The 143516-nt window shown below is 45.4% G+C and overlaps 1 long non-coding RNA gene across 1 annotated transcript; it reads left to right on the top strand.

Moving 5' to 3' along the window:
- The first annotated feature begins 2992 nt into the window (after nucleotides 1-2992).
- LOC135453352 (uncharacterized) lies at nucleotides 2993-82724 on the top strand. The gene is made up of 3 exons (XR_010441847.1): nucleotides 2993-3107; nucleotides 61906-62294; nucleotides 77742-82724. It is a non-coding gene; the product is annotated as an uncharacterized LOC135453352 (long non-coding RNA).
- Nucleotides 82725-143516: the final 60792 nt, after the last annotated feature.

Here is a 143516-nt window from a genome sequence, read left to right on the forward strand (position 1 = left end):
CTGGTGGTGAAGGCTGGCCCTGTTTGGAAACTGTAGCCACAAAAGCCAGAATTTCCAGTGTAATAAGGCCATTAAACCTTCTGTGGGAATTTTTAAGGCTGGCTTTATCTGCCCTGCAGAGAGGAGTGTGGGGAGAGGCTGTTTCATGTTTGTTCCTCCTGGTGATGACACAGACTGGAATTGCTTCCCCTTGAACACTGCCTCCATTGGGGTGAAGCCTGGCTTTGTGTTGTCCTAATCCCTCAGTCCAGACCACAGTGACCACATGAAGTTAGAGTTGCCCTGAGGCTGTTCCCTTGTTCTAACACGTGCCACCAGCAAATTACTCAAAAAGATAAAATCTTTGACTAGACTCTGACCCAGTGTCTCAAAATGTTGGTCTGTGAGCAGTCCAATTGAATTTGGACTTTACTAACATACACAACTGCTTAGAAAATTCAGAGCCTTGTTTCCTTTCTTTCATACCCTTCGTCCTGTCTTCTGTCGTTACATGTTTCAGCCCATGACTGTAGACTTTGCTGGAAAGAGTCAGTCTCTCTGGGAGTTACAAATGTTCATGCAGTCTCATCCCCATTTTTGGATCAGAGGGATGGATTTGGAGTGTAGAGGAAGTTTTCTCATGATGTAAGATTGTTTCAAGATTTTGATTTTCAGTATTTTCCTCGCAAACTGCAGTGAGTTTTATTGTAATTTTTTGTTTCCTGGTAATTGACAAAAAAATCCAAACTGGTTGGCAGCAGCAGAAAAGGCACATAAGGTACCCAAACCTTCTAAAACAAAAACAGTTCTGGCCTGTTCCAAGATGCCTCCCCCTCCCAAAATGTTAAACTAGGAGATTGCTGAAGCTGTTGTGTTCCCATAGCTGGATTAGACCTCAGTGAATCAGCCCTCTGAGAAATCTCCTTGGGGAATTCCTGGCAGGCTGTACCCCAGGATCCCTTGCTGACTAAGTTGGGAGCTTCCTCAAGTAGTGCTGCTGTGTAGGACAATGGGTCAAACCTTGGTGCTGCAATCCTGGAGCCCAGCTGTGGATCACAGCTAAAAGCCCTGTCCCATCCTACATCACTTTTGTCCTCCAAATTCCCCAGAATGGGAGGGAGCTGAGCCCTTCCCTGTAGGTGGTGGATCTGGGATGAAAGCACACTCCTGGCTGCACTGAGCCCTAGGCTGCTGCCCTCCCAGGAATGCCACTGAATGCTGGGCTGCCTCAGAGAGTGGGGCACCAGGCAGGAGTGTGGGAGCCAAAATATGTACCTGCAGCCTCCCAGACACTGCAAAGCCTCTTGGCTGTGGGGTGCAGATTGGCCACAAAGTTGCAGAGGACAGATGAGAAGACTGTGGGGTTTGTGTTGCTTAGGAGCTCACCAAAAGCTGTTGGAATAAACTGGAGAGCAAAATTCATCCCAGGAGGCATTAGACACAAGCAGAGAGATTTTGCTTTTGAGCTTTTAACTTGATTTGCCTCATGTGACATGCCTGCCTTTTCTCTATTTGGAGTTATCTTGTCCTGTTTGTACCTTTTTAGTGCTTTAATAAAACCCAGCCACGGGGCCAGAAGCCTTTGACTTCTGGCTTGGCTGCTTCCAAGAGCAGATGTGGAAATTTCACCTCCCAATCTGTCTGATTCAACCCAGTCCCAAACAGCTTTTAACTGATGAAGAAAAGGAGACAAACTCTCCAGCCAGGAGAGTTTGCTGCCTGCAGTGCTCAATAATGTGTGTTTATGTGGGGGCTGTTCTGCACATACTAATTTTGAGCTGTACGTTTTCTTCCAGGAAATCTGTATTTGGCTTTATAACTTCCTAGGAATAGTTTGTGCATTGGAAAACCCCCTCCTGCCATATGGGAAGGAGCATTCTCACTTGTACCCTCTAAAATATGCATGAAGTTTTTTTAATGAAATGAACTTCCGATAATTGCAGAAGTTTGGAATTTTCAGAGGCTTTGATGAAATAGGTGTAAATTTGTGACAATTTCTGAGATGTACCTGGCAAAAGAGTGTAGCTGAGTGGGTCTGTCCCTTGTTTGCTCCATGGTCCAAGACACAGAAACCACCAGTGTGGTTTGGTACCAGAGCAGCTGGTGCTGCTCTGGTGGTACAAGGTCCATTATTCACCAGCCAGTGGATACAACTTTTGTGTAGATGGCTCAGGTCAGTTTCCCATGTCCAGAGGCTGCAGCTGGCCCTGCCTTTATCCTTTCACTCTCTGGTTTCCAAGGCCAGTTGTGCTTGGTTGGGCAATGCATGACAAGGGAATGTCCAAGATGATGAACCTGTTCTTAATGTTCATTTAATCAGCTCCCAGCTGCCCTCCCCCAAAACTGACTACTCATCAACCTGGGTGCTCCTCACCCTGATTTTTGGGTATCTTTTTAGTGCAGCAGAGCTAAATTATCTGGATGGAACAAGTGCTGGAGGAGAAACAGGACTTCAACAGAAATCACTTTTTTCAGCTTCCCAGCGGTTACAGCTCCTTGAATAGAGACTCTTACCTCCTCAGCAAACAGTTTACACTGGCATATCCTGCTGTTTGCAAGGAATGAGACTTGACAGAGGCCCCATGTGTAAAGAAGGCTTGAGTAAAAATGCTGTCAGTGTCACAAATCCCTGCCCCTTCTGAGGCTCTGTTGTTCCTACAAAACTGTTTGGACGTTGATTGTGCAGTATTTTGGTGTCCCTTGTGTGTATGAGGGTCAAAGCAAAGCAGTTAAATGACATTTTGCATCTCAGAACTGAGATCACCTTTTCCTGCAGGATGCTTCAGGTGTAAATTTGCTAAAAAAGCCCAACCAACTCAATGACTTGCCCAAAATTCCTGCCAGGAAGATTTGTAGGTACAGATTTTGTGGTAATTGGGAGTGGGGCTGGCCCGGCCTCATCCCCAATGGGCTGCAGCTGTGAGCAGCAGGTGAGCAGCATTAAAGGTAACGAGGCTTGGGGTGCCCAGGGGCACTGACCAACCACCAAAGGGAACAGAGGGCACACAGGTGCAGTGCATCAACAGCAGGGGATAAAAGGTTGGGCTGATAAAGGGCAGAGCGCTGTAGCCCCCTGAAGTGGGGAGATGGTCCTCTGTATGGGCAGATGCCTGAAGCCTTCAGAAGAGGTATGGTGTTACTGTATGGGTTGGAGCTTTCTGAAATGGTGTGATGATGCTCTGTGTATCCTGGCCATCTCAACTACAGTGTATGCTGTGACTGAGTTTGAGCAGGAAGAGAGGGGAAGTTTGGTTAATTCCTTTGTAGAATTCATAAACATTCATTTTGTCACAAACAGTTTCCTTTTAGCTTCCTTTCCTGAGCAGGTGGGAGGAAAACATGGCCCAGCAGTTACAAAAGGGGCTAAGAATGAGCAGAAATAAATCCTCTCTTCAGCTGCCCTGTGCTGGCCAGTACCACCTCCACAAACAGTGGTGTCCATCCAGTGCAGGAGCAGCTCGGTCTCAGCCCAGCCTGGTATTTCTCCAGGTGCTGGAGACTTTTGAGTGGCATCACAGATTGAGTGTTTCCCAGAAAGAGAGAGTCTCTGTGTAAACATTCTGAATAAACAGGCATTCTCTCTGTCCAGCCCCATCCTGTCAAGCATAAGGTGCAGATGCAGGTGCCAAGAGCTCTTCCAAATTAATTCTTTCCCTTCTTGCTGCCTCTCTGTTTTACCTGTGGTGTGAAAGCAAACCAAGGCCAACAGCCTTGGCCAGGGCCAGACTGGCCCAGTGCTGCCTGCTCTGTTTCCAGCATCCCTGTGCTGTGGACCTGCACCCAGCTCTGCCTCTTGATGGACTTGCTGGAATTGGGAAAAGGATTGCTGTTACCTTTGCTGAGGCAGAAACACCATCCAATCCAGCTAGCTGGGTTGTAGGGGAGAGGGATGTGAAGAACCAGCTCTTGCACATACTGGTAATCTGTAGATCTTGGGAAATAAAAGTACGTAAGGAAGAGCTGGCACTGAATAACTCTTGTGCCCTTCTTTAAGGTGGCTACTAAAGGCTCAGGAGTGGTAGAAAAACACCAGCATGTGACAGAGAAGGTGTACAATAGGGTCAGCAACTGCTGGTAGAAACACAGGTTTTGGAAATTGAGTTCTGGCTATCCTTTGTCTTAGAAAAGCTTAGTGCTTTTTTTCTCTAAATCCAACCTGCAGTCTAGATTTAGGGCATTGTTTTCTGTGCTGCTTAAAAACTTACACTGTTAGAAGCATTCAAGAAACTGAAACTAAGGCTGTGGGTAAATGTTTGCCATATATTTTTCAGTTGAAAAATGCTTAAGCAGCTCTTGCTTCAGTGGAAAACCCACAAAGCTGTTTGATAGTTTCCACTGTGTATCTATTACAAGAAGGCTTTGATTCTTTCCCCCTGGATTGCTCTGGAGCTTCCTGAGGACTTGTGTAGGAACATGGGCAATATTATTTCTGCAGGGACTATGTGAGCAGAAGAAAACTCAGTCTCTAAAGTGGGATGAAAGATCGATGTGTTTTCACAGTTTGGACTTAGATTTGGGAATTGGACCTCTCTTGAAGGAGGACCTGGAAACTTGGAAAAGCCCTAAGATTGATGTTTTGAGTCATAGAAGAATTGTGATTTTTCTGCAAGAGCCTAGCACACCCATCCTGTACCAGATGCAGCAGTTGTTTGCTCAGTAATGTGAACCACAGAGTGGTGATGATATAACCTGTGCACTCGGTTCTGCAACTGTTTTTTGGGGGGGCTTGAGACACATATTTAGGATTTTGCTGAAGGAAACAGAAGTGACCTTGGTGCTGTCCATATTCTCCATCTCCCATCTGCTGCCCTGGCTCCCATCACTCTGGGTTCCTGCAGTGCTTCTGTTCACTTTCCAGGTTGGAAGAAAACTGTATGTGCTTGTATCCCCCTCGGAGCTGAGGCCACCATGGTGGCACTGTAAGGGAGGGCTGTGTGCCATGGCCCTTTTCAGCTCTCTGGCTGGAGTGCTGTGAGGAGTACAGTGTTTTGTGTGTGACAGAAATCCCTCTGGCATTCTGTGTTAGAGCTGGATTTACTGGAAACAGGTCCTTGGTGAAAACCTTCCTTGCATAACCCTTTTCCCACCTACAGGCCATGGTGACTGGCACAGCCCAAAAGCCTTTGACAACCAGTTTTTCTGTAGATGTGTGGAAGGAGGCTCCAGATCTGGAGAACAAGGCTTAACTCGGGGCTGCTTTAATTGGAGACACTGCTGTGGGTTTGTGTATCAATGAGCAGGTGATGACCTGGTGGGTTCCCAGGCCTGCTCACTCATAATAGCTCTCAGGGCTGTGTTTGTAACAGGATTTTTGGAAGCAGTTTTCACTGCAGTGACAGGTGTAGAGAGCTGAATTTTCAGCCCCAGATCCTGATAGTTTCTGGGAGGGAATGTTGTTTAGCTTCTATTGAAATGTGAAGGTGCTCCTTCAGAACTGCTCTTTTCTAGTACTGTTTTCTAAATGGCATGGACTGGGGAGAGAAAGTGTACGTAGAGAAGAGAATATGGCATTTCTGCCTTTTGATTTAATAGTCCTGTATAATTTTGAGGAAGTCTGTGGCTGTTATTTGGTGCTATTCCTGCTTCCCATGCCAGCCAACACTGGCAGCACAGGTGTATGTCTGCTCTCCTGTTGACTCAGCCCCCAGTAAGTTCCTGGTGAAGGCTTCAGTCTCCTCTCCTTTAATTGATGTGGTTTGCTGTGCTCTGATGGAGATTGTTTATGGACCAGACTATGCCTTTGGCCCCAGCATGTTACTCATGTCTACACAGATGAGCACAGACACACCTGGGCTTGTCTGCCTATGCAAAGATGGAGCTGACTGTGAGCCAGACACCTCTTAGCATGGAGTCAGAGCAGAAGCAGCTGCATGCCAGGCTCTGTGTAACTCTGCTCACAACCTGTGGTAGTGCCTCCTGTAGCTGCAATGAAGTCCTTGCTGTGAGCTTTCCTGTTTTAGAGTCATTTCTCAGTAAATCCCATCCAAGTGTAAGCAGGTGTTTGGGATTTGCAGACTTGTGGGAGAGACCTCTCCTTACTCCTCTGCCTGGTGACGGTGTTTTGGGAGATGAAACAGAGATACAAAATGCAGATAAAACATTGAGACAGGGAGGTATATGCTGACCCCTGTGGATGTGCATATCCAGGCCTGGTTCTGACTTTGATTGACTGGATCTCCTGAGCTGGGGCCAGGGTGTGTTGCCAAGGGCTGACAGGACAGCAGGGGCTAGCTGGTGGCAAAAGGCAAGGAGCAACCCTTTGTGCTGGCAAGGAGATCCCCCAAGGAGCATCGTGCCTCAGAAAATGCCAATTGTCTGAGAACAATTTTGTGGGAAAATGTTGGTTTTGATGAATTTCAGTTGCTGAAAAATATTAGATGAAAATGTTTTGAAAACTGTTTGACCTTTTCTAAATGGCAAAGTTTCAATGTTTTTAGATCCAAATGCTGCTTCATTTTGATAGCTAGCATTAATTGAAGGTTAAAAAAAAAGTTGGAACTGAAATGGAATTCCTGAAAATGAATAGAAACAAAATGTTCTCTTCCTCTTTTCCTCCCCCAGCATTCTTATTTCTGGAGAAATTGTGAGATTTTTTTGACTTTTTAGTTCCTCTGAGCAGAGATATTTAAAACCTCACAAATTGTTGTGGGAGGGCATCCCATCCGGCTCACTATCCACCTGCTCCAATGCAGTTGCCGGTTATGAAGTGGTTTTTGTTTAATTTCATGATGGAGCTGCAAGCATTTTTCAGGCATTCCAAAGGTAGAGTCTCCAGATCTGCTAAGAGACTGGGATGCAGCCTGTCCCTGCAGCCCTCATCTGCCCAGCACCCTCTGTTGGCTTCCTGGCAAGTCTTGCATCTCCCCATCTGAAAGGAAAGAGTGAGAGCAGTGTGCTGTGGCTGAGTGACAAACACACTGTGTTTGCTAAACTAACACCCTGGGAAAGCATGGAATGATCACTCTAAATGCATCATGGCTAAAAGGAGTCAGTTGTGTGCACAAGTTGGGCTCACGTCAGAAGATAGGAATAGAAAGTAAATAGGATTGTGTAGCAGGAGATGCCTTAAAAGCCTCAACAAGAAAATGCTGCTCACAGGTCCAGAGCCACAGAGAGCAGGAATGTCCTCTGGCTGAAGTGGCTGGAGCAAAAGCCTGTGCATTGTGACATCTGCACATCTTACAGCCAGGTGAAGGAACTGGGGTGGAGAAAGCAGGAGGGCTGTGAGCTTCTTCCTGCCCAGCTCTGCACTGGAGTGCAAGTGCACCTTTCCACCTCCTCCCTTAAATGGAAAGGGTTTATATATGATCTGTCATGTGGGGTGTGACGGCAAACAGGCTGTGCTGTCTCCTCCAGCATCCCAAGCCTGTTGCCATGTCTCTGGCTGATGTGAAGATCATTCATTGCTCCTCTTTTAGCTCTGCTGTCTTTGCCTTGTCCATCAGGTGATGAGTCACATCATCGTGGTGAGTGGTGTTTCTGACTTCCATAAGATGCTGTACTGGCTCTGTGATTGGAGAGCTTTGTTTCTCCTTTGGAGGGGATGTCTGACAGATTTACTGCACCTCTTGGAGTGTCCTCAGTAGGAACAAGAGTTTGCATTTCAGCCATCTTCATATCATGTTGATGACAGTCTGGATTTTGGCCTTGCACAAAAATGATTGAGTTCGGTTTTGCTTTTGAGGGATGTTTGTGAAGTGCAAAGCCCTAGGCTTCAGGAAACTGCTAAAAATTAATGTGTAATATTGGTAAAATGATCCCCTTTACACCAAGGGTGTTCCCAAAGCCCTCCCAGAAGGCAGGGTGGGTAAGTGAAGACTGCAAGCAGTTTAGGGGCTGGTAGGTGGTGAGGTGTAATGTTCCTATAAATAACAAATACTGGCTTCAGGTTCCTGACAATATTGGTTTTATATTGGTCATTGATCTATTTCTGGAACACAGCATTTTGAAAATCCTTATCAAGTTGATTTGCCTCAGAAAGGGCTCCTCTAGGGTAGCCAGTAACTGGACCTGAATCCTATCCCTCTTCTCTCAGAGCCAAGCCCTTTCTTCTTCATTTCCCTGTTGGTGTTGGCAGAAATGCCAAACATGAAGAGGTTGCAATGTAAGCAAACAATTTTTAGGAGACTATTTAAGAACAAAGTAATGGCAAACAATAACAACATCATAATCCCCAGGAAAATCTGAAGGATTTATAAGACATTTTTCCTCATTCAGATGGGTGCCATTATGCTGGGAGAATGAGTGGATACAAGTAAAGGGGAGCTGGCATGGAAAAATCAAAACACATAATTTCTAGGAGAGATGCAGAGTTGAATTCTCTCTACTATGTGTACTGACTATATTCAGTGCAGTTATTCTGAAGTCACTTCTTTTAATTTGCCTAATACTTCTAAATGGATTGTCCTGGTAAACTGCTGTTGTCAAAGTACTTCTTGCATCTTAATGTGTCTCTCAGAAAGTGGTCTGCTTTCAAAAATGCACCTTGCAGGTATTTTTATTTTGAGTATCCATGTAACTTACTTGTGCCTTGGCAGCCATTCATGCTGTTTGAATACTCCTCTGGTGGAACATTTGCTCCTTTGAGCAGAGTATAGGCAATGCTGTGTTCCACCAGTGCATTTTTTGTGCTTCAAACTCACCTTGAGCTGAGTGGGTGAAACTGTCTCAAACAAGTAGCTTGTGTTCCTCTGGGCAGTTCCTTTGCAGAATAGGATGTAAGGCTTGTACTAAGAATTTATAACCCTTTCCCCTCCCTGCTGGTTTTCCCTAATAGTTCACATTGCTTTCATTTCTGCTTTTTCTCCAAAATACGTAAATGGATTTTTAAAAATTAGCGTCATGAGCACTTACCATAAGAACTTGAGGCTGGGCTGTGTCAGAACAGAATGATGGAATACCTTTTTGCTTCACTCTGCTGTTCTCCCTTTCAAGCTTTGTGTCTAGGCCCTACGTATTTAGAAAGAAAAGAAAAATTAGCCTGATTTTTCAAAAAACCTGAACACCTGGATTCACCATCTTTTTCTGCTGTGGGTATTGCCTTTAAGAACTGGAATCCACTTTTTCTCCACTATCATGCGCAGAACCTGACTGTTACCATGAGAAAGGGCTAGAAACTCAGATTCTGAGAAACTCAAAGTATTTGGTATATAAGGAGCCCTTCAAATAATTTCAAAGCATCTTATGGGATTTTACAACCATGGCATGTTTTGCTTTCATTTTGGATTCAAAGAAATCCTCAGACTTAACGTTTAAAAACCCACTCACCAATCTATTCTTGTACCAGCCTGTCAGGTTCTATCCAAATTGCTCAGTTGCTTCCATGTTAATTTTAAGCTGCTGTATTAACTGGTTAGAAAATCTTGGGAAGGTCTCAACTGGCTACAGGAGCAAAAGCCAGGGTTTTTTCAGGCTTGGAAGTTTGTCAATTTTTTGGAGATCACTGCAGAATTTGAGCTGTAGCTTGAAAGGATAAGGGTTGCATGTGTGCAAAATAAGCTGGGCAATCACAGATCTGTAATGTAACCTGATTCTTTGCATTTTTATGTTCCCTAAATGTGTTTACAGTCAAGAAAAATAGTAGTTTTTCCATGAACACATGGCTCTTGGAGCTATTTCTTGGATTTTCTATCATCAATGCTCTCTTTATTATTTTCTGTAGATGTAACTCTGCATATGAGATTTCCATAGACAAATAATATCCTCTCTTTTCTGGGACTTTGGAAAGCAACAAGGAAAGCCAAACCAATCCTGTCCCCCTGTTGAGGTTCTCTTTGAAGAATGATTGCTTTGTGGTTTCTTTAGGGCACAGCTTCAAGTGTGGAAGCAAATGCAAAGTGAGCAGATTCTAGCCAGCAATTCCACCTGCCAGCAGGGTGCATTTCTTAGGTTTTACTCCCTTGTGCCCAGAACTCTCTCTGCAAGACACTAATGAAGCAATTAATGGAAAGGGCTTGTAGACAACCCCTTGGAGAATAGTTAGTCTCCTTTTCATGTAAAACTCAGCATCCAGAGTAACCTGATGTAGTTGGTTTTCTAGGATGACCCATTATAAGTCCCAAAGCACCTGGACTTTGGGCAGGTATCCTTCTCTGCTTGCTGTAAAATGCATCAGAAGTGTGACCTGTCTAAAAATATTAATTACCACAAGCTCAGACCTGGCACTGCTGCAGGCAGTGCTTGCCAGGAATATGGCAGCTGTATCTGGTAGAGCTCCCTTTTAATGAGAGGAGCTTGCTGCTTTGGCTGCTTTAAGCAGCTTTCTTTGAAATATTGTCTCCAAAATGCAGGAAAAGGAGAAAGCCACCTCCTATAGCTGTGCATGGAGATCACACAATCATGGAATGGTTTGGGTTGAAAGGCACTTTAAAGGCTATCTTGTTCCAACCTCCTGCCATGAGCAGGGACACCTTCCACTAGCCCAGGTTGCTCAGAGCCCCATCCAGCCTGGCTGTGAGCACTCCCAGGGATGGGGCATCCACAGCTTTTCTGGGCACCCTGTGCCAGGACCCCACCACCCAAACAAGGAACAATTTCTTCCTAATATCCAATCCTATCCTTTTTCCATTTAAACCCTCTGAATGGGGAACTACTCTGAGTCTGTTGGCAGCTCTGGCTCAGGTAGGAAGGCAGAGGTCACAAGTGACATGGTCCCATGAGGCATCAGAACATTGTCAGTCTCTGTCACAAGATTTAGTTAAGTCACTCAAGTTCTCACCAAGCTGCTGCCTCCAAAAGAAAAAGTTTCCAGGCACAGATGAGAACAGAGCCTGAAGCTGGTGAAGTGTGATGCCACAGGGTGTCAGGGATGCGGGCTGGGTTTGGAATGCACCACATCTGCACGAGGCTCTGCCAGAGCCCAAAAGTTGTGCCTCTGTTGTGTCTGCCAGCAGTGCTGGCTTTTCTGTGACACCTCTGTGTGTGCCTGAGGCAGAAGTGCTCTCTCTCAGGGTGATTAGGAAGGGTCACCTCCAGAGAGTCACAGCTGCCTCCTTTGTAATCTGCTCATGCTGATGCAAACATAAGGTTAAAACTTCTCACCTAGGATTTTGTTGGAGTATGTGTGCTTTCTACCCTGGGCTGCAAAGGACCCAGCCATACAAAGTGGTGGAAAAACTGTGCAAGATACTGGTGGTTGTATATTTTCTCACCTCTTGCTGCGCTGACTCTTTGCTATGCTGTTCCCATTCCAGGCCAAATCTCAGTTTCAAAAACTCTTTGGTCATGATATTGACAAAGGCAAATGAATAAATTATTTTTAAATCCTGGTAATTATAAAAGGGAAGATTCTTCAAGACACAGGTTAAGATATTTGAAGATGTGGCAGTGATGATTGTGCAATGGGAAGCAAAAGAAGTTCTCTGCTAGATGAATTACAGGATGAGTAAGAGCAGCCTGCCTGTCCAAGTCCTCCCCAGGGCTCTGGTGGGATCTGATCCATCTCCCTTCCTGTCTGAATCTGCAGCATGACTCTTGGGTGATTATTTCACAGGTCTGTGCCTGAAGCTGGCCCTACCCTTGGAGCACCTGCTCCTTCTCTCCAAGCTGTGCTTGTTGGGTTTGCAGGTCCTGGATGCAACCAGGGCTGAGACTGACACAAAGCTGCTTTAGGAATGGTGTCCAAAGCCTGCAAAGAAGCTACTGTGCTTTGCTGTGGCCTCTGTATCTGGGGGTTGTGGTGATGGTGAAAAATAGATAAGGGAAGGAAAAACCAAGGGTGGGAAGCACAAAAGGTTAATGCACTGGTGCAACAGGCAGGCCCGGGAGGAGGGTGGCAGGAAGGGGTTTGCAGATGCAGCTTTTCTGTGCTCTTATCTAGACCCCTCTGGCAGCAGCCTCAGCGAGACTCGGGCTCTTTGGGAACTGGCCCAAAGCTTTAATGAAGGCAGGCGGGGCGCAGCGCGTTCCTGCCTCTCAGGGGGCCCTTTGTCTCTCAAGGCTATCGGCTTGCTCTGAGGAGACACATCATCACCCAGCTCGGAGCTGGATAAGGGCTTTTGAAGTTCTGTGTTTGATATGCGTCACTGCCTCCGTCACACAGCACAAGACCTTCTCTGGTTTTCTCCTTTCGCTGCTGCAGTTTCACCCACCTGGTATCGCAACCAGAGATAAAACCGAGCCAAGCCACACGTGTCTTGAAATAGCCGGAGTTCGGGGAACGTGCTTTCCTAGAGAGAGCAATTAGCACCTTCGGGAGGTCTTAGCAGGAGTGAGGATGAGGAGTCTCTCCTCCCATGCACAATCTGGGCTTTATTTCATGTAACCAGCTCGTTGATGGTCTCAGCGCTTCTCTCCAGATCTGGCTGCTGAGCTGTGCTTTCTGGGGCTGCCCTGGCTCCAGCTTTTCACCCGTATGTTTGGCTGTCCAGGCAGGTCCGAGTCCTGCCATCTGAGCTCCAGCACTGCTCCCAGGTCAGGACATCATGTGGGTGTCTCTGGAGGCCACGCAGCCCCCACGATGACAATAGTGCTGACTGTAGTAAAGGATTTGTTGTTTAAGTTCAGGCTTTGGTCGCTAATGCCTGGTAAAGACACAAACAGAAAACAATCTGGGCTTTGAGGGTCGTTGTTAATTGTTTAGGGAAGGGGATTCCTGGTTTCCCTACCAGTGTCAGGAGGATGCTTAGAACTGTTCCCTGGAGTGGTGAGCAGGTAGCTGATAGTTCTTTTTTCTTGTCCCAAAGGCACATGGCTGCTGCTAATGGAGCAGTGAGAGCAGGCAGCGGGGCAGTGCCTGAGTGTGCTGGGTGGGATGGCCTACCTTGGTGACTGCGGGCCAGGATGTGTGAGCAGCTGGTGTCCTGGTGACAGCAGGGTGCTTGCAGAGTTAATGTTTCACTGACCTGTGTGTCAGGTGACCTCTTGCAGTTTAGAAGTCAAGTCATGCATGGAGTCAACCAAAGAAGAAGTCATGTGGAGGGGTGGGGTGAGGTACTTAGCCAAGAGGCAAAGCAAACAAATGATGAATGAGTTAAAACAACACTTCAGGTTATAACCAGAAGGGAGGCTCTGCTGAGAAGCTGTCTCCAGTCTCTGTTTGTCTTGCCATTTCTAAGTGAGGGAATTGTGAGCACAATGAACTGTGCAAGATCAGTAATAAAATACATTCACCTTGGATCTTGTTATATCTGCTGTGCAAGCAAACAGTATTTCCCATAATTGCTGAGAGGAAAAACCTAATTAAAAGAGCTGCTATTTAATTGGCCTAGGTTCATCTTTATCTAACAGTCAACAGCAGACAAGTGAGTCTGAAAGAAAAGCTCTGGAGGGCTGAAGTGACTTGACCAAGATTGAAATAAACCCAGCTTGAAATCAGCTCTTGTAATTCCCAACAGAAGGAGCCTGCCCAGCTGACCGAAAAAAATCTCTTGCTTGTGTTGCTGGCAAAGATCCTCAGCTCAGAGCAGAATACAAATGCCTCATTTTAAAGAAATTACTTCTGTAAAGCTTGTTCTGGTGCTTATACATCCACATGAGCAGTGGTGGCTTGGAGAGGACTGCAGCAAAGCAAACTGAGGCGAGATGCAGGTGTGCAAAGAACCTGGACAGTAAAATTCCAGTGAGAGGAGCACACTGAGCTCAGCAGTGGTTTTGTTCGTCATGAGGCTGGGGATGAACCTGTCCTGGGAGAGAATTGGCAACACATTCAAGGGGGTTGAGGGCAGTCTTCTGTGCTTGTTGGTGCCTCTGCTCAACATGCCACATTTCTGCAGATTTATCCCCAAGCTTTCCTCTTTTGGGAAGTTCAGCCTCTGAAAGTTACAGTCCCTGCATACAGTGGTTTTAGGATCAGGCCTTGTAGATGCTTAAAGTGCATCAGGAGTGTTGTTCCTGAGCAACATCTGAACCCTGTAGGATAGAGGCAAGGTAAAAACTATAGATGGTGCTTTAATGGCAACTGTGTGTGAATGAAGGGGGGATGTAACTCATCCCCATCACCTCTTTTTATGGGATGGTACTGGCCAGATGAGCTGGTGTCAGGAATGCTGCTGGCAGTTTCCCCTGTTCCTTGGAAGCTGTTCCGGTTCAAAACTAGGGAAGCTCACAAGACAAAATATGGGAAGAAATCAGGTTTCAGCTGCTGAACAAAACCTCAATTCAGTGTCACATCTTGGGATCTTCTGATGTTTCTGGGGACACTAAAATATTGAATGTTCTATGGCAAAGTCTTGACTTTTGTTCTCTCTAGTGGCTTTGCAGTTGATATCCGTGTCTCCTGAAGTCTGGCATGGTGTAAATCACACCAAGCAGGCACTGATCTCTGCTGTCTATGGCTCAGGTGAATCTGCCCATGTAGCTGACAGGGCAGCCAGAGCAGTGTGTGCTAGCAATGGTATTCTCCAGGCTGAGGGAGGATTGGCTCCTTGTCCATGTCCTACAAGGATATTTGTGAGTGGCTGACACCTGGCACAGCTCCTGGGATACCCACTTGTTACCTGCAATCCTCCTGCACGTGTCACTGGTACCTTCAGAGCAGACCCTGCTTTCCTGAAGAGGAAGGAGTCAGGTCAGGCTGTTTCTGGGGCAGCATTTACTGCACACTCCTGGGGCTGACAGCTTAGCTCTTGTGACAAACTTGTGCCTGAGATTTAAGAGACAAAACCACAGTGTTTGTTACAAGTGATTGCCCCTGTCCTCTTCAGTCCATCTCATTTTCCAATCTGACATAGCCAAGTTATCAAATCAGTGCTTTTAGAGGCTGGATTCATTTTATTTGTGACCAGGCAGTCCCGGGGACACAAGCTGCCAAGAACCTGTCAATAATCAACCAGAGGATATCTTATCTTTTTTTTTCCTTGGCTAAACACATTGTAAGGGCTAACACACCATGAATAATAGATAGTCATAAAAAAAACACATCCCCTGTAAATCTGTCCCAGCTGTTACTAGGCTGAATTTATGACAGCAATATTTAATCAACTGTTTTCAAGAAGAGGGTTACAAAAACACTGTGCTAAAAGTGGTGGGTCTAGCAAAAGTTTTCTGCTTTCTAGCCTCTAAGAGTCCCGGAAATGGAGAAATGTGGGAGGTGATATGGATAGTCTTAGGGGCTTTGTTTTTGTTTTAATCCACAGCCATGCTGCTGTGCTGTCTAACCTGAGACAACCCACAAGAAATGGATTTGCAATCTCTGTGTTTTGTGCAGTGGTTGTCTGGTAAAAGCAATGCCTGAGAAATCTGACTCTGCTCTTGTTAACCTCTTTTGCTTTTCAGGTGTTTGTTTGTCTCTGTGTTATGAGATGTAGATCACTCATTTGCTGTGGTAGTTGAGATTTTAACTGCTGTACCTTTTCCTAGGTGTCTACCCCTGCATTAAGGAAACCTGAATTCCCATTAATTTCCATTTGACTTCAGACTTGAGGTCAGCTTTCTGGTCATCTTTGTGGTGTCACACCTCATTCTGTTGTCTACTGGAGCTCTAGATTTTAGCCTTTTCCCTGTCCTCCAGATTTTTCACATGCTGCATGATTCAGAAGTCTGGCAAATCATAGGTCAGCGCTTTTCTACCCTTAGAATATCCCTTGTGAAAACAATAGCTTGAATAAATGAATAGAAATTTTCATTTCCATTCTGGTGTTTGAGACTTCAGGGTCCATTTGTTAAGTGACCCTCTGTGCAGCAGTGATAGCTGTTACTTTTACATAACAACATGGCTCCATTATCTACACCTCCAAGAAAAATTTAATAGTCCTGGTGGAAGACTGAGAATCAGAAATTGTCTCATTCCAAAAAGTTTGTATGGAAAAGGGATGGTGTCAAGTCAATGTGTTGAGGTTTAAGTAGAACGTTTCCTCACATTGCTGAGGAGCTTGGAGCAAGTATCTGAAATGCCTTTTCAGAGCCTCAAGCTTAGTGGAATCCAGCATTAGGGGAAGTCATCCAGGTGATTTCTGCATCCAAGCATCTCTGGATACAAATAGCATGCAGGTTCAGATAAGGGTAATCAAATCGGATGCCCCAGGCTGTGAGATGATATCAGCAGGGGTTGGGAAAGCTCTGCTTCCCATTCCTCCCCATTGCTCCCCACTGGGGCTGGCCAGTGGCCAAATTTTGCCATTGATTTGCCTGTCAAACTATTAGGGAAGCAAAGTTCCATTCAGTGTTAATAACAGTAATGAAATCCATTGCTCTGCTGTTTGCTTTTCTTTCTTAAAAGCATTGTGCTTGGAGGTGGCCAAAGAACACAGGTTATAGAACACAATCTCTTCTTCTGAGCTTCCTGCTCTTAGGCTTTTGATGTTTTAAAAATCTTCTGGGGCGGGTTAGACATCCCAAAAGTGCAGTTTCTCTGGGCACAAAACCCTTTTTGGTTTTTGACTTGGACTTGTGATTTTATGGAGAGGATCATTCCTGGCCTGTGTGGTATTTGGCTAACGATGAAGATATATTAATACCATGCCCTGGAGAAATGGCTGCTGAAATGAACTGTCAGGCCAGTGTAAGACTTCCTGCTGTCTGAGGGGATCTGGGCAGAGTCTGCAGCCACCAAGAAGCAGATTTATACTCTGTACTGCTGCAGTAAATCTAATGTCAGCTATGTCATGCCAAAGGCGAAGCTTCTCAGGCATGTTGCAAAGATGACTTTCAGTGTGGTACAGCAGCTAGCTCTGGTCCTAGGTAAATAGAAACTGTAAAAACACTCAGAAATTATAAAGAATATGGGAGGGGCGGGAAGATGGGGGATGTCACACCAAAATATTTTATTGGGCTGGGGTGCAGGAGGGAGGTGGGTTTGTTACTAGATTTACTGCTGCTTTTCTTGGTGCTCTCGCTCGTTTCTTATTTTGTTTGTGGTTTGGTTTCTTTCCCCTCCAAAGGTGTTGTGAAGTGTGTATCCTTTCTGAATATTGCCTTTAGTCTTTTGAACAGAGGTGAAGGATCAAATATTGATTCAGTTTTGAAATGTAGGTAAAAAATGGCTATTCCTCCCTTTTCCACCTCTAACAGCTTACTTACAACACTGTTAGCTAGGACAGGTTGCAGTGCTGTAGACCTCTGTACCTTGGACTTCCAGGTGTATTTTGCTGATCCCACTGCTCTCCAGCATGGGCTGTTAGCAGCAATTTTGTTTCAAGGGAAGGTTAAAACTCACGTTTCCCTTCACACAGGAAAGCTACAACTGCATGAGATTTAAGCCTCTTGGCTTTGTGACTTATTTTTTATTGTTGGGTTCATGATTCACTGGCTGATCAAACAAATTCCCAGCAATAAACAGGAGGAAGGGGAAAAAAAAAAGTGTGTCATGTTGATAATATGATGACTGAAGGGACCAATGACCCTGAGAGGAGAGTGAACCAGTCCTGTTGCAAAAGATATGGCTCATCCTTTTCAGAGCATGGCACTGCCAGGAACCTGGGGCAGAGAGAGATGAGATAAAGCTTACAAGGAGGAGAGAAGGGCAAGTGACCACAGGCTCCAGCTCAGGGAAGCACAAGCACCCTCCCTGCCACTGTACCACAGACCACCAGCCATGTGGGCAGTGGGGCTGAGTGTGGGGTGCCCACCATGGCCTGGGATACCAAAAAACCTCACAACACGGTCATGGCTCCTTGGTATGAAAGGAGATTCATGAGGGTGGCTGTGATGACAAGGCTGTTTCTATGCACCCTCAGCAAATTTCTGTGACTCTTCATCTCTCCCTTACAAGAGAAGATATCAGTGCCCCCAAGTACGAGAAATTTTGGTTACTAGCCTGTGAGGTCCTGTTGGTTTCTCAGTGCCTCTACCTTGCAATTTTGGGGCCCAGGCAGCTGTGCAGCAGCAGTGCAGCTGCCACATGCTCATTTGCCTAATGAGCCTGAGCCATCAGAAAGCAGCCAGGGAAGGGAAAAGTGAAGCTGAACTTTGACTTGATGGGCTCAGCAGAACTGGACTGAGCTGCAGATGTGAAAGAAAGCACAACAAGCTTGGTAGAGCAGTACACCTGTATGGTTTTGGGTTGTTGTGTGGGTGTTCCTGTTGTGATTAGAAGCCTTATCTCCAATTGCATTGCTTTTTATCCTCTGTTTTTCCTTATGATGCCTACTTCATCTCCCTGCTGGAAGATGTCCTCACCTGAAAATGTGAAATTGCTGGTCTGGATGGTGTTTTCATGTCCCAGTGGCTCATGTGAGTTATCTGGTTTCCTCAGGTAGAGCCTTTTCCAGCAGTTCACAGGTCCAGGGCAGCTCTTGGAGCTGGGCCCTGCTCCTTCTTACACTCAGGGTTCCACGTAGTCACTTGCTTTTCTTGTCCCTCTGCATGACACGCTATCATGAGACATCTTATCAACAGCAGTGCTGCCTTGAAGAGAGCTAATTTATGTGATAAGGCCTTATTGCTCGTTTCTCAATCTGTAGCAGCACTGCCTGCTCAAAAATAAGATTATGGTGATCAAAAACCTGCAGGACAGTCACCCTGAATAGTGTTGTGCTCCTGAAAATGTTGTACGTGACATAAATCTTTATCAGGATGTCATTTAACAGGGAGAGAAGCTATTGTACTTCCGCCAGCTTTATAGTGAGTGCTTAACATTTTTATTATGTGGAGTTTATTATTTTAATGGATCACCATGAATATGCAGCTGCACTGTTCAGCAATAAAGAAAGGGAGGTTGCCTGGCTAAGTCCACCGGCCCTGGGTGAGGTCTCAGTGGTGGTTGCAACCACCAGCAGTGCTGAAGCAGCCACTGCTGTGGCCACCTGCTGTACAAGGGGCTGAGCGTGGTGGGAAAAGCTGGCAGGTTGTCCTGACAGTACTGAGTCTCAGAACTTTAATTGTGGCTGGTTTGTTTTTATGAACAAGCCAAATCTCTCTAGTTCCTCTTTAAAAACAAGTGGCTTAATTAGGCAGTCTATTTATGGTGAGATGTGTATCTAAAGTGAAGGGCATTTCTTCATCACCTTCCACTTAGCTAATGATAAGCACAGCTACAATGGATTGCCTGCCTTGAGAGAAGTGTCTCCATAGATTTTTTAGTTTGATATGGAGGGTTAACTTGGCTTAATGTGACCTTGCGTGGTTAATTTTTCCCACTGTGCAAAACAAACACACACACACAAAATAAAAGGGTAAGCAAGTATAATGTTGATTTCTCAGTTGCTATGAACAGGCATAGACCTTAAAAAATGCATTTAATGCCTGGTTGATAGTAGCAAGAAATTTATTTGTGGGCATACTAACCTCTAGAGATACATTGCCTGGGTACTGGTCTTTTGACACTGGCCAAGGGCATAAACCAAGAGTACTGGTGATACTTCCTTCTGGGATATGCTCTGCAGTGGAGATGTCCTGTGCTTAATATCTTCCAATAGGCTTCCTGTGAATTTGTCAAGTTGTTTTTGGAATCCTTGGTAAGCCCTTGATATCCCGGTCATCTGCTGGCAATTAGCAGTTTGAGAGATTGTGGTTGAAGCCTTCTGTGGTACTTTGTTGTCCTGGTGCTGGGTCCTACTCTGAGAGCTTTAATCAGCCCTGTTTTCTAGCAAAGCCTGTGCTCTTGAATCTCCTCATTAGCAGGTCTCTCTTCTCCTTTTGTGTTAGAAAAAGGTGAAGTGCACAATGTCAGCCAGCAGTGTTTTTTTTGGGAGCAAGGATATGAGTTAGCAGCACGGGAACAGTCAGATAAGGTTTTTCCATGCACAAGTATTGCAGGGGGTTTGTAAGTCACCTCTGTATTTGACCAGCTCTGCTGACTTAAATATACAATTTAAATATAAAATAAATTTCAAATGCCTCCTTATCTCATCAGTGACTGAAAGAGATCTCTATGGGAGGGCATTGAAGGAGATGTGGTGTGTAAGTAATGGCATTCCCACAACCACATCACGAAGGATGTAACACCATGGCTTCTCTGCTCTTGCTTCCCAGAAAAACTGATTTGTGCTGCCTTTGGATTTTTCTGTCCTTGTCCCTGTTAAGGCATTACCCTAGGAACTTGCTCCTTCTGAGAAGCTCAGCAAAGACTGTGACCAGAGCTCAGCCACCCTGGGTCATGCAGTCAGGCAATAGGGCACCTTCAGCCTCAAACAGCAGGGAAATGTGTTGGGGTTTTGCTGCCTGGCAGCCTTTGCCCTCGGCTCCATGACTGCAGTCACACAGGTCACTTTAATGCCTGGGATGAGAGTCCTGCAAGCAGGTTGTTTCCCCTTCCAAGAGAAGGGGATGCAATCATCTGTACCAGGCAAGATGCTGAGGAGACCATTGTATCTGTGTGCAGCTGATCTAGAGTGTAACATGGTGGTCTGTTGTTACCAATAATTTCTAAATGGCAAAATCTACAGATTGTTGTAAAGTCCCAGTTCAGAAATACACATAAAAATTACTGAAGTGTTTAAATTGTTTATACTCCCAAGTTAGGTTTTAAAATCCACTCACGGTTTCTGTATGCCTGATCACAATTTGCCATTAGGGATCTAAATGTCTTGGGAAAACATTATTTACTTGCTACACCCTCCCACTTCTGGGAAATCACATCCCAAACCTCCAACTGGGTCAGATTGGAGTTGGTCCTGTGAAGGGAGCCAGGAGGAAAAAGGGGTCCTTGAGCTTGGTCAGTCTGCCCAAGGCATCTCTTGTTTCCTGAGCAGCGTCTGAGTACCTAAGCAGGGGCCCTTTAAAGTAACCCAGAAAGCCATGACACTTGCCTACGCAGTACTCACAGGGACAAAAGAACATTTCATAATTGTTTGTCCAGATAAACAAGTGTCAAGCCTGCACTCTGAATTAGTTGTGGTGGCTTAAGTTAGCCTTTATTATCAGCAGAAGAACACTTGTTATTTGAGCTCTCTGAAGAATGCCTGTGCTGCTCCTTTGCTCACTCGGTTAAGTAACGCATGATAAGGTTTTTCTTATGTCATGTATTATTTTATACCACATAGAGAAACAGATAATTTGATTAAAAAAATCAAACCCATTGCTTCCTAAATGCCAGTGGAGATTAGTCAGTTTAAACCAGTTCTAGCTGTAAAATGAGTGAACTTCAGTCAGGGGAATGCTTTCTGTAGCCAAAGATGGTGAGTAATAAGAGTTGAAGTTGAAGGTTGGGTAAGGAAGCTCATAGCTTGTCAGACAATTTCCAGGTATAAGGAATAGGAAAGAAAGCAGGTTAGCTATATTTTAAGATGCTGATTAAGTATAGAAGAATCACAGATTTGTCTCAAAACCCAAATCCAAAATTGCCCGTCTTTATTAACGCCTCTTTAGCATGTATCAAGATACGGATACCAAATGGGTGGTTCCAAAATGAAAAAACAAACAAGGCCCAAACCAAAGCCCAAGGTGCTGGCAGCCTGGCAGCCTTTCTCTTATCTTCAGTGAAGAAAGAACTGCTTGTTCCCAACCTGTGACATGGGGTCATTTGAAGGTGGGTTGCAAAACAGGGAATGATAAAAACAAGGACATTTGAGTAGGTTTGTGCCATGAGGAAACCTGTGTGATCACCTTATCTAATAAATCCTTGTAGAATGTAAATTGAAACAACTGCCTTCCTGGTGTCCTAGCTTGGGTATGGATGCTAATGGAGATAGTGAGGTTTTCTAGCAGAAGTGGAAAACAAAATTGCAGTCATCCTATGGTCCCAGTTCTATATTGGCAGACAGTTGTCTTTATTGTGCCAGTGGGGCTGCTGGATTCAGCTGTTCTTGCTGGATAGTTTAAAAATGTTGATGCAAACAGGTGTGTTACCTTCAAAAGGCTTGAGAAAAGGCCCATAATCCTTACTGATATGTTTCATACTTCTGCAAAAGGTTGGTGTTTACCTGACTGTTGAAAAAACCCTCAAAGTCCAGAAGCACAGTCAGTTTAAATGTGTTCTGCCTGCCAGCTGGAGATAATTCTTAGTTGGCCAATAGATCACTACTGGCCTCTCTGATACAGCTGGTGAATGGTCAGTTGTGTAGACCACTACGGGTCCTGCTCTGCCCAATAACCCCAAATTGTTATGCAGCACTTTCTATCCATAGGTCCTGGAGCACTTTGCAGAGGTATGTCTGTGTTTCACAGAGGGCAGAAAAAGCATACAAAGGGCAGTTACTCAGCTGAAGTGTGCCAGTGGCAAGCTGTAGACTAGAAAATGAGCTCTACTCTATTTTGCTAAACCTTTGAGCCTATCTAGTCTCTTAGACAAAAACTTGAGGGTTCTAGACTAATATATTCCAATAGTTACTCCTAATATGGTAACTGGACAGCTATTATTGAGAGTGTGTAGGATAGGGAAAATTCCTGTGTCAGTCTGATGAGGATCTGTGCTGAAAGCTAAATGAGTTCAGGCAAGGAGAAATTCTTAATGTATGGCACTAGAAATGAGCATTATGGATATCTGAGTGGATGCCTGGGCTCTGATTCAGTCCTGCAGCTGGGAAATGTGCCCTGTTTGTTGTGGGAATTAGGCCCCTTTTGCCTGGGTAAGAAAACCACATCATGGGGAGCAAGTGACTGTTAGAGCTGTCCTGCAGTTAGGGACTTTTGGGGTGAAGTAAGCTTCACTTTCTTTTTTACTTTCCATGGAAACTGTAGGGACAGAGACTCTCCTGAATCTTCCCCCTGCCTGAAGTGTGTTTGCTGTGGCACTGCCAGGAAGGCAGAGCTGAGCACCAGGCTGAGCCCACGGAGGGTGGTGTCCCACTGAGCAGTGCCCAAGGCATCACCTCTTGGGAAGCCATGCAGGGGCAAAATGTGAGACACTGGTGATCTCTGCTGAGAGAAAAAGCAGGTCTGGCACTCCTGTGCTCCTTGGGGGACATCCTAAATATGATAGCCAAGGAGAAAACAAAGCCAAAAAGCACAAGCTGTGAGGTGCAAAAGCTTTCCTGTTCAGCTTGGTGGGTTGTCCTAGGTTTTGGTACAGAGAGGTGGAGGAGGGCAGGATGCCAGGAAACATGGATCTTGGTTTGTTTTGGTTTTCCTTCTCTAAGGTAAGGGACAGATATTGAAAGGTCAGGAAAAATTAGTCACCCATTTGCAAAAATAATACTGCAGGTTTCTGAGTGACAGAACAACTCCAGCCAGAAGCCCTTATCTGTATGCAAGGAACAGCCTTCATTGTAAGAGTGTTACCTATGAAATATGGGACACAAAGGGGAAATCATCCATTTCCATTTGGAGATGCAGAGCACAGGGGGATAACTGGCCTGCTCCAAACCACACAGGTGACAAGTTAGAGGAGACCTGGCCCTGTCCCAGTGCCACTGGTTGCAGACTGCTTTGTCTCCAGCTTTGTCTCCCCTGTCCTGCCCCTCCTCCTGCAGGCTGTAGTATCAGGCTCCTGGAGCCAGGCCATGAGCTGGGGAGAGGCTCACAGCTTGCTGTGCCAGGGCCTCTGCCAAGTGGCTCCATTAAGAACTGCTTTCATGATTACAGTGCTTATGCAAGCAGGGAGCAGGCTTTTGGGAGGATGTTTATATTGCACAGATCCTTTATCTGGCTGGACTATCTCCTCATTACCTGCATCGAAGAATTGCCTGCCTTAGTGGCCAATAAAACGAAATTGCTAAATCCAGCTTTGTGTAACCCTATTTACCTTTTGTACCAGATTAACCTTTCTCATATTTGCAAGTGTGTTGGGAAAGTAACATAAACAGAGGTAGGTGGTAGAGGCAAAGGCCAGCCTGGAAGAGCCAGCAGTGCCCTGTTTGCCAGGGCTGCACAGATAAGAGGAGGCTTGTACCAGGCAGGGAGTTGAAGAGAAGCTGTTGCCAAGCCAGTGCTGATGAACATGATATTTGAAGGAGTCTTCCACGCCTTCTCTGAATTAGCAGAAATGGCTGGGGCTGAAGGTAAACAGTGAGGAGCCCAAGCATTGCAGAAATAGTTGGTGGGGAAATGAGTCCTCAGGGCTGGCACAGGCAGGGAGCTGTCCTGGTGACTTGGCAGCTGGGTCAGTGCCAGCCTCATGTTACCAGGCTCTTCCCAAAGCACACCCAAAGCACAGGCACCACCCTGCCACACTCAGCCCACACCTGGGGCAGGACCAAGGTGCTTGGAGGGATATCTGTTTTGTCAGCTATGGAAGGACTTCAGGCATGAGGGATAGGGGCTGTCTGTTGGGATAAATACTGCAGGGACCCAGGGATCAGCTCTTGAGCAATGTCATCATGGCCTGTGTGTTTGCTGGTGTATTCTTACTGCTAAAGACAGGGGGATTTCCAAATGTTCAAATGTGGGAGCTTCCTGTTTTTCTGAGAGCCTGCTCTGTTGGGCTCACTTGGAGGAGACCTGGTTTCTTGGTCAGCTCAGTTACACTATGCTTGAGCAGCTCCTTCTACCTTTCCAGTAGGAAAAAAAAAATAAATTGCCTTGAGAATATTTGTCAGTGAACAAAACAAAACAAGTACTGCCTGGGCAAATGATTCCATTCCTTCCCCACTGCAGAATGTGTTCCTATGTCTTTTTCTTGCTGATGTATTTTAAATAAACATGTGTCTACACAACTTCATGATAATTACAGCCCTCACAATAATTTCTAGGATAGATTAGTTTTGCAAATGAATCTTGTGTGCAGTTTGCACTTTGGATTGTGTTAAGATCTTGCTGCTTCAAGTTCAGATGTATTTCCTAGAAAGTGTGGCTGTGCAAGTTGTAGACTGAGCAGCTGAGATATCCATTGATTAGTAGCTGTATGGATACCTTTCAATTTTTTCCCTAGTGTTTTATCTTCTCTAAGATTCTGAAAAAGAACTGAAGGGGGAGAATATGAATGTATTTTTTCACCATATTTTAATTTTTATTTTGTATCAGCAGTTCTGGACTTCTGGAGTATTCAGTGAAGTCTGCAACAATTTTTGCAGTATTTGAACAAGCCATTGTGATCTGTATTGTACCATCACTGAGTGGACAAGGCTGTGTCCCACTAAAGGGAAACTGGAGCTCCCTTAGTTGTCACTTCAGCTTAGTTGAATGGGAGTACTTGTCCCCTTGATCTCCTCAAGAGGCCTGTTAAGCTAAACATTGCCATTTCAGTTGAGTGCTTTGCCTCATCCTTAGAAAAGGAGGTCCCAAACCCCTTTTTTCCAGTTAGATTTAACAGGGCACAAGGAAAAGAAGAACGAGGATGGCACAAAGCACTGCTTGCCTTTAGGGCAAGGTTTCAGGGTCCTGCTGTCCTGAAGCAGAGAGCAAAGGGAGGAAATACCAAAAGAAATCCCGGGGATGCCAGTGTTTCCAGTGAGAGGTGGGTCAGAAAGCTCATTCTCCATCCCTGACCTGGAAAACTCAGCAATGACCACACTCCTTACACCCAGGCTGTGCATCCTGAGTGGAGCTGAGCTTCACCAAGTTCTGGGGTGTGCTTTGGAAATGGAGAATCGAAGCAATGGGAATCTGGCACCCAAGAATAGCTTGCACTTGAGTCCAGACTGATAATTTTGAACTCTTTCCATTCCACTGAGCTGTTAACAGCAGGACTGTGCCTTGTCTACAGCCCCGTGCCAGGTGTGGCAGATGCAGGCAGGAGGGAAGAGGTGGAGCAGCAGAGCCCGTGTTTCCCCTGAGCCTCCTGGGATGCATCTTGGCTCCTTAGCTGCATGCTTGCCTTGCCCTATTTATTGCTGGTGGCTCTTGAGAGAGAAGCATTTGCTTTGCTCTGTTTCTGAGACACCTGGAATGCAGAGAAGGTGAAGTTCCTGGGCAGGTGAGCATGCAAAGGAAGAGCTGGGTCTCAGAGCATCCCTGAGGGGCATTACGTCTGTTGAAACAGACACTTGCTTAAGCTATTTGTTGAACAAAAGTCTCCAGTCCTCCATGTGTTGGTTGCCTGTGACAGTCCTGGTCACAAGTGGCACAGTTTACATGGCATTTGTCAGCAGCTGGTCTGCAGTTTTGAAATTTTTTTTTCTCTAAATAATTTAAGAAAATTACATCACAGAAAATGCAAGTTCAGTGGAAATTTTACTGTCCTGGACTTTGCAACTTCTACAGAGCAAGCAGCAGCCAAGCAGATAATCCCATCTTCTCATATCTGTGACTTTGTCCTTCTTGCCTGACATGAATTTGATCATGAGGTCTGTTTATGTGCCAGCTCCTTTAGATGCTGGTGAGGACAAAGATGTTGGGAGGGTGTTGAAGGGGAAAAGAATGATGAGAGAGACCTGCAGACTGGTTAACCAGTCTCACTTGCAAAGAAGGCCCATAGCAACAGGGAACTGTTAAAAACTCCAGAGACTGGATGCTGGCAGGACTGGGATTTGCTTGAGTGGTGAAATGGTGAAATCATGCTTAAACTCTGTTCCAAAGCTGGGGAGGCAGAGCTATTGTCAAGCTTTTGTTCCCCATGAAGTTTTGGATATTTTTGCCAGCAGAAATCAAATGTGAGCACTTCCAGTTGTTGGGTGAAAGGTCCTTAAGCAACACTATTGCTCCCTGAAGTGAAAAATTTGCCTGTTCCCTCTACAATTACCATCTTATTTCCAGATCTGTAAGGTGCATGTCCTAGGAATAGAATAAAATGCAAGTTGGCCACAAATGTTTCCATGAAAGTGTTTTTATTAGAAAATTTTGTTGAAATTGAGACCTTTGTGTGAAAGGATCAGATTTAATGAATTTCCTGTCCTGTAAGTGGTTGTGAAAACAAGTTTAAAGTCTTGGACGCATATTTCCTTTTTTTATGAAGAGGGACTTTATATTTTCCCCCATCTCCCATTTTGGCACAAAGATCCATTTGAATGAAACTTTTATTTGAAATTTTAACAAGTTCCTGGAAAAAATGTCAATCAAATAAGAGGAAAAGGTCAAGCCTTTGTGTGTCTGGCTACTTCCAGCTCCCTTTCAGTGCTGCACTGCAGGGCACTGAGCTGTCACTGAGGCGTGTCCTGTGCCCCTGGTGGCATGTTGGCCAGGGAGGGGAGTGCAGCAGGGCCTGTGACTGCTTGTGCCATTGGGGAGGTCAAGAGTCTGTGGCTGCTTTAAGTCATGTAAGGGACAAACAAGAGCTGGAAGGATGCACAGCCCTTGGGATGAGTGCTGTGAACAGCTGAGTTGCCTGGATATGCTTTCCCACCGGTCTCAGGTGCTGGAGGTAACTTCCAAGACTGTGCTGAGCAAACTGCAAGAGGGGTTTGTTTTGTTACATGACTTAACCCCCTACTGCACTGCTTAAGTGACCTAACACCTGACAGTTGTCATTGTGTGACATGCTGTGCTTTCCTGAAAACATAAATGGGGTTTATGGCTGCTGTCCTGCCCTCTTCAGCATCAGGGAGCATGGCTAAATCAAAGCAGCTCTAAACTATGAATTCAAGAAGCTGGTGATCTTCTCTCCCTTCTCCTAAACTTTGGCCTGGTAATCAGCCTGCTGAAGCCAGAGAAAAGGCTCCTGTTGGATGTAATGGATCCATTGTGTAGGCCAGATTTGCACTAGCATGTTTCAACCTTGTCTCTTTAACATTTGGAATAAGCCTTTTCACCAGTTTCCCAGGATATGAGGGCTTGAGAAAATTCAGAGTAGCACAGGCAATGTGTGTGTGAGTCACTCAGTGTGTGAAGCCTTCTTCCAGATTTTCCACATGGTTTGGAGCAGACAGGTTGAGTTATGGAGCAGGAGCAGATGAGTCAGGTGGTTTTGGGCTATGAGTGTCACTTGTAGGCATGAGCCTCCCTTTGCTCCATGGTGACTAACCTGTTCATGGGGGGTCTGCAAACCTGAACAGATCTGGCCTGGGACCCCATCTCAGTGGACAGATGAACTTAAATGATGGGAGAGGACATCTCCTTGCTTCTGTCCTGATTGCTGACACACTGACAGGCCAAAAATACAGGCATTTGGGGAGTTATGGCAGAGTTTGAGTAGACTCTCACCTCTTTGTTGCTTATGTCCCCAGTCTGCTTCCTTCACCCCTGGACTCAATGGTTTCAGGTGCATCCTAAGAGAGATGATGTTCCTGGCCTGAGACTGCCACAAGTCTAAAGACTTCTCATCTGTCCAGCCTGACTTCCCACTGGCATTGTTCTCTCGCAGTCAGCCTGCAGTACTGTGTAGCTTACGTGACATTGCCACTGCCAGAACTGCTGCTGCCACTCTGCAGGAGCTCTCCTAGAGCTCATTGCAAAAAACTGAAAAGAAAATTCAGTAATTTGGGAATGTATCCCTGCTCATGCTTAGCTGCTACCTGTATTTAACCCACATGGTTCTGAAGCCAAAAGGCAAAGCTCTTGCTGTTCCCTGGGGCACCAGGGCTCACAAGGGAAAGGGTTGCAGATGTGTCTTGTCCATTTCTGCTTTTACTTCTGATAGTCTTCCCAGGTGGCCCATCCTGAGAGAGGGCATGGTCAGATTAGGAGGGACTGGTGATACTGTGCCTTGTTGTTAAAGCAAATAAGAAGGGCTCTGTCAACCGCCTAGCACAGCAGGATGTGAAAAACAGTTTGTTTCATCTCCTTTGGAGTAGCTGAGAACAGGATGGGATGCTCTGAACTTCCTGTGTTATGTCTGTCGCTTTTCTCCACTTTTCCTTGCATACTCACCCAGCTCTTGGTATCTTGACTGTGACTGCTCTGCAGGGAAGTGGAATTTGTCCTGAACCTTCGTTTCCCTTTTATTGCAGTCCACCAATCTTTTCTCTTCCATCACACAGAGATAAATATTGGTTTCAGAACTGAAGACCATGTCAGGAGCAGACTCCAATTTGTCTAAAGTTCATACAGTTTGTTTCATATGATGATATTAATAAACATCTCTCATCTCAAGGCATACTCTGAGCATGGGTAGGAAACAAAGCTGTCCTGACAGCCACAGCTGTGCTGTGCTCCCCTCAGCTTGGGGAGGGTGTTGCTGAGCCCCACAGCCTGGCCAGAAACCTCTGCCTCTTCCCAGGAAAGTTTTCTGCTCTAGACCACACAGATGCCTGACTGGATCAGGAAAGTCTCTGTGACTCCATTTCCTAAATCACTGCTCTATGATTACACATTTTCACAATTTATCCACTTCAAGAACCAGAACACCACAAATTTTGGCAGATTGAACTTGATTTACTAAGATAGAGTGCTCCCTCTTACTGGAGACTTATCAGAGCCTTTAAGTGCTTTGTGAGGTTTCTTCTTGCTCCCCTAAATTTTGCTAAATATCTACCTGGTATTTCATAAAGAAAATACTTTGTGGCAGCTGTAGAACAGCTACTTTAAGCAGGAGCTTCCTGCAGCCAAATCAGGCTGTCATTGCTCTGCCCAGTTTCACTCTGAGGGGGAAAGGAGCAGAAGCCTCCTCCTGGCAGGTTCCCATGACCTGGGCTTCAGCATGTGACTGTGCTGAGAACATGTTCTCCCTTTGCCCACATGCTGGCCCTCAGCTTTGGCTTTTGGGGGCTGAATCCACCTCCTCAATTCTGCCTCACTGCGGACTAGAGTGAGCCTAGGAAGTGAGAGGTCCTGCATGAGGAGAAAGGTGAGGCCATTGACAAAGTGACATGACCAGAACTTGTCCCCTGATTCTTGGGGGGGCAGCTGGAGCCCCTGTCTGGTCCTGAATGAAGACTGTTCCTTCCTCAGACCAAGCAGCCTGGGGAGATGCTTGGATTATTTCTCTTGCTTCTCCCAGGCAGTGAACTGTCTGCCTTCCCATTGCACGGCCAGGATGTGACCTCTACCAGTCTCCCCTGGCCTGGGCTAGGCCAGCTTTCCTTGTGCCTTGCTTCCAATGGATTATCTGTGACATAAGTGGTTTGCAGTATCTGCTCTGCTTCTTGCTGCATTGCTGTAACAGCTTGTTCCATCAATGTATTTTACCCAAAAAAAGGTGTTGAGAGGCATAAAGAATTTAGAGTGGTCCGTGATTAATGGACCATCTCCAGGAAACATCCCATGAGGCTTGTGAGTTCTGCTTCTCTCAGAACTCCTGTCCCACCTACATTCTTTCACTCCCCCAAAATTCCCTTCAGGAGAAGGGACTGGTGGTTAGAGGCAACCCATATCAGGGTTGGAGAGGGAAGCAGTTTGACTGTCTTGTCCTGTTTGATCCATTACCACAAAGTTATTTATTCTTCATGCTGTTTATCTTAGGGCCAACTGAGATAACCAAAAGTATGCAGAGATAGAACTCCATTCATCTGAGGTTCTCTGTAGCTTGGAAATGGTGTTGGCTTGTCTTAAAGCACCTGTCCTTTACTTTCCTTTAAGTGTTTTGCTCCTGGCACAGGTTATATGAAGGGTTCTACCTGACCTTGGCCAGGGACAGGAGCCAAGTGCATTGTTCAAGGCCCCAGGGTGAATCCGCGCATGATCAGAGCCCTTGGCTATGAGTTCTTTTCCTCAGCCCTCCCACTCCCCTTCTTGACCCTGGTGTTGTGTGCCCTTTCACACAGTCATTATCTTCTGTTTCTGCTGCCTGTTTTTCAGGGTGAGTGACAGATGTGCTCCATGAGGGAGTTAAAACTCCACTGAGAGAAGCTCTGCAAATGGTCTGTCTGCAGCAGTGTAGGAGAACTGGAAAAGTGTCATAATTTCTCTTCTCCTATATAAGTCCTTGGTTTTCCAGAGCAGAGCCTGGGATGTGCTGCAGAGAGTCCATGAGTGGGCTGTCACACAATGCAGTGTAGGATCTCAAGATGAGGAAATCCCTGCAGGATGGTGCTGATATTCTCTGGGAATATTAGCCCTGAGTGCACTGTGGTAACACCCAAGGCCATATTCTGTCTTCCAAGCAGACCAAACCTGCTTTTTCCAGGCTCCATTTCTACCATTCTATCCCTGTACCTTGAACAATCAATTTATTTATTAGTTTTGTTCAGTTTAGGCTCTTCTACTGTGACAGAAACCTCATGGAAATTAAATATTACTGGTGGGTTTCCAGGCCTCCGAGAAGTAAAGTTCTAGTTCCCTGAGGTCCCCTTAGCCCTTCAAGTATCCAGTCATGGGGTATTGCCATTTAATGGAAAAACTGGTGCAAGATTTGCTCTCCACTGGCCTGCAACAATTGCAAGCAGCAAAGCTCAGACAGTCTGAGCCTCCTGCTGAATCAAGGTTGTCTCCTGAGCTGTGCACCTTGAGGAGATCAGGGTGAAGCTACACAATCCTGGCTATGTGTGGGTTTTGGGGTAGGGACTGCCCCGTAGGACAGTGTTATCCTTTGAAAGTTTATGTTCAAGTTCCACATTATTAGTACTTTCAGTTTTGTAGTAACCAATAAAGAAATCTCTACTTGCAGAAAAACTGTCCTGGCAAAGCAAATCCTTTTCCAGCTGGAAGAAGCTGCAAAACTGATACAATCTAACTCTCTTCCTGGTGCAAATCAAATTTTTCTGAGCCATAGGTGTAGGAACTTGTTATGCTGGCTGATGTGGGTGCTTGTAAGCACACACAGGCACCAGGAATCTGCAATTGGGAATGTATATACTTCAGTCTAAGAACTCATTCAGTCTTTCTGGCACTGCTAGGAAAGGGAGCCCCTGCTCCACAGCAGTGATGGTTTTTCTTTTGACAGCCTGATTACTGGCCTACAGATGCAACCCCCAAGTCCTTGACTCCTGAAATTCATTGTAAAAACACTTCCGCCAAAACCAGACCTGGGTTTGCTCTGCAGTCTGAAATATTTGACTGGAACATCAAAGTGAGTTTGGAGAGGAAGGGTTACTTGATAGAATTGATGTTGCAATTTACCTGATTCTTTTCCAACTCTAGATATTTCTGACATTGATGTTGTAATCTCATTTCTAAATACCCCTATTTCCTAAATATTTGGCATTTGGCCTTGTTTTTCATTGGATTCTTCTGAAAAGTCAGTACTTACCTAATCACTTTGATATAAACACTCTGTGAATCATGCCAGGGGTCTTCTATATAAATTTATATATGCTTGCAGGAAATAAGACCGTGATCTAGAGACTGTTCTCATCAGTGTCAGTGTGCAGGAATTTTAAGTAAATGGTTTTATGTGTGATTTTTATAGCATAACTAAACTGTTAATACTTGTGCTCTTCAAATCATATGTGCTTACAACTCAGCAACAATAGTGGCAACTTAGTTTGTTCTGTTGGTGCTCATTGCTTTCATCTGCTCAGCTGAAGGGCCCAACTCAGCCTGAAGTTGAAAGATATTTTGGTTGGACTTGACTGATCATTATAGATGCAAAGTTCTTTGGACACACTGGCTGTAGTATTTCTGCCTTGAAGAGGATTTTTTAAAGGTTGAAGATAAGGCTGAAGGCTCTGCTTACAGGAAGATTTCAAGGATTTCTCCCTTCCTCCCTTCCCCCTCGTAAAAGAGAGCAGCAACTTTTCTGCCCGGCTTGGAGGTGGCTCTTAAAATCAGATACAGACTTATCCCCAGGCTACTGAGACTGGGAGTTATGGGCCTGTGTGAATATTTCATGAAGAGGAGCTGGTTGATACAACGCTGAAACTACCTTGGGTTTGGAGGCATCAGGGTACTTGGTTGGTGACAGTGGGGACTCACAGGTCAGAGAAGAGACAAATGAGTTTGTGTGCAGGAAATACCCTTTTGTATCCCTCAACCACTTTGTGGAGACTCAGTCTCACATAATGAGGTAATTTTTTTTCTTTTTTCTCTCTTTTTTTGGCTTACTTTACCTACTATTATCAGATGTATGTTCACACAAATTGCAAGTGAAGCTCTCTGTTATTTACATGGCTTATAAATGGTCAGCAAAGTAGGATCTGCTCTGTCCCTCTGGAACAGGCTGCAAGAGAGGAAGCAAGGCTGGCAGAGTTGGCATGATGTTGGGCAAAGCCTGCTACAAAGCCAATATGTTTGTGACCATGCACAGATAAGATCTTGCACTTTAATAGCACTTCAGATTCAAAGGGGTCACTGAAGAAATGATATGCACACAAGCTTTATCTCTCTATTGGAATGGTGTTCTGAGGCAGTGCTGATAAAGCGGGTGATGTTGTTTTGAATGGTTTATGAGGATAGGAAATGAAAATGCTTACTACTTGCTTAAATTTCCAGAGTGACTGAGCTCTGGAAGCACAAACAGCAGCTATTTGCCTACTGCCAAATCACTGGGAATAGCCCTGTTTCCAAGAGCAGACACAAAGTCTTTGGTGATGGCTCTGATTTGGGCTCAGTGTGTTCAATTATTTTCAAGTCCTAGTCCCTAAAATGGTGCAGTGCCCAGTGCTGTCTGCATTCTGCCTTGTTGAGTCAGACACCACCTCCTGAGGAGCTCATGTTCTCCTGCAGGATCTGAGCACTGCCCACACCCAGTCCTGCTGTGCTCCAAGAAGGGCAAGGCATAGCCTGGGGCCAGGTGGTTGCAAGCTGTGCTTATGGTCTTTGTTCCTATGGCTACCAGGATGATGCTCTCCCATCCAAAAAGCAGCCAGATGACTTTCCCTCCATCCCCTTTGCCTGCCTGTACACAGCAGTGCTGGTCAGGACCTGCCTCTGAGTAATCCACTTGCCTTCTCTGGAGGGTGTCATCTTAAAAAGAACAGTGACACATGGTTTGATACAAACTAAAAAAATATATCCTGAAATAACCAGGGCAGGTGTTGAAATCTTATTCCTTAGAGCTAAAGTCTCCAACATTTTTGATGGCATACTCCTTTTGCTTGAAAGTTGCCTTTAGGAAGAACATCCTTAGTAGATCCATCATGTAAATATTATCCATTATTCCAGTGCCCCACTCAGGATTTTTTTCAGCTGAGTGCTTCTGATACCTGAAGAAATGTTCTTATACTCTTTGTACTCTTTGCCATCTTTCCACTGAGAGAGTGTCCATAAGGAAACACCACCCAAGATGTTTTGGGTACTTAATCTGCGCAGTGATGGTAATAGCTGCAAGTATGTAGTGTGTTCATGCCATTTCCTCTTGTGCTGTCTCTTGTTACGTGGAGCAGAGGTTCAGGGAGTTGTAGAAGGTGATGAGATCCCCCAACCTCCTTTTCTCCAGGCCAGGCCTCTCTGTGAGCTCCCTCAGCCACTCCTTGCAGGACTTTTTCTTTAGATCCTTCACCAGCTTTGTTGTTCTCTGGGCACAATGTAGTGAGGGCCCCAATACTAAATCAGAATGAAAGAAGGAAGGAATCTTGTTAGGTAAAGATGTGACAGGATCAGCATCATCTCACACCTTTATACTGTGTAATGCAGTGAAGAAGCGTCAGCTCCAAAACAAAGAATCCTTCTCCTGACCTATCCTGCTCTGGAGGTGCTACTTCCTAGCACAGGACAAGTGTTGTAACTCATTTCTGTTGTTGTAACTCGTTTCTGCCATTTCTTGCATTGAACCAGCTCCATTTCCAGCTCTACAATGGCTGAGGCCATCTGCTTAATCAAAGCAATGATGAGGGGAGCAACTCTGTTCTTGGTAGTCTCAGCTGACAGAAACTGCCTGTTATTTGTTGTAAATAAGAAACAGTCCAGTTGGACAGTCCAAATTTCAAATACTAATTTGTCCAAAGCATCTGTAGTCCAAAGAACTCTATTATATTTCTCTTCAAATGAGAAAATGTTGTGCCACCACCAGCCTGTTCATATTTTAAATAGTTTAATCATTGACACTAAAGGTATGTTGCAAATTTTGGTAGTTAAGATTGAGTTTTGATGTTTATACCAGATTTTATATGGCTGTAAAACCTACAGTTAATATTTCTGGCATAGATTACACTCACAATACAAGTGGAAAGGGTTTCTTAAAAAGCTGAACAAATGGGAGGTTGGGGGAGGGGGGGATGTTGCTCAAGAGGGTTTGGAACATTAGAATGGAAAAGTAACAAAAGCAGCACTGAACTCCCAAGACACTGGAAAAGCTGAAATATTGGCAGAATAATTGACATAGCTGACTTAAAAATATCCTGTCAGCTGTTAACCCTTCTAGTGCCAAAAAAAGCAATCAATTCTTGCCTGAGAAGCTGAACACTAATGATGATGGTGATGATTGTGACTGAGTAGCAGTAGCAGAGATCCTTGTACTAAGACATACTCAAAATCAATACTTTGGGAAATTAGGTGTTTAAGGAGGACCTGAAAGGCACAAATGTTTCATGTAGAGTTTTTACAAAAATACAGTTAGATAATATTTGCAGTGTACAGAACCAGAGTTCTGAACAGTATCTGATATTGCTAAAATAGTTATCTAAATACTAGAAAGGTAAGTCTGCAACCAACCCCTTAAGAATGCTCACCAATTTTACAGCTCTTTCTGGTCAAGAAGTGCCATCACGGTTAGAGCATCAAGCATGGAAAATGAGCAAAGAGCTGAGGTTTAGGGAATGATTTCTAGAGAGTTTGGTTCACCACAAGTCAGATATTCCCAGACAAATCTTGGTCAGAAATGTAGTGTAGTAGGTCTGGGCTTTGTAGTTTTGTAACAGTGGTGAAAAGTACAGGTCAGAGACCATGGAAAGGGGTACAGCCTGTTAGAAAGTACTTGGATGTAAAAGCAATTTTAATAGATCAATGCAAAGTTTTACGTCAGCAGAATTGAGAAAGACTTGGAAAAAAAATCTGCGCTTTTAAAGTGTGTTTGCTGTTTACAAAATATAGCTAATGTGAGTGAGTGGGAGCAGTCAATATTGTACATAATGATGAAGAGTAAAAAGAGAAGTTATTTGTATTTCACAACTCTCCTATCACTGTGTTAGAAAAACATATGAACCTTACATAAGGAAGTGAGTTAAATGAAGAATATGAGCACTTTTTTTTTGTTGTTGTTGCTTCCAGGAGAGTGTGGAGCTTAGTAGAAAAGGATTGAAAATATTTTTATGTAGTATGCATCCTGAGTACATGATGCATACAGTTTATATCTGTAAAATATTATCCTCTCCAACATTTTCATTAGTCTTGCATTTGACTGAAATCTCTGAAGATTGATGAAAATCCAGTGGGAAATGGAACTCCTCAGCCCCTCAACTTTCATTCCTTTTCTCTGAGCAGTCTCCTCTTTTTTCTCCAAACTCTTTTTTTTGATGGTGTATTTTTTGTCCAAACACCTATTACCACAATATCTGAACACCTGTGAGGAGTTCCTGTTCCAGGATGTGGTCAGGTTCAGAGGGACACAAACTGATGAATATCTCATTACCTCACTTTGTGTGTCACCCCACACACATCTTTTTTGGCAATTGAATCAAGAAAGGAGATTGGTGCAGGATTCGTTTACAAAATGCTTGGCAGAGGGAAGGCAGGAATGGGCAGGTGGAGACAGGACATCCAAATGCTGTGGGAGCAGCTGTTTAAAACGGCCTGGAGATGACCAAAGCTCTCTTTGAGGCTGGCAGTAGGTTTTACTGAAGGATCTGGAGCAGCAAAGCCCAATATTTTTTAAATAGGGTCCCATTGTCATCACCTTCCCCCTGTCCCAAGCCTCACCTACCTCTGGTCTCCCTGCCCTTCCTGTCCATGTCCTTACAACTGCTCCTGCCTTATTCCCACCTCAGGTTTGAGCTTTCTAGCCCAGCCCTGCTGCCAGGTGCCATCAGGCAAATGGAGATCCCAAGCTGGTAGGCCTGGGGAATGCAGCAGCTTAAGCCCTGCTCCACATCATGCTTCAGTTTTAGTTTTGGCTTAGGTAACCCTGGGGACCTGACAACTGAAAAGAGAGGCTTCCTGTAGCTCCCAGCAAATTTCAGAGCTAGCTGAAAAATCACAAGGACTCATAGGATTTTAAGGATGTGGGAACAAGATATAAATGGAGATGTTTAACTTTGTTGCTTAAATAACTGCTTAAAAAAAATGAGAAACCTGTCTCTGCTGATAGTGAGATGTCCATAGATGAGCAAGGAGAGCCTCACTGTGCCAGTCTTTTGGCTGAGTTGTGGCTTGACAGAACAGCAGCTATGCCTGTGAGACCCCCTTCCCCTTCCCCTCTGCTCTCTTGACTACAAAATGGGGTGATGATATCTGTCCACATGGGACCAGTGATGTACAGTAGCCAGAAAAAACCTGTGTGAGGCCTAAGCTCACTTATCCTTGCAGCTTTTGTTGGTTTCACAAGTAACAACAGCTAAACTAATAAACCAAAAATTATTTCATATGGAAATTTTTAAAAATGAGATTGTGGTGGTGCTTTTTCCTGTAGTCAGCTGGTGAAAGCATTGCTAGGTGAGGCTCAAGACTCAGTTTCAAATCCCTTCTCCGTGTTCAGAATCAGAATGTGGATTTAAATGTCTCTGATACAGAAGGGCCTTGCCAGGTGACTGTGAGCTGTTTCATGATGGATTTCTCTGCCTTTCTATCCAAGTCTATGTGGAGGTGTGTGCACTCAGCAGGGACAATCTGTCATCAATCTGAAAAATGACTAGGCCATCTCAGGTGTGCTGGAACAGCTGTCACTGGGCAGTCATGCCATTGCAAAACACTCTTCAGCTGTGCATGCCTTACTCATAAGGTGTTCCTTTTCCTCTAATTACCTCGGTGCTATTGTTACTCCCAAGCAGGCTGGAGCACTATTAAGTAGTAATAACTACTGATACCTGGGGGAGAAATAAGTGTTAATAGGTAGCTCGTTAGGGGAGCTCCAGGAGGAGCACAGAAAGGGGATTTTGTCTTGTACAAAGCATAAAGCTCCCATGAGTGAGTCTGGATGAAGGCTCCCTGGCAGGAGAGTTGCACTCAGAAGACAATCAGCTTGGTCCTGGGAATTGAGCTCTGTCAGGTCAGAGAATGAGAGAGCAATACTGACAAGCTGAGCCTCTGTAGTTTGTTTTATTTTTGTGTTTATTGTGGTTTGCTTGTTATCTGTATCAGATGTGGCCAGCAGAACTAGGGAAGTGATCCTTCCTCTGTACTCAGCACTGGTGAGGCCACACCTCGAGTCCTGTGTCCTGTTTTGGGCCCTCAGTTCAGGATATTGAGGGGCTGGAGCAGGTCCAGAGAAGGGCAGTGAAGCTGGGGAGGGGTCTGGAGCACAAGTCCTGTCAGGAGCAGCTGGGGGTGTTTAGCCTGGAGAAAAGGAGGCTCAGGAATGACTCTGCACAACTCCTGGCAGAAAGCTGTGCCAGGTGGGAATTGGTCTCCCCTGCCTGGGACCTCATGATGGGATGAGAGGATGTAGTCTCAAACTGCTCTGTGCTGGACATCAGGAAGAATTTCTTCACAGCAAAGGTGATCAGATATTGGAACAGGCTGCTCAGGGAGGTGTGGGGTCACTGTCCCTGGGGGTGTTTAGGGAAAGGCTGGTTGTGGCACTCAGTGCCATGATATGGCTCACATCAGGGAGTTTGGTTGTAGGTTGGACACAATGATCTCGGAGGCCTTCCCCAACCTGATTGATTATATGATATCCAGAAATTTTTCAAACCAAATAGAAGACGCAAACTGGTGTTGAGTCAAGCCCCTGCTCTGGCTATGGGTATATGGAAATGAGCTGGGGTGGTCAGGATGGGCTGGATCACTTCAACCTGCTTTGAGTGCCACTCCTCAGACCTTTCTTCTGTACTGTGAGGAGCCTTGTGTCTCCCCATTCTGCTGAGGCAGCAAAAGGAAAAGCTGAATGAGCTTCACCTTTCACAATGCAGCTGTATGGGGAGGTGTTTCTGGGTAAGAGCACAGTGGGATGCTCGTGTTGCCAGCTGGACAACACCTTGGTTTTCTTCCTGCTTTTTCCCTTCCTGATGATGAAGCTTTAATCATGTGATTTTCCACCATTTTGAGAGTGGCCTTGGGTGCTGCTTGGAGTCTGAGTTTTCAGCACCACTTGTCCAGGCTGCCATCTGTGGCCTTCCAGGGCTCACTCCCTCCTTCTAGGAGATGTGTGAGGTTGTGAGTGTGTGTGTGTGTGTTATCCTGGGAGGGCAACACAGGTGGTGCACTCTCAACTGTAGCTTCTTAAGGTGTAACTTTAGGGCTTTCTAACTGCACTCCTGATCCTCCTGCTCCTTTTGCCCTACTTTAAGAAAAGAGCAGGCTCTGGTACTGCTGTCCATCCCAGTGATGTTCTTGCTGAGGCTTGCTCTAGTCTGGGGCATTAAAAAACTAGAAAGGACATACCCTGTTATCACTGTGCTGTGGAAAGAACACAGTTGTATTCATGTAGAACCATTGCAGTCTGTTTGTAAGACATGATAGAATTGAAAAGTCTGGCACATTTCCCACAGCAAACATTGTTAATCCCCACTAGCTAGGATTAGTCACCACTTCTTACAAGCCTTGACACAAATCTAGCAAGTTATTCAGTTAATCCACACTTACAGGATAAATATTGCATCCTATGGGAAATTAGGCAGTGTCTTCTTCCTCTCCTATTGTGCAGTGATGCATTGTGTCCTTTGCATCTGAAGGTGGAAGGGAAAAATGCAATAACATGTGATAGATGTTAGCAGACACCTGCTTGCACAATGCAGCTGGATCAGCAGGGAAATTTAGTATAAAATAGCTTGCTGAAACCAGTGGATATAAACAGCATCTTTGTACTCTTTGTGGCTCTGCAGAATTTTCCCTTTATACAACAATGAGCACTTCATGCCTCACAGCTGCAGAACTCTTCTAAGGGTCCCATCTTCCTTTTTGCTGGGGGTTTTCTCCTTGTGTCATCTCAAGCTGTATCTCCAAGTTATTGGAGCTGGGTGGTGCATTTCCCATCAAACTAAGGCCTCTGAGAGGAAGGTATTTCAGGCTCTGAAGATTTGTAGTATCCAGATTGCAGCTCCGAGTTTCCTCATAGGCAATCTCCAAAACAGCAAGATCCTACTGATTGGGTGGCCTGAGATCCTATTTGTCTGGGCAAAGTAGCTGAGTGGATCTGCAGAGACCAAGTTTCCAATTCTTGGGGCATTTAGCCAGGGAAGCTGGCTTGAAGAAGAGCACCAAGGAAGCTTGGAGATTTCAGTTCAGTTATTCAGTTATTAAACCCTGTCAGAGAGTTTCTTCCAAGCCTGCACATTGCAGCTGTCCAGTGAAACCATGACCACCAGTGGGCACAAGCAGGGAAAGAATGGGCTTTTTGGCTGGGGAGATCTTGATTTGTGAGCAGTTCTGGAAATTTCTGATTGCAGTGTTCTTTGATCCAAAACCTTTTAAAAATAAATTATTATTACTGAAGAAATTCCTTAGACATTTAACTCTGCCAGTGCTTTAGAACAGCATACATTCCATTTTATCTTGGGTAAATAAGTACTTACATAAATTAATTAATGTTTCTTCACCTCATTGATTTATCATCTCATTTGTCTGAGTAATGTTTTCAAGGATTTTAAACTTAAATTTCCCTCCCAGTCAGCAATGTGGGTTTGTAAATCTTAAGCAAGGTGCTTTTGAAAAGAGAGGAGTCATGCTAAGAACTTCTGCTTTGACAATCTGTCTGGTTGCTTACCCTCATTACTGTGTGACTAAGTTTCCTCAAATCTGGTAATGAATTATGTTCCCTCTTGCCCCATACCAAAAATTGTTGTAGTAACCATGTGTTACTACAGACCAGCCCTGACTCTCAGCATCTTGTCTGAGTGAGTGCTGGCTGCTGGGAGAAATCAGGCAGGGATTTGGTAACGTATCATCACATCTGGTGGTGTTTGTCTTGTCCTTGCCCTTTGCTTTTGAGTATTGGTTGTCTGCCTAGGAAAATTTAGGATTCATTTCCATCTTATCATGCACTTAAAGGGCTGAAATAATTGTAGACATGATAGTGGATTTTAACACAATTTTACTGCTCTAAGGTGTGAGTCCAGTGGAACTGGGCTGGTTTTAACACTTGTGCCTACTCCCCGTGGATGTGGTGAGGACCTGTTTTCACACTTGGTATCTGCTCAGAAGCTCTCCTGCCTGTAGTCTGGATTTTTAGAAACTTAAACATTTCCATCATGTTTCCTCCAGGCACGTCAGTACTGCAGGAAGGAAGCACCCAGCTCACCAGCCAGGTGCACGGGTTGTGATGTTCCTGTGCTTCCCAAGGCCATCTCTCCTGCCTGATAAACCCTGCTGGCAGGGCTCTCTCTGACACTGCCCTGCAGCCCCTGGAGGCAGGAGCTGGTGTTCCTTTCATGCCTGGAGATGACCAGGGGGATGTTAAGGACTGGTTGAGATAAATCACTGAGTCAATTAGAACCTGCCAGAAGTATTTTTCTCCCCTCTGTCCACATCTAGAATTTACACAAGAAGGTCATGTTACTGTTGTTTCCTCTTCCACACTCCCTGTCAGACAAGGTCATTTTCGAAGCCAATGACCAGTTAAGCTTTAATTCTGCAGCCATGGAAAATTATTATCAAAAGGGACAAGTTTCAAAGTAGATGATTAACTGGCACATCCGACCACTGGTTACAGTTTAACAAGATCCTTTTGCACAACTCCCTTCATCTGCAGTGAACTTGAACTCATGTGAAAATGAGTGAGATGTAAGGGGTGACTCTCCCTTACAATAAATCCTGGCTGAATAAATAGATGGTCAGAGAGAGAACAGGGTCCCCACAGAACAAACTCCTTGGAGCTCTCCTTGGAAGCCTAGATTTTGCTCCTGCTCCTAGTCCTTTGTTGCTGCTAGTATAATTCACTTTGTTTTCTTTTGCCAGAGTTGTGAGCACAGTCTCAGTTGTGCAGGTAAAGTCTGTCACAATTCTGGACTAGTGATGGCACCAAGGTGGATTAAAGCCAGCCCCATTCAGGTTTTGGAGTATTGAGGAGCCAGGCCAGGTTTGTGTGAGATGTAAATCATCAAAGAGGGAAGGGCACAGATGCACAGCCATGCCTGCAGGAGCAAAAGGAAGGATGGGTTATCCCAACATGGCCTAAATTGATCCTTCTACTGCTGTGTTTTGGCAGTGCTGTTTCCTAAAAGAAAATGTTGCAAGGCTGTGCCTGTTTTGGTGCAGAGTGTGTATCCAGTGCTTATAATCCTCCCATCTGAATCAACTGCAGGGTTTGAACATTTAAGTTTTAAATGGGTGGAAAAGAAGGCTGACAAACCAAAAAGGAGCACAGCTATGAACTGAAACCTGAAGAAGAGAAAAATAATGTCACAAGGGGGGCTTTTTTTAGTAAATTGATTAATTGCTTCAGGCAATTGCATCAGGCTTTGCTTTCTGGCTTCTCTTCACCATGTTTGAAAGGTGCATTGGGGAACTTCAAGCCATCTTGCCCCAACCTGAAATGCAGCACATGTTGGTGTGGTTAACGCCATTCATATCCAAACCATTATCTGCCAGTCACTGATTATCACAGACACTGACATCTCGGGAGCTCTGCCTACCTGTGTCAGCAGAGCATCTGGCACAGATCATATCCCCTTTTTGAAAAACTCATCCAAAATTACTTTTTCCAAACTTCATCCAACTTCATCCAAAATTACTATCCTGAGCCACTGCAGCCATCCTGCTTATGGGTATCCAGCCAAGCTCCTGTGCCACTGGCACAGATGTGTCTAGAGTGGCTGAGGCTGTCCCTGTTTGACTGCAGTGCAGTCCAGAGTCCACCTGCTTACATAAGAAATAAGCAGGATGTGCCTTGCTGTGGTTCTGGGGAGGCAGAGGCAGGAATGCATCCCCATCCTGGCAATGCTCCTCAGACTCAGTTGTCTTGTCCTCCCTGAATGACCCCTTCCAGCTCACCTACAGCTGATGGCAGAAGTTGGCCTTTACTTTGGTTTATTTATGGCAGCTTCATTTTGGTTCTGTTTCCCCTATTAGTAATAAGGAGTGAATTCTGTTCTTGGCTTAATCAGGGTAACTGTGAGCAGGCTCATGCCTGTGCACTTTTGGAGGCTGTTTTTAAAAGCTGGCTGCTATCAGTGTTATGGTGTAAAGCTGACAAATCTTTAAAGAGAAGGTCACAGGGCTGCCTGCAGAGGCCTGACATTACCTTCCACTGACAGTGACAAACTGGTGGGGCATGTCTCTGGGGTATCAAAGAATGATATCTAAAATTCACCCCTGCCTAAAGGACTAATCTCCTAAAGTCCTTCTGAATGGCTGCTGGGATAGAGCAGGGCAGGCATTTGCATTTGTCCCACTGGCTGTGCCTGCCCTCCCCTTCTCCACAATCAGCTTTGAGGCAGAGCTTTGACAGCTTTGTATGCACAGCTCAGTCAGAGACCAGAGCAAACTGGTGTCTCTGCTCGACAGCTGTTAATTGAGATCTGCAGAACTGAAAGCCTCTGGCAGTCAAAAACCTGGTTGTAAGGGTTTTTTCCTTTTCCTTTCTAGCCACATGAATGGAAACTGAGATCCTCACTTAGTGATGTGATCCTTGCTCCCAGACCTTACAGTGAAGTTTCAGGTGTTTGGGTGCAGGAGCAGAGGAGCCAGCACTGGCAAACATCTTGTTCCTGTTGGAGGTGCTGTCCTTGCTCTGGTGGAGGGAGGCTCAAGTGTGGAACCTGTGCAGTTACACTCGAGCTGGAATTTCCCTGCCCTCACTGCCTGCTGTTCCAGTTGTGTGACTGTTTGTGAGGGGTTGTACAGGGGTTAATGTCTGGTAAAACACTTCCATAAAATGTAAGATGTTGAAAATAGGGAAACAGAGACCTGTCTCTAATAGTGCCAACAAGACAGGGTTTCTGGGAAGAATATCTGAGAATAAATCAGCTGCTATGTCTGGGGATAAAGCTGACAAGAAGTGGCCCTGGAGATCTCTTTCAGGTCTGAAATAGAAGCTGGTAAAGTTTAGGAACGTGTTAAATGGTTAACCATCCTTGGGCCACTGTGGTTACAACAACTCTTGCTGTAACAACAGCAGCAGAGGCATTTGCTAACATCTTTCTCCGTAACTCCACTGGGACCCATTAGTCCCTTGTTTCCCTGCTCTCATCAGCCTTCTACCTTTTAAAAGGCAGAATACTTATATAAAGACATTTTAAAAAAATTCCAGAATTGATTTTACGTGACAGACGTTGCTGTCAGATTTAGGAAGATGGCCAAAAGGCTAACAGAACTGAAGAACAATTGAATACAAACATTTTTCAGTGCCAGCTGACCTACTGTGTTCTAGAATGTTATTATCAGAGCAGCTTTTTCTATGCCTGAGAAAGAGAGAGGTTTCATCAAGGTGCCCAGGAGAGTGCCAGTGGGATCAGTGGCCTCATGCTCCAGCAGCCAGTACTTGTTGGATTATGCATTTTCTACAATGATTACCTATGTCCTTTCTTTTGTTGTTCCTGCCTGGGTGAAGGACTGCCCTGTAACTGCTGCCTCTTGGGAACAAGGACCTGTTTGCATTGTAGCAAATGATTCCTTGATAGAGGACAAGATTTGGTGTACTCATGTGATATGAAATATCTTTGATCCTTCTCCATCCAGCTTAGCTAAGGCATTGCAGCAGCTGACAGCGCCCAAGACTCTGTAGGAAGCTGGTGGTCCCAGCTGGAGGCTGTTTCCCACAGAACTGGGGTGGGTGAAAATTTGCCAAGCCTCATGTAGGCACACAGTTTGTGGTGATTGGGAGTGGGGCTGTGGCCCAGCATTATCCCCAGTGGGCAGAGCTGTGAGCAGCACTGGCCAATGAGCCAGGGAGTGCCCAGGGGCACTGAGCAGCCACCAAAGGGAGCAGAGGGCACACAGGTGCAGGGCATCAACAGGAGGGGATAAAAGGCTGGGCTGAGGAACAAGAAGGGCAGATGCTTGAAGCCTCCTGAAGTGGTCTGGTGTTACTGTGTGTGGGTTGAAGATTTCTGAAATTGTGTGGTGTTACTCTGTGTATTGTGGCTGTCTCAACTGTGACAGCCTCAGGGAGTGGACCATAGCTCCACTTTTCCACAAACTGAAGTTGTTTGCTGCATGCTGAGGAGCTGGGTCAGAGCTGGACTTTGTAAACAGGCATGAGGCCGCTGCCTGATTGGCTTTGCACCTGATTATACCAGGGGAGGCTTGGCTCACTCTCCTTCCATTTCCTCCTCATTTGACTGCAAGGTTAAAAGTTGTGTTTGCTTTTGTAGCACTGGCCTGATTTCACTGGTTCATACTGCAGATTATTAGTGGGAAGTACCTAGGCACTGAAATGTTAATGGTAAATATTTAAATCAGCATGTTTTCATGTTTTATTTTCTTATTTTGTTAGGCTTGTGCAGTTTGTAAATGGCCATAAGAAGGAACATAGTGTAAGTCTGTATTGTTACACACCTTTCAGTGTCAGACCTAAGGAAACCCCAAGTGCACTTCTGTTCTTTGAGGACAACGGCAAAGAATCAGCTTGGATCAGAGACCTCAGTGCATTGAAACCTGAGAATTTGTCTAGAAAAAACTGAAATCAATAAGGCTGTTGGTGATGGTTTAAAGAGGTAGCTTTGGAGGTAGGATTTCATCTTTCAAAGGGTGTGTGGGGAGGAAGAAGCAAGTGGCTGTGAAGGATGGATTTAAGGAGAAGCTTTTGTATCTGCACTCCTTCCATTTTATTGCTTTATTATCTGTCTGGAAGATGATGGAGAAATACAGAAACCAAATAGTTGTTTGTTTTAGAAGTATTTTAGTCTTTAGCTAGAAGGTTGGGAGAGCCCTGTATTGGCCTTAAGCCACATTTTTGTTTGTTTTTTCTCTAGGTGTCAAGGAAGGATAGTTTTCTTTTTCTTTTTTTATTTATTTTGCTTATTGAGCTGAGACTTGTTGAAAAAGTTCCTCCAAAATGAAACTCCCTTGGGCTTGGCAGAATTACCCTGGAATAAACTCTGCTTGTGGTATATGGGGCATTGGGCAAAATATACAGCAGGCCCTTTGCAGTGGTCTCTGTTGTGTCTTGCCAACCACACAGGGATTTCACAATTATTGCAGTGTGGAAGTGATCCAACAAAATTTATTATATAATAAGTTTTTTTTTTTTTTTACAAAGACACAGGGCAAAAAGAAGGGCAATGCACTCAGGAGCCTGAATGCTGGGCATAGAGAACACCTGGTTTATCTCCACTGGACAAAGTTCTGCCACAAAACCTGTGTGCATCAGCACAAATGTCAACAGGGGTACAAGAGCCCTCTAGGTCTGGCCAGCAACCTCAGTAGTCTAGGCAGCATTTTCTTTTAAACTTCTGATAAGGACACATCCTGCCCTGCTGTTACTGCTGTAAGAATTGTTGGGTTTAAAACTCTAATTAACTCTAATTTGCTAATGAACCATGACACTGTTTTGGGTCAGCCTGAGTGTTAAATCCCCAAATCTGTTCTGTGAAAAGAAGGAAAAAAATGTTTAGATTGGAGTTGAACAAAATAGTTTAATTAAACAGCTATTACTGGGCCAGAACTCCTTGTTCCATTATTTTCTGGAAGCCAGGCTTGGTGTACGGTGAAGAGAAGGCCCTCCTTTCCTTTTGGAAGTGTGATATAGCAATAATGGATTTGAGGCCATTTCCTTCTTTCTTTCCATTGCTTTGTTGGGCAACTGTAAATGCTGTCTGGGTCAGGTACTTTATCCTCTGAGGGACACAGGTTCTGCTCTGCCTTCATTTCTTGATGTCAGACAAATTCTTCTAATAGATGACACCAAGCTGAAGTTCACTGGGTGTCAAAACTCCTGGCAATATGGAGAGAATGCCCCTATATATTCAAATATTTGAAGAATGTATTTCAAGAGGATTTTTACAATGAGGGTGGCGAGGCACTGGCACAGGGTGCCCAGAGAAGCTGTGGCTGCCCCATCCCTGGCAGTGTCCAAGGCCAGGCCGGGCACTACCTGGTCCAGGGGAAGGTGTCCCTGCCCACAGCAGGGGGGTTAGCCTAGATGACCTTTAAAAGGTTGCTTCCAACTCAAGCTATTTTTTGATTCTATGATATCAACTTATCACCTAGTTGGTGATAAGACACAAAAGAGCAACTCTGCCAGAGGAAATGAGGTTCCTGTGGCGCTGAATGAAATATTATCTTGTGTGAACCAGACAAAAAGAGGGCTCAGAACCTCCCTGTTCAGCCCAGCTGCAGCGGTTTCAAAGCAAATCCAACAACACTAAAAAGAGCTTTTCCTTTTTTTCCATTTCCCCTAAACAAAGTACTTATCATGGAAGTGAGAATGAGAAAGAACAGGCCATCCCATGGGCTGTTGCTAGATCAAACCTGGTAGGAAGCCTAACTTCCAGCTGGCATGTTACAGTGGCCAAAGGAGGTGAGACCAGAGCCTATCTCCCGAATTTCAGCTGCGCAATCAGATCCACGAAGAGGCTGGTTCAGTGCAATTCTGCCTTGTACACACTTTTTCCATCAGACAGCCATTTAATGGTTTTAACAGTCAGAGGCTGTTCCAATGGACTTTTTTTCTGTGAATTTGTCTAAGTTGGTGCAAAATCCAGTTGTGGTCTCTAAGAGGTCTTGGCATGTGGTTGCCCAATCCCACCATACATGAAAGGGTACAGTTAGTTAAGCTGCAATATTGCTCCTTGTTAAGCAAGCCACACCCCAAGACCTTGTGTATAACACAATGGGAGGGACCACATTTGCAGACTGTTTCATGGCAACTGAAATCATAGTTAGTACAGCTATCTTCATATGTTGCAAGATAATTTCTCTTCTGGAGGGGGTGGATGTTAAAGATTATGTAAATAATCAATTAGAATGAAGGACTCACTACTGGCTTGCTCTCTAGCTGTGGTATGGTAGACAAATTGGCTAACACACATTTTTGAGCCATCATTGTAGTTGAAATTATAAAATGCCAAAGGGATTTTAGAAAAGGTTCTTCTGCTGCTTTCTGGTTCGTGTCACCCTTTTCAGAGGGAAAGGAGTCACTACAGTGTGACTTCTTGAGCTGGGTGTGAGTTGTGCAGGTGGTTTAGTGCCATGTAGGACCTTTATGGTCCTTCAGCTCTCAAGCTGGGAGCAGAAGTGAGTGACAGCACACCAGCCTGTATGGTATAGTTTTATTAGCTATAATTACAGGCTGCCATTGTTCAGCAGACCAGGAGGAGAAGTCAAATATTTACTGTTGGGGATAAATGGAGGAGGAGGTGGTTTTTGAGAGTGAGCCCAGTCCTGCACTCTCAAATAGACTGATCTGAAAGGTGTCAGCACCTGCTCCTGCTCTTTGTCAATAGATGCAAGCAATGCAGCAGTCAGGTTCAGAACTGACAGCACATGGTTGACTTTGGAGTTTTTGTATTTTTAGCACTGCTGGTGTCAGAGATACCGACAGCAGAATGATCCCAGTGATTCTCACTGAGTGAGAAATGATTCACGCTCTGTAAAAATAAAGCTTGATGCAAGCAGCCTTGTATCCACTGAAATGAGGGCTGCAGCCCCCAGACTTTTGAAAGGACCTTTCTTCCCAGTTCTTTAGAGAAGACGTGCAAGTTTTCCCATTAGTGTGGATCCCTGTTTCTGGGCACCTCTCCTGAACAGTGTTTTCTGCCATCAATCTCTTTTGCCCTGGCCTGGCACTGAAGCTGAGCATTTAGGAGATGTGAACTCAGATTACATTTGACATCCCCAATACTGACATGAATTGTTCTGTTTTCCACCGCAGCCAGATGTTGGTCTCTTCAGTGAAGAAGACTGTAGTAGTTAATGTTTCCCTCTGACCATTCCTCTGATGTGTAAGGGGTGACACAGTGTGAGATTGTGATCCTGGTGTGCCTTGGCTCTGGCCGTGTGCTCCAGGTGCTTTTTGAGGCACAGAGAAGGTCTATTTCCAGACAAGTTGCACTTGCTTTCGGTGGGAGAATCTGGATCTTTAGTAAAAGGTTTTAAATAGACTTGATATAAAAAAGGGGGAGGGAGTGTGAGTGGGAAAAAATATTTTAGTAATGCTTGTGGTTTACAAGGTCTTATGATATTTCAACAAATGGCATGTGCATGCCATACTGAAACAGTTGTGGAAGCAAATTCAGAGAGTTGATATGTCTTTTAATGAATTCTTTACTTGGCCTCTATAAAAGGGTGTTGACAGATGTGCCAGAGGCAGATGATTTTAGTACAGAAGGCTGGTTCTGAGTCTCCATACCTTTGACAGTTGTTGGTCATATCTAAACCCTTCTCCTTGTAGCAGCACATTTAAAATGTGCAAGGCCCCTCTGTGAGGCTCTGTCTGTGCAGTGGGACCAAGGAAAAGGCTTGAGGTTTTGCCCTGGGATCTGCTGGGTGAGAGCTCTGATGAGGAATATAATTCTCCCACCAAGAGAGCTCTGCATCCTCACAAAACCATCTTGAGATGAGTGGAGAGGTTCATTGTATTTCCACACCCAGGGAAATTCTCCTGTAGGATGGAGGTGGTTTGCTCACCCCAGGCCTGTTCTGTGGTGCAGAGCTGCTCTGTGCGTGTTCCTGTGCCGGGCAGACGAAATTACTCACCTCCAGGAACTGAAATAATGATTCAACTAAAACTTTAAACAAAAGTTGCAGAATGGCAAAAATACCTTCTTTGGACTTTCCACTGTTCCAACAGCTACTTGTGACCTTTCATAGCATCAGATAAGTGGCTTTATCAGACAAAAACCTGAAGCAGGAACCCAGCTTGTTAACAGAACCACTTGCAACCCAAGTGACATTTCTTTCCTTCCCTTTACAAGCTTGATTGCCACATCTTAAATGGCAACATTTATTCTGAGAAGAGTTGACTGAGACTTTAGCCACATCATTGATTTATGCACCAGATACCATCAAATTGTATTTGCATTAAAGAATGAGTTGTAAGCAGGGAACTAAACTGTAGCTTAAAAGGTGAATATCTTCTGGATATCAAGGTTCAGATTTCAGGTCACAGCTTAAAATGAGTATTACCAGCTCCTAGAGTGTACAGGAGGGTGTCTTTCTTTTCTCCTTTTTAATAAAATTCCACTGAGTAAGGCAATGCAGAATTGGCACTGTTGAAAACAGGATGGAGACTTGAGATGTATCTGCAGAGCAGTGAATAACTATATATAAAAATTACAGTTTATAAATTGATTGATTGATTAGATTTATTTGCTCGTCTGAGGCATTGAGTAACCTCATCTACTGAGAGAGAACCCTGGCTATGGCAGAGGGTTGGAGGGGATGATTTTTTAAAGGTCCCTTCCACCCCAAACCATTCTATGATTCCTCTCCATAAGGGGAGCAGCTCCATGAGGGGGTGATGCCAATATATGGAGCATTTTAAGGTGCTTCAGAACTGATTTAGTCCTTTGCAAAATTCCCAGACTTTGATGAGTAATCATTGCAATGGATTATATTTCCTCTCTTCTATCTCATGTCGAGAAGCACAAGATAAAATATGCAACAAGAGGAATAAGGAAAGCAAGGAAAATGTCAACCTATTACAGCTGTGTGCCTTGGGGAGTGCTCCCAAGTCACAAATCTTGTTCCCAAACTCAAACATGTGGACAGGAGTCTTTCTTACTTGTGTGGCTTAGGTGTCATGGGAGAGGGGTTTAGGCTGTAAAAAACATTTATTTTCGTGGATATAAGATTAGAAATAGCTTAAAAATCCAGCTTGAAGTAGTTGCCTGTTATGGAAAATTGCAACACAAGGAGCTAAAACTTAGCCAAGTTATGTGCAAAAGAGAACAGAGCTGGATGCTGAAAGGTCCTGGGCAGGCTGTACCAGGAGCACAGTAATGCAATCTGTAACCCAAAGAATGTTATGTAAACATAGCATTTTCTGTAACGTGAAGTATAGCTGAGAGTGTGTGATGGGGAGAGAGGGAACATTTAGCAGCTTCTGGTGTGTTTACTCTCGAGAAATTGCAAACGGATGTTAGAGAACCTGCTTCATGAATGCCATTTAGATTAGGAAAGCAGGCAGATAAGCAATGCTGTTGAAAATGCTGAAGTTGCCCAAGGGAATGGTATGAAGCTGTGTCAGGGGAGGTTTAAGTTGGATATTAGAAAAAAGTTCTTCCCTCAGAGGCTGGTTGGGCAGTGGTCACAGCACCAAGCCTGTCCGAGTTCAAGGAATGTTTGGACAATGCTCTCAGGCACAGGGTGGGATTGTTGGGGTGTCCTGTGCAGGCCAGGGGTTGAACTCAATGATCCTTTGAAGCCCCTTACAACACAGAATGATCTACAAAATCTACTGATTTTGATTCTACAATTCTAAATGCCAAGATCCTCAGACATTTAAGGCAATGTTCTTTTGGGAACCTACAAAGGACAAAGAAAACCAAGCCGATCACAGACTGCCTTTACCTAAGAATATAGTTCATCAGAGTCCTAGGAAAATCAAATCAAGCTGAGCATGTTATCTGGGCTGTTTCAGTTTCACAAAGACTCTTTTGAAATGCAGTTATTTGGTCAAAATTGGCTTTTTAGTACTTTCAGCATGAACACCCAAGTAACTTCTGGGGTACTTATTTCTTTGAAACCAGGTTTTTTTGCACCATTTTGATTTCTACTCTCTGTTCTGCCTGTCAGTAATCCTCCAGGGCAGGTTAATTAAGAGGAGCAGAGCATCTGCAAGGAGTTTCAGGACTATGATCCTCTAAGTAAGGCTCTCCTGGGACAGAGCACATCTCCTGATGTGAGAGCAAAGCTGGGCAGTGAGGTAATGAAGTTTCTGCAGGACTACTTGGAGCCAGAGGCAGGAATCAGCAATGGCTGCTTGGCCCAAGTCAGTCCTATCTAAAATGCTAATTAGGAAAGTTAGATAACTTGTTTTTCTCTGACTGCACTGTCCAGTGAAAGCTACTGTGTGAAGCTGGGAAAGCTTCCATGTCAGGTGTGGTAGTAAAGTATAGGCAGAGCCCTGTAAGCAGCTGGGAGGAAAAAAATAATAAAGCAGCTTAAATACGTTCTATGAATTCTGTGGTCCTTAAAACCAAACAGATGTCTTCTTAAAAACCTCATATTCTAATACTGTGCTCAATAACTGCATGAATGAAAGAGTAGACACTGAAATATTGCCATGTCTTAGCAGTGTCTGAGCTCCCAACCACCCCTAGCAATGCTTGTCCTCCTCTTCTGTTGGCTGGAAGCAGTTTATGTTTTAGGAAAGGAGATCCAGGCCCTGTGGCATCCTCCTGAGTGATCTGCTGATGTTCTTGGAGTCTAAATATCACAATATGTGGCATGAAAACTGGGATGTTAAATTTCACTCATAGCACATTTGGACCCAGAGCCACTGCGCAGCTCTGGCAGCCTGTTAGGTGTGTTCTCATTCCCAGCTGGGCAGAGCAGGGACTGCATCCCACACTTTGGGGACTTTACAGCACCTCTAGAGGGTGCTTTTGATAATGCACGGATGTTGTGGTGACTTGGGGCTCCTCTTTGTCCTCACGTTCCTGGGCTTGAGCTCTTGCTTTTCATTTCTTTGAGACTGTGTTACTGATTTTGAGGAGACACTGATGTTTCAGGTTCTTACTTAATTTTGCTTGTCACCACCTAAAGAAACTGGTCTAACGCTATCCTGGATAGAACTTATTTTGAGCTGATGTTCAAACATACTCTACTGCCATATGAGGACAGCCATGAGGATTTGCCAAACAGAAGATGGGCAAGCCACAACAGGCTGGATTTGAATGAGTGAAGTAAAGATGGAAATTACAGGAATGTAATTTTGACTGTCTCAGTGAGTCACAATCTGTTTGTTAGCAACAGAATGCCTTCTGGAGATTTTGGAAAAAATGGGAGGAACAGCATGGGATACACCACACCACCTTTGCTCACACTGGTTAGACTGTTGTCCTGCTCTGGGGCTCCAAAGGACACAGTCTAACCCAAAAAGAGTGTTACTGGCACAGCTGATTTCAGAAACAGGGCAGGAACTGAGTATGTAACCTGGGACTTCAAACACAAAGACCAGTTGTGCTGCATTCTCTATTCTAGATAGATCAATGATATTTAGAGAGAGAGAAGGGTACAGTGCTCTTTGATATGAAAAAAGTTGTGGCTCAGTATTAATCTGAAAGTAGATGGGAAGAAGAGTCATGTTCAAATGAAGGCTGCTTTGTGCTTTATCCTTTAATAATTATCTTAACGAGATCTGTGTGATGATTAATCTCTGGCTCTATTTGGTTACTGAGTGTTATTAATCAAAACAAAAATCTAAAAGTAAATGTGTTGTACTGCCTTGGACAGATTCTGTCTGGGAACTGTTTCATTTGAAGACCCTATTTCCCTGGCACTTTACAGCAATGACTGTATGAGAAATAGCATTTTAAAGTATTACCTGGCAGATGTGACTCTTTTTCTCTCCATATCATCTTTCTGTGCAGATGCTCTGAGAAAATACAGCTGGGACATGGCCTGTCTCTGTGCCAGTCACTGCTGAACTAGCACTGGGCATGGTCTTCAGAGGAACCTCCCCATAGCCATGAAGCTCCTTGTTTTTAAACGTGTGTGGAGCCCCCACCCACCCAAAGCATTTGCTTGGAGCAATGTTGTAAATCGTGAGAGTTCTGGGAGCACAGAGAGTTTTCAATGACCTAACGAGGAAGGAAGACACTAATGCCCTAGATCTGATCCTGTCACTTCTTCTGAAGAAGAAATCTGTAGGAAATCTTCTGCTCAAAGAAATCTGTAGGCTTGGAGAACTCAGGAGTGCAGGCATGACCCTGCCATGCTGCTAATGATACTGCTCTTGAATGTCACATTCCTTTTTGTAATGCAAGACTGAGACTTCCAGTGAATTCTTTACGAGCTGGTTCATAGTCTCAGTTAAGTAACACATCCATAATTCATTGACTTAATTATGACAGTTCCTAGGGAGAAAATATGAGCAGGGCTTAATTACAGTGGGCATCAGAGCCCCTGCCCCCTGGTCAGGCAGTGTAGAAGAGGAGGGGGTGGCTGCAGGGCACTCAGTGTCACACTTCACTCCAGTGCTTGTGCCCAGCACCTGATTTCTGTTCTGTCTGCATTCATGTGGGGGCTGCACAGAGGAAAGCTATGAAGTGTTCCAGAACATGACATGAATGAAGAGTAGAAGATTGCTCTGTTCCATATTTCCCTTTCTTCTCTTTGTTAATATTTTTTCTTTCTTTCATGCCTGCCACTTTTTACTTATTCATCTTTTTTTTGTGTCACCTTTTGCAAGTCAGATGGGTCGCCTTGGAGCAGAGGTTACTTTCAAGGTGTGATGACTTAAAACCCAAGGTCAGTCCTGGTGAGCAGAGAGGCCAGATGTGAGTGTGACTCAGTCTGGTGTCTCCTGGGCTCACAGCCTTGCTGAAGGCCAGGGAAGCTGGGAGGTCACTGTCAAAGGCTTCTTTTGTAGAGTGCTGCTGGCTGCAGCTCTGGCCATCCCCTGCCCAGGGGTGAGGCTGTCCAAGCAACATCCACCCAGCCAAGCCTTTTTCTGTCTTCCACCTCAGAGGTATTTGAGTTCAGGCCCCCAGGGAGGAGCCCATGGACTCAGAGGTGGAAGGGTTCAGCTGCTGTGAACTCTGTGCCTGGTTTTGACATTCCTCCTTGAGCACACCAGGGTTTTTGATGTGTATTCTAGGTATGTGCTAGCTAGTGTTACTTGTAGCCGGATCTGCCCTCCACGAGCCTGTCCTGCACCAGTGTGTTTGGCAGAGCCTTCCCAGCTTCAGACCTTTCTTACCCTGCCACCTGTAATTTACTGTTTCTGCCTCACAACAGCCTTCTAGACCATGGATGCTCTGTGTGCTACAGCTTATACCTCTGGAGGTGCAGGTGGGGGGTTAATGTCTGCTTCCCTGCTGCTCCTGCTGTAGAAACACCAAAAGAGCCTCCCTGGTGTGCTCTGACCCCTGAGGAGTGTGCACAGCAGCTGGAACATGGCTGTTGGGATCCTTTGGGCAGCACAGGCTGTGTCAATGCTGTTCTGTACCCAGGGCTCTTTTGCAGGCATTGGAGTCAAGGTTAATCACAAATTTGCTGTCCTCTCTCCCCTGGAGTTTAGGAAGTTTGGCATCTCTTTATCCACAAGAAAAGACCCTTTCTTTTTTCAGCCTGCTGCTAATTAACTTGTAAACTAAAGAAAAAGGACTAAGTTGGGAATGACTTATGGAGCTGATGGACATGGGCAGACTCACAGCTAGAGACAACAAAGTTGACTTTTCAGTCCAATCTTGGACTCAGCCAGCATTCAGTTCACCTAAAAACTGGGAACAGGAGGGTTTCTGTGCCACTGGGCCCTGTGCTGCTATAAGTGTGAGGAAATATACTGGCTACTTTTATTAATAGAAAAAAACCTTTACAAATCTGTTTCCTTCTGCTGTTATGACTATCCTGTGCTGAATGTTTGTGTGTGTGGGAATTCTGGTTACAAAATATCTCTTTGCTTGTGATTTCCTTATCCAAACTGGAGGCTATCAGAATTCTCTCATGTGCAATTTTATGGGATCTGGCCAGTGGTATTTTCTTGCCAAGAGTTTTTCCAGTGCAGATAAGAGATCTAGGAGGCATTCAATTAGATGGAATTTTTTGTTTGGTTGGTTTTTTGTTTGGTTGGTTTTGGGGGGATTTTATTGTATGTTTGGGGTTTTTTGATGTTTTTTTCTTGTTTGTTTGTTCTTGGTTGTTTTTTTTTTTTGTTTTTTTTTTTTGGGTGATTTGGAGGTTTTTTTTGGAGGTGGGTTTTTTGTTTGGTTTTTGGTGTTTGTTGGCTGCTGGGTAGTTGAATACCAGTCATATATATGGGGGTTTTCTTATATCTTTGTTTCTCCGTTCATGAATGTTAGACCAGCATTAGTGTCACCAATATAAAGTCCTATAAGTGTCTTAGAGGGAAAATGCTGGATATGACTTCAGTGGCGATGCTACCAAGATTTGGGGTGTTCTAGATGTGGGATGGGAGGGATGCTCATCATTTGTGCCTTTGGCATCTGCTACAAACAGGAGCTGTGGGGCTTTTCTACAAAGATAAAAATCCCCTTTCATGTCTCCATGTCACTGTAGAAAACAGAGCATCCTCTTTCACTTTTGGAAGGAAATGATCCTAAACAGAGCCCTGCCTGTGCTGTGGGCTCTAGGCAGATGGCCAGTGCCATTATCCTTTAAGGGTGCATTAACAGCAACCTTCAGTTCCGAGGCACTGAGTTCTATCTCTCCCATGAGGTGCCAAAATGGGCACAAGGCATGGATCCCTCTTGTCAGTGCTGCTGGACCAGACAGTGGCAATGGAAAAATTATTTGTTCTGCTCTTGGCCTGTCTTCTGCACAGGGATTTGGAGACAACACAGTAAAGGTGATGCTGTAGATAAACACAAGCTACCAGACAGAAGCACAGATTGTAGGATTTTCTGCAGCCAGATGCAGTTAATAGATGCCACCCTCCACTGCAGGCCAAAATCATGGACTTCTATTTTCACCATAATGATCTCTGGAAAGAAATTTCTCCCTGATTACCGTATGCCCAGAAGGGTTTGCAATGAATAGGCCTTACAGTTTCATCTTCTGAGCATTGCAGACATTTGGTCGTATCGTCAGCTGGTGGAAACTGGCATTGCTTTGTTGCCTTTCCAAGTCAATTTTCAATGAATGAAGATTGGTCTTTCTGTTCTCCTTCACATGAAGGTCATGTAGCTTTTGTGGCTTTGTGCAATATGTTCTTCCTAAAGAGAAATGAATGTGCAGTTGTGTTTTATTTTGCAATGATCTTCTAAAGTACCCAGTTCAAAGATTGGGCGTGCTTGACACACTTTCCACCCATTTCTTTCAAATTAATAATCCTCTGATGCCTCTCACGTGATCTGTTGGTCCTGCAACAGTTTGAGCTTTGATGGAGTAGAAGTCTTTGAACAACAAGGGAGTACTGGAAAATCTGGGGAACTTCTGTTTCAGTGGCTTTGATATTGTGCTGGTACAGTATCCTACTGTTAGGCTGCTTCAGTGTTTCCAGTCTCTCAGGGTCATTCCATAAAAGAGATGGGAAGGATTCTCACTTGGATTGTCTGAAGTTATCTTAGTTGCCTGGGGAAGACTATAACTTACCCACTAAAACTACCTGTACCCCTTATTTTCAAAGGGATGTAAGGGCAGGATGCTTCAAAGGAGCAATGTAGAAAGTTGGAGAAGAACCAGCCCCCAAGGAAAGTTCTCGTTCTAAAGCCTCAGTAAGAGCTGGGAGGCAAACATTTTTCCATCCTCCCCTTTCTTCTCTGTGATATGAGGAGTGTCAGCTGCCACTCACTGTGAACAAAGGTTTAGGAGTTTCTCTCTCACATAGTGTGGAGATGAGCTGTTCTGCAGGCCTGCAAAAACCAGGACTCAGCTTCCTGCCCAGTCAGGCTTTGACTCAAACCCCCAGCATGGCAGGGAAGTGGCTGGTTAGCTGGGGGTCCTCCAGACCTGCTCCAAAGGGATCCTGCAGATGAGAGCCCAGGGCACTCTAGGAAGCCGGAGGAGTCCCTGAACATTCACAGGAACAAATTGACTTGAGAGGGTGTCAGGCACTGCAAGCAATGAGGAGAAAAAGTCCCCTTTGAAAGCCAGTAGAGGATTTCAGGAACTGCTGCTTCTTGTGAGAAGAAAATCACAAACTGTGAACTATGAATCCAGAGCTGGCCCCAAGCTCTGGGTAAAGGCAGAGAATCTTTAAAAGCCAAGCCCAGCAAGGCTGGCACAAGTGGTCATGGGCAGGAAGTGTCCCACAAGACAGGATCTTAGCTGCTTGGAGAACATCAGGGAGCATCACAGAGGAAGAGAGAACCTGAAATATGCTTTCTAACACATCCTTCTGGGTGTTCTTTGGGAAAGCTCAGTTTATTAGTTCTTCCCTTAGCAAGGCACCAGCAGAGACTTCTTGCTCTGTTTGCCTCCCAGATTTCTCAAAATTCATAGGAACTCAGTATGTTAGTGGTTTTCTCCTGGTTGAAATGGGACAATTCCCAGAGGAAATGGGGCACATGGAGCGACAACCAAGAACAGTTACCTTCCTTATGTATTGTGAGGAAATGGCTGCAGATCACTTCTGTGAAGATGCCACTTTCATAGGTCTGATCTCCAGGAACAATCCCCTCTAAAGAGAAAGAGGTGACTGCCCTGTGACACTGAGTGCATCTGTCAGTTCTGTTTTACTTTAAGCAGCCAGTAATTGATCTCAAAGGTCTTGTTTGCACTTGATGATGCCTCAGAAATCCTGAGTCACTCTTTACCTGAATTTACCTTGGTACATCTGTTTACTCTATGGTAAAGTGATAGTTGGGAAAGTCCTCAAGTACGAAGAATGTTGAAACTGTCATCTTCCTAAAAACATAGTCCTGCTACTTTTATAATGAGAAAGTAGGTTGGATGTCACATTCCTTGATGAAACACAGCTGTGTATCAGTCCCAACATTTCTCAGGTGTTGAGACAGCTCACTTTTGCTTGTCTGCTCAGAATCTCCTGGTTATTAACCTCCAGGAGAGCCAACACAGGTCTACACCTCCAAGATATTAAATATTACATTTATGTCAGACAGAAATATCTTGGACTACTCTCTCAGTTTCTGCCCTGGACACTGTATCAGTGTGGAAGAAGCAAATGAACATTTTTTTTTCCTAATCCTGGCTTTGAAGGGTGTTTGGGGCTGTGTTCAGCTTGGCTCTGCCTTACATTTGCTGCTGTGTGCAAGCATGTCTGTGTCACTTGGATCCCTCTGTCTTTGTTAAGGGTTAAGACTGTATACACAGCAAGTTGCTGAGGTCATCTGAAGTGCATTTGCATTCATTTTGTGGTAACTTGGTCACGAATTTAAGCTCTGAAGGGCACAAAGCGATTGTGTTTATCAGTAGGAGCCTTGGTGCTCACCGTTTGCTATTGGGCTCTTTTCTAAGTTATCTTCAACCTCAGTCATCGCTGGCATCCAGGGAGCTTAACATCAGACAATTGTCTGAGTATTCATTAAGCTCTAAGTGCTTAAACAGTGAAACCTCTACAAAAGCAGCTCTGAAAGCTGAAGAAGAAAAATATAACTGCCTGTGAGGAAACTTTCCTGCTGCTCGCCATAAATCAGTGGGTTTTTAGTAGCTTGTGATGAGCATCTTAATGGGCCCTATCAATCTGACTGCATTTAAAGTTTCAGCCATTGTTACATTACCCAAGTGATCACAGATCCTCTGATGGCAGAGATAACTTGGGAAAGATTGAGCAGAATATGAGTTTATCTGAAACAGTGACCTGACAACTGTGATGTCTCTAACTGCTTAAAATTACTGGTGTTCATCTTTCCAGGATGCACAGAGACTGCATTGATGCCTCCCTGTCTTTTGTGGCAGCTGAGCTATTTGTCTTCCCCTGTCTCCTACCTTCATTTTGTACCTGCAGACAATAGCATTCACTCCTGTCACACCTGGCCCAGGAGATTGGAGTTAAAATGCAGATAAAGGAGGGAAACTAGGAAGCAGAGTATGAGCCAATGTCATCAGGAATTTGGGATGATGCAAAATTTGGGTATCCACTGCTGCTTCCCAGTCATATAATTCAGTCTCATCTAGCAGTGGGTGCAGCACAGCTACTTGAGAGTCTCACCATTTTTATTTTGCTCCTGTTTCAAAGCCACCACTAAAGAAAAAAGGTCCCTATAAACATCCTGTGGTTTAGGAACATGAGAAAGCATAAATTGCTGGTTTTAGGCACTTCTCTTCAACCAGCTATCCCAAAGGCTGTTAGAGCTGTAAAGCCCATCCATCACTTGGGCTACTGACGCCAGGGCCACTGCCAGGGAAAGATCAGTCAAGCTGGATTATCAAAGTCAAAGCCAGAGACAGCTCTTGTGGGAAGTGGTTGAGAAAGTCTCATGTCTTAATTCCTCTCTGTGTATGAAATAAAAAGGGGATTGTGCACAAGGGGTGGGAATACCCTGTTTCTCATTAACTGAATGCATGGTCTTGAAAGAGAGGGTGGAGCCCCTGTGCAAAACAGAAACCATATTAATACAGTTTGTCTCCCTGTTTTTGCCTTCCAGTGCTCTCCTCTGGGAACCATAGTCCAGTCCCAGGGCTTTGCATGTATAGTTAGCAGTAAAGATAGGTTGGTTTTTATGTGAAAAGTAAAAAACCAAACATGGGAAAATGGAAAAAACAGGCCTGGAAGATGGAGTGAAAGCTTTTTAACCATAAGAAAGTTGCTGCTGTGACTGCAGAGGCAGGCCCAGCCCTCTGTCCACACTCAGCAGTGCCGGCTGTGCTCTGGGCACTGGCTGTGAGAGCCATCACAGCAGAGCTGTCACCGGGGCTGACAGCCTGGCTGTGCCACGGGGAATGGATGTGACTGGTGGCATCTGTCCTGCCGGTGGTGGGGATCCCCTCCGGGGACAGAGTGGCCCTGGCAGCTCAGCAGAGGGCACAGCTCGGGAGCTGCAGCTCCAGCAGGTGGGAGGAGGGAGTGCCTGGAAGAGTCTTTGGGGCACAGCCTGTGAGCTGCACTCTGCTGTGATTCACTCACCAGCCCTGTCTCTTGGCTTGGTTCAGAACATAAAGCAACTCAGAAACCTTTGTTTGTTGGGTGGGTTTTTGGGTTTTGCTTTTTTTTTTTTTTTTTTTTTTTTTTTGGTGTGTGGTCATTGGAAGCTGAGGCTTTCTGATAGGCACATATGCTCCAAAAGCAGCTATTTCCATCAGTACCTTTCAGGACTTTTGATAGTAGGGTGTGTGTGACAACAGGTTTTGCTAACCAAAACCCAATTTTTCCTACATCCCTACTGTGGGATTTCTTGTGGGGGGATGTATATGTGACTTAGATTTTAGGAAAGAAAACTTACCTGAGAACCAAAACTTCCTTCAGAAAAATAGAGTGATAAAACTTTTCCAGTTCCATGAAATGTTTCTCAGAAGGCAGGAAACAGCTCACTGTGGTTAGACAAGGCTGAGCAGTGGATGGGCAAGATGAAGCTTGATGGGGGTGAAGGGCCCTGCATGCCTTGGGGTTGGCGGGCACAGGCTCCAGGCTGGGGAAAGCCAGCAAACTCCCACCTACGCCTGCAGCGAAGCAGGAACTGCAGCATGGGAATGTGTCCCAAGCAACTCAGTAAGCCCTGAACAAGAAGATACAAGTATTTGCTAAAGATCAGGGTCCTAACTCTGGCTTGAGGTGGAACTTTGCCTAGAAATCCACTAAAAACCAAGGAAGTAGCATCCTTTTTAGGCATTTTACAGAGAAGGTCCAACACCATATATGCCAACTAAGCAGGGAGGTGAACTATAGTGAAAGAGCAGAGCAACTCAGAACACACAGCCATAACTTGCCCTGCATGGTCTGGTAGTGTCCAGATACCCTTAGAAGGTGTTTAAGTTTCTCTGGTATTAGATTTGTAGGAGTATTGGCACAAGGCATGACTGCAGTGCAGGTAATGTGCTTCATGCATAAATTCATGGCTGGCTACATTGTCCCTCATCAGATTTCATTAAAGTCTCTCAAACTGAATTGAAAATGGAAAGAATTATGCTATTAGTTTCCACAGCTGCTGATTACAGAGGGCTTGTTGCGTTAGGTAGTTCAGTGGTCAGGTCAAGCTGTGGTGTCCATGGATGAGAAAGCCAGATGTGCTCTGCAGCGAAAAGTGAGGCCTGTGCTGCTCCCTGGTGACTCCCTCACTCCAGTGGCTCTTGCTGGAGTGGTTTGACTTGTGTGCCCCATGGACAGGCCATCATGTCACAGTGAGTGACTTCCATAATAGCTACTGGTGTTGGCTGTCTTGGCAGAGAGGCCGAGAGTGCACCGTGGGGAATGAGCTCTGGGCTCGCTCTAGAAGAGACCTCTTTAGTTATGGGTCAGGGCACATGGACAGGCAGCAGTAAAGGGGGACTTTGGGATTATTTGTGGACTGACAGCTGCCATCAACTTGCAGGGCTGCTTATTGCAGTGTATTTCACAGTAAGTTAAAATTGGGTGTATTTTTAATGCTGAAAAAGAATAGGCCAAAAGGAAGCAACAGGAAGAAGGCCTGAAATAAAAGGTTGCAAGAAATCAAATGAGCATTTTCCAGGAGCTGCATGTCTGAGTGTTGCTTGGGGTGGAATGTAGCTTGTGACCCAGTAGTGAGGCCATGATCACTGGAGCATCTGCACAGGCTCTGGCCAGAGGCTCACCTTAGCTCTTATCTTCTCCCTGGCTGGAACCAGTAACATGTGTAGGAGGAGTGTAAAAGAGAATCTGTTTGTAGTATGATCCATCCTCTGGCATAACCTCAGGTCTGTAGTCGCATCTGTTGGCATCAGCATCCTGATGTTTTTTGGGGCATCCTGTGATTGCAGTGGATTTAGATTTGGGTTTTGGTCTGGTGGTTTTGGGTTTTTTTCTGGGGGGAGGTGTTTGTGAGAAATCCCAAAACTTTTACTTTAATCACCTTTCTGCCCTTTTTATCTCTACAGACCTTGGTCTCCTCCCTGTGCCACCTCTTGTCTGAGCTGAGGCATCCTCCCACATGGAGAAAGGAGCTTCAAAAAGCACTGGTCAATCCATTCTTCTTCATGCCTTGTCAGTCCTTGCTAAGAGGGGGTGTGAGACATTCCCCCCCATAAGTCACGACTTAGGCGAACCTCAGGATCATCTTCTCATGGTGGCTTTTAAAAAGGAAGGCTTTGCCTTCCTTTGCTTCAGCCTTTCAGTGATCCTTTGAGATCCCACATGTTTGTGACCATTCCTGAGCCCCAAGCTGGAATTTCTAAAGCACTACCAGCAGCAAGCCCAAGCAAAATAGTGATGGCTGAGAGCAGAAGGAAGCAGCGTGTGCTCACAGTGTGGAGAACTGCACATGCAGGTAAGCTCTGAACAATTTCTGATTTTATACTTTGCCAGTGTGTTATTTATGCTCTTGGATCATGAGGCACATCTGCTTGGTCAGCCTTGAAAGTGGCCTGGCTCCAGCAATCAAGAAAAGCAGACTAAAACATTTCCAAATTCTTGGTCATGTTTGAGATCTCCCTGTGTTCATGGCTGGGTTATGTGAATGCTGTGCTAGAAAGAAAGAGGAAGCGTTGATTTGAGTTGTAGGTTGCAAGTGTTTCAGAATGGCTTGTAACCTCCTGGATGTTGAGTCAGCCATATGTCAGGCACTGGTGCTGGTAATAACACCAGTGTAATCTGGCCCTGGGTTTGTTCTGTGTACATCCCCTGCTCCTTTTGGGGTTTTGAATTTCCCTAAAAAAGTTTTTTTCCTAAACTTTGGTAATGAATATGAAATCCCCCTTCATTGCATTATTATTCCTTTTTTATAGATGCTATTGTCTCACTTAAAAAGTGAATTTAATATTGAATTATCATGTTCCCATTGCTCCACACTTCCCCTTTGTGCCTGGATACCTTTGTTCCCTTTTGTAAGTGTTTTGATATAAGACTCTTGGACAGCAATTGTGTTACATGGGCATGTGCTACCTACAGAGTACACAGCAGATTCTTCACTGAGAATAGGTTGGCTCATCAGAACTGCAGTAAGGGCTGCATTTCCAGTGTTTGCTTTTATTTAAGTTTCTTTTATTTGCCTAAATATGAGCCATCCTCCCACTCTTGGCAATTTCCACCATTTCACTCATATAGGGCTGCATTTGTTTAGACCAACCTCGATGGTCAGGGTATCCTATCCATTTTTATTCAATAAGAGAGTTAAGCCAGTGACTCTGAACTCTCCTCCCGAAGCAGATAATACACCATATGTGTGACACATTTACATCTATCCCTTGGATTTACATCTCTCTCCTCTGTGGACATGAGCTATTTTGTCAGAAAATAAAAAATAAAAGAAAAAAGACAGAAGTGTAAATAGAAATGTATTAATTTAGATACTGAGGCAATATCTATAGAATTAAAATGGTTGAAAACTTAAAGTGGACTTAGGGATATAGCAGTAGTAGCCCCTGGGCTATATGCAAGAGGAGCTGTTGCTTTTGTGGAAGAAGACGAGAAAGGAGTGCTGAGGTATTTAGATGACTGCTCTGTTTTGTCACAGGAAGAGGGATGGTGTAAAGGGTGAGGTGGGGGGCAGAACAACTTTTATTTGGGCATGGGCAGGGAGAAATAACTGTAATGCTGTAAATATTGCAGCTGACACAGCAGAGACCCATTTGGCTTGGGATATAGGGCAATAAATGCAGTCAGGTGATTCAGGGGTGTTGTGCATAAGTCTGCCAGGTAGTCAGGCGAGAGCAGATCAGGAAATAATTATGGCTGATAAGGGGAGCTGTAAGGAGGCCAGCACCTTCTGCGACCATGAAAGGTGTTAATGATTAACTGTTATGGAAAAGCTGGAAGCACATTCTCCCCTTCCTTCGGAGTCACACCCGCCCGCTCTCCCGCACCATTAACTCGGGAGCGCAGCTGGGCGTGACCCGGCTCCAGCCCAGGGCACAGCTGCGGATGGGGAAGCTGCTGGCAAGGGCACGGCTGGCACCCTGCTCTGGCTGTCCCGTGCCTGGATCCCGGCGATAATTCCTGCCGAAATCCCTGCTGCTCCTGGGGAAAGTGGGAGAGGTTGCTGTCCCTGCATGTTGGAAATGAAACCTCACCCGGCAATAGGCTCGAGTGACAGAAAGCTGAGTGGCTTTAAAATTCAGGGTGAAGATGCAAAAGGGAGGAGAGGGGAAATCTTCTGTACATTGAGGAGATGCAGCAGTGTATGACTCAGGTGCTTCAGGGCAGCTGCACCAACACACACAGTGCAGCTTCCCAGGACTGGCTCAGGATGAGCTGCTGGAGCTCCAGGCTTGCCCCTAGCAGCACTGCTGCAGGAAGGTGAAGAGGCCACAAAGCCTGTTAGCAGTGTTGATGGTGCTCAGGATGAATGAGATGAGATGTCCTGGCTCTGTACATTCCTAGTGTTGGCCAAAGGGATGCAAAGATAGGGACCACACAGCAAGCTGGCAGTGCCTATGGTTTGGATGAGCCCTTTGCAGCTGAGAACTGCAGAAATAAAACAACATCTTCTGCATGATGGCTGCTCCTTCTGTGCACAGCTCTGTCTGGAACAGTGAGGGCAGAGCCATGCCTGGTGCTTGGCAGGCACCACATTGCAGTCTGGAGATGCGCTCCATGTGGGGAACTGGCCTGGAATGTTAAGGCATTGCTGATATTGAATATAGACAGTGGGGATGGTGCTGGAGCTGGAGTTTGAATCTTAGACTTTCTAACCTTTCAGTACAGCTCTTAGAGTGATTGCTAATGGATTTTATTTGATTAATGCTAGTTAATTAAGTTTTATTAATTAGGTCACTTTTACTGACTCGTGTCTAGGTTTCAGCTGGGGTAGAGCTCATTTTCTTCCTAGCAGCTTGTACAATGTTGTGGTTTGGAATTAGAAGGAGAATAATGTTGATAAAAAGAAAGATGGAGAGGCAATTTTTACAGGAGCATGTAGTGACAGAACAAGGGGAATGGCTTTTTTCCCTAATTCTCTCCCCCATCCACCTGTGGGGGCACTGAGTGAGCAGCTGTGTGGTGCTCAGCTGCCTGCTGGGTTAAGCCACAACAGGCCCAGCTGTAAACCTCTGCACAGTCCACCTGCAATCAGCACAAATCTCCCAGCTCAGATCTGCCCTGGCAAGACAAGGTGCTGCCAACCCCAGGGACCCACCACGCTGGACCCACAGGGCATGGACAGGTGTGCTGTCAGTTCAGAGGCATGGGGGTAGATCCAGGCTGTTGTTGAGACTGTTTTTGCTGTGCATGTTGGCTAACCTTGGCCAAGATCCAGACTCCACCATCATTTCTGAGAAAATCACGTCATTAATGTAGCGTCGTAATCGATAGGCCATGGCCCTGATTCAGCAGGACACTTAAGTGCATGGCTAATATCCATCACACTCTGCTACCTTGATGGCTTGCTGCTTTTTTTTCTGTTGTTTTTAAGAAACTGCTTTTGCATTTAAAATTGGATTTGTGCTAAATGGAGGCTTTTGTGCCTATAAGGAGCTCCAGCCATGTCCTGACTGAGAGGTGCCGTGTGCTCACGGTGTAAATGGGGTCTCAGGGCTGGGAGCTGCTACTGTGAGGAGAACAAAAGGCTGAAGGAAGCCCAGAAAAGGGAGAGTGTGTTACCAAATGGTGCATTTGACCTTTTGTGGCCCTCCATCCCCACACAGAAGGCTGACACAGAGATCACAGATTATGGAGTGAAAGGTGTGAATTTGGCTAAATTGCATTTGGCTGTCCTTAATGCTGGAAGAGCACACAGTGTCCAGGAGGCACAGGGAGAGAGAACCTGCTTAAATGGGCAAAAAAGTGATTGGGGATTTCTTACAGACCATACTGGAGGGAAGTGGGAGTCCAGAGTTATTTTCCATGTAGAGTTTAAGTGAATCCTTACAAGGGCCCATTTATTTTCCTTTTTCCTAACATTTTTTTATTTAAAAAATAGTCTGTAATTTTAAAAGTGCCCTTTCAAAAATATATATTTTAAAGATGATTTAGGAACAGTTGTGAAGCATTATAATTAGGCTTGTAGCTGAGTTTCATGTTTTTTTAATTCTCTTCAGCTTGGATAGCTTTTAGTCAGTTTTAATACTTATCCTCAAGTTTCACTAGTTGTTATTCATTCAATTCAATTATTATCTTACAAGTGCTCAGTTTTTAATGTGACAAAGGCTATTTGCAGAGTGTTTCTAATGGTCCTCAGTTTTAGAGGAGCTGAGTCTCTGGCATGCAAGTGGATCACAAAAGTAGTTTGTTTAGCCCTGCCCCTTTTTTAAAGACAAAGCAGATTTGTTTCAGCTCCATAGGTGAGATCCACAAGATCCTTAGTGGGAGTGGTCCAGACAAACCCTCAATAAACAGGGCTGACCCAATCTTCATGTCAGGTTGGAGGCCACATTGCACTCCTGTAGCAGAGCTCAGCTAGTGAAAATCTCCAAAATGATTCTGTGATGTTAGAACAGAGCCCTAGCCAGGAAGCTCTAAGATGTCCTACAGCACAACAGCAACAAGCAGACCACACTGCCTGCATGTGCTGCTGTAAAGACATTTATGGCTTCAGTGAATTGTTCCACCCGGGCATGGCTTGTTTTCAGTGCCCTCGAAGCTGGAGCTTGGAGAATTTAAGAAGCTTCTTTTCAGCTCCCAGCTGTGAACATCCAATTGATTGTAAGGGCTGCAGAAAATCTGGGACACAGGGAGCTGGAGACAGAGTAGTTGTGGAACAGCTCTGACAGAGCTTGTCTTGAGCTGAACCTCTTCATGGTCCTGGTCTGATCCTGGACTGGACTCATATGGGATCTATCCCTGCCCAGTTTATCACTGCCATTGCTCAAGGAAAAGTGATCTGCTTAGCACTAACCCTTCCTTCCTTCCTTTCCCAGTTAAACTGGCTGCTGTAAGGGTTACCATGCCCCAGAGGCCCAATCCAGAGCTCACATCCCCTTGAATTTCACTGAGTATGAAGGTCTCCCTTCAGCCTGTAAAAAAAAAAACCAAATTAAAACTCAAAAAGCCATCCTGTCCTGGGGCTGGCTGTTCTTTGCCTCTGCCACCCACTGCTTCCCACAGAGCCAGCACAGCAGGAGCAATCTCAGTTCCTCTCTTGTGGGAAGGCAGCTGGAGAGTATTTCCCTGGGGGAACTACACATGGTCATTTTGCTCTTAGCTGCAGTTGGTGGCTGAGCTAAAACCAAGTGATTCAGAGTTTGAAGAGTGAATCAGAGTCAGGCTCTGGGAGAAGTTTCCCTAGCTCTGCACTCAACTAATCCAAGGGCATTGATCTGGTTTGAGACTCAAATTAGCAGGTTTATCTCCATTGGTTCATCTCAGGAAGTGGTCAGAAATGGTGTGATGGATCCTGAGATAAATGGTTTAGTTCAAATGTAGCTGAATTTTCTACTGTCCCAGTACCTTGGCTGCTATGTGCCACTATCCTGCAATTTCAGTGGCTTTGGGGTCCCTCCACTGCCTAACAGAGTCTAGAAACACACCTAAGTTAACAGTTGGATTAAGAAGGTGAAACCAATCCTCTGCTGGTTCTTATTTGGCCTGACATCCCTGCAGAAACACCCAAGTGTTAGAAGAAAGTGGCCCCACCTGGGCTCTGGGGGGTTTGGTCGCCAGGGCAAAGTTTGGGCAACACTGGAAGGACTCCGGGGCTCAGAGCCTCATGTGGACTTTGCTGGGAGCTGCTGGGTTCTGTGCTGGGGCACAGCTGTGTCATAGCTGGCACTAGCTGCTGGCACCCCAAAGCTAGAAAAGCACCATAGAGCCAGGAGGGCTTTCTCAGCCCTCTCAGCATTCCCTCCTTCACAGTGTGGAGGCACAAGCCAAGACCAGCCAGGAGGGACTAGCTCACAGTAAAGAGGACATGTTTTGTCTTTGAGCCTGGCAGCCTTCACACTGCTGGAATTTGCCTTAAAATGGGGGAAAAGGTTTTCTCTGGAATAATATTTCCTTAGACTTGGTTCGGCATGCCTACAGCTCAGAACAGATGTGTTTGGTTTCATTTGGCTGAGGAGTTAGGGGAGCCTGGCATGGCTGGACACGAAGTTGTGCGTTCGTGGTGTTTTTGAATTCTCTTGTGAAGGTATGGAAAACATGTATCATTGTTTCAATTCCTGGTGCTGGAAATAGTGCAAATAAATGACTGTGAGTCAGAAGGTGAATCAGTGTAAGGTAGCTCCACTGCCAATCATTTAAGAGCACACATATGATAGGGGCAATGATCTGGCTATTCAGAGCAGACCTTTGAGCACTGAAAGCCAGAATTTTCAAAGGAGCCCATCAGAATTAGGTGCCCAAGTCCTCCTGCTATCAGTGGGAGGTGGGTACATACTTCCTTTAAATACTCATCAGAACACCTAAGTAACTTAAATATTTAAATGAGAGCAGCATTTGCCCTGAGTGCCTGGCCAGCACGTTCCTAGCAAGAGGCACAGATTGCCTCTAGACACAGACCTACGGCCTGGACCAGCCCCTGATTATGCCCACTTCAGTCTCTACTCATGCTGGAGCAGAAGGACATGAGATGCTCCCCATGTGAGAGGGCAGACAGGCTCAGGATGGCTTCTGTTTGCTGTGCTGATTTGAGAAGTGACTCCTGTTTATCCAGCAGTAAAGCTGCGTATTCCTCAAAGGTGAAATGTTCACCCACTCTGATGTTCCAGCAGAGGTGCTGCAGTGTCCCTGGCTGCAGAACCACTGGGAATCTCTGCAGTCTGTTGATCTCCTGCCCCCTTCACTTCTGGGCTGCCTTGGGCAGTGTGCAGGGAGTGGTGCTGTGGATGTCAGCAGGACAAGAGAGAGAATTGCTATTAATTAGCTTTCATTGACCCACTTTTGACCCTCTAAATGCCGTTGTGGTGCACTAGGTCTCTGTCAGCCTCTGCTCTGGGGACAGATTAATCTTCATTACTGTTCTCATTAGCCTGGCTCTCTTTGTTAGTTTCTCATTAATGTTCTGGTGGGTTGGAGCTGCCAGGGGGAAGGAAGATTCACACACAACAATGTTAGGAGACAAAACCATTTTCTAGGGCATAGTAGTGGCCCAGGGCACTGCTGCCAGACATGGTGGCCAGGCCCTGGCCATTGCAGGTGGGCTGGTAGCAGCAAATGGTGTTCATGGAACAGCCCCTGTTTAGCTCTATGGAAAGATGCAGCTGTACCAGCAGGGAATAACTGAGGTGCAAGCCCAGCTTTCCTACTAACCTGGATACAGCCCTGTGGCTTCCCACCTGGAATGAGAGCGAGGGAGCCAGTGAAAGTTCCTCACCGATATTTTACTAAAGTGAGGAGCAAGTGGAGACTCTCCAGCCTTAAACATGATTCCAGCTGATGTTCACCAAAAGAAAGACCAGCACCAAGAGTTCATATTGTTTTGCTGCTCTGTGACCTCCCTATGGCATCTAAATGGGGAGAAGGGCTTTAGTTGGTTTCCCTTTACCACATGTGTATGGAATTGCAGAAGTTTGCTTGGCTGCTGTCAGTGTTGTGGTCCTGCCATGAGAACAGCACAGCTAACAAGGAATTATGGGATGGTGTTTGTTATGAGCCCCAGCCACAGGTCACAGAGAGCTGCTGCTCCCCTCAAGGAACAACCCTCATAGCCCATTCAGTGAGGGATAAAATGAATAATTTCCAGTGATTTCCTGGGAACTGGTGAATGAATTTATGGGCAAGTCAAGAGGGCAGTAGCTCTTCTGACTCCTGGGGCTGTCTGGTGTACTCAGCCCTGCACTCTGGGGAGCAAAGCACATTGCTGGTCTCACCTGGAAGTGGTGTGACAGACACAGAAGTGCAGCCTGCTGTTCTCTTACAGCTACTTCAGAATCACACAAATCATTATCTAGGAATGATTCATTTCTGTACAAGTGCTGCAAATGAGATATGTATCAGGGTCACAGCAGTCAGTTGCCACATTACACTGAGTTTCATTGAAAACCAAGGTCCTGGATCAAGGAAATGTCTCTTTTCAGCAGCACATGGCAGTTCCTGAAACAACCTGGTAAATGCAGTCCTTGAAGGTTCCAAAATTCAAAGGAAAATAGAGAAACAAAAACATATGTTTGAAAAAGAAACTAACCATTGCTTTTAGATTTCTTGTGCATTTTGGAATATTTGGGATTGTTACTAGTATTGCAAAGGCTGCCATGCAAATTTGGGAATGGGTTGCGAGTGTCAGTGCCTGGCTAAACTAGGAAACACATGGTAGAGTAGACTAGACTGTTATTTCATTTGGAAGGGACCTACAATGATTGTGTCATTCCAACAGCCTGACTGGCTCAGGGCTGACCAAAAGTTAAAGTGTGTTGTTACATGCTTTGTCCAAACGCCTCTTACACACTGACAGCCTTGTGGAATTAACTGTCCACTGGGAGTCCTGTTTCAGTGTTTGAACACCCTCTCAGTAAAGAGATGCTTGAAGAGTGTAACACCAACATCAGGCACACTGGGGTCACGTGAGAAAGTTGGGAAGGATCTGGATGTGATGCTTTAAATGTGTCTCGGTGCCACAGGCAATAATTTGCTTCTGGTGGAACAAGAGTTTGGAAAGCCAGGAAGAAGCAGATTGTGAGGGAAATGTAGGAACTCTTAGGTCAGCTGGCCTGAGGAAGTTCAAAAGTATGACAAGTGTCTGTGTAAACATGGGACATGTTACCTGTGAGGGAACCTGGATAGAACCCTATCAGTTTCAAGCTGTTTCCTCCTTTCTTCATGGCCCTGGAGTGCCCCAGGGCTCTGCAGTTGCTCTCTGAGGGGGCTGGTGGTGCAGGCACTTGGGACTTTTCAGGGTGTGCAAACACAATCTTCAAACCTGTTGCTTGGATTCAGAGTTTCGATGTTTGGACACATCAGGTATGTGGTATGTTCCTAATCTCCAAGTGGATGAGGGTAGTTCTGATGATCAGGTTGGAGAGGTAAATACTCACCTCTACATATTTCAATGTTACCTTGAACAAAGGGCTGAAACATGAGATCCATTGTCTCAGCAAACATTCCTGCCAAGGAACATATTTGCTAGATTGTTGGCAAAAGCAAGATCTGAAGGGATGTGAACTCACTCCGAGGTAATTTTGTTTACACATTTCAAATACACAATTGCAAATAATTTTGCTTTCTGCTCTCTCTGCCCCTGTGGAAGCTGTGCACTGGGAAAGGTTTTCCTGCCAAACTCAAAAAACCCTTAATTTCTGTTTTAGCATGAGCTGAAGGTCTGGACTTATTCAAACTGGGCTGGGAAGACAGGGCCTTTTGCCTATGGAAAATGGACCTTTTCCAGTGCTAGCATGCTGCCCAGGAACTCTTGATGGTAGTTTGAAGGTGTGAAGCAATGCAGCATCACAGGAACTGCAGCTGACGAGAGGTTCCCCCAGAATTCCCACTGAGAGCTGCAGCAGTGTTTCAGACTTTTGGTAAGAATATTCTGCATCAAACATTTTTAGTCATCAAACATTTTCAGGCCAGTTTCAGTCACTGCAAATATTTTCCTGTTAAAAGAGAATCTTCACCCTAATCGGATAACAGTTCCAGCATTAAAAAAAAATTCCTCCACAAGAAGAAATACACAACTGGAAGTACACAGCTTTCTACAAGGGTAGAAATAGCACTGGCAGAGGAGCAGCTGGAATGAGGATTTTCAGGTGGGGGGTGTTGAGATCCAGGATGTAGCTTTGGAAGGAGGAGAACTGCTGCATCTCCTGGCTGCAGCAGCTGAAGATGAGGTAAGTGCAGCGTATGTCAGAAATGTCTAGACAAGGTGGAAAGCTTATTACACATATTGGGGAGGTAAAAATAAAAAAAAAAAAAAGGAAGAAAAAAGAAGAGAAACAAAGAGCCAGTAGATTGCATGATTATACGCTGCCTAGAGGAGACAGGTTGAGATTATATAATTCTCTGGGGAAACTCTACTTGAAACAATTATGTGTTCAATTGGGTGCACTATGTTAGGGTTTTTAAATTAAAAAAAAAAGAGGCTGAATGCTCAAGAAAGTGTGGAGGAGGTAGCAAAGCGCTGAGCTGAAAATCTTTTTTTAAATCTTTATATGTACTGCATAGTGGGGGAGAAAGAGACAGCAGAGAAAAGGATGCATTTGACACACGTCAGAGATATCAACAGCTCCAGTGACAATTTAAAGGAAATTAAATGGAAATTAAAGGGAAGCTTTTTAGAGCAGAAGTCCCAAAAGCACTTAAAAATATGGAACATCAGAAAAGCTCAGCATCTGCCAGCAGTGGGAGATCAGCTCCTTTCGTGGCAGGTACCAAAGCACAGTGGGCCAAGCCTGAGTCAGCTCTGAGACACCAGGACTCAGCCTGAAGCACATCAAAAGCTGTGCTAGAGTGCAGGAGAACCTCCAGGGCTGACAGCTCCTCCCAGCAGGGAAAAGCTCTGAAATCCCAGCATTCTGTAGAAAGAAGGGAAAGAATTCTCTTCCTTATTTCAGTTTCTCATGGTCCATGTACTACAGTGTTGTGTGTGCCCAGTAGTCCTCCACTCAGCTGTCACTTGGCTGTCATCCCTTGGCCATAGCACCAAGTGGCCTCTTCTTGTCCAGGGCAGTGCTTTCCTTCATTTCTCTGCCTCGCTCGTTTCAGTCCCTGCCTGTCTCAGGTGTATTTTCATCCTTCTCATTTCTGCCTCACCAGTGACAGAAGCAGGAGTAACATGAGATCCCTTTACTTCCTTTGGACTCTCACTGGGCACATGACCCCAAAAACCAGGCAGCCCCTGTGGCCTGACAGAGAGAGGATCCACAGAGATGCACACCAGCATCCAAGCACGAGAACAGGATTGTGTTCTGTAAGGAAGCAGAGGGAAAGACACCATCTCAGAAACACATCCCAAAAAAGCCCCACAAGAGGGTGAGTCATCCCTAGATGATATTGGCCTCTCTGAGTTGCAGCTGCTAGTTTTTAATTACATAATTTAAATTTACCAATAAAATAAAAGAAGGAAGGAATTATGGGATAGGATATGTATCATTATCTCTTTGTAGCCCTCTCCCTTTCCCAGCATGGATGAAGGAGATTGGCTGTTGGATCTGAGATCTTTAAGCTATGAGCTGGTCATGCACATGTCAAGTTGATTCAAATATATCTGCAGACTTCAGGTACAACTTTGTGGGATCATAGCACATATTTGGTGAAAACTGTGAAAAAAAGAATTAATATTCTCTCTTTTTACTTAAGTACTTTAACATTAGTCAGTATCCTTTTGCTGAAGACAATACAAAAATGGGAGGAGTGTCTGATGCATCAGAGGGTTGTGCTGTCATCCAGGGGGACCTGGACAGGCTGGAGAAATGGGCCAACAGGAGCCTGATGCAGTTCAATAAGGGGAATTATAAAGTCCTGTCCTGGAGGAGGAACAACGCCAGGCACTAGTACTGTCTGGGTACTTCCCAGCTGCAGCAGATGTGCACAGGGAGGACCTGGGGGCCCTGATGGACACCAGGCTGTCCAAGAACCAGCCTTGTGCCCTCATGGCAAAGCAGGCACCTGACCCCCTGGGCTGCTTTAGGCAGAGCAGTGCCAGCAGGGCAGGAGGTGGTCCTTCCCCTCCACTCAGCACTGGTGAGACAAATCTGAGATGCTGTGTCCAGCACTGGCCTCCCAGTGTACAAGAGATGTGGATGGAGAGGAAGGAGTTCAAGGCAGGGTTGGGATTACAGGGTTGGAGGGTTTAGTGTTTGAGGAGAGGATGAGAGGGCTGGGGGTATTTGGTCTGGAAGGCTCAGAGGAATGACTGAGGTTCCTCCAGCAGAACAGCTCCTAGCCTGCTCTGCTGCCTTGTTTCCCACCTTGGTGGGGTGTCAGGCAGGACCTGGACATTAATGAACACAAGGAGGCTTGAATGTGGCAACTGCTAATTGCAGACAAGTGTGGGAGTGATGATGCCAAGATTGTCACTGTAATGCCAAAAAGATCCAACTGGAGTGCTTAAAATTCAGTCATGTAGGATTGTATTTAGAACCTGTTCTCACCTCTCATGGTGGCTCTACGCAAATCCTGCTGGATTATCATCACTCTTCAAAGCCAAGGACACATCTGAAGTTCCTAAATTTGGGTAGAATTTTAGATTTTTTTTCTCTCTAAGCACCAGTTGTCTCTGGTTGATCCTTTTGTGTGCTGGGGTCCCGTCATACACATGAGGGTTGGAGATTCTCTGCAGTGTGCCCAGACTCTGCTTCCCAGTGCTGAATGGCCTTGCACTGGGGCTGACTCTGCTCTTAGGAGAGCTCAGGAGCTGCAGGGGATGATGCTGAGTGTGAGGAACAAGGCTTTAACTCGCTGACATGCATTTTGGCTCGAGCAGTGTCTCGGTGTGACATGTTTTATTGCTTTAGTGGCCTGTGGCTGCTCAGTAGAGCAGAAGGCTGCTGGGGTGTTTTGTTCTGGTGCATTACTCTGAGTCCCTGAAGGACCTTAGCCAGGCTGGGCATCCCCCAGCAGCAGCAGAGCTTGCCTGGGGCTGGGAGCTGCTGGAGAGCAGGGCAGGGAGCTGTGTGCTGGCAGGAGTGGCCATCAGTGGCCAGCTTTCCTATGGCCATCCTCTGGAGGCTCAGAAAAAGGGGCAGGGGGGACAGTCTAGAATTTGATGGGAGCAAACATTACATTTTACCAAACTGTTCCTTGGATTTCCTGCCCATGTGGGGTCAGAGGGATGTTGAAACTTCAAAAAATGTGAAGAAGTGTGCAGGTGAGCTGAATCAGAGGCCTCCTGTACACATGCAGTCAGCACCTGTGTGAGTGGGTACAGGACCTGAATCTGAGAATTGATTGTGTAATTTGTATTTCTGCACATAAGTAGATATTTCTATATTTGGCGTGAGGAGAAGAACTACAGTGTGAACACAAGAGAATCCCATATGGCTGATCTGAAAAGAAAATGTGGAATATTAAGTTGTTTTTAGTGTCTCTAGTGTTGTATTTGTACTCTGTCCTTTGGAAGAATAGAGGAAAGAATGCAGTACCTCTAATGCAAATCCCCCACACCAAACCCAAAACTAACTACAAAACCAAACAAAAACCCCCAACCAAACGAAATAAACACACATAAAGAATGAAACTCTTAGGTGTATGGACCAACCTGGAAGTTCTGAGACAGTGACAAAGCACTGAGGTGCCAGCTGAAGAGGCCGATAACTTTGACCCTCCTCTCTTCTCCCAAGTGAATCTTTCTGAAACACTGAAGACCTTTATAGCTGTAAATACTCGTGCCTCACAGTTGGCCTTGCATGCCACTGGAAGGAAAATACTGCAGCTTTTTAGTGGGTTTATCCACTTTGTGCTGGTTTCTCATGGAGAACGAAGGAATTTTTTCTAAACTTTGAAAGGTCAGTCTCCATGGCTGGCCAAGAATCCAGAGCTAAGTGATAAATGGGACATATTTCTGTCCTGTAGTGTTTTTTCCTAATGCAGTAAATAGTTTTGTGGAGTTTGACTTTAGTTTTTTGGGGGGTTTTCTGTTTGTTTTTAAGGACCAAAGTGCTCAAATCCAAATTTGGGAACAGGTTTAGCCGAGAAGTGATGTCAATGGTTGGTGGAAATATCAGCAAGAAGAAACTGGTGTATTGGTCCTTGTTTTCAAAGTGATTTAATTCTGCTGTTGGTTTTCTTACATTTGTGGCTTTATGGAACTCACTTTGCCTTTTGGACAGCAGAGGTGCCTTGGGTGGGAGAAGAACCAATGTCATTGGGTTGTAGAAGGGGCTGGAAGCTTTAGAGAGGAAATGCAGCCTCCTGCATCCATAGGTTTAATTGTTTAGGCCTTTTCTGCCCTGAAAATACACCCCCCATTCCGACAGCAAGAGCAGAGAGTGGACTGGTGTACCCAGTGTGGGTAGAGAGTGGTGGACCCTGTAGCTGGGTTTCACTGTATGTCTTTAGCTCTGCTGAGGGGTTTGAGTTTTGTGGCACAAAGCTCTGGTAAGTGGAGGGCAGTAGGAAATGCTTGTGTGCATGGATCCAGCTGGAATCTGCTCAGCAGTGTCATCAGCACTGTGCTAATAATGCAGGGTGACATCCCTGGGGCTGGCAGGAGCTTGTTGGAATGGTGAGGGTGATGTTGGTATCTTGACTGCAGAGGAATCCTGCTTGTCTGCCCACTGTTCACAGCATAGGAAGGATCAATTCTGGAGATGCTCTGTAGGGATAGAGGGAAGTCAGATCTGGAGTGGCTTAAGATGAATTTTTTTTTTTTTTTTTAAGTCTCTTGAATGTCACATTGTGCATGCAAAGACTTATTGAGGAGGAGAGGTTATTAGAACACATTTCAGAAATAGTTGAAAATTGAGCATATTTGGATTTTAGTGACTAAATTCATAGAACCTGATGCCTCTTCAAGCTAGGATGCGAGAACACAGCCATTCCATTCACCCACCAGTGGGAGAGGTCCAGCTGCTCCTGGGTACCATCAGACTCCTGCCACAGAGGTGTCCTCTCCTTGGTGCCACACAGCTGCACCAGAGCTATGGTCAGGGTGGGTGCTGCTTCATGGCAGCAGGGCCAAAGCTGAAAAAAAAAAGCGCATAAGAGAGAAAAAGCAAAATAGATTTCTCCACAAAAGCGCTTTGTTTAACATAATCCTGGCTACCTTTTTGGGAGGAGGGTAACAGCATGATTTTGGGGCTGGGTGGGCTGGGGAGCAGGGACAATGCAGCTGCAGGGTGAAGCTCAGCCTCATTGTCCTCCCCTATCTGCAGTTCACCTTTTATTTCTCCTGAAATTCACTGAGAAGAGCCCTTGTTCCCTGTGATCCTCATGTCTCCCACTCAAGGGTTTGAAGAACACTCCTCCTCCTCTCCAGCAGCATGGGTGCTGCTGGACTGACCTCACTTGAAACCACTTCATTGCTCACCAAGGCTGTGCCTGCCCCTGGGGTCACCTGGCCCTCTCTTGAGCTCTGTTCTCCTGGGTGACTGTTCTTGGAAGGATTTGAGCTTGTTGTCTGAGACAAGTGCTGAGCTGAGTGAGTTGAACAGGCTGCTCCAGCTCATGTCAGACATGTCCTTCTGCTTTGTCTGTGAGGACACTGAGGGCTGCCTTACCACCATCAGCTCCTTTCTTCTTGTGTTTTTCTGCAGCCTTCATCTTCTGTGGCAGCTTGGGTTTAAACACCTGGTGCTGAAAGTCACATGGAAATGTGTTTTCCATCCAGTCAGTCAGCCTTATGGTGTTTAAATGTCCTCATAACATCTTCCATTAATGCTTCAGCCTGAGATAGTATCTGTAACTCAAATTTATTCCCAAAAAATTACTTGCTACTGATATTTTGGTCATCAACAGCCTTTTTGATTGAAAGCCTTATCAGTGTGGTAGCTCAGCTCCCTGGTACCTCCCTGCCCATGCTCTGTGGCCCACAGTGGGCTCAGCTCAACTCAGTGTGTTCCTACAACTCCAAGAGCTGGAGCAGAGCTCTCCTCTGCCACGCTGATCCAAGCACTTGGCAGAGGCACAGCCTGTTTCTAAAATTGTCTCCAAGATAGTTTTCCATAGATTTGCATCTCCCAGACAGCCTAGCTGGGTGGTATTTTATATGGTGTCATTGTTTGTTTAGCTAATGAGGTAGGGAAAAACAAAGGGCTGGGATCCTTGGTTCTATGAAACAGCTGTCAGCAAGTGGCCCCCAGAGAGTGGAGGAGCAGGGACTGAGCAGCCAGGGCACTGAACTGAGGCTCTGAGGGATGCTTTTGATTCCTGACTCAACACAGTCATGGATGAAATGCAAAAAAGGATGCCTCAGCCCAAAAACGTGGAGGGAGATGCTGGGAACTGGGTGCTTTTTGTGGTTTTCTCCCAGGGAGGAGCTGCTGCTGGAGACCAGCTTTTGTCTGCCTCTGCCCACCTGGAAAGAAGGCCACCCCTTCTGCAAACATTCCCACAGTTTTCCTTCTGGAAGAACTTGCCTGCAGAAGATGGATTCCCTCCCTCATGCCTTATGCCCTACCATGTAATCTGGGCCATTCCTTTAGTTTTTTTATCTGATGCTGAGGAGCCTGGAGGAAAGGCCCTGCCCAAAGGAGCTCTGCTGGAGAGCAGAAAGCACAAGGCAAACAATAAAACATCCTCCTGCAGCCCCCCTTTAGTTTGCCATTTTGACTTCAGATGCAAGCTGCCATCATTTCCACATGGATCAGCCACATGAAAAGCACCACTAAACAGTTCTCTGAGTTTCTCAACAAGAAACACAGCAGCTAAATATATTTAATCTGTGTGTATTGTTCATCTTGGCTTTAATTTCCTGTTCTCAAAAGGTTTAGGAATTTAAACCCATGAATCATTACTGAAGCTGTTAATGCTTGGAGGCTTTTTCAGAAATGGAGATAAAGGAGCTGATATTAATACCAGCTTAGCACAAATTCAGCCAGAACAACTCTGTGGGAACTTCCTGCCATCCCAGAGATACCTCTTGCTTTCTAACCATGACAAAAGCTGCTAAGAAGTGGGTAGATGGATGAAATCATTCTCCCCCAGGTAAACAGGATGCATCCATTCAAAAACATCTCTCTGGCAGGTTATGGGCTGCATCATGCCTATCTGGAGACCTCTAGAGCACTGTACTGTTCCTCTGTTTCTAAAATTGCAGAGTCTATTTCTAAAATCTCAGAGTGCAGTCATGAGATTTCTCTGGGGCTGGAGGTCATGCACTTCCTCAGGCTGAATAAAAGATGGGAAGAAATCTTTGCTCAGTTCCATTTCACTGGGTGCTAGGTGGCTGCTTTTATACCTGCAGGATCCTCCCAAACTCCTGACCTCAACAGGCTCCCAGGTATGTCAGAAACAAGGTCTGGCTGTGAGATGCTTCAGTAAAGGATGGTGGCTTCTACTCCTCTGCAGATGGAACAGGATTTGTTGGTAAATCAAGTTATTAATCTTCTTCCAAGAGTCTGGTTTGGCTGGAAGACCATGCCAGACTTCCTTTGAATCCTCTGGGATTGAACACTGAAGGTCAAAACAGGAAGTCCAGGAGAACTCACAGAAGGATCCTAACTAGTGATTGTAGTCAGAAGTGAAACAAAAACTATGTGGGGACTGTTTTTATATTTTTGTCTTGGCTTTAGTTCTAGAATGTTACAGAAATAGAAAATTACTGAGGTGGGAAGTGACTTCTGGAGGTCTTTTTGTCCAATCCCCTAGACACAGCAGGGCCAACTGCCTGGTTGATGATAATTATAAATGTGAATGTTCAGAGGAAACTGCCTCATTCTTGTTTGATTTGTACCTTTTGGTACATAAAAGCTTAGAAGCTACAAGGCAGCTGCAGGAAAATGTTTGGAAGGAACACAATTCATCCTCCTGAGAAGGGCTGCTCTAATGATTGCTCTTTTCAGGATGGAAGAGAAGTGGTCTGGTTTCTAGCATCTTCCTTCCTCCACTTCCCTCAGGACAGGGAGGCCCCTGGTGTAGAGGAGGCCGAACTGCTTTGTCTTGCTGCCTGCGCTGAGGGTGTGCTGTAGAGCTGGAAATTGTGCTGTGGCTGGAGCCCCTGCTGCCCAACAAGTGTATGGGGGAAGGAGGCATGGGGATAAGGGGCAGGAAGGCAGAGCAGTGTTGTGCTAGCTCAGGAATGTGCTGGCTTGGGAAGGGCCTGGATCTCCAGCCATGCTGTACCAAGTCATTCCATGTCCTGGTGGTGATGGAGCTGCAGCAGGTTTGTGCCAAGTGAAAGCACTGCCCTGTTTGGGAAGAACTGCACTATTTGCTTGTATATTGATGAAAGTAGAGGTGAACTCTAATGAGTAATGAGGAGATGCCTACAAATACATCCGTAGTTTACATTTTTCTCTTCTAAAACTCTGTCTTTTAAGTGTTGGAGACCTGCAAAGCAAAATGCTAAGAAATGCATCCCCTGTGAGCTGCAGCTCCCACTACCAGAAATGGTGGCTGAGTCTCTGAGTACCTCAGGGTGTTCCTTGTGGTCCTTTCAGCAGAGCACCGTGAGCACATTCTGGGAAGTTTGGATTGCCCCCAGATTCCCAGCAGAGCCCTGTGACCTGCTTGCTTCTCATGAAGGAAAAGTCTCTGTTGCCTCCTTACCTCTGTTTTCCATCATGGGGGAGCTTGAGTCTCTGAGACTGCAGCCCATGGCTGTATCTCTTCCTTTCACAGAGTGCTCTGGAGCCACTCCTGCCCCTGGAACAAGTGCACTCAGAGCCAGAAAGCATCAGGCTCAGTCAGAGCCTCTGGGGCTGTCTCTCCATCTGTTTGTTTAATGACGCGCAGCAGCCTCATCTCCGACTTCGCCCCTCAGGACAATAATCCACTCTGATGTGCAGGCCAGCCAGCTATTCTTCCCAGACCAGACTGTGATTGGGGCAGTGTAGGCCAGAGAAGGCTTAAAAGTCGTTTTATGAATAGCTTTATGGCTCTCAGTTGCTCTGAGATCTGCAGGACATGCAGAATGCTTGCTGGAGTTTGCCTGCTTGTTTTGCGCTGAAGGAAGGGATGTGCCTCAAAATCCAGATATGCTGATTCCTGACATCACTGAGTGAGAGTGGCAAAGCTTAGGGAAGAGAGACTTCAGTGAAATGCTGGTTTCAAAATCCTCAGGTTTTTTTAATTGCTTGGCTTCCATGGTCTTTGGTGTGAGAAAGTGGAATGGCTTCTTTCTATACAGACGATAAGGTGTCAGAAGGGAAGAGTGGCAGGGGCCCTAATCCTGACCATAACCCCTTAGGAATGCCCAAGTGGTAGTGAAATATCCCCAAGAAAGGAAACACATCCAGGAATAGTCTTTGGGTTTAATGCCCTATTAAATAAGGGGAAACATACCCTAGGGATCAAAAACCAAAATATTTGTCTTTCCCATAGTCCATTACTAGGTCTTCCCTTTTGTTTTGGAGGTGGAGATTGTGTGCAGTAATTCCAGCATGTTGTGTCTCAGATTGTGTCTCTCAGGCAGAACCAAGAGGTTACCCAGCTACTCTGGTTCTGTTCAACCATAAGGTGATATGATCTTAAGGTATTCTGTAAGCTCCATGTGCTCTTGGCTCACCATGGGACCAGGAGAAGATGTTTCTGGGGCCCTAGAGAAAGAGGTCTGGGAATGGCAGGGGCAGCTACTCCACCCGCTCTGCCATTGAGAAACACACCAGCCAAATATCCCCAGCTGAACATCTGCAGTGGCTGGCAAAGGCAGTGCCAGGCTGGATGAAATGCAAGTCCAGAATTACAGAGACAGATGGAGCAGGGTAAGAGGGAGGCATGGGTCAGAGGAAAGCAGCAGCTGAAGCGTGCAGGCAGCTCTCTCTGGGGCCAAGGAGCAGGAGCAATTTCCTTCTGGAGCCAGCCATCACCCAGCGTGGTACTGAGCACAGGGGGCACTGTCCACGTGAAGTCACCAGCAGGGCATGAGCAAAAGCCCTAATGAGGAACAGAACAGGGTTATCACTCACCCAGGAGCTGCAGCTCTGCCAAAAGAGCCATAGATGAAGAACACAGATGGGAGCATGTGTCTGCACCCACCCACCTGTGTAAGTGCGGGATGTGTGCCCAGGGCACGCTGCCCTGCTTGGGTCTCCTGTCCTGAGGGCTTCAGAATGGACCTCTCCACTTGCTTGAGCCTGTGTTCAGTCAAGAAGCTTGATTTCAGTGAAACAAGGTCAAACCCTCCTAAAGCCAAGAGTTGAAAGCAATTTTGAATGCTTGAGTTGTTTCCACTGAGTGGGAGCTGGGAGCTTGAACATTTTAAGATGCTTCCACTTAAGGCATCATTAATTGATGGTGAAAGTCAGGGTGACTGAAGTCTGTCCCCATTATACATTTGTGAAAGAGCCTCACAGCTCTGGAGGAAGCAGGACAATTCTTGCTTGCAGTGCCTTTGGAGTGGGAAGGGCCATGGATGGGTGGGCGCCTTTCCATTTCCATAGCACAGCATCTCACGGAGTTTATTCACTGCAATCAGCTTTTCAAATTCCTCCATTTACATCCTGATAATAGCAGACCAAGGCGGTTTTCTCCATTATAAAACTCTCCCTCTGCTCCGCCTTATTCAGAGGTGTTCAGGAAATCTGGCTCTTTCCCCTCCTCTTCCCTGCTCCCCCAAAGCGCTTTTCTTTCTCCAAAAGCAGCATGTTGCATCTTTCCCTCGCCCTGGCAGATGGATTTGTACGATTGTGCGTGCTCAGGGTTATTGCTGCTACCTGCTATTAGAGCAGGAAGAGCCCCGGCGTGCAGGAGAGAACAAAGCCCGAGGATTCCCGAGCTCTCCATTGATGCAGAAGGCACCGGGCGGGACGTGAAAGAGATAACAGAGAGGCAGCGAGATCCTCCTCCAGCGCTCCCCCTCCCTCGCCCTCCGATTCAAGGAGCCGAGGCTGGTTTGTGAATGAGGAGCCGGAGCTCGTTCAGACGGAACAAATACCAATAAAGGAGCACAATAGCGGCTGCTCCCGAGCCGCAGCCGGCAAGGAAAAGGTAGCAGCTCTCAAGAGGGGGCTTATTTCCCGAGGAGTCATTGGTGCGTGGCAGATGGAAGGAACTAATAAAATATTATGGACTTGCAGAGCTTTGATCTTCCTGCGTTTTTTCATTTTCCCCCTTCTTCCCAAGGGTACAGGCTGAGTTATCGAAATGAATAGGGTGGAAATCTCATTTGGAAAAGGCTGCCCTGGCAGCATGGCTTGTGGAGGGAATGTCAGCAGCCTGCTCCAGCACCATGCTTTGGTGTGGGCTGGATTTTTACAGCAGCACGTTTTCATCACTTTTGAAGCACCTGTACCCTTTCCCATTCTGTTCCCATGGCATCTTTCTGCCTGCTTGCAGGTCAGCTGGAGCAGGAGTGAGATAGGAACGGCCATTTTGCAGCTTTGTGCTCATTTGCAGGTTCTGGTCTATGTGCAAGAAAGAGTAAATGCATTTTTGGGGTCAATGTGCTTGCCTGTTTCTGTTCCAAATGCTGCAGCTCACAGAGACCCAGCAGCCCTGAGCTGGGGCCTTCAGCAGCCAACAGCTTTTAATCTAATTTTCTTACTGTGACTAATCTTTAGGGTGAATAGGTTTGAGTTTTGTCTCTGTGGCTGTGAAGCAGAGAAATTTGTTTTCTTTCTGGAGAAGTCACTGTGGTAAGAGCCCAAGCCCTGGGGCTTGAATGGAGAGCATGAGTATTGGCAGTGTGCAGAGTCTGTTCCCTGGACAGAGACCCCTCCTTGATTCCAGGCAGTCCCTGCTGTTGTGTCAGTCTGGCTGTCTGCACAAATGGCTTAGCAAGTCACTGAGGGTTTTATTCCTGCATGGGATTAAACTGGGATCATTTTTGTCTCTCCCCTTAAGAAAGGGTGTTTATGAGTGGCTTTCCTTGAGTTATCTGGTCTGACTGTTCAGAATTGCTTCTTTCCTGAGCCCCTGCCATGATCCTTTCACTGTCACTTGCCTCCTCTGTCCCTGCTCCACCTGGCCGTGGCAGCTCTGCCACACAGGGTCAGTGCACACCTTGTTCCTGATGGGTCTCCCAGGCTTGGCAGCACTGTCCCCTTCTGGTCCCTCCTGCCAGCTGGGGTACAGACCCCCTTCCACGGTGAAACCATGACTTCCCCATTGCTCCCTCCTCGTGGTTTTGCCTGTTCCAGCCTATGGAAATGGGTGCTCTGTCTCTGAAATGATGGAGTTAACAACACTGTGAGGGTCCTGCATCACTAAACCCTGGAGTTTACTCCAGAGAAAAGTCTGAATTGGTGTTGAGGGCATCATTGTCCCTTGTGTGAGAAGGTGTTGGCATATCTCCTTCTTTTAATTCCTGGAACAGAGGTGGGGAGGCGAGGGCTCTGCTGCATGTACAGGGAAAAACTCAACACCCTTGTTTCAGCTTTTATTATGAGGCTTTTCTGTTCCAGATACTGTATTTTGCTTTTTTTGTCCATGCATTTATTACATTCCTTGGCTGGTCCCACGGGCACTTAAATCACAATAGCTGGGGGCCTCTGGATTAGGATGCAACAGTAAATCTGCAGATGTACAACCATGCACTAATTTCCAGCTGTGCTACAGATCTTGCTTGCTTGGCTTAGTTTTAGCAGAAAGCCCATGGTTCCTGCTTGTTTTCTAATGGGTTATTCCCTTGGCTGAGCAGGGTGGAGGGAAGGAGGGACTCTGCCCCTAGGTGGGTGCAGGAGTATGTCCATGGCCAGGAGGAGACAGATACTAAAGGATGCAGGGGATACCCTGGGCAGGGAGATGCTTGTGGGAGTCAGGACTGGTTTGTCTTTTTTTGTACTGTTTAACACTGAAAAACCTGATAAATTATGTGTTAAAATGGCTTCTCTGTCCTTTAAGAGCAAACTAGGGAGCAAGGCCTTTACAGATTGAATGCTTGAAATAATATCTTGAGGGTTTTATTTTTTTTTCAAACTTGGTTTGCCAAAAACTCTTACTAAGACTTTTTGCACTGATCTTGGACAAGAAAACATTGCAAAATACCACATTCTCCTTAGATGATAACATTGTTTCCTGCACTGCTCTAATACCAGCCTATTGCCTCAATTCCTGGGATTGCTTTACTCAAATGTTTGTGTTCTCCACTGGACTGGACTTTGACACTTCCTTCTGCTTTTGGGGGCCTGGCTGAAACTGCTCCATGGCTGGAAGCAGCACAGCTCAATGATCACTTGCTCCTCTGGACCCAAATCCACGTTCCCAGCCGATAATCCTGACAAGATCCCACCCCTTCACCCCCAGAGAGCGAGCTGGCATATGTAACTCCAACCAACTGGATTTATAATTGCCACATGGAAGTGATGATAAGTGCCAAAGCTGCATCCCTCAGCTGTCCCCCAGGAGCATCACTGAGCTCAGGAGTTCAGCTCCTCACAGATAACACAGTACCTTCTGCAGACAGATGGGCTTTGATTTCAGAGCACCCTGGTGTGAGACTGGTGGCTCTGGTTGTGTTTGGAGCAGATAAACCAGCCTGGAATCCTGTGTGAGCTGTTACCCCATTCCCCAAACATACCTGACACTACAATGTTCATTTTAGACCAACATGATCCAAAATCCACCAGGCAAGCTGTGGTGGGCTCTGTGGGGAGGGTATTTTGCACGAAAACAAAGCTGGTGGCAGACAGAAGGTTGGTGAGGCTCCCTGGGTGTGCTGTGGTGACCCTGTCATCCCTGGTGGCCCGTGGCCACTGTCCCCATGTGGTGCCATGGAGCTCAGCCTGGCTTTCCTAGCCCTGTGTGATGCAGTAAACCAACATCTCTCAGCAGAGTGGGCAATGGCAGGACCAAAACTGCCCCAATTCCCAGCTCCTGTGTCTCTGCAGGGGCTGGGAGGGTTTGCTCCTCACAGGTTTCTGTCATATGGAGCACAGCACTCCATGTGCTGTTTACTGCCTCGGCTGCTCCAGAAATATTTCTCAGGGGGAAAGCTCTTGGCCAGGGCGAGGTTGAATTTTCCAGACTCTGTTCCCACTGGGGTTTAATTGCTTGCAACCTTTACTGTGTTTTTTTTCTTTCTCTCCTTAAGCCCAGGCCTCTGTAACCTTAATTAGCAGGCTGTGGACATAACCTTGTTTGATGCATGATGGTTTTGATGGGCAAATGTAAGCAATGAGGGTGGTGAGTAGAGATGCTCAGGGACAGTGGCTTTGGTTTGTGGAAAAAAGTGAAGATTTAGTGTCTTTTTTCCCCTCTTTCTTTTTCCTGAACCTGGATACAAACTCAAATGTTCTCACCTCAAAACCCCACACAGCAAAACAAGAATTTGTAGATCCCACCTCCCATCCTCACTTCAAATAAAAACCTTAACCTGTATTTAAACAGAGATTCTTACAAATACCCCAGAGTATTCCTTGTGACTTATTATTTTTAAAATGTCAAAATAGGAATTTCAAAGCTTTCCCCCCCCCCCCCTCGTTCAGTGTTTAACAAAAATATTCTGGTGTGTTTGTTGAATTGTGAGTTTGTTAAAATAGGAGATTTCTTTGCATATCTGTTCTTGCTGGCATGTCCCCAGCAGGTTGTGAGGACAGTTCAGTGCAGGGGCTCCCAGTGTGACCCTGGACTGCACAAAGGCTGGCCAGGTTCCTGTGTCCACTCAGACATGGTCTCTCCACTGCTCCAAACTCCCTGGAACAACTGAGAGAAGCTCCAGAGCTGCCTCCTCCTGTCTGTGTCCTGTGCAGCTGAGCCCATCCCAGGGATGTCACTGGCTCCTGCTGGACGGTGGCAGATGGCTCTCCCCAGGATTTAGCTGCCACTCAGCTGGGATTAGCACCAAATTCCCATCTCAGAGGGAGAAGAGCAAAAAGCACCAGTGTCCTCCTAGCTGGACTGGCAGGATCCAGCCTTGCTCTCTGCATAACCCCTGCCTTTGCCTTCTGATGGGACCAGGGCAGAAAGGATTAGAGACATTCCTGTAACTGCTCCAAAATCACAGATGTTCCCAGCAGTGGGAATATCCTCTGCCCTGTGTAGGAGCAACATTAAGTACAAGCTCAGCTCTGTGGTGGTTGTACCTCCAGTCTGTAACTTCCTCAAGGAAATGGAGATGGCGATGGTGGCACCTTAGGAGACACCCAAGTATGTTTGGGTCTAAAATGAGAAATATTAGAAGGGTGACATGTGCTTTCTATAATCTAAGGATACATTGATGAAGATGCATTACACTGGTATTTATACCTACCCTTTTCACCACAGTGGTTTCAGGGTGGTTTCACCATCATAGACCCAAACAATTGTAAGGGTCTGAAATGCCTGTGGAAAGCAATTTTGTGCCATCAACTGCTATATACTATATTTTGGCTGAGGTCAGGAGCCTGGTTTTCTGTTGTTGGTCCCTCTCATCTTTTAATCAGAGCCATCCAGTGAAGAAGTACAACATTATGCTTATTTCAGAATAATTGACTGTGATTAAGTAGATGTTGCCTCTCAGTGGAAGGTAGCAATCTACATCTGTGTGACAAGGTCCCCATCCTCCTCTTAAAGAGTCTCCAGCTGAGGTTTGTGTTTGTGTCAGCCCTGACACCAGAACCTGATCCATCCCTGAAGGGGGTTCCTGATAGCTCTGACAGTTCCAGAGCCAATTCCAGGAGATGCTGCAGCACATATAGAAAAGTCTCTGCTCTAAACCCCCTTCCACACAGAAAGAATGGTCTTTATTTGCCACAAGGAGCTGCTGTGAGAGTGGATTAGTTAATGTTTCAACAATGTTTGGAAGTATTTATAGCATCAAACTAATCTTTATATCACTCAGTAAATAGTTGTTATTTCTTTATGGCAGGCTGCATATATGGGCTGTTATGGTGATGCAGCCAAAGGTGTTTTTGATAATTTTTTTTTCCATTAGAAATCAGGCAAATTCATTTCTTGGATGCTTTTGAAATTTCTGCAATCAAATCAGGAGGGGAGATAGGATGGAAAATATGAAATGGAGTTTCTCACCCTGTTTCTAAGAAAACAATTGGTGAACAGGAGCAAAGTGAGGCATCAAGGGGGAGTGGAATTGCTGCAGTCAGGAGGTGCACAGGTTCCAGCTCTGTTCACTCTTCTCTATTTCAGTCACACCTTGGTAGCCAGAGCCATGAGGGTGAATTTTAGATGCTGCAGCTGATCTCTTCCTCCTGGCAGCAGTGAACTGTTCCATCCTCTCCTGCTCCCAGCTGTGTCTCCATCTCCTCCCTGGCACAGGCCCTGGTGCTTGGCAGACTTTGTGCTGGGAAGGTGCACCTTGATCAGCTGCCAGATTCAGGTTTGCTGTATGTGGGGAGGTGCTTCAGTGCAGGCTCTGCTGAGCACCAGAGCTGTGGCAAAGAGGATAAATCGGGGGAACATGAGAGAGGGGACCAGCTCCTTTTGGCACCCTTTGGAATGGTTCACTCTCTATCCATCATTTATACTAAGACCAAAGATTTTTGATGCTTATGCACCTTTTCACTTGAGGGAAAAAGTTGTTTTAGGGCAGTGAAAGCTGAAAAAGTGCAACATGAAAAGTCGATGCGCTCACCGCCAACACCTTTGAGACCGCTCATGCAGAGAAAAAGCTTCTGCATAAGGCAAAAAGTTTTGCCTTTGGATTTTGACCTTCACTCCAGGTGAGGTGGAAGAAATTCAGTTCCTTGCAGAGTCAATGATGAAAGTGAGCAGCAAAGGTGCAGTTTTGCTGAGATTGAAATCGACCAAGTGAGGAGCTGGGAAGTGGGTAAGGGGAGAGGTGGCTGTGTTTGTGTGGCAGGGCTGGCAGGGAGCTGCCCAGGGCTCTGCAGGAGCACAGCCTCGTGGCTCAGGGCTGCTTGGCTCTAACTCTGCTGATGAGCTCTGTCAATATCCCATTCCTGTGGTTTCAGCAGTTTGCCATCCCTGTTCATGCAGAGGGTGCTGGATGCTGGCAGGGCCATCTGTCCAACTGCCTGAGGAGCTGGGGCAGAGGGTAAAACCTGGTGTTGCTGGGAGCCTGCAGGAGCAGAAAAGACAAAGGGAAGCTTGATGATGGGGTCAGAGCTGTTTACTTAACTTGAACCATAGGCTTAACACCCCAAGTCCACAGTTCCAAAAGCTCCAAGAATAACTATCAGGCACCAAAGGTGCTATTTCATAGTTAATAATTGTTTAAATTGTTATAATTGTTTAAATTTGCATACACATATACACTGCTCACAGCTGGGAGATATCCAGCCCTCCTGGGCTGTCAGAGAGGCTCTACTCCTTCACTTGCAGAACAAACCTGTGGCTCCCTTGGAACAATCAGACCTTGTCCTGCCAGCTGTTGCCTGTCCTGTGTGGAGCAGACCCTTTCACCTTGCACAAGGACTGTCACAGGTCACTTCAAGGAGCCAGGGTTGTTGTCTGCATGGGGACATCTGCCACAAATGCAGTGCAGGTGGGAACCTGAATGAAAACAGATGAGCCTTGACAGAGAAATGAGGTGTCACAGGATGTCCCCGAGCTGGCAAAGGTCAGTCTCTCTCTGCTGTGTCCTGTTGTTGTTTGATCCTGTGATGGAGAGGAGGGACACAGCATAAGTTCAAAATGCAGGACACGATAGAGCTCTTGGCTGTCCTGAAATTGGGAGAAACTCCTCTGACACTCGAATGAACCCAAGAAATTTGTCAATAAAGCCCCCATCTGGCTTGGAGAGCAGATTAGGAGCATCTGCTGAGAGTCCTAATTATCCCCTTTTCCCTGCCAAACTTTCTGTGGTTGTCAGCTCAACACAGGTTTGTCATGTAAGGCTTGAAGTCTGTGTGTGCTGATGCTGCTCTGAATGAGAGATGAGGACATAGTTATTTTTTTGTTCTCCACAATGTTCTCCACAGTTGTATTCTTGTTCTCCCCAATGGACAGCCTGTGAATCCAAATATGCTTTAGCCACCAAGATGAAAGGCAATGGATTCAGGGGACTTTGGGGAGGACCTGTGTTTCTCCCTGGTGCTGAGCAGGCTGGAGATGAGCAGGCTGAGATTTGGGTTGGGGCTGTTTTGCTTGGTTGTCTACATCAGAAGAAAGCATTGTTGTGTTCAGGTTTAGGTGGCTCTCCCTGAGTTTTGGTGGAAAGAAGTCAGGCAAACTACAATCTGGGGCTTCCTGATCGAGGCTCTGGTTAGGGAACTGTGACCCTGAGATTGCTGCTCTCTTCTGCCCCAGGAGAAAGAGGCTTTCTCTTTCATTAGTAAGGTGCTTACTTGATCCTACAGAGGATCAAATAATACAAAATCCCACAATGCAGGTACTGTACTGCTTTTTTCTCAGGTACAAGCTCTTTTTTCAGGTTTTGTTTTTAATTTTGGTACCTTCTTTCCTCTAAACCCTTCTGAAATATATCAAATATCTGCTCGAATGGCACATTTCTGAGCATGTTTCTTACTTTTCTTGGGCACAGGATTTTCTTCTAGGCTTTGTGAAGCCCTCTTTGTTAGAATGAAATGCAGAAGAGCCAGATGGTTTGGCCAGAGTCCAGTTACCTAAGAAACATGCACCAGCACCCTATCAGAAGTTATTTCCTCTAAAGATCACGCTCGGCCTGCTTTGTTCTAATAACCAGCTTAAAAGTCAACATTGAGCTGTCAGTACCTATTTTTTCCTCCATAATTAATCTACAAAGTTCAACCTGGAATCAATAAAAATGACCTCATGGCTTTTCTTTTTTTTTTTTTTAATCATTCCTCAAACAATTTTTCCCCACACAACTTCTCCTTCATAGGTGTGACACAGGAGTCTTTTCCAACCTTAATGATTCTATGAATGTTAGATTTTCAATCTCAATTCGTACTTGAATCAAAATCTGTGGTTTTTCTTCTGCAGAAAATCTAAGGGAACATTTGGCTTGATTCAGTAGGCACATTCTTGCTTCATTTTAAGTAATTTTTATGTTCTTTGTCTTTCAGATTGAATTATTCTACATTTAGAACCAGATTTTATTATCATTATTATTTTTATAGTATTTTCTTAAAATATTTGTATTAAATATAAATATATTTATATTTTCTTAAAATATAAAATGGGGAAAAAATACAACAATGCTGGGACATACGTCCTTATGTCAGAGGTGGCTGTCAGAAGGACACATTTATGGTCTCGTGTGACAGGCAAAAATTTTTTCCAGAGTCAGGACTCTGAATTTATCCAGAGTCAAGTTTCTTCTAACATGGAGGATATAATTTAGCAACTGCTCAGAATCTTGTTCCAAGCTGAGTGCTCTACTATATTCACTTTTTTGGTAGTGAGATAAGAGCTGATTTTTCTTTCTGAACAAGGCCCTGATTGTGAGCTGCAAGGCTGGGTAGAAATCTGGCCCCGTCGACTTCTGCAGTGTGACCTGGGGCTTGGCAGACCCTTAACTCTCAGGCATCTTTCTCTCTTCAGAGTTTCAATGGGGCCAGACAGGGTTTTTTTGGTCCCTCTGTGATTGCTCTTGCACAATCTCCTCGTTAAAGCAGCGTATCAAAATCAGTGGGTGAAATTGGACGCTTCCTTTGCAGATGGAAAATTTATTGTCCGCTCGTGCCTTTGTGCTGAAGTTTGGATCTGGGGTTTTAGAGCCCCTCCTTCCCCTGCCTATGTGGGAGTTTCCCCTAAAGATGTGGAATGTTTACTGCATACCAAGGGCAAGACATTATGCAGACACGGGGCGCACAACACCTACAATTTCTAAACCACATGTGGCCTGTGTGGATTTCCTTGTGCTGAATTCACATGGAAACACAAACACATGTGGCATTTTTGTTGCTTTTCTAGGAAATCACGGAGCACAGCCCTGCAAAATAATACTTCCTACTGTTGGATCCACTGTGTAATGGGGGGAGGTACTGCTCTTGTGTCCCAGGCTGCTGAAGCCTCATGCCAAGCCCTTGAGTCATTCACCCCCAGTGTCTGGCTTTCCAGGAAGGCAAATCCCAGTTTTAGAACCTATTGGGGACCGAAGAGTGCCGTGGGAAATAATAAAGGAAAGGTCATTGAACATTATCAGAACTTGGGTTTTTCAGTGGGGATCGTGCCAGGAAATGTATGATTAGGAACTGGAGAAACTGTGTTGTATCAAGGCAGCTGGAGTAAAGCCAGCAGGATATGAAGTGGCTTCAGCCTGCTCTGAGGAAGGATGAAGTGAGCTGGCAAGGCACAGGGAGAGGGGAGGTTAGGGGAAAAGTGTGGGCAATTAATAGGTGGAATCTTGCTCTGTGTGTTCAATAGCCCTGCACAGCTCCTGGCTGCTCAGTCATTGCTTGGGGATGTGAAGGGATGAGGATGAGGTGCCACTCTTGACTGCCAGGTGAGTGCCAGCACATGTTGGTGCTCCTCAGAGCTCCCTGATCTGCACTCAGGGTCTCTCAGGCTGGCAGCCAGCAAGGAGGTGCTGCATGATCCTTGGGGAGGAGGTGTAGATGTGAAGGCCAGGAGTGGGAGGACAGGTTGTTACTGCAGAGAGATGTCCCCCTGTGCTGCCACCATCAGCCTTCTGCCTTTCTGATGAGGGAGGTATCTTCTCTTTCCCCCTTGCAATCAAAACAGCTGAAAAATACAGCAATTCTCAGGGAAAGCAAAAGTCCTTCTCTTTCCTTGGCACACAGAGAAAGAACAAGAATGCTCAAGTCAGCATCCTACCCCAAGGGTGATGTATCCTCAGTTGTTCTTTGGATATATTGAGCAAAATACATGTGCACCACCAGCAGCTGCAGGACTCCACCCCAGAGATGGCTGAATTTCAGTGGTGAAATCACACTGGAATGTGCTTCTCATCCAAACATTAACCCCACTTAACCTAAGAAACCTCAAACAAACCACACTAAGTTTGTCCAATTTGGGAACAATTTACTAGCCTGATTTTCTGTAGCAGAGGGACTTAAGTGTTGTGCTTGTGTTCCTGCTGACCCAGCATCACTCTTTGTAAGAGGGCTAGAAAGTTTGGTCATGCTGTGTTCATATTGGTTTGGAGGAAAAGACATCTAAGGAGAAGAGAGAGACAATTTGCTTCCCCTTTCAAAAAATCCACTTCTAAAAAGTTTACTGAATGCATATACTTGGTGTGATTGACCTTTTGGTCATGCAAACATTTCAATGTCTTTCATGGCCTGTTCCATGGCCTTTGCAGCTTCAGCAGAGTTCTTCTAGTGGGGTTTCCTGTCCCTTGGTGTGGCCTCAAACCCCTTTGCTCAATGTTCACTTCTAAGCTCATATAACTGGCCTGTATTTTTATGTGCACAAGGAAGGTTCTTCACAAGAGCCCTGGAAATCCTGGCTCCCACTCAAATGTCTTCTTGCTTAGCCTGGGACTAATGCTCTGCAGAGCTGGTACCTAGAGCAGGAGTGCAAGCGTCACCTTTAGTGACTTCAATGTGTTAATGGCTTGCACCACAAGACTTTTGTAATGTTTTCATATTGTGACACTGACTATGAGTAAGAAGCTGGCACATGGGTTGTGGTACCCTGAAAAGCTCCTGGCAAGGAACAGCATCCCTCTAAGCTTCTCTGGGGAACAAATGCAATGTGACCAGGTGCAGCTCAGGGCTTGGTCACACAGGATATTGGGGCGTAGTTATTTCACTGGAGTAAGGGATATGAGTTACCAGATGGAGTTGCTTCATAGTTATATCACCAGGGAAGAATATGGGATATAGCTCCCAAGAAGCTGATCATCCCTAAAGGCTCAGTTTGTTTTAGTTTACATTGTCATCTCTCCAGGGTTATCTTCTGTACTTGGTCCCATTGCTACTAAAGTCACTGAAAACTCAATTTCTGCATCAGCCCATTCATGGTTTTAAAAACTATATGAACACTCTTTCACTGAATGCATCAGTTCCTCCATCTGGTTTGACTTGGGTTGCATTTTCCATCACCTGCAGTAGTGACAAAGGGCTGACACTGCTGATGGGTTTGGGACACATCAGGACAACTGAAGTCCTCCCCAGTGAATGACTTCAGAAATCATTGTTGTGTCTTTGCTTGCTGAATTTGGATTTTTTCCTGGCTGCTGTTCTGTAAACATGCGCTGTTAGGCATGTTGATGAAACCTTTACCCAGAATTTACATCTAATTTTGGAGAGGGCTTGAGCCACAGCTAAGGGACACTGAGCTTGTTGGCATGACCACAAACAGTATCCAAGAAGACACAAGGAATGTTGGTGATGTGCTAAGTTCTCAGTGCTTTCAAAAAAAAAAAAAAAGGAAAACAGTGACACTAGTAAGAATATGAAGGAAGAAGCCAAGAAACCTGAAAATAGGACTTGAATTGGTGGCATAAATTTTTCCAGTGAGCTGTTAACTTCTTTGTCCACAAATTAGACTTGAGTTGTAAGCAGGGTACATAGTCTAAGCAAAACACTGTGGAATTCAGATACTTCAGCACTAGAAAGTCAACATCATATTAAAATGCACCATCTGATTAGGTGACAACTGCAATTTATTCCCAGGGAAATCTATTTAATTAGTTGGAAGGAGTCAGGATGTTTGATCTTCCAAGAAAAAGACACTTCCAAGGGCTGGTAAATATGAATTCAGAAGAGGGATTTTGTGAGGGGTTCACAATGCATCTGTTCACTGAAACTTGTAAAAAATCATTACAGCATTCAATTCTCTTGTGAGCCTTTGAATGTAATGAGTGCTCATTCCAGCAAGCGCTTCAGGTTCACATTTCATCTGCAGTCAGCCCATTTTCCCCATCCAGCTCCTTCAGTTGCCAGAGATCTTGGAAAGATGATCCAGAATCAGCTCAGAAATACCAGAGCTCCGTGGAAACCTGCACACCAGCTGCTGTCCACAGTGAGCTGGTGACACCATGGTCACAGGCTCTGTGCAGTGGGATTTCAAGGAAGGAGGTTCCCTCTTCCTCTAACGATGCTGGTGGGTTTGGGGATCCATTTTCACAGCTGCAGCTGGTGTTTGGAGCCTCTGGAGATGGAGGATTTGGCACTTTTTCCAAATTCCCCTCCTTTCAGTGCCTGGCCCAGCTCTCTTCTGTGCATGAGGATATGATATCTGTGCCAGAGCATCCAGTGCTGGTTCCACATTGCCAGCTGTGTTCTGCACTGCCTGGAAACAGGGGGTTCAATCTGCAGCCCAGAGAGTGTATGGGATACCCACATACACATCCACGTGCACACACAGCACAAATCCTGGTTTTGAGAAGCCTGGGACAACACTTGTAGTTAGGAATGCCTTGTTATTTTTAATCCATCTTTCCTACCCTCCCTTACAGTGCTTTAATAACCATGATATAGGAATATATCTACTCCTTTAACTTGTTTTATCAGAACTTTGATTCAGTATCTGTTTTTTATTTCTTAATTGAGCCTTTGGTATTGGAAGAGGGTAAACTCTCCCACTCCATATTTTATGGTCGCAGAATAATAGATTTTAGTTCCATGCATCATAATCAAACTAACCCAACCTCTCCCAGTACAGTGCATCCACAACCCTGTTACAGCAAAAGTCTCCCATGGGCAGAGGGAGAGATCATTGTGGGGTGAATAGTGCCCACCCAGCCTGTCTGCCACCAAGTGCCTTGAACTGCCCTTGCTTTCCTCCTTTGTATAAATTTCCAGCCCTTCACCCACATCTTCTCTGTGTTAAATATTCCCCTTTGATTGGGAAGTAACTCTGTGAGCATTTTTAGGAGGAAGGAAGGGACAGCTAATAACAGCATTAAACCTGACCTTCTGTGTGTGTGCCTGAGTCTGCTTTCCCCAAAGCCGTGCATAAATTAACATTCTGGCAATAAAACTGAGCCTGTTTAATTTTCTGTTTGACTAGAAACGTTCAGAAAATGTCATGATATTTGATTTCATCTTTGTCTATTTTTTGCCCCTGCTGAATGAAGCTCATTGGCCTCTGGAGACCCAGGCACACACAGCATGTCTGGGAGCACATAAAGGGCCACTGTCCCCAGGCATGTGCTCCTCAGCCACGCAGGAAGTATTGGGTTTTATGTTTGAAGCCTGGCTGAGGTTCCCTAATGGCTGTTAATCCTCTGGTTTCTTTGACTACATCCTGTGCCAGACCTGCTCCCACCTCAGCAGCCTTGGGGTTTCTGCTTGCTTCACACAAGTGTCCAAAAATGTGTGGGAGGAGGCTCCATACCAGACTGAGTGTGTGAGTGGGGTGGATTGAAAAAGCAGCTAAAGCAGCGAAATTTTCCTTGCTGAAACACTGAAAAGTTGAAAGTACCTTTAAGAGATGAGCCACTTTGAAGCTTTGAAGGAAGAGAAGTTCTAGCCCAAAAGGGCTTTAGGTAAGAGGCAGCAAAGGAAGTTAAGAGCAGTTTTAGGATGGGCTTAGCAGATCTGCTGCTGGCAGTTGTTGTAGCTCCACCAAAGGCGCTGGGAATTCTTGCCAGATGTAGACACAGCCTTGAGCATTGTTGATAAAAGGAATGATTCCTCAGGAGAAAAGGATAAAAACTTTAAGCTGGAGAGATGGCCTCACATATTCTTATGTGTAATATATGGTAATGAGTCCTAAAAATAAAAAATTTTTGGAGGGCAATGGACCCTTTACTCACAGTCATCCTTCCTTTTCCTCAAGGCTTGTGAAGAGTACACTTCCCCTGAGTCCAGTGGTGTCCCCATGGCTGCAATTCCATGGAAAACCTGTCCCAACAAGGTGTTTTTCCTTTTGGATAAGTCTGGGACTTTTTTCTGTGAGATTGAATTTCAGCTTCAAAATTCATTTGAAATCACCTATTTTCTATTACACATTAATTGTGAATCTATTTTTACAATTAGAGAGTGGATGGCTCAAAGGGATTATTAAGAATTACCAGCTACTGCAAATAACAGCCAGAAGCATGAGTGAAATTCTGACATTTTCCATAGCTCTGTGTGCAAAGCTGGTGATAGAATCAACCTGTTATCTAAAACTTGTCGACCTCAGGAAAAGAATGTGAATTCAAATCAATAGTTTTATTTTTTATGGGTTTCAGTTTTGTCTGAATTGAGCCTTGATGAAGTTTCCCCATTGCTGTGCCTGGTGCTGGAGCTTTGGTAACTGAGGGGAAGATTTCACTCTACCTGTGCCTCCAAGATCACCATTTTCCCAGGGATGCTGCCAGCCTCCCTGCCTCTGCTTCTCTCATGCATTCTCCATTTTGTGCTGGTTTGGGAAAAGCTTTTTTTCCCACTGCGGGCTCAAAGGACTTTTGCTTGTGGTGGTTTTCACATTGTTTGAGTGGTTGTTCACCCAAGGTTTAAGTTGGGTTTGAAGCCTCCAGGAGGAGGAGGGAAAAGTGACACAAAGCCAACCACAACTAACCCTGATCTATCCATGCTATTGGTGGTAACAGTCTTTAATATGACACAATACTGGATAATCATAAACAGCTTTTGTTTCGTAGGGATATCCTTGTTCCATATTAAAATCCCCCTTTGCCACAGAAAATCAATGTTTATACTAAAAAACAGATGGGGACTCAGGTTTGGTAATTTTTTACCATGATGTTAAATCCTACAAGCATAAAGTTGAGTTTTCCCCTCCATCCTCTGCTACCAGCAGGTCCTGGGGGGAGTTTGTGAAGGGTCAACTCTGCTCAGAGTGCTGGGAAGCAGATGGCTCATCTTCATCTTCACGGGCTGCACACTCGGGGAGTGATGGTGGCTCTGTCATCCGTGACACAGGGTCCCTTGAGGTCGTTTTGCAACAGTGTTATTAAGAATGTATTTCTGGAAGTGGTGTGTGAAACTGCTAAAAGATTGTAGGTTGGACAAACTGAGGGATCTGAAGCAGCAAAACCCTCAGGTTCTGGTTTGACATCGAGCCTGAGGTGTGCTGTACCAGCCCTTGCTGAAGGGTGTTTGGGACATGCAACACTGATGGATTAATTGTGAGGGTCTGATGAGCTGTCTAGGGGTGAGAAATCTACTCCATGTTTGGTGGTGCAACATTACAATGTTTGTGTAGTTGGATGGAATTCCATAATCATGGAAAGACAGGAAACAAAGGTAGGAAGGATCCATATTGGTGCTGATGGTAGGGACCTTTCCCTGCTCAGGACTGATGATGCTGAGAAGACTGTGGGGCCTGGGACCAAGGGGAAAATGTCCCAGAGGGGAAAAGAGCAGGTCTCTAAGTCTGAATGTTGTGCTTTCTGCTGGCCTGCACTGAAAGAGCCCTGAGCAGCCAGTGGGAGGGAGCAGTGGCAGGGAAAGCCTTGCCTAGCAGGACATTCCTGAGGCCCACTGTGGCCTTGGTGCCCCTTGGTGCCCAGCATGCCAAGGACAAGGGGGTCCCAGCAGCCCCTTCCCCAGAGCCAGCTTGTCTGCCTGGCTCACAAATGCTGCTGCTGTGGCAGAGGGCAGGGCAGAGGGAGCAGGAGGGCTGGTGGGAGCTCCTGCACAGGGCTGGATCAACCAGCACCACCAGGATAATGTGGTTGTGATGGCCTGCCACGGTGCCTGGGTGGTTCTGAGCCCCATGGAGATGTGATCCACACCCAGAGCTGCTCAAATGATGCACACAAATAGCAGAGATTTAATGGGCAGTGCCCAGACTGGGCCATGCAAGGGCCCCTTGTCCCTGCCAGTGAATGGAGCCTCATGGATGACAATTCATAAATCCTGAGTTATTTACTGCATGCAACCTGCTCCAAGCAGTAAATCTTATTTTCATTTACCTGAAGTTAATTTCTTTTTAGAAACAATAGCGTTGCCCGTGAGCCTTTTGGAGGATGTATCAGTTTGTGAACTCGTGGCTAATGGATGTCCTGGATGGGTGCCAATACATCAGGAAATCGGCTGTACCCCTTCTGGCTAAGCCTGGAAAAACAGCCAGTGTTTACTAATGCTATCCAAAGGCAAGTGGAGAGGAGAAGCTGCAGACAAGCGGGATGAAAATGCCCCCTCCCACTCTGGTGTGGGCGATGAGATTGATCCCAAAGGTGCTGGGCAGGAGCATGGAGGGGTTGTTGAGGAAAGCAGGATGCCCCCAGCTGGATGCAGTGAGTTGGGAAAGCAAATTGGGCAAATCACTGTGGTACCTCAATGCCACAAGTGAGGAAGGGGTTAGAGACTTCAGGATAAGGACTCAGAAGTGTATTGTGTGTGTCTAAGTTGGATCTGTAGAAAAACATCTTCCTTGACTACCACATTGCTCCTGGTAAAGTTAAGGGTTGTATTCCTGTGGACTGCAGTAGGAAAGGACAGTAATTTCTATATGCTAATAATTTTCATAATCTCAAACCTGGATCTATCAGAACATTAAAAAATGTAAAGGCCTGGTTCTTCTGTCTTTTAGACTAGTAAAGTGCCATGAAATAAAAACAAAGCTGTGTCTGTACCTGTGATGTTTACAGATAGCAGGCAAATACTTTCTTTAAACTCTGATCTCTGAAATAATACACTTTGCAAGAGCTGTTTTATTCTGTATTGGAATACAATTTGTTGCAAGCACAGCTGCTTTGCTTTATGGAGCTAAATGGGCTGAGTGTTGCTGTCTGCCTGATGCACTCCTCAGGCATAACTGAATCTTCTGATAATGTCAGGAGGAGGTAAGAGAGGAAAGGCAAACCACTTGCATTCTGTACCCCTGTGGATAAAGCAGGACATGGTGAACCCATTTTGTTCTCAACAGGAGTGCAGACTTAAAGCAGGTTGCCTGGTGTGGGGTTGGTTGTGGGGGGTTTTTTTGGTGTTTATCTCTCTCTTCTTCTTTTTTTTAATATTTTGGTAGAAGAAAACTATCTTCAGTAGTTTGTTGCTCAGGTTTTTATAGTTTATAGTCTTGTATACCATCATCTTTTCAGTAGTTGCACTGAAACCTCTCTGTTTCAAGTAACCAAGTGTGAATTACAATGCAGAAGCACATGAATAGACCCTGTATCTAGAAAAATACAATTTTTGATATACTTGAACAACAAAGTAGACTTTCATCAGTAGAGTTCCTTGTAATACAACTATTTATGGTCCAGTTACAGATCCAAGTGGATCAGAAACCAAATTAGGTAGAAGTTAAGGGTTTAAACAGAGATACCAAGGCCACAGTGAGCATGAAATATGATCTGTGTTCTCCAGCACTACCTAGAAATCCTGCTAGTTTGGGCTGTTGTGCAGTGTGTGTGTGTCATGTCCTGTATGGTGGAATTTCGTATCTAGCTTGGCTGAATGGACAAACCTGACCAAGTGTCTCTGTTCAAATTGATACAGCCTCTCCTCTGTCCTGGGAGAAATAAATCAGGCCCTAAGGAATGGCTGAGCCTGAGCCTGTGCATCCTGTTGGGAGGCACATCCTGGAGGTCTGCTCAGCCTCCCTGTCCTGCCAGAGGAGGGAATCACTGCCTGTCTGAGGGATTTCCATCTGTCAAACACTACAAACGCATTTCTCCTCACCAACTATTTCTGAGAATCCACTGGTGAGGTTGTCAGAGGGGATTTCACCCCTTTCTGTGAGGTTTTGCAGTCACTGTTTGAAGGAGCTCAGCCCTGACTCATGTAGGATTCTTCAGAGTGTTTGTGTCCCAGTGACCTGGCAGGCATGCAGGTGCTGTTCCCAGGGATGGTGCAATGAATGTCTGTCCATGCTGCTGCTGCTCTGTGTATAAAGTTGTGTCCTGAGGCCACAAACTCGCTGGAGACACAGCTCATTGCAGGCACTGTCTTGGCAGTGGTAAATTAGTGGTTTTTTTCCCAGAAGTGATTATAATAAGGAAGGAATAAGACAGAGGTGGATGTGTCATTTTCCCATTATAGATGGCAAAAGGAGGAGAATACCTCTCTTGTTACAGATGTTCTCATCTGTCTTAGTGGAAATAATTCTTCTACTGATGGTGTGGGTTGCACCAGTGTTTGTCCCACTTCAGCTTGGTCTCCTTCCAGGGCAGGAGAGGTGCAGCAGCAGATACAGCCTGAACACAGCCCAGGCAGGGGAGCCTGTGCTGAATGAGTGGACCTCTATTGGACAAGTGCACTTTTTCATCTGAAAGGAAGACACAAAATGTCTTTCTCAACCCACACAGAAAGGTGTCCTTAACCCTCCTTCTTTTCCCTGCTGGCTGATGGATTTCACTGGGCTCAATTTTTACACCAAAGCAAATTAAAGCTAAAGAAAACACAACAGCAGGGAAAAGTCCCATCATCTCACAGCACGTCTTCCCTGCTGAGAGATATTTTTGACAATTCTGTTTCTTTTTTTCCTAATTAGAAGTAATGATGTGTTTTTCAGGTCAAGAAGACCTCCTTTGCTGTGAAATATTAGGCTGATTTTGACAGGGTGGCTAAAAATAGGCATGTACACACACATGTGCCTGCATGCACATGCACCAGCAGGAATAAACATGGAGTGCTCTCTGCCTAATTACAAACATACTTTCCTCTGGGGGTGGGGGAGTGCCTTTGCCTCCAGTTAGTTGTTTTTCAAGTAAACAGAGAGAAGGAGTTTTCTGAAGAACAGATGGGCTGGAATGAGGAATAGAAATATTTTCAGTCAAAGAGGGGCTGCATGATGTAATAAGCCACAGGAACAAAGTTCAGTTATTTTATGCTCTCATCCAGACCTCAGAGTGAAAATGCCTCTGTTGTTAATTTCAGATTCATCTACTTTTGAAGGCTGGCTCTGGCTTTAAATGCTATTATAATATACATGGAGCTAAACTGGGCAAACAGCAATTGAGCAATGATGGAAGAATATATTTGTCAGCACTGGAAGCTTTTGGGTAGCGTTTGCACTGCAGATGATAGGCCAGAGATGCTTTTGGTTACTCTGGAGGCAAAGGCTGTACCTTGAATAACCTCAATAGAAGGCCTAAACATTTTCCTCTGCCTGAGTGAAGTGAGGGTGGGTTTTGAGGCTGCCATTTGAGGGTTCAGTAGCTGTTCATAAATACCTTGGCAAGGCTGGCTGATTGTTATTCTGGGACTAAATCTCTCCTGCTCCACTGCCATGCGTGGCTCCTCCTGTGAGGGCTCATGGGTGCACCTTGGGCTGTTGGGGCCTGGGGAGCCACAAACACAGAGCTGATGCCTCTTCTGCAGCTGCTGTTGGTTATCAATGTAACCTTTGAGAAAACTGCTAATGGGGCCCTGTTATCCTGAGTCCTGGACTCTTCCATGAGGCAGGAAGGAGTCTTGTGCAAGGCCAAGACAGGAGAAAGAGCAGGAGAGCCCGATGGGGACCTTGCTCAGGAGCTTGGTGCAATTCAGTACCTCCAGGGGGGGAGAATGACTATGAAAGTTAAAATTCCAGTCACTGGAGCTGTTGGTGATGATCTCTTTGCAACAAGCCACCCAGACAGCAGCTGCTGGGGGATCCTAAGTGGGTTTCACCTTGTAGCTCAGAGCCACAGGGCTGGGATGTAGCTCTGTGAAGTGCTGCTGTCCCAGAGCTGGCTCAGAGGAAAGCAGCAGCGGAGTTGCACTAGAAAGATGCTGCAGGAAGTGCAGAAACTCTTGCAGCTGGTCCAAGCATTGAGATTTTTCCAGCCCCTGATGAGTGCAGAGAAGGGTGGGGAAAGCATGTGCAACAATCACCCAGTGGCTCTGACAAGCTGATGGAGAAAATGAGGATAAGAAGTGGTGCAAAGAATGATAGGGAAGACTGTATGAAATGAGGAATTTAGGGATGGTCACATACCCATGGAAATGTTCTCTCTGCCTCTACAAAGCTTCTTTTCAGGACTCAATTAGCTCCTCTGTCAGATGGGATAAAATTCTTGCTGTTTGTTTCAGTATTGATCAAATTGGTCCCAGTTGTTTGCGCAGCACTGTGCTCTAGTCCCGGTTACATTTGGTTAACTCCCTTCAGAGACAAGAGCGATGCCCATGAATCAAGCAGAACAATTTATTCACTAAGAGAAGCCTAATGGATGGTTTGGACAGACTCCAAAAGGGCAGCTCTCCCTGTCTGAGAAGGCTGAAACGTTTCAGCACTTGAGAACAAAATCCAGAGACGGGCACAGCTGAGAGCTGCACACAAAACTGACAAATCAGGATTGCCTTCTCCTCTCTGCTCCCTCAGTCTCTCAGACAGACTTGACTTCTACAAGGGAAGGATTTGGGAATTTAAATCCTGCCCAAATGCCATTGCCCCAGATTCATGGGTTCACCTTCTAAAGCTCAAGGGTTGAGGTCCAGAAAGCTTCTGAGAAATATTGTGATACCTACAGTGTGTCCCAAGTCCCTACATGGCTTTAATTAGTGTTTGTTTGAATTAACATGACCTAAAATCTGAAGTGAATGTGACATCTGAAAAAAATCAGAATGCAGGACATTCTGAGACAGCTAAAGGGGGTTTTGATTGATACAGGATGGTTTTAGCTGTGAGGGGAAAAAAGAAAAAAAGGAAAAAAATTCCAGTAAAGGTTAGCCTGAAAATGTACTTTTGAGGGGTTTAGGGTATGTTGGGTTGACCCCATCCAACAGCTGACGACAAAGTTTGAAAATTTATTTGGCCAAAGGGCAGAAAGTTTATTCTGTGTCTATTCTGTGCCACAGCCATCAGTCTGTGAGTTAGTGCTGGCTACTGGGGGTCTCTCTCATTTCAGAAATTGTCAGAATTGGGTACTAGTGGTCATTTATTCTTGCAGAGTTTTGTTAGAAAAATGCCAAATGGGTACAAAGTTCTTTCAGACCAGTACATAGCAGTGATAGTTTTGTGTCATTGCAGTAGGAGAACGTGCTCAAGTGGAGAAATCTTCATCCAGACATTGTAAGGGCTCCTTAGAAGCCAAGGTGTGTCTGCTGCTCCATCCTTTGGCTGCTGACAGAAGAGACCTCATGCTAGGTGCAAACTCCATGGAAGGGGACAGCCCCAGCAGAAGTGCACACAAAGAGAAAATACAGGAGAAAAGGCAGGTGTGTGGTATGAAGCCTTGAGTAGTTGCCAGAATGATGATCGATGTATTTAATCACCCAGAGGAGTCCCAGAGCCTGTGGGGTTCTGTGAGGGCCCCCTGAGATGGAAGCACTACTGTGCCATAAGTTATATTCCTGTTTACTCCCACTGATGCTTTATGTAACAATCCTCCTCTGCCTGTGACTGCCTGTCAGAGCTGAAGGAACTTTCCTTTTGATGCATGTCCTCATGCTGGAGGGGAATTGTGGGGATTTCAGCATGAAATGGCCACCAGCAGGAACAGAGACCCTGTCTGTGCTGTCTTCTGGAGGAGCATGGAGGCTTGCAGGTGGATGATGAAGATCCAGCCACTGAGCACTGCATTTATTTTTCCTGGATGTTTCTGTACCTGAAGTAGAGTTATGAGAGCAGGAATATTTTCCTTTGAGAGAGTCTGTGATCAGTCAGATACTTCCAGGGTTTTTGTATTAATAGACAAAGTAGAAATCCTACAATAATAACCTTGGCTGCTTTGTTTACATGGTGTTTTCTGACTTTGCTGTGTTGTATTTCCATTGAGTTGTAGAAGGTAAGGCTGTCTGTGGTAGGGAGATGATGCAGAGTCAAATGTCCAAGTGTGTCCTTTGTCTTGAAGAACTGATGATTGCACTCCAGCCACCCCACTGTACACCTCAAATCAGTCACTCATGTAGCAGCAGCAAATGGAGGGATATTTAAGTTGCATTGAATCATTAAGAAATAAGCTCATTTCAGTCCCTACCTGCAGCTAATTCTGTATATTGTTCCATTTTTGTGAGAAGTGGAAGCACAGTTAGAGAAATGCTGTGGTTCAATGGTCCAGGGGAAGTGTCTTGTTGTGGGACAGAATATGGAAATCACAGCAGCATCTTAATTCAAGGTGTCAGCAACGAAGTTCCTGTCAGGAAAGCTGTTTTGAGTATGCAGCAAATTCATCTTCCAGAACTTGCAGAGTTCACAGACAGCTCACATTTAATGAACAGCAAAGTTTATGGTCAACACTGTAGGCTCTGAATATTTTCAAATCCTCTACCTTGTTCTGAGACGTACCAGGACAAAACTCGCCCTTAATAATTTTGAGCCAACTCCCTTGACTGTTCAGTAGAGGAAAAGAAACAGCAGCTAAAACCTGACCTTGTTTAGAAGAACTCTAATTATTTATGTCCTTTTTTTGGACTGCTGCTGCCAACAGCTTTTGCTCACTTTGCGGTTGTGGGTCGCAGTGCCTGCTGCTGCTGTGTGTTCAGCTGGGCTAATACCACATGCCATATTCCATGAATATATTCCCTTGATCAGAAATCAGAATTTATTTCAGCTGTGTTTATTTCTCTCTTCATCTGCGCTGTCTGCATCCATCCACCAACCCCCCACCAAGACCTATTACTCGCTTTTTCCTCAGACTAACACGGTCTGAAAATGCAGTTGCTTTTCATTTCATGCATGTGAGCAGACCTCTGAAAGTCTTCACTGTTTTCACACCCCTTCCTCATGTCTTCCCACTAAGCTGTTTTGAGATGTGTCAAGGGATAATCCTGAGTTGTGTTCATCTGTTCCAGAAAATGTGAGGTCTTGGCTATACTATGAACACCTGCCCAAAATAGGACACCAAAGGCTGTTACACCCACCAAATGCTGCCTCATCTGGATGTAGATGTGCTTTGTACTGCCAGAATATAAAGAAAAAAATATACCTTTGTGCAGACACAGACACAAAGCACAACACAAGCCACTTTTATTAAAACAAAAAGGAAAGGGGGATGGTATTCTATGGGTGTGGCTGTATCCACACATGGGATTGTTTCCAGCACAGCTCCATCAGTGAAGGATCACACATCTCCATGTCCCTGCCTCACAGAGCTCTCCTGCAGAAATGCTCTGATGTATGTCACTAGTTGTTGCCTGATTTTTCTCTTTAAAAGGACTCTGCTGATGGGAAATGGAGAGACCTTCTGTGAATTCCTCTGCTTCACCCAGAATAGCTCCTGTGGGAGAGCAGAGACTAATAAATGGGGTGTGAGTTGGAGATGATGGTCCCCTGACAGAAATCCACATCAGCTGCAATGGTGTGAATCCAGGCTGCTCTTGTTTCTGCTATTGTCTCAGTTACATGATTCTCCTTAAAGCTGGAGCACAGCCATGCATGCTTGGTCCTCCTTGGGAGAACAGAGATGTTGTGTGGTCCCAGGTCTCTGGGTCACTGCTGAAATTCATCCTTGCTTCAAGGCTGCATTGGCTGTTTCAGGCTTGCTGGTGGCCACCTGCCTTTCTTAAATTTAGAAGAATCAAAGGAGTCACCTGCAAAATCCCCCAGTGACAGTTTCCTGTTGGAAAGGCATCTGGGCTCAAGCTTGTTTTGGGTACACATTAATTTCAAATGTATCCTTTTAATGTATTTATGGTCCTGCTGAGATAATCCTACACCACTTTAGGATAAGGCCCACTCCTGCCTGGGCAGCTCAGAGCCAGGAGTGATACTCAGTGAATCATTGATGTAGAATTGAAATTATCAACAAAACAGTTCTGTTTTCCAACTCTCTTCACCACAGTGAAGTTCCTCTTGTCCTCTCTCACCCCCTACCTCTGACAGGGCCGTTTTCTTTACAGTGCATGGGCTGGGAGGTGCTGTCCATGCTGTCCTCAAAGGAGACATTTTCCTGCTGGCATTTCCCAGGTTCAGCCCCTGAGCACCAGGATTCTGAAGCCATTTGTTCCCAAGTGTGTCTCCTCATTATCCACACCAATATATAAGCCTTTTCTTTGATTCTGACGGCATCCTGATGCCAGAGAAGTTTTTCTGCAGCTGTTTTTGTGGTTAGACAATGCACCCTGTGCAAAGTCATTTTACTCAGCTTTGATGCACCAAAACATTCACCAAAACCTCCTATTCCTGCATTTAAGGTCTAGTCAAATGCTGTGTAAGCTCAGTTTATTCAAGTTGTATCTCATGTTTCATTGCACAAGTTTCATATTCAATTAACCACAATTTGGATGCCTGCAAAATTCCCAATATGCAAATCTATATTTGGCAAAATTGGACAGGAAATCTTATTAGACCAGGCTTTTATGTTCTGTCCCTGACTTCCCTTCCAAATAAGCTGTCTTCAAAACACTTTATAATAATTCTCTTAGGGTTTTTTGATTTTCTATTCTTGCCTTTCCTCAGAACAAAAATAAAAAGAGGACAAATATGCTGAAAAATGACAAATGCTAAAATAATTTGCATATGTGATTTTCTTTCCAACCTTCTGCAGAGATTTGCTTCAGATCAAAGTTCAGGTCATTCCCCAGTGCCTGAGGTTTTTTATTTTCCATGGTTACAGCACAGAGGATGATGGAACTAATATGAAGTGATGCCAGTGCCTGTTTGGACAACACTTGGATCAGTAAAAATGTGCTCAGTGTTTTCCAAATATAAAAAGCCAAAAGAAACCACTTTGAGGTACCATGTGATGTTGTTTGCTTTGACCCAGGATAGCTAAAATGAAAGGTCTCTCTGAACAGAGGGTGTTTAAAACCATCCCACCTTTTTGCATGTGTGTGTGAGGAAGGAAATGTGGTGTTTACAGGGGCACACTGGGCTTCAGCTCCTCTGTTTGCCTCTGTGTGTCTGTGTGTGCCTGTGTGTCCAGACAGAACTTCCCCAGTGAAATGGCTTTGATTGCTCTAGTCCAACTTTTAAAGGTGGGCAAATAGAGAGCTCTTCTCCCAAATTACACAGATTGAACCTTTTGTTGGAAATGTCAGTAAGCAGGGCAGGGGCTGGGAGGCTTTTTCCAGACAGGCTCACTCCTCCAATGGAGTTAAGGAGCTAACTCCTCCTATGTTAGTTTGGAGGGGGCCTGTCAGAACCCTGTGAGGGGCCACTACAACCAAGTTTTCAGCCACAGTGTGGAAAATTTGAGTATAAAAATGAAATGGGGCTGCTGTTATTCTAATTTTCACAGGAATGTTCTTGTATGCAAGATTTCTTTGCAGTTTGGGACAGTTTGAAGCTGGATCACAGGTACCAGTAGCAATGAGCAGTGCTCAGCTGGAACCTCAGAGCTGCTATGTACTTTATCTTATCAATTTTTTCTAATTTGTCCAAATTGTCCAAAATCGGGGATAAATCTACTTTTTTTTTCCTACCTGCTTTCCTTGGGACAGAGATCTGGTAATGAAGAGCACTGCTGGAAATTTGCACTGTGTGTAAACACCAGGCTGATGTGCTGGGGAGCTGTGAGCTGCTGGACAGTCACAGGAGCTGAGAGCCTCTTGCTCACCCTCTGTGCAGTCTGAGAGGTCAGTCCCAAGTGTGAGCACAGCTCTCACTATCAGTGTGTGAGGACAGGCTCTGCTCTTGTTGCACAGGCTGGCTGCTCCCACCAGAGCCTCTCTTGGCTCTGGAGTAATAACTCTGCACATTGCTGTATTGTGCAGACACCCACAAATTGCAGGTGGATGCCTGTGTACAGAGGAATGTCCCTATTTGTCCAAATTGTCCATGTCCCAGCCTAAAGTGACAGATTATTTTTCCAGTTTAAAAATTTTGTCAGCCATCCCTTGTTCAGCCAAAGGAGGAACATCTGTCCTTGTCACTGCAATCCTTTCCAGAATTGCTGACCCTCTACCAGCCCCCAGCCTGGGTCCAGCCTGGCCTTGGCTGAGCAGCTGAACTGTTTTTCTCTCATGCAGGGGGGCAGTAGGCACTGGGGACAGTGCCTGAACTCTCTGATCATTTCCAAGGGCAAATGACTCATTCTGTGCTCAGATGTTCTCTCCTGTACCTGCTCCTCAAGTGTGAAATTACCCCAGCTCTGGCCCGATGCAAGAGAAGGTTTCTGATCTAACTGCTGGGATTAACCTGTCCTGGGTGTGCTGGGACTCACATCTGGTGACAATCACCTGGTTTAACCCAGGGGATGTTACCCCTGCCATGGGAGGGCTCAGGTTTAATCCAGGGGATGTTACCCCTGCCATGGGAGGGCTCCCCAGGCATCCATCTGTGCTGTGCCCTCCTGGGCACTGCCTCTCCCCTCACATCCCCTTGTGACTGAATGAAACAGGGAACATTTAAATGCAGGAGGAATATGGCTGTGGCATGGTGGGTCACAGTGGTGGACTAGATTCAGTTTTCATCTTTTAAGAGAAAGAGGCACTGGCTTCTTTGTTCAGGAGCCATTAATTATCAATTAGTGGCACAAATTCAAGGCTTTGCTGTCTGATTTAGTTCACTCCAAATGGCTCAAATATTTTAGTATGCACTGGAAGGATAGGCCATTGGCATGTTATTTTATATTGTTTTCTTTTATAATTTTTTTTTTAAGCTCAGAGATGTTGTTTTATACCTGGAGTGTCCTTTTTTCTGATTGCTGCTTGTGATGCAAAGAATGGTGCTCACGGTTAATGGCTAAATCCAAACAGTGTCCTCTGCTGTCTGTGCACCAGGGTGTACTCAAGTGCTCATCGCTTTATTTTACAACCACAATTTTTTCTAAACTTAGCAGAGCATACACTTTGTCAGGAACTGTCCCCATGCCAAGTTTCAGGTTTCAAAGTATTGCCATTTTTGAGCTATTCCCTGCTTCTTTCCTTCTGTGTGTCTCCCTCGCATTGCACACAAAACTTTCTTTTTAATGTAGAAAATGATATTTTTTCCACCCATTTGTAACTTGAAACATCTGAAGAGGTTTTGCTCCAAGTTTATATTTAAAAGAAATAATGAAAGCCAATGCTGGCAGAGAAAGCAGTGTGAAAAGTTACAGTTCAGAAAATTCAAGAACTTTATGGGCATTTGCAGGGGAGGAGGAAAATGGAAGTCCTTGCAGCCTGTCTTAACAGAAGTCATGTGTGATATTCAATAGGATTAAAGCTGCTGTAGCACAGAGCAGTACTCCTGTTTGGGCAGCCGAATGTGCTTTATAAAGTGATGGGAATTACTTGTTGGCAGTCCAGCCAGTTGTTGTGATCCAGCATCTTCAAAAGTACTGTGATGGCTGAGCATTTATATGTTTGAAGATCTGTCTGGGAGGGCTGTGCTGTGAGTTTCTGGCCCATGAACATTTACAAACATCTGGGCTTTCTTTGTGCTAACATCATCAAGTCAGAAGCCTTTTGGACAACTCCATCTGGCCTGGCAGAATCTTCCACTGCTCCCTGACACCATAGAGTTTATTTACTGCCTGTCCCCCTGGAGAAAACTGGGGTCATTTAGGCTGGGTCTAGGTTGTCTAGAGACAGATAGGCTCAATTTAAATCTGTTTCAAGAGGACTACTCTTAAAATATGTCTAGATATAGGACAGTTTTCTTATGTCTTTGTTTTAGTCATGGCATGGCCTTAGGTTGTGGTGACCTGGTGTGGCTGCTGGTCAAGACATCAAGCTAGACTTTGATTTTTGTAAGAAAGTGAAACTATTCCTCTTCAGTATCCCATGAGCCAGACACTACCATCTGCTGCAGATTCTCCTCCCCTCCTGCCCTGTCCTCTGAAGCCCCCAGCAGCTGTTTTATGAATAATGCCATACCTGGGTTTCCAACTGTGCACATCTTTTGTGGATTTTGCTGGTCTCCAGCAAGAAGTTGGTCTTTCAGCCACGACACTGTTCACTATGTGGATGAAAGTGTGACATCTGTAAAACAGGACTAGGAACCAAGTTTTGGACTAGGCCATAGAACATCTGCTTGCTCTTTATGTAACAGAAAGGGTTTTTGACTGTAACCTGTAATGCCAGGGCTAGGGTGACAACTTGGCTCCACGGCAGAACCCAGCACCTCACAGATAGGATGCTCCTGCGTGTCCCTTGCTTGATTGACTCTGGAGATGTTGAGCTTCTCAGATTATATTCTTTAGTGCTCTTAGGGCTTGTGATTCCAGAGTTATGGATTCATTTTCATGCACAAGGATTTGAGGTGCTGAGCTGTTAATCCTGGCTCTAATGCCAACTACAATGAGATATGGCTCTGAATCAACGCCACAAGTTGGCCAACCACCTCTTCAGGGACATCCTTGCCTGTTACTAGTTCTAAATATTATTTCTGGCTTGAAATTTTGTGATCAGGCAAATTAAATTCCTAGGTTTGAACAGTGCAGGAATTTGTAAAAATGTAGAACTAGAGTAGAATCTAAAATGGCCTGGTTGCAACTTACCTTTGTGTTTAAACAAAGCTTCAGCTAGAAAAGAGGTAGACCTTCTGGGACCAAATTGTAGGTTCAAGACCCTGAAAGGGATGATTCAACATTTCATCTTTAGGTCTGGCAGGATTTGTTTGGGTGCAACCCATCTATTATGAATGAGCATGAAAGATCCTGTGTACTTTCCATTAAAATCTTCTTCCACTCGGGACTGTTTCAGGCTTTTGGCCATTGAAGCATTTGTAAATTTAAAAACAATCTGCTGATTTTCTTTAACCAGCCTTGTTTCGTGTGTTCCTCAGTTTTGTACTGCTTTGAGTTGTGTGTGGGCACCGTGTTTAGAGAAAAAAAAAAGAATCCAAGGATATTATTGTTATCACTGAAGACAAATTCCTAGAAGCGGTGCCATGGTGTAGTAAGTGCTGTGTAAACCCAGAGTAACAAGATGTTCTTTCATCCACCACCTACCACAACACAAACCTGCACTTTCAGGTGTGAAGGCACTCGTGTACCCTACACAGTGTGCAGCTTCTGTGGCAGGCTGCTGGAAGGCTGCACCTTGTTATTCCCCCCTGGTGTCTTCAGGACACGCAGGGTTACACACAGGAGGTGTCTTTGTGGCTTGGTGTCCGTAAATGCCCTCCTTTGCTTTGGCCTGGCTGCCCGTTGACATCTGCTCCTTGCTAATTAGGTGCAGATTAAAAGGTGATCACCCAGCTACTTATCTTTGCAGCCCAGGGAGTGGTGCCAGGCGGGTGTGTTTGACATGCCAGGAAGCCAGGAGCCTTTCATCCCACACCAGTTACCCTGGGTCACCCTGCCCACCACACAGCGCTATTTCTACTCGTTAAATAGACTTAATAAATAAATAGCACCTTCTAAACGTGTAGGCAGCTTGTCTAGCACAGTGCTGGCCCTTCCAAAGGTGCTCTGAAGCCAAACCAAGTGCTCAGCGTGGCCAGGATTTATCATTAGAGCCCTACGGGCTGGAAAGCGTGTTTGTGGCCGGCATGCCAGCTTGCCTGAATAGCCCACAGTGTAATTTCCCTCTTTCCTCAGTGGGAGGAGCTGCCAAAAATAGCAAGCCAAGAATTTGTCCATGTTATTTCTGGGATTGCACCAGGAATTGACATCAGGAGGAGAGGAGAGAAAAAGCGAGCAGTGTGACAAGTTTAGGGTCCATGGTTGTTTGGGTTTTCGTGCTGCTGTGGGGCCGCTGCAAGGGTCTGGCAGCCACATCCTGCGTCTGCCCACTCCCACATGTGAGACTCTCCCCAGGCCCTGGTGGTTTGAACAAGGTTACTCAAGTCTCTGCATTCTCTTGGGGCAACCCTGCTGTGCCCAAGGCATGGGGGTGAGCCAGAGCTCAGTTTTGTGCTCCCAAGGAGCAGCCACAGCCCCCCATGGCCATGGGACTCTGGAAGGATCCAGTGTTAGTTCCTGTGCCTGAGAAAAGGCATGAATGAGCCCCAGCTGAATTGGCCTTCACAAAAGCCTATGAATCAAGCTGTGACCTCTCTGTGGAAAGGGCTGTTTGTGTGATAGGAGACATCACTGCCCTGGACAGCTGGGTGAGATTCTGGGGCAGGGATGGAGACACTGCACATGCTCCTGCCACTGCTGCTGCATCCAGACCCAATGGCCCTTCACCATGGGGTTATTTCTGAGGCCAGCAGAAAACTTTAGTTTATTGCTAAGCAGTAAAAAGGAGATTGAAGACAATGCTATGCTGGTCCTACCTTGGATTTCCTGTGCTATCTGTCCCTTCTTTTCTCCTCTCTTCCTTGCTTTCAGCATGTACCCATTGGAAGAAACATCAGTTAGCATCATATTCTGCGGCCACAGCAGCCCCCCTGGCAGCAGGGCAGTGGCTCTGCACCAGCCCTGGCACGTGCCACCACCTGCTCAGGGAAAGGTTGGGGATGTGTACAAAGCTAAGTTTACCCAGGGCAGGGTAACAGGACACGGGGAGAAGCTGTGTGTTCTTGTTGGAGAGGGAAGTGAAAGATGCTTATGGCAAGAAGGGAGGAACTCAGCAGTGGTGTTGACAGTGTAGAAACGTGGTCTGCAAATAAGAGTGGTAAATCAAACCTCCTTAGTGTTGCTGCTGAAATCACCACTTTGTCAGCCTGAATGGATCTGTGCAAGGGTGTCAGATGCATCGAGAGAGCTGTGCACTAAGGAAATATCTGTGTCCCTCATTCACAGGCTCTGGGCCAGCTCCCTGGCCTGTGATGGAGCTAACTGGGCATCTGAGTCCTGGGTTCAGTGGCACTGGCCTCACAAGGGCCTATTTAGCTGCCTGACTTATCTCCAAATGGCTGTTTGCTCACTGCCTGCACTTGCATTCACCATTATCTCTACATAATAGAGCACCATGCTACAATGAAGAGGCTACTGAGTGTAAATCCTAGGGAATGAATCAATTTCTGTGTTGTCTGTTGTGGGACAGGAGGAGAAAGAGGTCAGTTGCAGCTTTGGTCTACCCTTGCTTCACCAAAGTTCCCCATGCTCTCAAAGTTGGTCTCTGTGCTGTATCAGTGGCTGTTTGAAAATCCCTGGGGAAGGCACCAAGATTCAGCAGTGCAGAGAAATTCAGAAATGCTTGTTCATGTTTGACTGTGGTGATTAATGACATTATGGTGACATCCATTTTGGAAATGGCCATGACTGGAGCTCAGCAGTGCTGCTGCCATGATGGGAGATCCATCTGGCTGTGCAGAGCTGAGAGTCCTTAGCAGTGAAGCCAGGCAAAGGAGGTGGTTTTGGAGAAAGGACAAAAATTGAAGGTAAAGATTCCAAGAGACAAAAGCACCTTCTCCTGGGTAAAGCAGCAAGCAGGGCTGGGGCACTAAAGCAGTTGGCCTTGTTCCGAGTCTTAGGTGAAAATATTGAAGGCAAAACTTATCCTCTCTGTTACCGAGAGAGGTTGTGGATGTCCTATCCCTGGAAGTGTTCAAGGCTAGGCTGGATGGGGCTCTGAGCAGCCTGGTCTGGTGGGTGGCATCCCTGCCCAAGGCAGAGCATTGGAACAAGATGGTCTTTAAGGTCCCTTCCAACCCAAACCATGCCATGATTCCATGCTCCTGTAGGTTGAGGTTCTGTTTAATGCCTGTTCCTCCTGAATCCTGTATTTTGTCATAGTTAGTCCTGCTAGAATCAGACAAAGCAGCTACAGAGGAGAACAGCCCTCACTGTAATTAGGGAGATCAGCATCTGACACTAATCCAGGGAAAATCAGTCGAGGCTGCAGGAGGTAACAGGAGCTGGGGATGATGGGTTTGCCTGCCCTTCTCCCTGAAAAGGTCACTTTCACCTGTCATCCCTTTTTCTTTCCTGTCTGTATCAGGTCTTGCAAAAGAAAGCATTGAGTACTTTTAATTTGAGGCAGCATTACAGTTCAAAATGCACTTGATCTTTATTTTGCACTGCTTAGAGTGGCTTGAGCAAAGTATTACAGCTAAAAGGAATTTTTTTTCAAGAGAACAGTCCTGGTGCAACTCTACTGATAATTTGAGCATTTGGGCATTTTTATGACAGCCTGCCTTTTCCACATTATAAAAGGGATGTCTTCAAGGTGCCAACCATACATTCAAGGGGAATACCATTGTTTGCTTTTAACTTCTCTGGCCTGATATTTAAAGGATCAAGTGGAGAAGTGGGACATTTCATCATCCTAAAAACAATGCAGTAGACTTTCAAAATTCACAGAGTTAATTACTGCAGTGATACAAATCATCATCAACAACCTATAACTGGGTCATCCAGCAATTACAGGAATAGAAGAATTGCAAGGCAGAGCTCACCCCATGTATTAAACTCATCAGGATTGTTTCATTAACATGTTGATGCCATTCCCATTACTGGCACACAACAGAAGTTGCTGTAGGTGGCCCAGCAAAATGTTTTCATATTTTTTAGATTCATGGGAACTTTTTGTCTAAACTGCACAATGGAACAGCTGCACTGTACAAAACTCAGCATCTCATCCAGGCACAGCCTTGGAAAGCCACAGTTTCCCTTTGGCTGTAAAGGCCAGCCAGCCATTCCATAACTCGAGAACTGCTGCTGATCTATCAGTGTGCAGGATCCCAAACTGTAAGACCAAGTGGAGAGAAGATAATTTGGGAAGCTGAGGGCAAGGATGCAATTTTCCTGCACAACTTTCTGGTGTGAGTGAACAAGATTCCTCAGCCAACAAAGATGTGTTTCCAGACCACCCCTATTGACAAAGGCATTTAAAGGCTGAATTCAACAGCATGCAGAAGGCTGAAAATATTAATCAGAATATTTAGTCAAGGACAAAAAGTGATTGACAAGCAGCTAAAGTAAGGGAATACCTTATGGAGCAGGGTATGAGGTGACAAAGTTAAACTGCTCATCATGGTGACTGTGTCCCTTTGGTTCAGATTCTTTATTGTATCTCCATTATTAAATCCTCTGCAAATAAAATAGGTAACATCACCTCATGAAAACTGCTGGTCTGCCGGCCATAAAGGACTTCAGCCATGGCCTAGAGAGGTAAATATTAATAGTAGTTATTTTTTCTCCAATTCCAAATCCTTTTCCTATAGGATGTCAGGGTGGTAACCAGCTGTAGCACTTTTAAGATAGCAGAGGTAGGAAAATCTCTACAGAGAGTGTCATCAGAGCTGATATTCAGATCTACTTTTCCTCGTGGTGTAATGAGATGTGAGCTTGTAGCATCCTTCAGTTAAAATCCTGTTGAACCCCTCTGAGACTCACAAGTGTGAGTTGCTGTTCACTGCTGGCCACCAGTGACACAAGCACTGCAGCTCAGCAGTCCCTTGGGCCTTCAGGAAAGCATCCTGCAATGGAAATTCTGTACAGAGTGAACAAGAACAGTCAATAATAAAGAAATCAATACCCCCAGTGCCTGCATTTGGGTTTGAAAGCACTCCTTGGGATGGTTTTCCTCATCAGAGCTCTGTTTTGCCAGCACAAGCAGAAATCTGCTTTTCTGTCCAGGCAGTTTAGCTAGCAGGGAAATGGGAGCAGCCTTTTTTTCCTGTGCTTTCATGTCTAGGTATTTTACAGGTAATTCTTGTGTTGGAAACCCAAGGTTGCATGGTTCAATCCATAAAGACAGAAGGGAAAAGACAGTGTGCATTCCAGAGCAAGTGAAGGCCCTTGTTTTAGGAGATGGCATGGTTAGCTGGCTGGGAGAGCTTTTATCTGAGCAGGCCAGAGCAGATTTTGTTCTGCAAATCTGAAATGGAGCCTCTGGAGAGGAAGATAAAACTCTGCATGCTTAGGCAGGGAGCTGCCAGAGGATTTTCTGGCTGGGGGCTCTCATCTTTCAACACATCCTCACCCAGGAGAGGTAACCAGGAGACCAAGGACCACACAAGCTGACATTATTTCCCTACTGATCCGTTTCAGTTCTGGATTAGGCTGGCCAGCTTGCTCTGTTGTGACTGCTTTTATTGGTTTTCTGTAAGGTCCCTGGATTTTGTACCTTCCCTCAAGTGCCAAGCTCATTCAAAAACCCACACAAACCAAAACAATCCTTTCATCTCTTCCTTGGAGTTTCCCCTCTTGCATACCCCCAAGTGGTGCTGGTGGTGAAACCTTTCCTCCAGCACAAATCCCTCGCTCCAGGCAAACCTTCTGTGACTCAGTGTGAGTTTCTCAGGCTGAGAACTGAGTCAGGACAGGACGATGCAGTGACAATAGAAGCCATAACCTGTTTATTTTAGCCACTATTTAGACTGTGACTGGATGGGAGCTGCCTCAAGCCAAGGCTCCCATTTCTCACAGAGCCCTGGTGCTGGCATTGCTCCAGGGTGTGGCTGGTGCTGGTGGAAGGCTCCAGAACTGATGTTGGAGGAGAAGGACACGTAGAGCATCACGTAACCCCTCTCTGTGTGTGCAGACACAAGCAGGGATGTTGTACATTAACCAGGGTGACGTATCCTCATAGGAAGCAATGGGCCTGGCACTCTTTCCTCTGGACAGATAAAGCAGCAGATAAAGACATTGTGCCAGACCTCTGTTAGAGGAAGGCTGGCAAAGTCATTGAAATATATCAGATTGAAACACTTGTCCTCTTTCCTCTTCCACAGCAATTCAGGACAGCCTTACTTTGTTTGAGTCCCATTACTGGAATTACTGGGGAGAGTTCATGCGCGTGTGGCTCACACCATTTTCCTGTTTGCGCCTAGTGAGAGAGGATTGAAAGTTAAGAACCTTCTGCAGTCCCACTACTGTGCCTGAGAGTTTCTTAGTGCAAGGCAATATTTGTTTCAATGCAACAATAAGTAAAGAGGCTAATTTTCCTGTTTTTTGGTCTAAGTTCAACCTCTTTTTTTGTTGTTGTTAATTCAGTTTCATTAGTTTTACTTAAAATAAAGGAAATAAGTTTGAGCTCAGAAGTAAAGCACAGATTTCACACGTCCCCCTTTTTTTTCATTCTAATTTTTGACATTTTGATTCTTGTCCAGCACCTCTAAACATGGACCAGCTCTCCAGGGTGTTGCCCTGCCTACAGAGGCTGACAGCTGTGGCCTTGTTCATTATTAACAGCCATTGTGACATTGCACACCACTCAGCTCTCCTTAATTTGAGACCAGAGTCACCACATGCCCCAGCAGAAGCTGCAAGAGGAAAGCTGTAACAAGGGGACAGAAGAAAGGTGCATTCAGCAGCAGTAAAGAATGTGCAGGAAGATGACAGTCATGCCAATCCTGCAGTGTAAATGCTGCCTGCTCTGGGTAGCTGCAGTGGCAAAGGCAGCTCTGCAATACAGAGGGTGTTGCTGCACAGGCAAAGCCAGTGAAGGGCAGCACTGAAGCCCCTGTGGTGTTGCCCCTCTCCTTCAGGTGGGGGCTCTGTGTGAGCAGTCACTTTAGGACACCCCTGTCTGACCTTCCTCACAGTCCTGTTTATCTCCTCTCTAAACATTCCCTCTGTCACCAAGTGTATCTTTGATGATGGTCCAAAGTTCACATCCGCTCTCGTGTTTAACCTTCACGAGCTTGCTGAGCTCATACGTGTGCACCAGGCTCCAGGCACGTAGGCCAGCTCCTCTCCTCATTACTGGCTGACTGATTAGCAGCTGCAGGACAGCCCAGCAAGGAAGGGGCACTCTCCCTGCCAAAGAACCTGCAGGGTTTGTGTTTGCACCTTGCACCATGCACTGGAGGCTTGATGGGGCAGAGTGAGTGCTGAGCCCATCTCCTGCCCTTTCCATAGGCTGATGGAGAGAATAAAATGCTCTGCAGCTGATAGAAAACATTTTCAAAATGTGGTTATGAAGCATTGTCCTGTATTTTATCATATGACCTGGTCCAGCTTGCCATTCCCATGGAAGTGAAAGGTTGGTGGAGTCCCTTGTATTCCTTGGGTGAACTTCTATGGACACCAAAACCAGAAGGATTTCCCTCAGAGTTTGTAGATCTATGTGGTTTTAGAGCTCACTGCAACCTTGGGAAACGGAACTTCGCACATAGATTTCCAGCTCTTTCTCTCTTCATGTTTTACAAGGATATTTTAGTTTGTGTTAATAGTTCTCAGACACCATATTTTGTACTAATGAGCTCCAATCCTTATTATAAGGAGCAGAACGGAACTGCATAAAGTGCCAAAGGAATAATTATTCTCACACTTGAGCAGCCGACTGACAGGAACAAGTTCTGCTCAACCTAAGAAGCTCCTGGAGCCGGAAGTGTTCCAGTGTGTTACTGAGAAAAGCTCAGCTCCAAGAGGTAGAGAGTATTTCTGAGCTTCCCAGAGACTGACACCTATTTGAAATGAAAACCAGAGGGAAACAGGAAAACATTAGCAAATCAAAGTGTGTTCTTCACTTTGGATAGCTTCTGCCTTCAGGGACAGATGGATTTTGGGCACCAGTTTTGTGCAGTATAATTTTTGTGTTCTCCACAATTGGTAAAGAAAATAAAGTTAAGGCTGCAGCTAAGCAGAGGAAACCTCACCTGGCCCAAACAGAAAAATAGTTTTTGCTGTTCGCACCTCACACTGTGAATATTTGATTTGGCTAATAAACACAGAGAAGTTGTTAAATTATTTACCTGCTCTGTGTACTGAGCATTTGTTGCTAAGCTGCTCAGTATTTAAACACCCAACTCTCCAGCACACAGCTCTGCTGAGCCAGGGTGGGGAGGCTCCATATGCAATGTGTCCCACTGACCTTTTTGGGGAAAGGTGGCACTGGGTGTGTCAAACATCCCAGCAATGAGGATGGCTCATGGATGGCCAGCTGTGCTCTGTAGATGGCCACTGTGAGCTCTCAGGGCACGTGGGCCATTGCTAGGTTTGGCTGAACAGCATTGCCCAGGGACTGCCAGTGCCACTGGGATTGTGCTGGCTGCAGGATGCACAGGGTGCCTTTGGGGAGGTGATTTATTATGTTTGTAATCAAATTTTGGCTTTTTTATTATGTTTTTGCAAATAGTGTTAGACTACCAATAAATTGCCAGGCTTTGCCCACAGATCTTAATAGCAGCATGTGGGCAAGAGAAAACTGTTTTAAAATATATTTGTCCTGAGAAGAACCAAGCAAATGAACAAAAATCCAGCAAATCATCATCTTTGGTTTTAAGAGAACTCAAGATGTGAGTTTCTTGAGCAAAGCTCCTGGGTTTTGGTGAACCTGGGGTTTTTGCATTGACTTGACTCCAGTTTCTGGTGCCATGTCCTGACAGGGTGGCCCAAGAGCTGGGTGTGGGATCCTGGCTGCTCTGAATCGCTGTCCCCAGTACAGGTTATTGTATTGCTAGGGACTGTTGCAGTGTTTTCCCCCTCTGAGGGTTCCCACATAACCAGAACTGGGATTTTCCAAAAGAATCACTCAGTAGATCCATAGATAGCCATGAGTCCCCTGCACAACTTTGCTGTGCAGCTTCTCGGGCACAGTGGCAGGCCCATCATTGTAGGCACACAGTTTGGGGTGATTGGGAGTGGGGTTGAACCTCATCATCCCCAATGGGCACAGCTGTGAGCAGCAGGTGAGCAGCACTGACCAATGAGCCATGGAGTGCCCAGGGGCACTGACAAACCACCAAAGGGAGCAGAGGGCACACAGGTTCAGGGCATCAGCATGAGGGGATAAAAGGTTGGGTTAACAAAGGGCAGACCCTTGCAGCCTCCTGAAGTGATGGAATGTTCCTCTGTATGGGAAGGTGCCTGAAGCCTTCAGATGAGGAGGTTTGGTGTTACTGTATGGGTTGGAGCTTTCTGAAATGATATGATGATGCTCTGTGTATCCTGGACTGCAGTGTATGCTGTGACAGAGTTTGAACAGGAAGAGAGGGGCAGGTTCTCACAGCTAAAGTGGGAATCTGTGTCAGCAGCAGGAATCTGTCCATGGAAATCTGTAATCTGCAATTAATCTGCATGTTGTGGCTGGAGAAGCAGGCTCCCTAGATGGCTGGTTTGGTGTAGGGTGCTTAAAGCATTATTTTATCTTTTTCACTCCTTTTTAGTCATAGATCTGAGCATGTGCAGTGACCAACTGTGCATGCAGGAATCCGTGGTGTGCCTCAGAGGTTGGATTTATTGAATAAAAGGAGAAGATTTAAATAACTTTCACTCTTCATATGTAGGAGTGGGAAGGGTTTGATTTTGAAAATACATCCCTTCAGGATATTTTTCCCCCCCAGCAAGGACTTGCTAGTGAGTTGAATTATGTGCTCAGATTCCAAATCAAGCTATTTGTTGATGTCATGAAAATTATTCTTTAAGCTGTGTGAAACCCTCAAAAATGTAACTAATTTTCTCAGTTCACTCAACACCCATCACTCAGTAAACTGGGGCTGGAAACCAAGTGGCAAACCAGCTTGGGACTATTTCTGCTTTTTGTATGGATGTTTGAATGGTTTTTGGGTTGGGTTCTTGAGGTTTATATATTCTTTTTTTATCTTTTTTAAAATTTTTTCTGTAGGCTTTTTTAATCTTTCTATGATCATTCCAGCAGCAATGTTTCTGCTACATGATTTTCTCACAGCAATGAAATGTATTTGTGCAAATTTTCTCTGATTATCAGCCCTGTGTCTCATGTTCCCTATGATGCCTTTTAAGCTGCAAGTGCAGAGCCACCAAAACAGGGAACACAAGCAATATTGGTGCTTTTAAAATTGTTCAATATGGAACAAATTTCTAAATTTGACCATGAGCTATCTGAAATTCACTATTTGCAAGGAATTTCTTGAAATAGGCTTGTACAAGGCAGCAACATTTCAAGGAACAAAGTCATTTAAAGATTTTCTGAGATACATTTGAGGGCTCAGATGGAGGAACACGACTCATCTGATTGTTTCCTTGTAGAAAGTCATTCTTGTTTTAGTTATTGTGGCATCTCACTTCTTTGTACAGGAATATTTCAGTTTTAGTCCCCTAGTAGTGTATACAGAGCATAATTTTAGAGCACTTTGAGATAAAAAGGTCTGCGTGCCTTTTTAACAGGGATCTCTAGGAACCTTACAAATACTGATTATGGATTGTTTTCCTTTCCACCTGGGAAGTGCACATGAGTGGTTGGGTTCAGATTTACAGTGAAAAGTTTGTGATCATAGAAGGCATCTGCTCTGCCTGGCATCATCAGTAGTGTCTCGAGGTCAAGGTATCCTCACCTGGTGCTTTCTCTCCCAACTTTTTCCATGACCTCAAGGTTTCTCCACATGCACCCTCAGAAGGAAATGTTTGTGCATCCCATGTTTGCCAAAGACAGCAGCTGTCATCAGCACCACGTTAATATTTCATAAGCAAACAGAATTGGCAGAGATGGTTCTGCAAGTCCTGATGGCTCCTTGGTGGACAATTTTTCAGCTTTTTTTCTTAAGCTTTGCCTAATGTAGTAATTCTCAAAAGAGCTTGGGAGGTATTTTAGTGTGCAAAAGCTGGAAGAGAATTGACTATCTCATGGCAGGATTTGCTTTTCCTCTTTGGCCTTTGGGTCACTCTGAGCTCCCTTTGGGTTTTAAATGTGTTCCCAGAGAAACACACTTTGCCTCCCCCGTGGAAGCATCACACTTCACTGTTTCCTTCTATGCATTATTAAGCTGCAAAAAGAGCTTTGCAGCTTTTGCTTTTGAAATATGTGCTCATTAGCTGTAATTAAATCTTTAAATTCTCCTTCAGGCTTGGATAAGACACAAGCTCCACTTATACCCAAAGTTTTTCTTCTGACTCTTTTTCATATATTTTACTAGTTTTATTCTTTGCTAATTACTGAATGCAATGGTGTTTCCAAAGCAGCCAAAAATAAAAGTATTTACTATTCAGCGAGGTATGTGTTAATCTGGCAAACTATTATATTGGCTACAAAGTCTCTTATTTAATATGAATCACTGTGTAAAGTGCCTCAACAGCACAGCTTCTTATTCATTATTGCTTAATTTCATGATATCCGAGATGTGGGATTTCAGTTAAGGGGTAATTGAGATCATAAATCAAAATATTTTCAATGAGATTACAAGAAACACAAGATGTTCAGGTTTGGAGTGTGAAATTCCCAGCTGCTTTCAGCAAGGATGGGTGAGGTCTGCAGGCACATCCCTCTTCCTGCCTCAGGTCCTACACAGGATCGTTGGGGAGGTGGCAAGTTTTTGGTGTGTTTTGTAGGATTTGGTGTGTTTTGTAGGATTTCCAGGTGATTTCTCTCTGCTGTGCTGGATGGGAGACATTCCTGTCCCCATTTCACCAGCAGGAACGTGAGGCCAATCACAGCACAGGCTCGGGCAGTATCCAGTGGTACAGAGTACAGGAGCTGTCTGTGTCACCAGGTTCTGGGCTACCTTGCCAAAAACATCCTCCAAGCGCCCTCAGGGTTGCACAGGACATGTGGGCAGGAGCAGAGATGTCAGACAGGTGGTCTCACTACTGACACATCTTTCTTACTTCTTCCCCTGGAAGACTTATGCTGGATGACTAATTCCTCTTAACAATTCTAATTATTGCTTTTGTTAAGAATTCATAGACACAACAGCAGTGACTGGCAGAGCAAGGATTTTAGAAGAGACAAGTTATAAGACACCCTGACAGACTTCATTGAGTCTTCCCCATTTGGCCCTGCTGACCTCCATGAGCTTTGGATTGATCATATTAGCAATTTTCTTACAAAAAATTACCTGTTTGATTCCTTCTTTTGAGAAAGTGTGTGAGCAAGCTTTTCTTAAAAATCAGAAGAACAGCAGTCCTCTTCATGGAGAAGTAAGATGTTGTAAAACAACAATATCCCCTTCTAAATTTTTCTATTGGAGATGAAAACCTGCAGGACCATTTATATATTTTTAAAGGAGAAGTATTTTGGGGGCAGCTTCCTTTTGTTTCTTTTCTTGGCTCACTTGTAGCAGTCTTGAAAATAGTGGCTTCACATGGAAGTGCTGAAGCAGCACTTGGCGGCGCAGCAGCAGCAACCCGTATCTCCTCCCGTGTGTCTGAGGCTGCCAGCAGGGCCTGGACTGCTGCTGGCCTCCTCTTACCAGGCAGAATTACTGCTTTTTTATAAGGTCAAATGTGTAGCTTCTTCCTACTGGAAAGGCTGAGGAAGGACAATGAATGATTCATTGCAGGCGCTCCAGTGGCACACAGACTCCTCGTGTGCGTGGTGTGGGAATACACCAGGACAGATTTCCAGCAGGCCAAGTTATGTAGAAAATGCTTTTGCTTCATCACCAGAGCACAGAATGGGCTGTTTGTGACCAGATTTCTCTGGGTTTTTTCCTATTATTTTTCCCTCTGCCCCTTCCAGGCTGTTTTTTGACTTTGTTCCACACCTGAGGGGTTGGGTTGGGAGATTCAATCAAATCATGGATTTAGAGCAGCTGAAGCATGTAACCCACATTATGGCTGTCACAGAAACCCCTATGGCTTTGTCCAAGAGCCTCCAAGTTGTTCCATATATCCAGATACCCAAATTAGGCAAATACTCTCATTGCTGACCCCATTTACTAACCCCATGCTCTGTTCTCTGTGGTATCTGGAAAAAAAGCAGGACAGAAAGACTACAGGAGGGGCAAAGTAAAGCCCTGGTGGATCAGAGCTGTTCAGAGAGAAGAGTGTCTTGGGAAAATGCTTCCTCATGACCCTTCAGATCCATAGGTCCTCACACCTCTCCTATGGAACAAGGCCACCACTTTAATTTAGGGAACAGAGTCATTTTTCTGAGAGGTGAAAAAGTTGCTTGAAGCCTTCAAAGCAGTAGTGCTCTGGTGCCAAACTAGTTTTGTGGATCCGGATATGAGTGGTTTTCCCCAGGCTGTGACCAACTGGAGGCATAGCTTGCAATTTAGTGCAGGGCTCCTCAGTCCATGGATGCCTGTGGTTCTGCCCCAGCATCCAAACCAGCTTCATTTTCTCCCTGTAGTCAAAAATTAGAAAGTGACGTTTTCATTCCCGAAAGCTTCCAGGCTGCCTTGTAGCTGCTTTATTTTTGGTCAGTGTTGGCTAAAGGCCTTGCTAAGAAGTTCCCTCATAGATAACAGTGGGCAAAGGGTTTAGGCAAAGTAGTTTAGGTGCATCCTCACCTGCCTGGATCACAAGACCCAAGGAACTTCCCTCCTTGAAATCTCACTTCATCCCTATTCTGCCCTTTTAGGTGAGTTTTTCTCTTTCGATGGTTAAAATAGTTTTTAATATCATGATTTGCTCAAGGTGTAGAAATAGACCAAAAATGCATTCCCTAACTGCACTGAAAAACGTTCAGGTCTCATGTCATTATTTTTTAACCAGGTCTGCATTAAAAGTTTTATGAGCTGCTCCAGTTTCGGAAGGTTTCCCGTAAATGAACTTTCCACCACTCTGTGACAGCAGTGTGTTGCCAACACATGGATAATATGGAAAATGAAAGAGGAAAAAAAAGCCCTTTCCCCCGCCTTTCCTCCATCTGTTACAATACGGGACTGTGGCAGGAAACGAGGTTTTGCAGTTTTATATGAGCAGAAGTGTGTTGTGTGGTTTTTTGGTATTTTTTTTTTTTTAAAGCTGTGGAGTGTGTCATTTCAGAGCTCTCTCCAGCAATCTGGAAGCAACCAACTTAAGGCATGGAAAAGACATTATGTAATTGCAAAAGACAAAAAAACCTCCCAATGCTGAGGCCTTGTGGCAGAAGCCAGTCTCTGACCTCACCCTTCTCGGGATCTCTGGAGAACACTGTGTTCCTCTGGCCTCTAGTGAAAAATAGCCTCTGCCAGATTTCAGCAAACAATTCCGGCATTTCCTTCCCCTGCCTCTGGTCTGTGGGTGTTTTGGAGTCTCTCGCATGTGTGGGCAGGGATTCATTAGCTAAAATAAAAACTGTACTACAGAGCTGCAGAGGAGAAAAAGAAAGTTAAGGGGGAAAAATGCAAGCAAGTGTAATAAGCCTGTGGCCTCAGCTCGTCTGGACTCAATTCCAGTTTTGGAATTAATAAAGAGCAAGCCAGAAATCAAGGGGGTCTCGTGGGCCCTGTTGTCTCCCCTCCCATGGTCCCTGGTGCTCCATCTGAGCCTTCGCAGCTCCTGCCGGCAAAACTGAGCACAGGCCCTGGGTTTGAAAGATCAAGGTCTTTGTTCTTTTTTAGCTTTTCCCAGTATAATCCCTACAGAGATGTAATCATTCGGTGTTGTTTTCCCTCTGAATTCTCTTTAATTTCCTGCCTGTGGTTTTGGGGGTTTTGTGAGGTTTTATGGCTGTGGAGAAATTTTGCTGTTCGCAGTGGATGTCCTACATGCTTTAAAAACTTTTATTCTAAGAAAAGCCTTTCTATGTCCTAATTTAAATTGCTGGGTCATCATTATTTCCACTGCGATACTCCGAAGGGAACACGGATAAATATCTCTCCCCATGGGCGTCCTGCCTTCACACTGGTCCTGGGTCTCTGGGGGCAGGAGAGCCCCATTCATTTTCAGGCCGTGGATTGGAGACCATAAATCCCAATGCTGGTGTATCCCAGGGGAAGGGAAAGCTACTCTTTTTTTCCCCAAGCAGAGAGGCCAGCCATGTTGCCCTAAACTTTCTCTACAAAAGTTCTGGACTTTGGCTGGTGTCTGCCAGCTGGAGCTCAGTACCTTCTGTACAGGCTTCTGCTTCCTGCAGCCCGGCTGCCAGGGAAGCCAGTGATAGGCTTTCAACTGCTGCCTTGTTTATTTAAGATCTTTGAACCTCAGAAGGCTCCCAGAAGCAAACAGAAGCTTTGGTTGGCCTTGTAGGGAACCTTACATGTGCCTGCTTGGGCTCTGCAGCCATTGTTGTACGTTTGTGTTGCCTGTTCTTCAGCTGAGCAATTTGGCTGTTGTGGTGCAGGGAGTTCTGTCCTGTGCCTGTCAGCAGTGATGCTTTCTTGCTTGTAAAGCTTAAAGCATTAGGGAATAGGTTGGGGCTGGCATTTACAGAGATCTGAAATTTGGCTGTGGCCAGCCTGCCGCATTGTGTGTTCTGGTTCTGGTCAGAACTCCCTGGCACCTGCCTGCTGCTGCAAGGTGATCCGAGTGCTGGCCCTGCCACTTGTCTCCCTACACAGAGAACCTGCTGCTTGTTGGCAGCTTTTCCTTTTCCCTAGCAGAAGAAACCCTAAATCATTGATGAGTCCTCCACCTAAATGACTCTGCAGCTCCTCCACTGAGAGAGCCAGGCTGCAGCAGCCCAGAGTCATTTGGGGGAGTAATTCCTGTTCCCTTGTCCTTTGCCAGCAGCAGCAGAGTGTGCAGAAGCCCTGTGGTCTGGTGGATTGAACATGAAACCCTGGGAGCCTGTTTTCTAAGCCCTGTGGTGCTGCTGTCTCACTGCCTTGGTTCTGGGAATATGTCTGACATCTTGAAGCTGTGGATTTGTCTCTCTTTTGCCCCAGAATAAACCTAAATCAATAAATATTTCATGTATTAATATATTTATAATATTAAATAATATAATATATTGAATAAATAGAAATAACTGAAGATAAATGATAAATAAGCTGTTTGCCTCCCTTGCAAACAGCCCTGAAATGTGACAGATCCCTGTAACCCTGTGGAAAATGAAGTGGGAATGGCCACTGAACTAACACTGACAAAGATGTTGACAGTCACTAGGATTCTTCAGGACACTTTGAAAAACCTCTGCTAAAATTTGGTAGAAACTGAGTGATGCATGGATAGAGAGGATGAGCTGACTTAGAGGGTCAATGTTGGCTGTCCAGTCCCAGCTGGCTTCTTGTGGTGTTTTGTTTTGGTTGGAGGAGCCAAACTTGCTTGGTGAGATGATTGCTTTGGGCTTTGGAGTGTCTTGAGGAATGTCCATGGTGTTTGCCAGGGTGAAGAGCTGGGGAAGGTGTTGAGCATCTCCAGAGCTTATGGGAAGGTAACTGGGGAAGCATAAGAAACCCAGCTGGGAGAGGGGACAGCAAGAGCTCTACTTGGTCTTTAGGTTCAGGATGGGAAGGATGTGAATGATTCCTGCTGACAGCAAAGCTGCTGATTTCCTGGGGACCTGCTTCCAGGACTGCTGAGGCTGACAAGTCTAGAAGGATCACACAGTCACTAGAGAGCATTTATGAACCTGATCTCAACCAGGCTATGCTTTGCTGGGGTTTCCACTGTGGAGATGTTGCCTCCGTACACCTAACTCCTCCTTTGAGGATCCCAATCCCTTCTTAAACACCTGCCTGATTTCTCAGGTAATTTTCCATTTGCATGAAGTAATTTGATTTTGGAGAGTGAGCACAGAAAGGACTGATGAAACAGCTAATAGCTGTTCCCTCCTGACAAATAACACAGTGTGAAGGGAGCCTTGAAATTCCAAGCCCGAGCCCTTGCTCTCCATGCAGCCAGCAGTGGGGTTTCAGCCATATCCCCAGGGAGACACCAGTGCCAGCAGCACATCTTCCCCTCTTGAGGGGGATTTCCCTCGTTGCTTGATAATGTTCCCCATAATGATTTGCCAGCATTTCCTTCAGAGCTTTTCTTGTTCTGTAAACAGCCTGTCAGCTTCAGGTTCTGGGCTGAAGTGTCTGTCTGTGCAATCCCAAAGGCACCTGGTTTAGGGAAAATGAAGCCTGGATCTGGGATGTCTTTTCTGATGGATTGAGTTAACTGTGTGGCTCAAGCCTATAACTACTCTTAAATGCTGCATATTAGCACTAAGTGCCACAGAGGTGGCATCATCACCTGATGATCAATGAGGGCTTTGCTCCATCTCTGGAGTTGGGAGGTTTTTGGGGGGCAACCAGTGCCATTCCTTCCCAGTGCAGCTGATTCAGTAGCTCTTCAGCTTCTTCTGTCTCCTTTCCCTGCATTTTGTCAGTAATTTAGCTTTTACTCTAGAAACTGACATTTCATGTAGCTGGTGGATGTCTTGATGTTACCAGGGAAGGAGAGGTAGGGCAGTTGTAAAACTGAGTTTTTCCTGCTGTGCAATCCTTTTATTCCCAATGCTTTTCTTGTCTTGCTCTCCCTGCAGGAAATGAGCTGTAGCTCTGACCAGGCTCTCCACCATTCTCTATATCCACCCAGCCACTGCACAAAGTCATTTTGCTTTGGTATTTCAGCGCTTGTCCTTCCTTTGTGCCTTTTTAAAATTTGGGACTGCAACACTAAATTTCCTAGGGTGGTTTTGAACTGAGGGTGAGGCTGTAGCCAGCTCCTGGTCCAGGCTCAGAGTGGGAGAATTAAGAGTAACTAGTTGTTTGAGGTTTTTACCTGTGTTTCCCCAACTTTGTATTCTGTTTCATGTGTTCTGGTTCATTTGCTGAAAACAGATTTTTGTTTTGAAAGAAAAACAAAAAAAGCATCTCACATGGAAAACAGGAGTTTAAAATGTTCAATGGAAGGTAAATTGCTACTGAATTTCTTTCCTTTCTTCTCATCTGTATCCAGCCCAGTCCTTCAATATCCCCCATACCTAGCACAGCCAATCTGGAGTGGTTAAGGGAATTTCCTGCTTCTAGATCACCAGTTAACTGTTGAACAGAAGACGGTCTGGTTAGGGAGGAACAAGCCTAATGCATTTTAGCTCAGATAAAAAAATGGACTATTGTTTTAAGTTAGATTTTCAAAGGGTTGAAACTAGTAAAAATAATTTGCTTCTTTCAATAAGCAGCACTTTATGGTGGAAAGATCATAACTTATGTTTCTTATCTTTTTATCACCAGTAGGATTTTGATATATTACCATTTATCTCTGGACTGGAAAAGTTCATTGCTATTCCTTTTCTCTCCAAATTAGCATAAATTAATTACTCTTCCCAGAAATGACTGTGGAGAGAATAAAAATGTCTTTTGGTAACTGGTCAGACTTTGACAAAAACCCAAAAGTGAGTGTAGCTTTAAATGCAGGGAGAAGAGACAAAGCAGGACCCAGTCATAGATGCCAAACAATAAAGCCTTTAACATGTCTTTGGGATTTTGAGGGGACTGTACTGCTGACCTCTCATTCCTGCATATTTTCTACTGGCAGCATGGCAGCTTTTTCCTTCTTTCTGCTCTTAGAAACCCATCTCATGAAGTAGCAACAGGAGGACCAAAGTAACACCACACACTGAACGAATGGCTTTGCATGGGAGGGTGGTTGAAGCTCTAAGCTGGTGCTCCTGGGGGGGAAAATGGTCCAAGGCCCCTTCAGGCTCCTGATCTGGCTGGGCCAGCTGAAAACATTGCTGCCACTCAGCAGGAGTACAGCTGTCATGGAAGAGGGGTTGTCACAACCCCAAGTTGGCTGTTTGCTCCCTTGCATGGGCTACTGGGGCAGCTCTGGCATGGCAATGGTGCTAAACACATAAGGAAGTTAGAATGGCTTTGTTTGGCCAGTGTTTGTAAAATAAACCCTAGTGCACAGCCTAAATCCAGCTGCAGGCCACCAGCTTGCTGCTGCATGTAGCTCCTGAAGGTGTTCAGGCTTCTGGGGAGGTTTTGGTGATGTGTTTGCAATGGGACTTCATGATGAAGATGGGTTTGCAGAGCCTCCTTTTCACTGCAGCATGGACAGTGCTTGTCACACCCACACAGAGCTGCCACTCTGCTGTGTCTGTGTCACACTGGAGGCTTCACCCATGGTATGAAGTGCTCAGTGCAGGCAGAGTGAATCCCTGGCAAATGTCCCTGCTCTGGAGCCAGAAGTCTTGGGCAGAGTCTCTGTCTCCTCACAGTCACATTGGTTCTGTCTGAGCTTCACCATGGCTTGGATACAGAAGCCTTACCCCTGCAGGAGGAGGAGGAGGAGATGTTCAGAGTTGCTGCCTGGGGGATGAGCACCCTTCTTGCAGGGTGCTGTGAGTGCAGTGGCCCCACTTCTGCAGGCGTGAGGTGTGAGCAAGAATAATGGTGGCATGGCTCACTTTGTGTATTAACAAAAGGGACACCTGATTAGCAAAATGGAAATTACCTTTGGATCTAATAAGTGTAATTATTGAGTAATCCACTGGAGCATATAATGAGGTGGGAATATTTTTAGCTTGCAAGTTCTCTGCAGTCCCCCAGTGCTGTACTCCCAGCAAAGAGCACTTAGGCAGCACTGATGGCCTGTAGCTTTTAAGAAATTACTGTGATGCATCTTTAAATCTGGCAGCTTTATTAAAAAGGGAGGTGTGGGGGATGCTATTATCTGAACATAGCTGGGTTAGGAGAGACTGTGCATTTCAGAAGGGTCCCAGTGCACTGTGAGGCTTGTGGGCTTGAGCAGTGCAGCCAAATGCCAGAGATGCTGAGATTTGTCTGGGGCATTTTGAGCGGCAGTTCCCTGATCTGGGTAGTGGGGCTGGGCTCATCCAGTGCTGACACGGGCACTGCCTGGCCACACTGTGTGCAGTGAGAGCAGGACAAGGAGCCTTTGTCCAAGTCCTGAAGGAGGCTGCAGCACAGAAACCAGTTGAGCTTCACCGTGCCTTAGCCCCACTTTTGCTGCTTGGCTGACTGGTGAAAAAAAGGGAGAGGAAAACAGTAAATTTTTTTGTGGAATAGATTTTAAAAATACAAACACAAATGTCCAGGAAATCCCACTCATGTTTGCTGATTTCCATTTTCAAGCAGAATTTCAGAGCAGCTGCCCCTGTTGCTGTGTAGTATCCCAGAGCACACCAAGCCCTGGAAAAGCAGAACCTTTGGGCCTGTGTCAGCACAAGCACCTCCTCATCATCCTTTTTTAAAATACTTCTGCATAACAAATACTAATTAATATTATTTATGAGGGCAAAACAGAGATGACACTGGCACCATGACCTGTGGTTAGATATTTCACGCTGCAGTTTGTGACCTACATGACAAACATTATCTTTTGCTCCTACTAAAAACTTCCCTTTGCGAGGTTTCCCCCCTCCCCACCCCAACTAAGTTTGCACTTTGAAGAATGCTTTTTAAAATTCAGATGAAGATGTTAAAAGCCGGGTGATGAGAGCTCTGCCAGCCAAGCTTGGGTTGTTGTTTCACGGTGATGGAGATGGTTTTTTCATAGAATCAAAATCACAGAATCAAGGAAGTTGGAAAAAAACCTTTGAGATTCGTGGAATCCAACCTTTGACCAAACACCACCTTGTCAACCAGGCCATGGCACTGAGTGCCACTTTGAACACCTCCAGGGAAGGTGACTCCATCACCTCCTGGGCAGTTCATTCCAATGTTAACAACCCTTTCTATGAAAAAATTCCTCCTGATATCCAACCTGTTTCCATTACAAATGCCTGTTTATCAGCAAAGGAGGAATGTAGAGAAGTGAAAAATGTGCACTTCCCAAGCACTTAGAAAACACCATTAAAGAAAAAAAGAAGAGGTGTAAAAACCACTTAGCTGGACTCATTTCCATATTTGCAGAATTTTCTGTGGGAATGCTTTTTGCAGCATTTGGCCAGCTCATGCTATGAATTTGCTGAGCCCTTTGCCTGCTCCCAGCCTGCAGAGTGAGGCTGTGCTGCCCTTTTCTTTCTTTCTGAGCGGACATTTCAAAAGCTGGTGTCTTATTCCAGCCTCTCCAGAGTGGAGTGGGAATGCAGAGCTCGGAACACCTGCTTCCCACACCGGCAGCGCTGAATGGCTGAGGAGCACACGGCTGCTGAGCCTTTGTTTGGGGCTTTCTTTTAACTACAAGGAGTAATCGGAGTTGGCTGTTAAATAAATGAGTTTGGTTGGAAGATAAGCCCGGACACCTGAGGTCTCGCATTCCCGGCAGAGCTGGCAAGCTCCAAAGGGCTTTTTCAACAAGCATCACTGGAAAGTCGCTATTATGTGTGAGCTTTACACTCAAACACCTTTGGACAATGAAGGCACCAGAGGACACTGCTGCTCCCAATTGTCAGCAGCAGAATAAATCCCTGCTTCCTGCAGCGTTTCCCTCCGCTGGCCGCGAGGCCAATGCAGAGTGCAGAGCTTTGCAGAGGCACAAAAGGTCTCTCAATAGAGCAGGGGTCAAACTGCGGGTTCCTCCTTTCACAACGGCCCCTGATCTCTGATGCAGAGCCCTACACGACCCCTTTCGGAAACGGAGAAAGGGCGACATTGTGCTGCTGAAGGGAAGGAGGGAGGGAGGAGGAGGGAATCCCAGCTCCGCTCCTGAAATGAACTTGGGCTGATGTTTTCAGGGCTCCCTACAGCAGAATTTTAGGTCTCCAGCTCCCAGTGGGACTAATGGGAGCTCTTGCCCAAAATCTCTCTGCCATCCTGGCTGTACAGCATCTCTCCGAGGGGAATCCAGCTATCTGCAGCTGACTGTGGATTCTGCTGGCTGGACAATTGATCCCCTGTGTGAGTCAGGGGGGATATGCTGGTCCAGGGGCTTTTGGGAGACAGTGAGGTGTTCAAGCCCTGCAAAATGCCTGACTGCATCACCCTGGCATGGAGTCTTCAATACCCTGGATCCCAGCTACCATCACTACCATCACTTCTCCATGTGGTCCAGGAAGCTTTCACACATCATCCCCCTCCAGTTTTTCTACACAGAAAGGATGGGGCAGCCTGGTTCTGAGAAATGCACCCAGGGGAGCCTGAACTTGGCCATTGCATTCCCCATCTGTTAAGTACATCCACACAATGATATTTCAGTACGTGTCTTAAAACAATGATTTCCTTCTCTCTTATTGTTTCAGGTTCTTTGGATTCCTCATGCAGATTAAGGAGTGTCCCTGTAGAGCTGAAACACAGCAGCAAAGCTTCTGGGGCGAATCAGATCCCATCTCCCTGCAGAGCACCAGCAATGGAAGAATAGCACTGGGCTGGCATTGCATCTTTGCTTTGCAGCCAGGAGCCTGGGGAAAGAAAGGATCCAGCTTGTCCACCTTTTAAAGGCTGCAAGGAGGGAAGGGAAGACCCACCAGAAGCTCACAGAAAACTGCCACCCATCTCCAGCTTTTCTTTCCGAGCGATAAACTCCTCTGATCTCTGCTGTGCAGAAAGCAGCATGTGGGGGATTCAGGTGCCAGCAGCACTTTTTGCTGGAAACCAGGATGTTTCTGTAATGAGGAAAGAAACATTCTTGAGTATGAAGTTATCAAACAACTTGACAAATTCAGATGCACTAAATCACCCAGTGTAAACATCTGTCTGGCCTGCTTTCGTGTGCCTACAGTGAGGGCGGCTTATCCGCCTCTTGGTGAGATGCAATATCTGTCCTCTGCTGCTATTTTTAGCTTGTATTTATTTGGAGGAGACTGGTACAATAATCTCATCAGGCCTGACTTGCCTTTAATTCCCCTTAAGACTGTTTGGGGAAGATGGGCAGTTAAAGCACTGCTGTGGTTGAAGGCCTTGTGCATGCTGTGATGTGAAAGCCCCATGTGTGGTTCTCTGTGAACACTGGAGCTGTTGTTCCCTGGATCATTGGTGCTTGGCTGTATTAGTGACTTGCTTTCTGATGTTGGGGCAAATGACTTCACTTCTTCATTTCCTGTTTACTTTTTTTTTTTTTTTTTCCTACTGGCAAAATTGGCTGTTACTGAGTTTTCCTGGCCCTCATCTTGGGGTGTAGCAGAGAGAGACATGGCTGGGGTCTGTTAAAAAGCAGATATATTCAAGCAGAATCCCACTGACCTCACTCAGACTGCTCACATGTTTTAAATTAAGTGCATCCTTAAATATTTTCAGGAATTGGAGCTGGATTAGTTTAGGCTTGAATACATGAAGAAATGCATATGCATTTGGGACCAGAAGGGAACCTGAATGTTTTAAACCCATTAAATGTAGAAGTACAATATTGTGTGTTGGCTTAGGAGCAGGGAAACCAATTTTGAAGTCAGTATTCCCTGTTGCTGAGAGGAGGGGATGCACGGGAGGGGAGCAGAGCTCTTTGGAAAAAGGCAACCACCACCCTTCATGCAAGCAAACCTGGTCGCAGAGAAGGGCTTGGTGCAGACTCTGGTGACCACTGATAGGACCTGAGGGAATGGCCTGAAGCTGAGTCAGAGGAGGTTTAGGTTGGATATCAGGAGAAGGTTCTTCCCCCAGACAGTGTTTGGGCACCAGAACACACTCCCCACAGCACCAAGCCTGACAGAGTTCAAGGAATGTTCAGAGAAGGCTCTCAGGGACGTGGTGGGATTCTTGGCTTGTCCAGTACTGGGCCAGGAGTTGGAATCAAGGATCCCTGAGGGTCCTTTCCAGCTCAGGATATTCTACAATTTAAGTGTGTTTGCTTTGCATTTCCTGTCTCTGTGCCACGATGCACAGCTTAGGCAGGGAGCCCCACCTGTGGGAGCTGCGCCTTTATGGCTTCCCTGCTCCCCCCTTAGGACAGCATCATGGAGGTAGATTTTTAGTTGATACTGAAGGAAAACCTAAAGACAGATCCTTAGAAAGTTTCCTGCACCAAGATTTTTACCTATGTATTTTCCCATTGAGGACTCTGTTTCATGAAAAGACATTTTATTTGGGGGAAAACCTTTAGCTGTTTCTTTTGTTTGGCATCAAAGCCAGCTTAGAGGAGACTCTTTTTTTCTTTAATAGCAGCCAGCTGCATTAGCAGTCTTGAACCATGTTCTTCCTTCTGCTTTGAATATAAAGCCTATAGCAAGGGAAAATTAGTTTTTCGTCTTGGCAATAAAAAGTGTCTTCAGCTGCCAGTAGTGGAACTTGCCCATTTACTTGCAGGAGAAAGTTAAAATAAGCACTAATGAAGAAGAAGAAAAGCAAATCCAGCATTTCAGGTCTGTGTTCCCTAGTTCCTATGAATAGGCATATACTGCTTGCAGCAATTATAGTGATGGGCTGGAAATCCACTGGGTGTTGCTTGTGCAGGTATAAATTCTGCTGGCTGTGAGCCACTTCTATCAGTTTATCTGCTGCAGTGAAATGGTTTAAAATTCACTTCTGGATCCTGAGGCAATGCTCGTGTCCTTGCTTTGGCTTTTGCATGTAACAGCAGAGCGTGCTTTGGCTTTTCTTTTCTTTAAAAAAAGAAAAGTGAAGAAAAGAAGAAGAGGAAGAGAAGAAAGTATTTCATTTGCTCCAGGAAGGCTCTCTTGCAAACCTGAATGGAATATAATAAATGCCACTTGGGTCTCCAGCTATAAAAGAGAGCTTCTCCTGTTGATGGATTTAATGCCTTGTTCAGGGGCTAATTCTGCACGAGCCCTGCAGTGCCCACAGCCAACATCCCAGAGGCCAGGCAGCCTCTTTTCTGAGCCAGCCACCACTGGGAAATGGGTGGCTCCCCTGAGATTTGCTCTCTTGCATGAGCTCTTCATGGCCTCCAGTCACAGATCACAGCGCTTTTGGGTTTTGGCTGGTTCTTAAAGGATGTCCCGGGCAGGCTGAGCAGACACAGAGTCTGTGGTTTTCTCTCTTCCTGAGTTCAAGTCCTGTAAAGTGGGAGTCCGGGAAAGAAATCAGCCTTTGTAAACTTTTAGTTCACAACTGTTGCTGGGTCTTGTATCTGTCTGCTCGTCCCAGTGCCTGTCATCACACAGCTGCCACAACCCTGTATTTATCTTGCTCCTTTTCTTTCTTCCTCAGTCCCTGGGCTTTCCCCCCTCTCCATAGTCTGCCTTGCTGCTGATTTCTGCTCCTTTTCTTCTCTCCCCTTTGGTCTCTCCTTTACTCTGCACTTCTTTTTTCTTGCCTGTACATTTGTTCACCACCTGTGCTTGCCCAGGCTTGTGGCAAGAGCAGAGCAGCCTTCCCCTGGCTCCCTTGAAACCTCCCAGGGGCATTCCCGGCGTCTGCAGGAGGGAAGCGAGCCATGAGACAGAAACGTGCTGTGCTCCTGTGTTCAGAGCACAGCAAAAAACCTCAAAGACCTGTTCAGAAAACAAAATTCAAACTCGTCTTTCCTTTGAGTTTTAATTTCCCAAGCAGTGCTGGATATCCTGGGATTTCCCACAGAGCTGGCCTGGTTGCATTGCCACCCATTTGGGGAGTGGGGATGGATGCTGGGCACAGGGACACCAGGGAGCAAAGCTGCTGAGCCCAGGGGTGCTGTGGCTTCAGGGGGAATTTTGGCATCCACTCTTGCCTTCTTGGGGTGCATAGAGTTGGAGCTAATGGTCTGCTGAGCTGCCCTTTTTTTCCTGAGAGCTACTCTGTTGGGCTGTGATCCAGCTGCAGTGCCCTGCCCAGCAAACCCAGGGGGGACTGGGAGCATCCATTTCTGCCCCGGGTCTGTGTCTGCATGGTTAAGACTTTGTTCAAAAGAATCCCATGTGTGTGCATGAAGGAATGAACATAAAACCATTTTCTCTGCCATTTTCCTGGATCCTCACCTCCCTACTTAGTGTTTCCAAAGATATCTTTGCATCTGCTCACAGACCATCTCAGGAGTGATTTTTGGAGATGAACAGGCTTTGCTGCTTCTACATCAACTAAAGTTCCCTGTGGCATCCTGGATTTGTTTAAACCTGAAGTTCCAGAAGGGCAAAACTGTGGGAGAAGGCTGTTGAAACATGTACAAACTGGCAAGGAAAACATACTCCATCTTACTGAGAAGACCAAAGGTTTCCTATGTCTTAGAATTATCCCTCACTTTTGTAAGGGTTTGAGTGCAGACTCAGAACCCTAACTTGAGAAATTCATGTCTCTTAGTTATTTTATTTATAAAGAGCAGAAGCTTCTGTGTCATGCTAAATAATTTTTGACCTTTGAAAATTAGAAGTTGAGATGTGATCCAGCCCTGTAGTTACAGTACTGAACTTGGGATTAAACTTGGATTTTTCATAGATATTCAGGTATTAAATCTTTTGCTATGTGCATGTGCAGTTTGTAGGAAGGTTTGCAAAACAAGGTAATACACAATCTGGTGCGGTATTTGGTCAGAAAGCAGCCCTACAATTCTCCTTTAAGTATGGATGAGTCATGGCTTCTGTAAACTTAGGAAAAATTAATTCTGATTGTAAACTGAAATATCTATCTAAGAAATGGGAATTTTTTGTTATCTGGAACCTCATGTCAAAAGGCAAACACTGTACCAGTTTTGGCCAGTGGCTGCTCAAAGAAAACATGGAGCAGAGCAGCATGTGAGCCTGCAGAGCTGCTACTGTCCCTGGCAGGCAATGAAGATTTCTCTTTCAGGAGAAAAGTTTTGATAGCCAACAGCTTCTAAGGTTTTCATAGTACCCATGCCAAACCTTAATTGGTTGTTTTAATCAAGTGCCTCTTGGTTTTTGGCTTCGTGAAGTTTCTTGTTAAGTATAAGAATTTCCCAGTGATCTGACTTGATCTTTGGAGATGAGAGTATATATTTTTATGCATGTGTGTATATATATATGTGTGTATATATATATATAAACACACGAATACATATGCTGCTTAATGTTGTCTTTTTCTGTCTCAGAAGTCTTGCACTGAGATGCATGGCGTGTAGAGGCATTAAAAACACCCATGGACATCTCTTGTTGGTTTTGGAAGGTTTTTATAGCAACATATCTAATTCACATTACCTTGAGCCTCCTCCAAAAGGGCTAATACAAAATGTCAGTGGAAGAAACCACTAATGCTCTTCAGCTCTTGCAGGGATTTGATGAGGTAAAGGGCCTTCTTTTTCACATATCATCTTTGCCTTAGCTGTGTGTTTCCTGTTAAACACATGGGGTGTATTCTCAACAGATGGAAGTTAAAAACCAAGAAATCACCCCTAGTGCTGCCTTATGAATGTCATTATGACTTTTCACAAGGGCATGTAGTGACAGGACAAGGGGAATGGCTTTCAGAAACCTGGTCTGATGGAAGGTTCCCTGCCCGTACCAGAGGTTGGAACAAGATGATCTTGAAGGTCCCCTCGAACTCAAACCATTCTGTGATTATGAATCTTGTGATTTTTTTCAGTGGTTGGTCTCTGGAAGGGCAGAAGGTGTGGGTCTGGCCCTTCTCTTTTGCTCAAACTCCTCTCTCTGAAAGCCAGCCTGTTTCTAACCAGTGAAATGAGGGAGGTCAAAACTGGAATAGAACTGTGTGATGGTGACAAGGCAATAACTGTAACTGTGTTTGCATGTTAGAAACCATGGCCAAAACTCAAAATATTGCCCACAGCATTACCCTGGCTGCTTGGCTAGGCACACAGTGTGTCAGCTGAATTGAAGAGCAGGCAAAGATGTGTTGTGAGGTGATGTGACAGCTGTAATGCCTGTAGATGGGGAAACCCTTGAGAAAGCTGGTACAGTGTATGTGTGTGGTCTCCTCAATGTGCCTTTCTCATGTGGATGGGTGTACAAACAATCAGTTTGAACTCCAGGGTCAGCTTAAAGGTCTTGTGATGACCCAGTCTGTGTTGAGCTGCAGGAGGAATTGGTTCAGATTATGTCTGGAGGGGAGGCAAAATAATCCCAAAGGATTTTTAATGGTGGTGGCTTGGAGCTTTATACCTAGTTTGTCTTCTGGAGGAAAAATCTGGGGGTTTCCATAAAACCCCCATTTTGATAGCAAATATTTAATTTATTACTGGAAATTGGGCCATGAACTTTTGAGGCTGGGGAAAACACTAATTTCTGCATCTTTCTGAATAATCATGAGTGCCTCTCTGAGGTTATCTCAAAATTGTGCTTTTCTTTGTCCATAATCTGGACATTTCCCTTCATCCTTTCTGGAAATCAGCCTCCTATGATGCACTGCACTTTCTGCTGGAGGGCTTAGGTCCACACAACCCTCCACTTCATTGATAATAGCCATGATTTTCGAGCTAGATGAGTTCTTGATTAAATTAAAAGGGATGCCTGAACTCGACTGGATGTTAGCTATTTGCTTCCAAGGGTAATTAGTCATGGGTTTAAATAGAGGGAAATAATTGATGTACACATAGAGTGGAAGCACTTTTCTGCCATTATGGTCTGAAAACATATTTATTTGTTCATTCTGTCTGAATGTGAAGTAGCTCTTCTGTTAGCATGGATAAATGAGTAGGCATTTTTACGTAAGATTGTTCTGGGTCTTATTAGAAGTTATTTTTTAATTTCAGGAAGAGTGGGTAAGAGCAAATTACTTGAATTGTTCATACTCAGAAAAGGAAAACAAAGGTAGTTTCCTGAAGAGTTAAAATGTATTGCTGACATAGTGGTTTTGGCATTGGCATCATGTGGCAAGTGTATCCTGTATTTGCTTTAACAAAAACCTGTAGTTGAGAAGGGTTGTTCAGGATTTCCATATGGGAGGTGGAAGACATGCTGGTATCATCAGCCAAAAGCACAAGAAGGATCTTCTCCCTGTCTTCCAAGTCCTTTTTTTCCACTGACCCTGTAGTTCAGGTGCCCTATCTTTCTTCTCTTCTTCCAATTGACCCAGCTTGGTCAGTTGTGTGATGACATCCTCAGTCTCACCCCTTTTATGCTTCTCTGGGATCACCCTCCATCCCCTTGCAGCACCCATGAGGTGCAGCCTCTCCTGACTCAGGTTGCTGCCATCTGTCCTCCAAGGAAGGAGGATCTTGATTATCTCTCCAGTTCTGTGTTCAACTTTTCACCTAGCTTTCCTTGATGAGTTTTTGCAGGAAGGAAAGACCTCACACGCAGGATACACACCACTGCTTGTTGGAGGATATGGTGTCTTAGGGAAAAAAGCAGCTGAAAAACTGGACTGAAGTCTGAACTAAAGGTCCTTCAAGGAAAGACGGGACCCAATCCAAGGCTCCCACATTCTGTGCAAGAGCCTGAGCCACCAGCCACTAAAGAATAGAAAATCCTTTTGTTTGCTGCTTTGGCTCATCTGATTTTGACTGAAATCCACAGATTTCTGGCTGACTTACACTGTATTTCTGTATTAGTTTTATGAGGAAGCTGTTGGGTGAAAAATATCATCTATGTGTCGATAGAAGTCATAGCATCGCTTCCTACTGTGTTCTAAATCTGACAGGAGTTCCATCTTGCTACTGTATGTAGGAATTTCCCCTGCTGCCTGTGCAAATGCCAGGCTGCCACTTCTTTCATGTCTCTTCCTGGGCTAAGGAAATGCCTTCTTGGAAACCTGCACTGTTAGCTAAGCTGACAAAGGTTTTATTTAACATGAGGCAGAACTAATACGCTTTAAAGAAAGGTGCCATGCTGTTAATTGTCACTCTGGTTTGTGTCAGATGCTTGCAAGAAGCGTGCTTGGTTCCTCCACAAACACAACAGCATCTTTCACTCTTAGTGAATAATGTGTTCCAGATGTTCCACCCTGTGAGAATTTCTTGCGCCCACTGCAATGCCAAGAGAAAAATAAAGCAGTTCAACTTATTTAACCCAGATCTCAGACTGTCTGTCTGCATCATCTAACTCCATCAAGCTGATGGAGCACATGGAATGGATGGAAACCATGTGGTTTCTGTAGACTCCTGCTTTTCATGTTGGTTAACAAACGTAGCATTCGTTTACCCAAGGCCATAACAGGCCTGAGCCTAAACCCAGTGTATTCCTGGCAGGTTCTTTGTATCTTCCCCAAACCATCAGTCCTCAGGCCTGGAGCCCTGCCAGCCCGCCTGTTTTTATTCATGTTATCAGCTTGAGGACTCTCTCATTTACCTTCTTCATAGGCCAGGCAGAAATAGTGCCTAAGCTACCCTTAAAAATTTAAATGGACTGCAATCCTCCTCTGCCTAAATATTTTGTGAATGGCATAGGGACCTCTTGTGTTCATGGCTGTAGCTCAAATACTCATTGTAGCATTTCCAGGCAGACAAAAAACTTGGGGCTTATAGCAGGGTTTCAGAGATCTCCACTCAGGATGGGCAGCCCTTCCCAGGCTGCCTTGTTGAATTAAATGCCAGGTGGGAATCTTCCACCACTGAGTGGTGATGGGAACTACTCAAGTGGATCATTGCACGGAAGGGCAAGAAAACCACTTGTGACTCTTGGTGCACTACAAAGCCCAGGATGTTCCAGCTGAGCATGTTAGAAGGGGTGAGATGTCTGTATTTAGCCCAGGAGCTCTCCATAAGAGGCACAGCTTTGTGGTTTAGGTGTTGGGACATGACTTACAGACATAGTGACACACAGCCCAGGTAATCCCGCTCCTGTGGTGTGGGAATCACATGGACTTGGTTTTCCCTTACACAAAATGGATGTGAGAGTTCCTGACCATGCAGACTCTTGAGAGGATCTTATTACAAGGATGGAGGTTTTGTGTTGCTGTGAGAAAGAAGGAATTGGTGTGAGGATGTGAACATCATAGTCTGGCAAGAAAGTGGAGAGTCCTAAAGTCTGGAAAATAACTTGAAAAATCCCTGGTGGGTATCCAAAAGTCCCTTTTCTGAACAGAATAATCTAAAGTTTGAATGGGTAATTTAGGGGAAGCCTGTCTCAGGTGCAAGGCTCCAGAGCTGTCTGGGTCAGAGATACTGACTTTGCAATTACTGCTGTGCTCCCTCAGGGCACCAAGGCTGTATCTTGCCCTGCAGTGAGAAGTGGTGTGAGCTGGCAGGAGCTCTGGTGGGCAGTTGGTGTGTGAGAAGGGCTGCACTGATGGCAGGTTTTTCCCAGGAGCCCCCAAAACAGGGCTTAGTCACACAGAAAGTGACACTTTCTTTACAGATGAACATGGGACCTCTTTTTTCAGTGGCCACACAGTTGGGAGAAATTCTGTTTCTTACTGAAAGCTCAGTGTCACTTGAAAATATCAGGAGTATGACTGACCTACTTTTCATGCTTCCCAAAAGATTCTGATATTCCCTTGTCCCACCTGGACTTCACTGTGGGATCCATCATCTGATTTCAGGGAGGTGCTGAGTCTCTGTTTTTATAGTGCCAGGTACCTCAGATGTTATGGGGATGTGTTGCTGGCATGCTGACTTTGTGCTCCCTTCCAAACCTCCCAAATGTCAGAGCAGCAGCTCCACTCTGTCCTCTCTTAGGGCAGAGGAGAGGCCATCAAAGTACTTTCATCCTCCCATCTAAGAAAGAAACTGTGCAGAAGATGTATCTGGTCACCCATGTCCCCATGAGTGCCTCTGCCAGTGCCATGCTGTACAGAATTACAAGCAAATCTTTTGGAATATTAATCTGTACACCATGGCTTTCTGAGGTCTATTGAGGCTGGAGGACACTGATGTTCTCTAAGCCCTTTCAGAAATGCCTTCCTTCCTTTGAGAAAGGAAGATGCAGTTCCAAAGATGCAGAACCGAAGCAGCATGCAAGAACAATTATTAAATGTTGTTAATTAGGATGTGTGAAGATGGTCCCTCTCCCCTTTTCCTTTGAAGCATGAAAGCCCAGAGGGAGCCTTTATTAAAGTCAACAAAGAAATCTCAAAGGGAAAAATTCCCTTCTTTAATGTGGTCACACACATCATCTCCCGCCTGGTGTGACCTGACATGTGAATGTGATTAGGGCTGTGTCACACTGGGGCACAGGCACACTGTGCCCCGAGCCACAGAGAGGAGGGAAGGAGTCCACACAGCTGGTCTCACATCCAGCTGCTGGGATCCTGTTGCTGCTGATGCCAGAAATGCAGCATCTGTAGCTTGCTTTTGATGGATCTTTTGTTAGCTACTTTTGATTTAGCGTGTTCTCTTTCCAAAGCAACCTCAGATAAAAGTGAGCTGCAGGGTCCAGGCTAGCAGCTGGATAGTCCTTCCTGGACTGTCCTGCCAGAGGGATGGATGTTGCATTAGTCCCCAGATAAGTTTTGTTTGTGTGTTTGAAAACAAACTGGAGCCTCACAGCAACCTGATTATGGTGGCGCTGGCGGGCTCAGGGAAGCCCATCAGAAATAGCAGAGATCCTGCTGTACTTTGGGAATTGGGGTAGCAACCTCCAGGTTCAGCTTGGTTACGTAACAAGCAGTCACAGCATTGCTTCCCACTCAAATTCCCAAATAGCATCCATTTGTAGGCATGAATACTTTGTCCTCTTTAATCCCAAATGTCAAAGACAGGATTTGAGAAGTGCTTCAAAATTTTAGCTTTCTTCCTAAAACCTCACAGGGAGAGGTGGGGTCTGGTGAGCTCTGATCCATAGGATCAAACACAATGGGGTCTTGCACTGGAGCTGTATTTGCTGCTGGATGCAGGTGATGAAGACAGGGCACAGTGTATTGCATTCTACTTTTATTGTATGAAAATAGGAGATAAACGTGAGGAAAGATGTCCTTTCCTCTGTGTGCTGGTGAGAGCAAGGCTTGGTGGCTTCTCAGGAAAGCTTTGGTAATCATAGAGATAAAACAGGGTTGGGCCAATATAAAACTCATCAATTGGAGAATCTGTAGCTTCATGGTGTCTTCAGGAACATTGCTGGTTGTTGTATCAGAAATGTTTTGCCTGAAGAAAATAGAGCAAGATGTTCTGTTCTTGTCTTGCTCTGTGCCATTTCTTTGGTTTGGTCTGACCATATTTTATCTAGATAATTTTAATTTATATATTAATATAGATAATATACTAATATTATATATATATGTAGACAATATATATGTAGATAATATATATGTAGATAATATATATATTAATTTAGATAACAAATGAGGGTTTCCTCCTCCCCCCATTATTAATTAAGAAATGGGTCAGCACCCTCACTGAGCTCTTCTACAGATGATATTGCCAACCACATCCTTCTCCATGTCCCAGAGCTAGGCCATGGGCTTGGATTTTTCCAACCAAAATTCTTTCTCCCTTTCTTTTCTAAAGAAGAAAATAAATAATATTTTTTTTAAAAAAAGTCAAATGAAAACAAAACAGTTTCCAAAGAGAAGCATCCAGACACTTCCTTCTGATACCCAGATAGCTTGGCACGTCCATCTAATCTTCTGCCTTGGCTGCTGGGCTGGCTGGCCACATCTGAAAGAAGGAGGATCAGCCAGCAGGCAGGGCCTGGATCCATGAGCAACGTTGGTGGCAAGGAGGCCTTGGCAGTGGGTTCCTCCCTCAGAGCCGCCTCTTTCCCCTGCTGGAGGCTCCAATTGTTGGGCCATGGCACACGAGGCTCCCCCGAGCCCGGCCAGCCCTACGGGAGCC

This window comes from Zonotrichia leucophrys, chromosome 12 (assembly GCF_028769735.1).
Source record: "Zonotrichia leucophrys gambelii isolate GWCS_2022_RI chromosome 12, RI_Zleu_2.0, whole genome shotgun sequence".
In the NCBI taxonomy this organism is placed as follows: Eukaryota; Metazoa; Chordata; class Aves; order Passeriformes; family Passerellidae; genus Zonotrichia; species Zonotrichia leucophrys.